This window comes from Eumetopias jubatus, unplaced genomic scaffold (assembly GCF_037043125.1).
Source record: "Eumetopias jubatus isolate StellerSeaLion01/CBP00866 unplaced genomic scaffold, mEumJub1_p1.0 scaffold_17, whole genome shotgun sequence".
Classification (NCBI taxonomy): domain Eukaryota; kingdom Metazoa; phylum Chordata; class Mammalia; order Carnivora; family Otariidae; genus Eumetopias; species Eumetopias jubatus.
In genome coordinates, this window is record NW_028274823.1 from 42,832,989 (window position 1) to 42,975,961 (window position 142,973).

General features: G+C 47.2%; 5 protein-coding genes, 1 non-coding gene and 1 pseudogene across 6 annotated transcripts; 5 read left to right on the forward strand and 2 right to left on the reverse strand.

Moving 5' to 3' along the window:
• The first annotated feature begins 5,238 nt into the window (after window positions 1-5,238).
• On the forward strand, window positions 5,239-17,811 carry GDF10 (growth differentiation factor 10). Its single transcript, XM_028098465.2, has 3 exons — window positions 5,239-5,554; window positions 14,618-15,543; window positions 17,582-17,811. Exons 1-3 carry the CDS (start codon window positions 5,239-5,241, stop codon window positions 17,771-17,773), a joined length of 1,434 nt encoding a protein of 477 aa, XP_027954266.1. The 3' UTR covers window positions 17,774-17,811.
• Window positions 17,812-26,890: 9,079 nt separating this feature from the next.
• On the forward strand, window positions 26,891-31,081 carry GDF2 (growth differentiation factor 2). Its single transcript, XM_028098973.2, has 2 exons — window positions 26,891-27,236; window positions 30,031-31,081. The coding sequence occupies exons 1-2, from the start codon at window positions 26,891-26,893 to the stop codon at window positions 30,969-30,971; spliced, it is 1,287 nt and encodes a 428-aa protein (XP_027954774.1). The 3' UTR covers window positions 30,972-31,081.
• Window positions 31,082-44,650: 13,569 nt separating this feature from the next.
• RBP3 (retinol binding protein 3) lies at window positions 44,651-54,325 on the forward strand. Its single transcript, XM_028098670.2, has 4 exons — window positions 44,651-47,698; window positions 50,023-50,213; window positions 52,144-52,286; window positions 53,931-54,325. Exons 1-4 carry the CDS (start codon window positions 44,651-44,653, stop codon window positions 54,323-54,325), a joined length of 3,777 nt encoding a protein of 1,258 aa, XP_027954471.1.
• A 2,226-nt stretch (window positions 54,326-56,551) lies between these two features.
• LOC114205519 (U6 spliceosomal RNA) lies at window positions 56,552-56,655 on the reverse strand. Its single transcript, XR_003608411.1, has one exon. It is a non-coding gene; the product is annotated as a U6 spliceosomal RNA (small nuclear RNA).
• Window positions 56,656-64,244: 7,589 nt separating this feature from the next.
• Window positions 64,245-65,324, reverse strand: ZNF488 (zinc finger protein 488). Its single transcript, XM_028098527.2, has one exon. The coding sequence runs from the start codon at window positions 65,214-65,216 to the stop codon at window positions 64,245-64,247; it is 972 nt and encodes a 323-aa protein (XP_027954328.1). The 5' UTR covers window positions 65,217-65,324.
• Window positions 65,325-71,664: 6,340 nt separating this feature from the next.
• On the forward strand, window positions 71,665-107,018 carry LOC148162160 (anthrax toxin receptor-like). The gene is made up of 6 exons (XM_088019848.1): window positions 71,665-71,947; window positions 91,021-91,101; window positions 91,199-91,259; window positions 95,395-95,490; window positions 104,119-104,234; window positions 104,892-107,018. The coding sequence occupies exons 1-6, from the start codon at window positions 71,924-71,926 to the stop codon at window positions 104,907-104,909; spliced, it is 396 nt and encodes a 131-aa protein (XP_087875974.1). The 5' UTR covers window positions 71,665-71,923; the 3' UTR covers window positions 104,910-107,018.
• A 21,765-nt stretch (window positions 107,019-128,783) lies between these two features.
• LOC114205367 (keratin, type II cytoskeletal 8 pseudogene) lies at window positions 128,784-130,240 on the forward strand (annotated as a pseudogene).
• Window positions 130,241-142,973: the final 12,733 nt, after the last annotated feature.

Here is a 142,973-nt window from a genome sequence, read left to right on the forward strand (position 1 = left end):
CTACTAAACCCTGGGTTTCCCCACTATGTACGCCAAGGGCTATCCGGACTCTAGCCACACCAGTCAGAGAGAGTCCTCTTTGCCATCAGGCAGTAGATGTTTCTGCCCCCGGGTCCCATATTAGAGCCCACTTCTTCAGATCTCTCCTGGCACCGACTATCATAGGTCAGGTGTCTCGGAAAACAGACTCTGAGATAGAACTGTGCATGCAGAGGTTCGTGGGAATGTGCTTGTGGAAACTGGGATTCATCAGACTGGGAAGGCAAATGTGATATGGCTGAGACAGGGACCCCGGCAGAGCCCACGGCAAATCCTGGAGCTAAGGAGACTTCAGAGCCATCCTGCCTCGGGGCTAGGGGATCAGGCCTTCCCACCCTTCAGGGCCTAGTGGCTGCATTGGGGCTGTCCCGGGGAAGGGGACTCTGGGTGAGGCAGGCCCTGGGGATGTTCTCAGCGGTGGGCCAGCAGCAGACCACCACCCTGGCAGCCAGGGGAACGGGCACCCAGGTCGTGGAAGGGGTGCTGGCTGGTCAGCACAGCGCCACTCCAGAGGCGATTAGCAGTTGTATGGAGAGACTGTGGGTCCATCTGAATCCGGGGCACGAGAGAACTGGTGGGAAGAGTCTAGAGAGACGTCCATCAAGACAGAGGGGGCAGTCGGGCCAGACCAGAAGGGCTCAAATGCCAGGACAAGGATGTAAGGCTCTGTCCCTCCTGCAAAGGTTCTAAGAAGGATTATTTTGGGGTTGTCAGGAGCCCAGGCAGCCCCGAAGGGGGTCCTAATTCCCAAGTGTCTCTTTGGCTGCCTCCCCCGCAGCCGTCTCCTAACTGCCTTGCTCTGGCCAACTCACACACACCATGGCCCCCTCCCCCAAATCAGCTCCCTTCATATTGTCACTCCCCACAGTGCAGCATTCATGCATCAGTTCTAAATAGTCCCACTGTTCAGCTTTAACGAGAAGTAATACCAATTCCCATGTTTGCTCAGAGAGCACCATATTTCATCAAACCAGAGCCCATGCCGGCTCAGATTACTGACCGAGACAATGTTCTGTAATCCTGGTTTATTCACATGTCACGGGTATTTTAGCAAAACAGAAATGAATGGCCCGAGCCACCCTAGGAAGTAACGGGAGGGTTGGGTTCCCGCCCAGGGGAAGTCATGCTTTCTCCTGCCTCAGTTCTCAGAGGAGCTGACTTTGATTCTCTGAGCTTTTCCTGACTTTAAGAAAGAGAATATGGGCCGAGAAGGAGTCACAAAGTGGGTAGTTATTTCCCTATAAAATGTTAGCTCCACGGATGGATTTTGCCAGAGCAAAAATAAAATCTGTCATTGATTATAAAGTCCTTTGTGCTTGTTATTTCGCAGATTTATTACGCTCGGGCCCGGCGGCCTGGGGAGGCCCTGGGATTCTTGTCTCCAGCGCCCCTGCAAACCCTTCAGCTGCTTTTTCACAGCTCATACCCCAAATGGGAACAGGCACTCACTCACATCTCTTTTGTCCTTGAGGGCCAAGAGCTTTGGAAGCCTAGATGAAGGGCTGTCAGTCATCTTCCCCCCCCCAACCTCTGGACAGGGACCCACAGATACTGCCGGTAGAGGTCTACGACTTCCTAATCATGGAAACATTCTCCTTCCTTTCTTTTTCTTTTTAACTCTTGGCACTGTGCACTAAGAAATGCATTTCCTCTGCAGAGCAAGGCTGGGCTGAACCTCTCACCAAATCTCCCTGAGTCTGGGTCCACTTCAAATAGGCTACAATCTCTTTTGAACACACAAGAAATAAAAGAGTAGTAACAAGGATCAATGCTATTTAGTACAATCTCATGCTAAACCCTTACTAATGATCCTCAGAATATCTTGCTCTTGTCGCCATACAGCTAGGTAGTGGTGAAGACAGGCACACAAACCTAGTCCCAATTGACTCCAAAGGGTCACACTGACTCTCTCACTTCCAAGAATGGGTTGACATGAGGCCACAGACCCAGGTATACAGTGTTGGAGCTGAAACAGAGCCCAGGGCTCAGCCTTCTTGTGTAAACAGGAAGCTGCTGGGGTTCCGAAGAGGCAATGGGGCTGGTGGCAGAGCTAACGAGAGCCAAAAACTGACTCTATCCCAAGTTACCTGAACAATATCATGAGACAGTTGCTCAGAAACATTTCATGGGGTGTTTATTTGGGGAGAGGTTCAGAGGAAAGCAAATAAGCTTGCTTCTCAGAACTGTCCAGGCATGGGGCTTCCTAATGTTTGAGGTTCTTCACTTCTTCCTTGGGGTTTTCTGAGTGTAAGGAACCCAGGGTATGTGGGCAAAGAGACCTGGAAGACTAAGGACCCCCGAACAACCCTTCACCTCTCTGGAGAGAGCCCTTCCTGTCCCAGTTGGCAAGTCCAAGACCCCAGTGCTCCTGGTAAGAATAGTATGTATGACACTCCCAGGACCCCGATCATTTTAGGAGGAAGCTGTCAGAACTCACAGTTCTTAGGACTGTGTCCTGAGTCCACCATCTCAACTCGTATTTTGAGCTACAGCCTGAGCTATTAAAAACAAAACATTCTCATTGGCAAGCTCCACAATTAGCCTCATTTCCACGCTAGAAACACTGTTCTGCATGAGCTGAATTGCACAGCCATTGCTTCTTGTCTCGGCGATGCTGTTTGCAGGCCGTGCTGGGAGCCAGCGAGGATGTGACCCGGTGGTAATCTGAATTGCTTCACCAAACACATTTTTATCCCATCATCTCGGCTACATGAAAGGGGACCATAGTGCTCCAGTGTTCAAGACTTTACAGTCCCGCTGTTCAGCAATAAAATGAGGCAAGAAATATTAGCCGTCCCTGGCTGATGCCTTAATTCTTTCCCAACAATTCAGAGAATCTGTACCCTACAGGTTTTAGGGCTGGCTAAAGCCTGACCCTCAGGCTGGCTTGAATGGAGGGGGAATGAGTTAAGGAGAGCAAGAAGGCTTTAATGGACACAGATCCCGAATAGCCCAGCTTGTCCCGGCCTCCTGCAGACTAACCCTCCTTTTCACAGGCCTCGATTGTGTATGGCCCCAGCAGAGACAAAACTACCCATGAGCAGAGGTTACCCCCAGCCGGTACAGGTCAGAGGCATTCTGGGGGAGAAGGGGAGAGGAGGGGAGAGGGGAAGTGAGGGGCATATGGAGAAGGAGGGGAGTGGGGGTGGGGGAAAGGGAGCAGTAAAAGTCGGTGCGGATCATTTATAAGGACAGATTCATCGAGTCTAAGACTGTGACTTGATCATCTCACCTCCAGGCAAGCAGTTTTGAGAGCTGTTTCACAGAACAAATGGGATATACATTAACGGGAAGTTGAATGCCATGTGAGATAATTATCGAAATAAATAAAATGCTTCTCTGTAGTTTTCCAAATGCAACAGGCCTGAGGTTCAGAGGCTCTCAATAGGATAGCCTCTAAATGGACACTGCAAGATTTAAAAAGAATTACAAATAGGTTGTATTTTACACACCAATAGAAGCTTTTTCCAGCAATTTTTCAATTATTGCATTGTGAGCCCTCCAAGAAAAGTAACGATTCTGGCTCACGGAGCCCAAAGTTACCAAGTAAAGGGAACAGGGTGTTCACAAGTTTGCAAACAGCCCTTTGAAATGTAGCATAGGCAGTATCCTAGATAGTTCTGGAAGAACATGGGTTTGAAGAGGTCCTTTCCTTTCCTCACAAGGATTTGTAAATATTTCGTGTGGCCCTTGGACCCCTTTCTCAGTCTGATGAAACCTGTGGACCCCTTTTCAAAAGAATGTTTTTAATATACAATATTACCAAGAAAGCCAATTACATTAAAATAAACTTATCCAAATATTGTGAAAAATAACTGCAACATAGCAATATATCTGCCTTTTTATTAATTCATGGAAGTCACAGGCATAGTTAATACGCCTGTGGTTGGTTGCCTGCATTTCTAATATTAGGAAATGTTAAGTTTCAGTTACAGGTTATTGAAAATAAAAATGTAAATTTTCCCCATCCAAGTTCGCAGAACCCCTGAAATTCTATCCATGGACAAGAAACCGCACTAAAGGCATGATGAAGTTCAGGACCTCCTGCCCCAGGGCTAAGCGGAGGGCAAGTGGGCCAGGGATTCACTGTACCCTCACTTTATTGTGAAACCTCGGAAAAGCTACTACTGCTTTCTCTTCTTCTATCCTGACGCTTTGGAACCCTTTTGTAAGGCAACTTGAAACCACACCCTTCCTCCCCGCCCACCCCCCCCCCCCCCACCCCGGGACAATCCTGATGGCTACACGTCCAAAGATTAATAAAGACCTTTGATGCGCTTCTTCAACGACTGGGATCATTGTTGACAAATACAGGGTCAGTTAATGGGCTAATTCTGAATTTTAATGTGGATCTTGTTCCAGTCGCCCTAGAACTGGATTGAATAGAAGGAAGAGTTGAACTTGGGGGTTAGGATTTCTCTTTGCTGAGGCTGCCCAGGGACGGTCCGTGTTCCCCTCACTCTTGCATTTTGGATGCCGGCTCAGAGGCAACCGGGCGCACACACATCCCCTTTCAGGTCCTCACGGGGGAGCTGTCATCTTGCAACCACATAGTCATCACATGCCATTACAGGGGCAACCCGGCAGGCGGGCCCCCCTCCCAAGGCCGCCCCAGCCCCCGCGCAACCCTGGCCAGGCTGCGGCGCCAACATACAGGAGCCAGCCGGGTCCTGGGTCTCCGACTCTCTGCAGGAGAGCGGGGAGCGCGCTCGCCCACGCCCACGCCCCCCACACTCCTGGGCGCACACTCGGGCGCACACCCCTGCGCGCGCGCGCCGCCGCCGCCGCCACACACGGGCGCACGCACACCGCAGCCGGGCCAGGCACTGCCTTGTCGGCAGCGGCCCCGCGTGCTCCGGGGCGCACAGCCGGTCCCCCCGAGGGCGCCGCCGGCCGCCCCGCCCCGCCCCGCCCCTCGAACCCGCCGAGCGGTCCCCGCTGTGGGCTGCAAAGTTTCGCTGCGCGAGTCCGCTGGGGCGTCGCGTCAGCTCGGGCTTGGCTCCGCTCCACGGTGCTCCGGACGGCTGTGACCGCTGGCCCGGGGCTTGGGCGGCGCGGACAGACCTGAGCGCTCGGCTCCCGCCCGCCTCCACTCCGCGCCCCGCGCGGATCTCGGCATCCAGCGCCCTCGCGCCCTCCGGTGCGCCCGCGCCTTCTCTCCTCCTCCCCGGCTTCGACCCATCGCCGCCGCCACCCACCATGGCCCGTGGCCCTGTTCGGAAGAGCCCGGGACCGGGGCCCCAACTGCTCCCGCTGCTGCCTCTGCTTCTGCTGTTGCTCCGGGACGCAGGCGGCAGCCACCAGGCGCCCTCCAGGTCCGCCCCGCCTGCAGCCGCTGATGGCCTGGCTGGGATCAAAGACCCCTGGCGGCCCCCGGGGGAGGCCGCCGCCACTCTGGGCCCCGGCGCCCAAGACATGGTCGCTGTCCACATGCTCCGGCTTTATGAGAAATACAGTCGGAGGGGCGCGAGGCCGGGAGGGGGCAACACGGTTCGAAGCTTCCGTGCCCGGCTAGGTAAGTAGAGGGGGTCCCGGACACCCCCCTTTTCCTTCTCCCCCTTCCTCACTTGTTCATCCTCCCCACCACTGCAACCACTTCCTTTCTTCCTTCTATTCATAGACTCGTTCATTCATTCATTCATTCATTCATTCACTATTCACCAAGCACCCCATGCCAGGCCCTGAACCTCCAGTGGGGACACCAGAGTGGCAGTGACCCAGAGTTCCTGCCCCTAGGGTGCTGTCAAGACTGGGAGGGTGCCACACTTGCTGGTCTAGACCACCCCATACACAAGGCTTTAAGCACAGGGTGGAGATGGTCCTGGACTGGGGAAGCTCCTGACCGGTGGTATGCATGTCATAGGACTCAGTTGTGTTGGCTCTTGACAGATGAGAAGGGCACTGAGTGGAACAGTCAGGTGGGCATAAGGCAGCCGGGATAAAAGTGCCAGACACCGACCCAGGCAGAGGGCGTGAACCTCTAGCTGGGGGCACTTAGTAGGTTCCAGGGCTGGGCAAACAGAATGAACTGAGAAGGGCCTTGGGTGTCTGGTCTTGGGTACACACAACTGAGGCCTTGCAAGGCACTAACATGAAATGTTCAGACCATGGGGGTTTGAGGAAGGGTCCAGAAGCTTGGGCAGTGGGGGCATCATACTCCCCTCCCACCCTTGCCCCACCTGGGCAGATCCTTTGCCCTGTCCTTCACACCTTGGATGGAGCTGCACAGAGGTCACTTAGAGCACCTCCCCGCCCTGCTCTGAGAGCACTTCCATCCTGCAGCCTCAGCCACCTGCCGGCCCCGCTGGCCTACCTCTGGGGGCCCTGGGCGGGCAGAGAAGAGGCGCAGACTGGTGGCAGGGGTGGCGGGAAAACCCTGGTTGTCATGGAGACCACCCATGGTCACAGAATGCCGTTCTAGAAAGTGTGGGTAGGGGTCCACAGCAGCCCTAGTGGGGGGAAAGGCCATTCATCAGGAGAAACAAAAACAAAAACAAAAACTGTTGGTCTCTAGGGACCAACCCCTCCTGAGGTGGAGAGGAGCAAGCCCAGCATTGGGGCCAGACAGTCTGGGATCAGGTCGGCCACCTGTTGACTGCTGGTTGTGTGACTCAAGGTAACACCTGTTACCTGGGAAGCTGGGCCTTGCATAACAGTGTACTGAGGAATACCTGCCACAGAAAGGCCTGGGCCCCCAGCCGCCACTGAGCAGACCACTTGGTACTGTTCCAGGGCTCCATGCCAACTGGGCCTAACTCCATCCTCCCTGGTAATTTTGATTCATCACATGGGGTCCATTTCTGGAGCATCATTATTAAATTAAGCCAGTCAAGAATCATCTAGCCTTCGGCATGACCTTCGGCATGACCTTCGGCAAATCACGAAACCTCTGTGGACTTTACTGTACTCATCTACAAAATGGGCAGGTCATGCCAGTATCTTTCCTGTGGGGTTGCCCAGAGCCTAACACTGGCCAGATTAGGTGTTTTGGTGCATGTTGTTCCCATGGAAATACAAAGCATTTGTGTTCATATAGGTGTACACTTGACTTTGCATCCATTAACTCAGGCCTCAGAGCCTTGTCTTTGAGGAAAGCAAGGTCAGCAAGGTCCATCCTGCAACAGGGGCGAGCATGTCCGCTGAGCACATTCACTGCTGCAGCCCCCAGCATGGAGGTGCTTAGTCCTGTCTTTCCATTTGCACAGAACGGGGGTAGCACAAATAACATTGATGCATAGGGTGTTAGCCCGAAAAGGAGCTGAGGACAGTGCTTCACATCCAGCCATCCCATTTTACGGATAAGAAAACTGAGGCTGGGGTAGGGGGCCATTCACAGTGGCAGGGGCTGGCACCTCCCATGTGCCAAGCCAGTGCTGTTCCCACTGCTAGCATTTCTCCCCACCTCCATCAGAACTCAGCCCAGGGCTTGGGAGACAGAGGGTAGAGCAGACCATTCTCTGAGAGATCAGGATTAATCCGGACCAGTCTGCGACTTATTTGGAACCATTTGACAGCCTTGGGTACAAATCCCAGCTCCACCAGCTTTCCCTCTCTGAGCATGGGTTTCTGTGCACACAGTGCAGAGGTATGATTCAGCGGGATGAGGTGGGTTTGTGCCTGACATAGCATCGGCCCAGGCAGTTTGGTTTCTCACCTCCTCCCTTGACTCACATTAAGTGGCTCACACCCAGCCCCTCGTCAGCCCTCAGAGATGCCTGCTTCGTGAGCCAGCCACCGGGCTGTGAGGAGCTGTGAGCCTGGGCAGGGACCCCTCACCTTATGGAGGAGGCACCAATGTGGGGGCTTTAGCTCCGGTCCTGGAACATACTAGTACCATCCCGTGGCATGACAGTGGCCTCTGCAGCCTCAGTGGGGTAGTCCCTGCCACCAGGCAACATGGTTCAAGTTCTGAGTGTGGGCTGTGAGCCGGACTGCTGAGGTCCAGATGCTGAGTCTATGACCAGGGCAAGGGCTGGTAATGCTCCCTTCCTTATAGGGTTTTTAAAATGAACTGAGATATATCAAGTGTTTAAGACAGTGCCTTGGGCATGAGTTCAGTAATTTATTAGATGCTATGATGTGGACAGCCCTGGGTACAAGTCCCAGCTCCACCAGCTATAATGCTTCATAAGGTGGACAGACCATACCGGAGGAGGCCAGATAAGGGACTATTATTTTAGCCACCCTTCCTCCCTCCCTTCCATTGCTTCCTGAAGTGTGTCTTGGTACCTATTAAGTCTACAGCAGTGGAGGGCGCTTCCGAGCCTGACCCTAAGGCTTAAGGTTAAACCTTCCCCCCGTCCTAAACAATTGTGTTTTAACTCTAAGCTTTTCCACTGACCTGTGTGAAATCAGGCAATTTACTTAACCTCTCTGAGCTTGATGTCTTCATCTCTAAATGAGAGTAATAATACATACTTATCTGCCAACAAGGCCAAAGGTCACATTCGTTTCAGTTCCCCAAGTATTTCCTGAGCATCTCATTAGGTGGCAGGTGCTGTAAGCTCAGAGGACACAAAGATGCACAGACTCTGGGCCCTGCCCAGAAAAGTGCACAAGCTGGGGGGAAGGGAGAAGTAAGCGGAAGAGTCTGGGCAGCAGAACAGGGGGCACAATGTCATGGGGAGGGGCTGTGGGTATGCTTGGGAGCCAAGGGACAACACTGACCCGGCACGGGGAGGGCTGATGGGGAGGGGCCAGCGAAGCCTTCGCAGAGGTGGTAGGGCTCCAGATAGACTCTGAAGGGCAGGTGGTGTTTGGCCAGGTGTAGAAGTGAAGCAGCCTACTGTGTGCTGGGGACTTTGGTTTCTGTGAGGAAACAATGAGAGGAGAGAGCAGGAGCTAGAGGTGGACCAGCAGGCCCAACCAGGCTGTAAGAGCCTTGAGGGGCCTGAGCTTGGCTGCAGCTGTGGGGCAGTATGTTGGTGCGCAGCCAGTGGTGGAAGTAGAGGGGGAGGGAAAGGGAAGAGGGAAGGGAGAGAAGAGGGAAGGAGAGATGCAGGAGGCGGAGAGAGAAGAGAGGATGCAATAAATTCGTACTTATCTGGAAACCATAGAAAATCACCGTAAAGAAAAGAAGTCATTCTTAATTACAAACCGAAATATAACCAGAGTTAATAGTTTAGTGGAATATATATAATATATATTATGGGTTATATAAATATATTACCATATTCTATATATAGTATATATGTTATATGTTAGATATATATATATATCATTTTTTACCCTAGGAGGATCATATCTTTAACGTGAAGGTAAAACTTGCTATATCCTCATTTAAAGTTACTTCTTTTCGCCATTACTGGTCATCCTGAACTGTTTTTCATGCCTTTTAGCCAGTTGCAATTTTTCCTGTGGAAATGGCTTCCTCCTTGTGGTCTTGAATTCTTACCGACTGGTAGAGGTTTTTTGTATAGTAAGGATATTGACTCTTCATCTATAATAGATGATTTCCTCATGAAGCGTGAGTGTGACATGGGTGACAGTGATCTGGGGTCACGGTGGCAGTGGAGGTCGGGCCATGGGTGAAGACAGTGGTGGAGGGACACAGAGTTCAAGATGGTTGTGAAGAAACAGGATGCAAAGCCGGCAGGAACTGGGATTGGTTAGATGCAGGAGGGGAGAGGCCGCGGGACTCTCTGGCTCCTGCTGGAGGGGTAGACAGGTGGCAATGCCTCCCGCTGGGTATGAGGACAGGCAACGAGGACATGGTGCCCTGAGTGCCATAGTAGCTGGTAACACATGGCCAGTATGTTCTGAGCATGTGCTGGGTACCAGACACCATGGCGTGAGCTCTGCAGAGATGATCTTACAACTTTAGGAAATGCCTACAAAAACTCTGCACAGCTTACAGATGTGGAAACGGAGGCTCCATGATTTGCCTAAGGCTCCACAACTAGTAAGTGATACAAGCAGGATTTCCTCTGGGGCCTGCCTGAAAATAGACGCTTGATACATATTCATTCTCTTCCCTTCTGTGCAGCATCCCTGGTGGCCCATGGCTCCCTTCCTCCACCCCCCATTGGTGCTTGAATCTTTAGCCCCACTCTGGTGTGCGCTTTAGTCCTTTTAGTTCAATCTTTGGTCCCCCTGATGGCTGTTTCCAGGGCAGCGGATGAAGGGACAAATCTCCATGTGGCTTAGGTTCTGTTCTGAGAGTCCTCTTGGCCTGAAGGTTGGTCAGCAGGGTGCCTGGAGGGACCCTTGGTCTAGAGCCACCTCTTCCCTCCTCCCCCACCCAGTCCCATCCCATTACCCTCAAGAAGGAGGCTGAGTGCCCACAGAGTGGACCCAGTTAGGATTATGAGATTTCCAAAAATCCAAAGAAAGAATGGCTCATCTAAATAAAGTTAGTCCTTTCTTTCTCGGAGAGTTAGAACTCTAAAACATCCACATAATGACTTGTGTTTGCAAAATGTTTTGTGCTTCACAGCACATGGTCTTTGTGACATTCGCTGTTAGGTAGATCACCATTCTAATCCAAGTACACAGGGGAGCATGGCCGTGGGGTCAGACAGACCTGGGTGCATGCCCTGGCCCTGCCCCTTACCAGCTGGGTGACTTTAGGCAAGTTAGATACCCTTTCTGAAGCTCCATCTTCTTCCAGAGAACGAATGACACATCTGCTCTCCTCTTTGTGAAATTGGGGAATCAAGCACACATACATGTTTGGGGCTTGGACCTCCATCACTGGTAAACGATATTATTCCCATTTTAAAGACAAGGAAACTGAGGCTCAAGCAGAAGTAACTGAACAAAGATCCTGCTGCCCAGTGTCTTCAGTTGGATATGTATCATGAGCTTCATCTTCCCAAAGAATGAGGCTTTCTGGACTTACAGGATGTGTTTGCTGAGCCCGAGGCCAGCAGGTCAGGGACCCCCTTTGTTAACTGAAGCAGACAGATCTAGCAAAGACCCCACGCTTCCCCCATCATTCACCACTTACTTCCAGGCACCACCTCTCACTCAGGCTTTGGGCTAGGATCTAGGGATGCAGCAGTGCACAGAGCTGCCAAATTTCCACTCCCTTGGAGTTGGTGTTCTGGGGGGGAAGAGAAATAACAAAGAAATACGGATCAGGAAGTTGGGAAGTGACGTGAAGACAAATGAAGCAGGGGACAGAGTGACGACGTTTCTCTTCCGGCCACAGAAGCCAAGGGTGCCCTGTATTTGGGATGGCCTTTGAGCGGAGAGCGAAGGGGAGGGGGCGGGGCCTGGAGGAGGAGGGGCAGTGACAGAAGGGACAGCAGAGGCAGAGCCCTGAGTGGGGAAGCTGCGTGTTGGAGGGACCAGAAGCCAGGGTGGCTGGGGCAGAGATGCGGGTGGGCAGGGAGGCAGGCCAGGTCAAGCAGGGCCTCTGCGAGGGGTTCCGTTTTGCTCTTGGAGCAATGGAGGGCTGTGAGCAGGGCAGTGGCCTGTGAGTGAATGCACCCAACACCCCCGGGCCTCACTTGGACAGTCCTCTGTAAAGCGGTGACAGGGCAGCACATGGGCATCATCACGATGGCCCGTCTGTCTCATCCCTGGGTGGAGCCCCTCTGGTCACCTTTTCTAGGACCCCAGTCAGTGCAACACTGAGCCCAGAGTAGGAGTTTACCTAATCTTTAGTGAGAAAGGGAGGGAGGCAGGGAGGGAAGGAAGAAAAAGAGAAAGGAAAAGGAAAGGAGGGAGGGTGGGGGGAGCGAAGGAGGGAGGGAGGGTCTTTTCTTGCTGACCATGAGACATGGGAAATAGAAATAGGGACTTCTCTTAGGGGTTTCTCTCTTGAGGCCTGGGTTCATGCAAGCCGGGAATCTTCCTGCAGGTTCCCCGTCTCTCGTCACAGCCTGGAGCCCCCTGCACTGCCTGCATGTAGACACAGTCAGAGAGCAGAGCTACCCTGTGGCCCTTCACATGCTGGGGATGGGGGTGGCCCATCACTACCCCACAGTTTCCCCCAGTTCCCCCAGAGAGGGTCTTCAGGCAGCAGGCTGCCTCATGAGGGACAAGCTCCCTATGGCCAAAGGTGTTGAAGCCACACGGAGGAAGGACTCCTGTCCTGAGTGGGATTGATCAGGCTGGGCGTCAATCTCAGAACACACTTTCTGTGGTTCTCTGTTGGAAGAGGAGCGGTATTTGCTGTCCCTCTTCTGCATCCTGTGCAGGAATAACCTTCAGGGAAGGTCAGTCCTCCTCTCAGGCACTTCTTGCTCCTTGAGGGCAGGCCTCCCAGCGCCTTCCTTGGGCCACACCTGCCTCAGGCCAAAGCTGCTGTCCCTGGCATGGTGGTCACAGTCATCCTTCTTCATAGATCCTCTGGTCCGTTAGCTCCTCACTGGGAGGGAGGCTGAGGTGCCTTTCCTCTGGGGAGGTCTATCTCTGTTGCCCAAGTCTGCTGTGTCCTTCCTCACCAAAGGCTGTAAGTTCCTAGGCCAGAGATGCCTGCATCCTGCCGCAGTGGGCCAACTCTTTGGAAAGTGTCAGAAATATCTGTCCTAGAGCCTCCTAACGCATTTCCTAGCAAGGAATCTGTAGAAGAACAATAGACTTCAGTTGGATAAAAGGAAAAAACACTTTATCTGCCTTGTTAGCTGGGTTACAACTCAGATAATTTGGATCAGTGGGGGGATACCGAGTCGGTGTAGAAGAGCTTGCTTGCTCTGCCAGCCTTGGTCCTTTAGGTGGAAGTGGCAGGGAACCACATTTAGGGGCTCCTCCTTGGTGCCCAGCACACTACATATGCTATTTATCTAATCCTGCAAACGATCATGTGAAATAGAGACCCCCCCACTGTCCACCTGAGGCAGATGAGCTCGGTGTGGTCCTGAGGCGGCCTGGGGACCTGGTTCTTAGGGCCCCGTCTGGCTTGGAGGATGGGGGGCTGCACTGTTGGCGAGCTTGCGCCCCATCCACACATCAACCCTAGATACACAAACTTGCCTGATGCTTAGAGTCCTCTAGGATGCTGGTGAAAACACAGATCCCTTGGCCCCGTTGCCGCAGACCCTCTGAATCGGCATCTCCGGGGGAAGAAGGCAGAGAGCAGGAAGTCGGAGATACGCAGAACTTGAGCTCAGGACACAAAGGCTGCAGTGTCTGGAGAAGTCAAGTTTAATCGGCCTTCAGGGCCCTGCGCTGCTCCTTATGTGTGGAGCACATTGAGGGGCTGCCACTCTTCTCCTTGGGTTTGCTCTGAGGGTCAGATAAGGCAGGGTCTTTAGAGTGTCATCTAAACCTTGACTGGCATTGATCAGACCCTCTGTGGGTATGCTTTTCCCTTCCTTCCTCTCTTTCATGGTCCCTTAAGAGTACATGACAGTTCCTAATCGCTTTATGCCTTCTTCCCAATAGAAGGAAATATCCTTAAAAGGAAGATTTTGATTAAAAAAAAAAAAAAAAAAAACAAATCCCAGCTGATTCTGTGGGTGCAGGTGTCAGGGAAGCTAAGAGCCTGACCCATGCCCTTTGGGCCCTGCGTCCCTGCACACATGCACAGTCCTGTGCTTCAGAGCTCTGTGCCTCTGGCAGCTTTGCCCACCAGTCTGCACCAGCACACAGACGCCTGGCATCAGGAAGGAGAGCAGGAGGAGGGAGGCAACCAGCCTGGCAGCTCTGGTCTCCCGCCAGCCTGCAGTACCACAGGAAGGCCTGGGGAACAACGCGTCCCTCCCACCCGGACCCCCTGGGGGACTTGGCCATTCAGAGAACTCATGCTGCCTGGGCTCGGGGCAGCTTCCTAGGACCACAGATGGGGATGCTCTGCCCCGTGGCCCTGGGATACACCTGGTAGAACCAGGCAAGAAGGAAGAGGTGCTTGACAGCCCCAGGGATGCAGGGGCCAGAGCATTCTCGAGCTGCAGATGGGTTGTTTGAGGAATGCCAGTCCTTCTCATTGTTTGGGCCTCTAGAGAGCAACCTGGTCTTTGTAGATTTTGTTGAGTGGCCTTGTGCAACCCTGATATTGCTCTTCCTTTGTCAAAGAAGCTTTACAAGCCCTTGGGCAAAACATGTAGCAGATGCCCAGACAGCTGTGCCCTCAAGTCCAATTTCCCTCAGAAGGTACTTCGAACACAGGGGAGTCAGGGGCACTCTGCTTCGTTCACCTTGTTTGGAAGAACGACCACATTTAATATCTGTGAACTAGAGGGCTGGGTGCATACAGGAGGTCGTTCTCACAGGGCTTGCACCTGACTCAAAGCATCCGCCAAGCCTGATTCTACCTTATCTCCTCCATGGAGATGTCAGTGGTATTCGTGCATTTGTGCATTGAGGACACTGGAGTGCAGGGAGAGGACACAGGGAGGTGCCTAAGCACCCCTCTCCCCGTCTGCTACCTCTTCCTTTTTGTAATGGGGTATTGACAAGCCCCAGCCTCTCTGACCTCAGTTCCTCATCTGGTCATCGAGGATAAGTAAGGGCGTCCTCCTCAGTTTACTGTGAGGATGAGCCAAGATGAGGAAAGCCTGGCTGGCCTGGGTGGGGGGGCTCCCTAAATGGGCATTCTTCTTCTATCCCAACCCTGAGTGGGAGATCCCGTGAGCACCGGGACCTACCTAAGAAAGAACCTAACCTGTTGTGGTCTGTCCTGCCCTCACAGAAGTGGTCGACCAGAAGGCTGTGTATTTCTTCAACCTGACTTCTATGCAGGATTCAGAAATGATCCTCTCGGCCACATTCCACTTCTACTCGGAACCTCGGTGGCCCCGGGCACGAGAGGTGCCATGCAAGCAGCGGGCCAAGAATGCCTCCTGCCGCCTCCTGCCCCCGGGCCTGCCTGCACGCCAACACCTGCTCTTCCGCAGTCTCTCGCAGAACACAGCCACGCAGGGGCTGCTCCGCGGGGCCATGGCCCTGGCGCCCCTGCCACGGGGCCTGTGGCAGGCCAAGGACATCTCCCCTATCATCAAGGCAGCCCGCCAGGATGGCGAGTTGCTCCTCTCTGCCCAGCTGGATCCTGCGGAGAAGGCCCCAAGGGTGTCCAGGCCAAGCCCCCACGAGCCTTACATCCTCATCTACGCCGACGACCTGGCCATCTCAGAACCCAATAGTGTGGCAGTGACGCTGCAGAGATATGACCCCTTCCAGGCTGGAGACCCGGAGCCCGGCGCAGCCCCCAACAGCTCAGCAGACCCCCGGGTCCGCCGGGCCACGCAGGCCACCAGGCCCCTCCAGGACAATGAGCTGCCAGGTCTGGACGAGAGGCCAGCGCACGCCCCCCATGCCCAGCATTACCACAAGCATGAACTGTGGCCTGGCCCCTTCCGGGCCCTGAAGCCACGGCCAGGGCGCAAGGACCGCAGGAAGAAGGGCCAGGATATGTTCGTGGCCTCCTCGAGGGTGCTGGACTTCGACGAGAAGACGATGCAGAAAGCCCGGAGGAAGCAGTGGGCCGAGCCAAGGGTCTGCTCCCGCAGGTATCTGAAGGTGGACTTCGCAGACATCGGGTGGAATGAATGGATCATCTTGCCCAAATCCTTCGACGCCTACTACTGCGCGGGGGTTTGCGAGTTCCCCATGCCCAAGGTAGGCTGTCTGAGCAGCAGCGCTGCGTTCAGCCCCTTGTCAGGCTGTGAGTCCCAGCTCTGCCCCTACTGGCAAGTCCCTCTGCCTGGTGACCTATTTCCCGGCTGTGAACTGGGGATTAGAACACCTCCCATCTATTCAAGGTGGGGATGAGTAGGCAGAGGTCCTAGAGTGGCAGCCTGTCAGGGGAATACAGCCCACAGATGGATGTGGTTTGGCTGGGCTTTTGAAAGGGCTGACTTAGCTGAGTTTGAATTTTAAATCAGAACATGTCTTCCTTTGAAAAGCAGGAGATTTATGCAATCTGAAGAGAAACCAGAGTAGGAGAATCCATCTCCTTAGGTGTGTGTTCCCACATAGCAACTGCCTTACAGAGCTGGAAGCACATGCTGCCCCCCCCCCAGCCCCCCTGTAGGCAAGACAGGCCTCTAAATCCCCTTCCTCACCAAGGCTCTTGTTTCTATTCCTGGTCTGGACCTCAGGGCACTGGGGTCTGTGACCAGCACAGAACTGGTCTCAGTGGCTTCCTAGTGACTCCTCCCCACCCCCGCCCGCCCCTGCCTCCCACACAGGACAGGGATCCACGGGGCAACTAGCTCTCACCGTGCACGAGTCTGCAGGAAAGACGGCATGCAGCTGTTTTATCCACCGTGCTGGCCCTGGGGTTTGCAGTCTCCCCTTCCCTCCGGGCTGGGTTGTGGCTCTGTCCGTCCATCTCCCCATGGCCAGAGCTGCAGTGGGCTGGCTGCCAGGTGAGGTCGGCCCTCCCCACAGAGTGCACACTTCCCTCCTGCTTAGCTCCTCTGCTGAGTTTCAGGTCATTCTTTCCCCTTCAAGAAAGGAAGTCCGTGCATAAATCCAATTTGAAGGTAAATAAATCAGTCGGCTGTGATTTCCCAGCCACAGACCCGGGGCAGCATTAACCTGCTTGGGAATTAAGGGGCTTTTCTTGCATGTGCGAGAGAGGAAGGGAGGGGCCTGACAGAGAGACAGGTGTGGGCCGGCAGAGCCTAGCACAGGCCTGGGCAGATGCCGGATGAGCGGTGAGCAGGCTTCAGCTGGCTGACCCAGCACTTACCTTATCAGTCTGGCTGATGGCCTGCCGCCTTCCTTGACAGCGGGCTGAGCCCGCAAATCACATGTCCCTACTTTGCTGTCCTACCCACGTCCCCACGCAAGGGGCCTTTCTCATCAACGCACTACATATAAAACTTCCTTTGGCCCGCAATGAGGGGTAACTCCTGCAGCCTGGTCCTGTATCTCTTGTTCGAGGTGCTTGAGAACAGCATTCTCTGTGTTTGTGGTGGGATCCCGACTCCTCTGGGTGTGCAAGGCTGCCTGGGGAGGGAAAGAAAGCCCACACGGCCCCTGCAAGCATGTTCTCCAACTTGCCATGACTTTGGGCTGCTTCCTAACTGAGGGGTCTTGGTCAAATTACTTAGACATTTTAAGCCTCCACTTCTTCACCAGTCAAATAAAGGTAATCCCACCCCATACGACTGATACTATGACAAGATGGGGTGATGAGGTGAAGCAGCCCCTGACACCCCACAGTCAGACCCGTCTGGGAAATGTGCATTCCAGCCCCATCATGCTGGTGCACACAGGCCTGTGGGCCTTCCCCTCCAGTGCTAAGAACGCACTCACATGGGAAGCGTGTCGGAACTCCTGGGACTGGGAAATGTGGGCAGCTGTGGCCCGGGCAGAACAACTGGGCATCGCCCTCTGCCCGGTTCCTGCCCAGGTCCAGGGACTCCTTGGGGATGAGTGATGCACAGGTGCCCCCAAGTGGCCAGTCGTGTAGGGATGTAACTTCCCTCTGGGAGACCCAAAGGGCAGGAAGGACTGAGGCTTTTGCACACCTCCCTGGGACTCAGTCTGTGGCTGACTTCAGAGGAAATGTGTGCCCAGCCCTGGAATCTCACCTTTTCTTCTAGGCTGACACCTTTTCTGTGGCCTCCTCGAGGACATGCAGGTGGCACAGTGGGTGGGTGAGGGCAGAGCGCCTAGGTGACCGTGCTCCTTTCTTGCCTTGCAGATGGTCCGCCCGTCCAACCACGCCACCATCCAGAGCATCGTCAGGGCTGTGGGCATCGTCCCGGGCATCCCAGAGCCTTGTTGTGTTCCCGACAAGATGAACTCTCTTGGGGTCCTCTTCCTGGATGAGAACCGGAACGTGGTTCTGAAGGTGTACCCCAACATGTCTGTGGAGACCTGTGCCTGCCGGTAAGACCAGCCACTCCGGGATGGAAGGAAACCTCCGTCCCGCTCCACACCCAGCAGGGCAGCATCCTCAGGGCCTTCTGGGGTGAGGGCTGCATATGCGGGCAGAGCTCACAGGCACCCTTGCCGGGTCCCAGAAAGATCTGTCCCTCCGGGGCCCATCCTGGGGTCTCTCATTGCTGATGACTTAGCCCCCTACATGCCAGTCTGAATCTCCTGAAGGAATCTGGGAATTAGCCTTCACCTGAAGGCTGCTCATCGTCCGTCCCCTCTGCTCTGAAGACCTGAAAGCCGAACGGGTCCACCATGTTGGCTTATGTGACCCATCCTGTCATCACCAGGGAAGAAGGCTGCAGATGTGAGGGGACCTGCTCTCTTCACAAGGGAAGAACCTCTGTCTAAACAGTCAGTTGAAAACATGTTGGGCCACATATTGATACTGAAACGCAACGCCTAAATAACGGTATGAACTTTGAAACTCCGCTGCAAAAGCTTTCACACATAGAGTATGCACATATAACCAATCGTGGTTTCTTTTTCTTAATATATATTTTATTTTAAAACAAAGAGGAGGGAGTAGACACCATTCCCCATAGAGGTAATCAGGCTGGTTAAGTGTGCATTGTTTAAACATGTTTATTGAAATAACACATGCAGTAATATGTTGGAATACTAAAAAATAACCAAGATTTTTATATTTTTGTAAATTATACTTTCTATCCTGTAGATTGTGTATGTTATGTGTTTTTATGGAAAGCTAATAAATTAAAGCTACAGTGGTATCTTGAAAAACTAAATGTCACCCATTCCAAAATATGGATAGAGCCCCACCTACAAATATGACATGTTGGTGGCCACTGGGCCCTCCGTTAGGAGCAGAGCCCCCCTAGGCCTCTCCACACCTGTCTCTATCCTAAGCTCTGGAAACCAGCTACTCCTAAGCCTGCCAGCATCCTGCCCGCACCCACTTTGCTGTGTAGGTGCCATCCTGGGCTCATCCAGGCAGGAGAAGGCCCCCAGGCAGGCACAGTGGTTTCACAGAGCTTCTTCACATCCTTAGCTTCAGAGGAGACATTGAGCGATTGAAAGGTGTCTGAGCCATTTAAAGGAACAATCTGTGGTGCCCTGGGTAGAGACCTCTTACGTGGGACAATTCAAGCAAGAGATTCAACGGGAAGCAGGCAGGGGCGTCTCCTGAGGTCCAGGAGCTTCTGCTTCCTTGTCAGCAGCCCTATCCCCAAAGGCCTTCCCACGAATGGTTCCCTTACCCCCCGAACTGACAGCACCCCAAGCAGGCATCAACTCTAGTGCCTGAAGCTGATCGACCGGCATTTCTGAAGAAGAATCTGGCTCCGATTTGGGGCAGGTGTATAACAGCCCTTCAGGTGGGACCTGAGAGGATGATCCAGCCCCAAGTCTTACTTGGAGGAGATTGAGAAGCCATGAGCAAGTCCTCTGAGAGGGAACTTAGGAGGAGAAAAGAAGCCCATGATGTCTATCTTAAGTCAGGCTCCTGAGCCAAGTGTGCCTGGGCAAGGGATATGAGAAAGTGCTCCCAGGAAAGACAGGCAAGGAAGGGGAAAAGCTGGTCAGGAGGCCAAGAAGCCAGGCATCCCAGATCCTGGATCTTGTGGGGAGCTCTGGAGCTTAATTATACCTCAGGGTTCGCCCAGCCTTGAAGCAAGGGAGCTGGACATTCAGACCGCTTCTTCAGGTTGCTCCCGGGTGGGGAGATGGAAACTCCCAGTTCTCTGGCTCTCTTCCTGGGAGCTCTAGAAGCCCAGGTGGCCCCTGAAGAAGGCTGCGGTGGCTGTAGCCGGAGGCAGAGCCACAGACACTGGAAGGAGTACCCAGAACAGGTAGGTGTGGGGAGGGGGTCCTCAGGGCACCAAGTGGAGCCCAGCAGAGTCTGCTCAGCATCTCCTCCGAGGTGCTCCAACTGGTCCTGGGACATGTGTGGGGACAGCGGCCCTGCCCAGGCAGACATCAGGTGAGGCAAGGGAGTGGTCCTGCAGGGACTGGGCTGGGCCTACAGGATCCGTTCTCTGGACTGGGGTGTCTCAAACTGATCTGCATATGGAGCGTCCGGCTCGTCACATCTAATCCTTTTTGGAACATAACAAGATATAAATTAATAGCAAAATGAATAAAAATATTGTGACGTGATAAGGGTCCCAATGCCTTTCTTCTCAATATAGATTCTTCCTTTTTCCTTGCCCCCCTCAATTTTTTCTCATACAGTGCTCCCCTTCCATTTCTTGATGAAGCTGGGGTGTCCTATAAGTGTTCTGTCTTATTCCTTCTGGCCTTCGCAGTTCCTGGGAGATCTGGGTCACCACGAAATCCTATGGCTTCTGAGAGTCTTCATTTCTGGTTAACGAGGATGGGGGGTGGGCTGGGAGGATCACCCCTTTGTCCAGCCATGTCGGGGCTCCACGGTTGTGCCAGGATGGATGTTACCCAGCGGTGATGACTTTGGAGTGTGCTGGAAGGAACTGGTGTTTTCGGTGACCGCTTTTATGAAGCACCATGAAGTTTAGATAACGGCATCTTGTTTAGGCACGCAGCAACCTTGCAACTTAACTACCCAATTGGTGCCACAGAAAAACAGCTCAGGACGGGTAAATACTATGGCCACCACCAATGTCTTACCAAGACCGCGGGCCATGTCAGCTTTGACACCCAAGGCTGCCTGATTCAAGGCCTATATGGCTGGAGCTGCTCCCCAGCTTCCCGGACAGTGACCACCCCCCCCTGCCACCAGCCAATCAGGGTTTTCCCAATGGCACTGAATGACCTTATAGTAAAGCAAGGTTTAGAAAGAAATGTTTGTATGAAACAATTTTTTCTTCCTCTTAAAAGCCAAATAGCAGCATCACATTGTCATAAAAGCAAAAGGTTCCAGCACACAGCCTAGACGTGCATGGGTCCCTGAGGTCACCCAACTTCATCTGTGTCAGCTTGGAAGAAGCTGTGTGGTGGCTTGCCAGTGAGCCCTATTCCTGAATGTTTATATTCTCTGAAAGGGTAGGGTCTCATAGATTAATTCATGTGACAAATAGAGACAGTACAACTGAAAGCCAGAAACCTTAAGGCAGGGGGGAAACTTTGGAAAACCTCTGACGTAACCTTTTTTTCCTAACAAGTGGGGAAACTGAGTCCAGGTGCTACCAAGTGTCTAGCCTGAGGCATTCCAACAGGTGCCTCTGTAGGTCTAAGTCATTCATAAAATGCCACACGAGCTGTAGCCTATAACTAATGCTTCTTCTGTGGCCAGGATGCATGCAGGGCCAGGCTGGAAGAGTCTGCAGCAGTCTGGGGTGGGGGTGGGCGGGTATGAGGAGGGGGCTCCAGTGCGAGAGGAATGGAGTTGATTCCAGCAGGATGGAAGAGCTGGACTGGCTGGGGGCATAAAGACAATGTAGGTACCAGCTTGCCGGCCCTGGCTGTTCAAGGCTATTTCCTTTTACCAAAACCTGGAAACATAAAATCCTTCACTGATAAACTGGTGCCCCTGAGATTTTTATTCCCTTTCTCTCTTCTACTCTCGGAGAGAATGGTGCTCATTCCAGCTTTCCAGTATTTTTCCTTCCCTCTCCATTCTAACCCCACCCTAAATCCCTCGGTGTGTGCCAGCAGTCCTGTCTGTATGAGTAGGGGTGAGCAGGGGAATGCACCTGTTTGTTCAATTATTTAGCGGCTACTGTGTGCCCCATCCCGTACTAGGCAGTGTAGACATACTTTATCTCTTGGAAGACTCGTACAAATTTCCTCTTTTATCACATCCAGTGTGCAGATTTGAATGTGCATCAGAATCAGATGGAGGGCTTGACCAGGTTGCTGGGCCCTGCTTCTAGAGTTGCTGACCCAGGCCAAGATTTTGCATTTCTAACCAGTTTTCAGGTGCTGCTGCTGGAGGGCCAGGAACCACACTTTAAGAACCACTGTCCAGGAAATGTGCTGACCAGCTGGGCACAGTCCTGAGACTGATGCCATCTGTGCCAGACGTGAGCAAGGTCCCACAGAGGCTAGGTTCAGAGCCAGGAAGGGACCTAGCTCCTGCTCTGCCTGACTCACTCTCTCTCCTTACAGCCTCAAGGTGGGTCCAGTTTTCATTCTCTGGGCAATGTGTGGGTAAGTGTGGAGTTTGAGCAGCTCACAGAAACAGGTGTCTTCATGGCATACCTTCTGGGACAGAGGGATTCCTGACGCCCTGGAGGCAGCTGTATCACAAAAATTCAGGCTGATCCTGTCCCTCTTCCATAAATGAAGGCTGAAGTCTGTCTGCCGGAGAGATGATCTTCAGCGGTCCTTGAAATCAATGGATGAGTCAGGTGTGCCTCTCTTATTCATTGAATTATACTTCTCCCATAGCAATTGCATGTGATGACTCTATTTCTGTGATTCACAAGTTGTGGGAGAGATGGTACTACAGGGGCTTTGGTTAAACATCACCATAGCATTGTAATGCCAAACTATCTGGGCATCAATTACGGACCGGAAGACAAGACTAGGTCAGCAACCACCAGGGCAGAGCCAGCGTGACCAACACAATGCCTGGAGTACCCTAAGGTGTTCAAGGACATGCGCAGAGACGAGCATAGAGGCCTGCCCAGAGGAGACGTCCAATCCACCATGAACACAGGGCCCGCTCTCTGGACGTGTCAAATTGCAGGAAGGATGTGCCAGCTCAAGCCAACAGCCGACAGGGGTCCTAGGGCCCGTCATAGTGGTTGTCAGATGAATCCAGATGTCTGAGTGCTGTCACTCAGAACACAGAGGCTGTGTGGTGGAGGGCAGTCCTGAGCAGGCACTAAAAGGCAGGGGGGACTGGCCCAGGTGGAGGGCAGTGGGGAAGAGTATGAGGCATTCCAAACTGAAAGCACACCTAAAGCAGGAGCTCTGCAGAAGGGAAGGGCAGAGCCACTCCAGGGGTAACAAAGACAGGGGTGGGAGATCAGACACTGTATAGACAAGAGCAAGAATGAGTACTTGCTGAATGCTTACTGTGTGTCAGGCTCCGTAGTAATGGCACTCAGTGTTCCTGAGGAGTGGCCTCTGTGGATCACTTTGACCCTCTCCTGGACACACAGCACAGAACCAAACATGATTCCTGAGCACGGCCCTGGACAGGTGTGGGTACGAGGCAGCTACCACTGTACCTTCCAGAAAGCTGAAGTCCAGGCTCTGTGGTATGACTCATCAAAACATGGAGAAAATAGAGTCGAGCTCAGCTAGCAAGGCAAATTAACATTTTTTGTTCATCAAATTACTAAAGACTAGAAAGAACTACCGCTGAGGGTGGGAAGACAGGTGCTTAGGCTCTGCTAGTGGAAGTGAATAGTAAGAGAGCATTTCTCAAAAGCAACTTGCGATGTTTACCAGGAGCTTTGAAGTCGTTTGCATACACTTTGGCTTAGACATCCCTCTTCTGATGAACCATTTTATGGAAATAATATAAAATGTAGCCTATAACAATGTGCCTTGCAACATTATCTTATGAAATAGCCTAATTGTCCTGCAGTTGGAGAATGTTGGATACATTAGGATAGGTCCATACTGTTGGATATTATTCAGTCATTAAAAATGAAGCATATGAAAATTTTTAATGGCATGGGAAGATACACCATCCTTTCGCAGTGGCTTCTGCCGGGGACCAGATCTAGACCCTTCTCGGGGATTAGCCCCATCTGATTCTCATTCCTTGCGGCTGGCGCCATCTCCCCCATCTAAACCAATCAGCACATTGTATCTCCCTCATTCACAATGATTGCCTAGGGCATGGGCAGATGACCCAATCAGGACCAAGGATCCACCCTGAGACTAATGGGATCTTCCTGGAGAAGAGGCTTTTGCTCCCGGGCCCCACCCCAGGCCGCAGCCCCAGTGTGAACTGGATGCAGTGCGGCCCTGCTGCCGCCATCTTGCCAAAACAGGGAGGTGGAGGGCGAAGACCACACAGTGAAGGCAGCTCTGGGCGTGGAGAAAACATCACTACAACTTTGCCTGGACTCTGGACCGGGCTGTGCTAAAGTCAAACCTTCCCTGGACTTTGCAGCTTTCATTAGTTAGCCATAATCCACTTTGCTTAAAACCGTCTGGATTCTGCTCTTCTGCAGTCTACCACAAAAAGAACTCTAAATGATATACTTTTTTTAAATTATTTTTTTTAATTGTGGTAAAATACACACATCATAAAATTTACCATCTGCAGCTCAGTGGCATTTGGCACATTCACATTGTTATGTAACCACCACCGCCATCCCTCTGCAGCATCCTTTCATCTTGCAAACCTAGAATTCTGTACCCACTCCCCCTCCGAACAAGGTATCTGAAATCACACCACTTTGAGGAGAGTGGGAGTCTGAGCTGGCGGCACAGTCTCCCTACAAGAACCTAGAGGTTTGTGAGAAAGGGCAGAACGGGATCAGAATGTGGCTGCAGATGGCTTCTTCTCTGGCCCCAGCTACCCGCCTTTTGAAGAATGGTAAGCCTGGGAGTGTGCCTAAGAAATCTGTTATCTCGGCGTCCAAAGTGCGGGACATTATGGAGACCTGGGAAGAAACTTGAACAAGCCAGGGCATCCCAGCAGCTGTTCTCAAGCAGCTGTTAGATGTGTGGGACCCATGTCCAACAGCAGAACCAAGTGTCATTGAGAAGCAACAGCAGGTGGTACCTACTAAGACCCCTTTCTCCCTCGCCACTTCTAGCATTAAGAAGCTGGACTGATACCATCCCACCTCTGCCACTTTTGGACTAAATAAACCTGTAGGGCACTTGGACGGTGTAGGAAACAAATCAGACTTCCTGATAATATGGATCAGGAGGCCTGATGCAATTAGTTAAAAACAGTAAAGGAAGGACAGGTGGATGTATTGATACTCTGAGCTTATTGGGCAGATAACTCCAGAAGTACACATCCCTGGGGGCATCACCCACATTATAGTCTACGTGACCAGTACCTCCTGGCAGGGCTCATGTGCAGCCTCCACGGCCAGATGTGGTGAGCTCACATCTAAACGGGTCCACGGAACTTTATTTGAGATCCCATATCCAAAACTATCAGAAAACCTGAAGTTCCTTTTGACTCCTTTCATGGCAAAACTTGATCCGAATGGGTATTTGTGTTTTTATTTGTTTCACTGCAGAAACGTCAGTGTATTTGGTTATAAGGTATTGTCCCCAACCCCACTGGGAATATTACAACATATACACCATACCAAATTTCCAAGATCTGCAAATTTCTGAATCTCAAAATACTCCTGGACAAAAGGGTTGTAAATAGGGGATTGCGGAGCTGCATATGCTGGATTTCGAAATATTAACTGTGGGCATCACTGGTGAGACTAGGTTATTTTTATTTCCTTCTTTATAATGTTTTACAGTTCCCAAATCATCTGCACTATATACTACTGTTACAATCAGAAAATAAGATCTACCATATTTTTAAGAAAACATCAGGTACTAGTCCCTTACGTTCCCCTGACCACATTCAGCCACCCCCATGTATCCCTTGGCTCCACCTCTTGAATGTGGCCTGTTTCTGGGCTGCCCCCAGGAACTGGAGCACCATGGGGGATGCCGGCTTGGCTCTCTAGCTCCTCCCAGGCCCTCCTTGCTGCATACTGCAGCTCCATTTCCAGGCTCTGCACCCCTTCATCCTTTCCCTGCCCTAGCAAGTTCTTGCACTGAGCTGGCTCAACGCCCAGCATGCTTCCTGCCCCCATCCAAGCAGCACTTCTGAAGCTGCATCCCTTCCCATCCACCCTCCCTTGACAGTGTCCCCAAAGAATGGGGACAGCAAGTTCTGTCCAGGCCCGGCAACTCTGAGGCTCCTGGTTTCACTCTGCCCCCACAAGGGGTGGGAAGAACTCTGGGCACACACTAGGATCCCTAACCTCTGCCCCTTGGCCTGCCGTGGCCCCTCCTCCATCTTCCTGAAGCTGCTCGGTTCAGTGCTCCCTCTCCCCGGGAGGCCTGCCAGCACGGAAAAACTTCATGTTCAAAACCCTGTCCGAGTAGACCCCCTGAGATTTGTAACTATCCCCATTTTCTTTAGCTCGGTCAAACCCACACAGAATGGGAATGGACAGAGTCTACGTGTGGGCACGATGCCCTTACCATAATACAGACGCCGGGACCTCACATACCCCTACTGGGCTGCAGCTTGTCAGCCTCCTGGGGTTAGGGGGACAGCTCCCGGGCATGTGCTGGTCTCAGGCCTTCCCCGTTCCCCTTCCTTCCTTTCCCCAGACTGCTTGCTTCTCCTGGATGACAAGTGTGGCCCAAGCGGCCACCCAGCTGACACGAGGGACAGAGCTCTTCTGGGGACTGGGCAGCAGGCATCAGGGTGCGTGTGGTGTCCTCTGGAAAGCGGGCTGGGGAGGCGCAGGGCACAGCCAGAATGCACCCACCCAGCTGACCCAGGCTTGTGGAGACTGCCGTGATGTTTAGCACACAATCATCTTTGATTTCTCACACGTCTTTGCTAAACCCGAAGCTCAGAGAGGTGAAGCGACACTTGTGGGCAGTAGATGAGGGAGCCAGGATTTGAACCCTCCTCTCGGGCCTCCCACTCACCCCAGGGGACCCTGCCCGTCACCCACCCCACCCACCGTTTGCCACGGTCTCCTGAGAGTTTTGTGTTGTTTCTATATTTGGAGGACTTTTTGGTCTTGTCTGTTCCCTGGATTCTCTGTTTGTATGGCCCAGGAGATAGAGCATGTGTCACCCTGTCTCAAGATTCTTCAGAACGGAGCTGGCAAGGAAATGAGAGAGGATCCTAATTAGGGGGTGATAACCCCACAGAGAAATCTGGATTCTCTGCAGCAGGCCGTGTCCTTCCCACAAGCCCTGTGTGTTTGTCAGATGTTTATAGAGCCTTCATTAACAAGAGAGCTCCCTTAGATAAGAGGTGGGAGCACGGCATCGAGGGCCAGATAAGAGCAAGGGGAGGCCACTCCGGGGCCTGCGGGTGAGAGCCTGTGAACTGGCCCGGGGGCTCGTGCAGAGCCATGGGCAGGAAAATGCGGGCCCGCTCCTTCCGGGCTCCTCCCTGCTCCCGCTAACACACCCGCGGCCGCCACCCGCAGTCTCCTGTCCAGGGCGACGGCGCCGTCCCAAGATGTGCTGCAGGGCGCTCTGGGTGGTCCTGCCTGTGCTCTCCCTGCTGGCGGGCTGTGCGCCAGGGAAGCCCCTGGAGAGCCGGGGGCGGGCGGCGGCGGGGGGAGATGCCCACCGCTTTCTCGGGGGGCCCGGAGGTGAGCGGGAGGGGGGCACCTTCGACCTGAGGATGTTCCTGGAGAACATGAAGGTGGATTTCCTGCGCAGCCTCAATCTCAGCGGTGTCCCTTCCCAGGACAAAACCCGAGCGGAGCCACCCCAGTACATGATCGACCTGTACAACAGATACACCACCGACAAGTCCAAGACCCCCGCGTCCAACATCGTGCGCAGCTTCAGCGTGGAAGGTAGAGTCGGCTCCACCAGGGCACCCCCGGGTTGGGGCGGGGGGCGCAGGGGTCAGGGCTGCACTGCCCTGTCCGGCAGCCACTGCACATATGCGGCTTTTTAAGTTTTAATTTAAATGAATTGAAATGAAATAAAATTAATAACTCAGTTCACTGGCTTCGGTTCCGGTGCTCCACGGTCATGTGTGGCTAATGGCTGCCTTATAGGATAGTGCAGAGTATAGCACATTTCCATCATGGCAGGAAGTTCTACTGGACAGCTCTGCTGTGGAAGGTTCTCCTGCCCTGGGCCCAGTGCCAATTTTACACATTAGGTGCCACAAGAATGCCAGCTCCCTTTCATCCATCCCTTCTCTTCATCCCCTTCCCTACTTTGAAACAGACAACTCATTTAGCTTTCAATCAATTGGTGTATTTTTTAACTTTGAAAGAATGTCTGTTTCTCTCCCATCAGAAAGTATCTACAAGTCTGATAAATTTTTCTGAGAGAGAAACAGTGGAGGACAATTTAGTGATTTTCTAAATATAAAATGATTTACCTGATTTGAAAGGGCTGGAAGACAACAAACATCAATTTAGGGCTTACGTCCTCTAATTCACACGACGTAGGTGAAATGATTTTGTGGGCGTGGAAGTCAAGCCTCGCAGGTGCTGAGGGAACTTGCCCAGGTCACACAGTGGTTTGGCAGTTGGATTCCGACAGAGGCCCCACATGCCTACAAAGCTCGGGCTTTTCCTGCTGCTGCTGTCTCTCTGAACACCCAGGCACATGGGGCCTCTCTCCTCCTGGGCTTGACACCTGCAAACCCCTAACAGGCCTGGCACAGTGCCACCGCAGGCCAGAGCTGCCCAGCCTGCAGAGCACATGCCCCGTCTGAAGGATGCCATAGTCATGATGGATGCCCAGCAGTGCTGAATTTTCTGATTGCCCAGAAGAGGAAGAAAAACCCGGATTTCTCTGGATTTTATGTGAACTTGCCTGATTTGTAAAATATTAGCTTAATTTAAAAAAATGCAATCTGAAGATTACCCAGATGCTGCCAACATCTCACCGTGCCCACAGGGCATGACTGTAGCCTGTGCTTTAGGAAAAGGCTGAGCTTCATTGTCTGGACCTACTCACCAAATCCCATAGTCTGGGAGTCCAGCATTTGGCGCCGTCTCGATGATCATCCCCTCCCTTACCCAGCATTGTCCATGTCCCCAGAACAAGTTTTCTGACTCAATCCTAGCTCTGCCTGTGGCCCGCACTCCTGTGAAGGCCAGCTTATGCTTCCCTCCATAGATCGTGCAAGTGCAGCTCAGGTAGGGAGGCTCTTTGTTTTCTAGATGTGGGATGTGGTCCCACAGCGATTTTCAAAGCATGGCACAGTAAGAGCACAGTAGGCCATTAATGCTCATAGACCCCATTCGCTATGCACACATGTTCTGCCGGAGCTAGAATGGCAGGCACATCCACACTGGGTGAGGGCTATGTGCTTTGAGGGGGGCGTGCATGTTGGGGAGGAGGACCTGGAGAGAACACAGAAATATTGATTGAGCATCAACTATGAGCCAGGGACAGTGTTAGTAAGTTCTATGTGCCACCTTGTAGAAGTCTCACACTAACCTTGGAAGGCAGGTAGGATGAGCCCCATTGTATAGATGAGGAAACCAAGGCAAGGAGAGACTCAGGACTTCTCCAAGGTCACAAGCCTAGGAAGGGGCCGAGTCCACATTAGCACTGCAGTCTGTCAGACACTGCTGGACTTCACGGCAGCGCGCAGACTCCCCTCATGTTGTGACTTCATATCTGTGACTGAGCCATCGCATAACAGAGATATCCTGACGGCTGTGTACCAGTCAGGAGAAGTTGGAAACTGAGAAAATTGTGTAGCTAAAAGCTAAGCCGCATTTTTGCCTACCATGACAAAGCAATCGAGGCTAATCTGTTTTATTTTTTTCCTCAAAGATTAAAAAAAAATCCACTTTCACTTCACTCAGAAATAAGGATTCTGAATGATTTCTGTGCCCTTTAAGTTGCTGAGATTTTTTTTTAATGATTTTATTTATTTATTTGACAGAAAGAAACACAGCAAGAGAGGGAACACAAGCAAGGGGAGTGAGAGAGGGAGAAGCAGGCTTCCCGCGGAGCAGGGAACCCGATGCAGGGCTCGATCCCAGGACCCTGGGATCATGACCTGAGCCGAAGGCAGACGCTTGATGACTGAGCCACCCAGGCGCCCCTAAGTTGCTGAGATTTTTAACATTGTCTTATTGTTGGACATTCACCATCCCCTCCCAGGGTATCTGCTTTAACATCACACACTCGAGATCTACACTCTGAGGTTGACAATATGCTTTGCTATGTTGTTTATTTGACTCTTTTTTTTTTTTTAATGTGAAGAGCTTTATAGGATGTGTGCACTTGGCAGTTAAACAGCCTAAATCCCATCTCCACACCTGTAAAAGTGGAATAATAATTAGATCCTCCCAGGGCCACTGTGAAGAACACAGAGAAATACAGAATGCAAAGCTTCTAGTGCAATGCTGAGCAGAGTAGATGCTCACTAAAGAGCTGGACCTGACAACTCCAAAGCAAGGCATCTCCTGCTTCTGTTTTTTTTTTTTTTTTTTTTTTGGAGGATCCCAAATATACATTTTGAAATTCTCTTCTACATTAAGGGCTTAAGTGAAACCAAGTAAAGACCTGATAGAGTAGGTCAATGTCATCCTGGATGCCCTCGGACCCAAGTCATGAGTCCCAGTTTTGGTGTCATGAAAGAATGACCATCACTATGTGCTTGCATTTCAGATGCTGTCTCTATCACAGCCACAGAAGACTTCCCCTTCCAGAAGCACATCTTGCTCTTCAACATCTCGATTCCTAGGCATGAGCAGATCACCAGGGCCGAGCTCCGACTCTATGTCTCCTGCCAAAGTCATGTAGACGCTTCCCATGAGCTGAGAGGCAACATGGCCATTTATGACGTCCTGGATGGAGCAGATGCCTGGGATGCTTCTGCAGGAACCAAGACATTCCTCGTGTCCCAGGATATTTTGGATGAGGGCTGGGAGACCTTTGAGGTCTCCAGTGCTGTGAAGCGGTGGGTCAGAGCAGACTCTACCAAGAGCAAAAATAAACTGGAAGTGACTGTGGAGAGTCACAGGAAGGGCTGTGACAAGCTGGATATCAGTGTCCCCCCAGGCTCCAAAAACCTGCCCTTCTTCGTTGTCTTCTCCAACGACCGCAGCAATGGGACCAAGGAGACCAGGAGGGAGCTCCGGGAGATGATCAGCCATGAACAGGACAGTATGCTCAAGAAGTTGTCCAAGAATGGTCCAGCAGAGGCAGGTGATAATAAGGATGAGCACGGGGAAGGTCACACGGCCACAGGGTCATCTTTAGCCAGACGGAAGAGGAGTGCTGGGGCCAACAACCACTGTCAGAAGACCTCCCTGCGGGTGAACTTCGAGGACATCGGCTGGGACAGCTGGATCATTGCACCCAAGGAGTACGATGCTTTCGAATGTAAAGGTGGCTGCTTCTTCCCCTTGGCTGATGACGTGACGCCAACGAAGCACGCCATTGTGCAGACCCTGGTGCATCTCAAGTTCCCCATGAAGGTGGGCAAGGCCTGCTGTGTGCCCACCAAACTGAGCCCCATCTCCATCCTCTACAAGGATGACATGGGAGTCCCCACCCTCAAGTACCACTATGAAGGGATGAGCGTGGCAGAGTGTGGGTGCAGGTAGTGCCGGCCTGCGGGCAGGGGGAAACAGGGTGGAGGGCTCCCGTGTCCCTCTGGGCATGATGGGGACTAAGTCTGCCTGCATGCCAGCCTGGAGGAGGAAAGGGAGTTGCCACATCCTGGAGGTAAAGGCCTGCCCACCCTGAGCATACACCATTGGGTCCAACCATAGGGGAAGGCAACGGCTGGGGGTGGGGGGTGGGGATTGGGGAGAAGAAGAAAGCCTAGAAGGATTGTTGGGGTGCAAGGGGTGACAATGAAAAGAGGACAAGAGAAAAATAATCCAGAGTCAGGAGAAAATAGCAGAAACGAGGCAGGGGAGTAAGGACAAAAGAGGTGCAGAGATTTATGGGAATTAAAGGAGGCGAGAAGGACAGGGCGCATTCCAATAACCTCAGGGAGTGAAGGGGACAGGGACAGCCATGTGCTCTACACCCATCATTTCACGGATTCCCACAACCCAGTGAGATGGGTGTTATGAGTCCCAATTTATACATGCAGAAACCAAAATGCAGGCAGTTCAAATAACGCCATGATTCCAACCCGTAGGTCTGCATAGGTCCGTCGACCACCAAAGCCCAGGAGCTTCTCAAATACCCCATCCAAATTTATCAGGTCACCTTGCGTGAAAGAACAGTTAGATTCTGGGAGGCGGGGAGCGTGGGGCAAGCTGGACTCAGCCCTAGCCAGTACCCACCAGTATGACTGGGCTGCTTGGAGCAATCAGGACACAATCTGATTGCTCAGTGCCTGTGCTGCTTCAGTGGCCTAGTGCTTTTTAAGATGATGCTCGACTCTTGAAAAACTATCCCCCAAACCAACTGCAGGATTACAGGATGGAGAGAGTGCGTGACGGGAGCCCCCGGCTTGCGGTATGCGCTGGGGCTGGAGGTACTTGGACCCGATGGTACTGTGCTTGTCCCACCAGCGGCTCACACGGGGCCACCAGCTGCCCGTGGCCTCAAACTCTGAGACGGTTTGGGAGAAGCAGGCACAATCTCCCCTGAGGGATGGGGCAGCCTACGGCTCGCATGGCTGTGCTAATTGACTCAGCATAACCAGCTCACCCACATGACACGTCCGTGGGCTTCCCTCCCACCAGGACTCCATGGGAGACAGGACCTGGAGTTGAATTTGTTGGAATAAATGTGCTCTTGCTTTGGTACTTGCAATGGCCCTATTTTTACTCCTTGGTGACTCAAGTGATGATGTCCAGCCTTCCTGGGTAAGGGTTCCCCGTCCCTGAGGAGCTCAGGTCCTTACTGGCCACAACCAACTCTGCCCGCACCTGCTGGCTTCCTTGAGCTGTGTGTGTTCAGCTTTGTCCTGGGTTTGGGCCTCAGGACTGGATTCAGCCCCCACTGACCCCAAGAGAGGGCAGAGTTTCCATTTCCTCTGCCTTCCATTCCTCCTCTGACTCTAGAAGCCACACATGGAATGGGGAGGGGGGGAATGAGGAAGAGTCTGGAAGTGGTGAAAATTCCACTCCATGGCCTTTCTGACCACTGGCCAGAGCAGAGCCTCTGAGAGGCCTAGAGAGACCCGGGCCTTTCCCACTGGTTGAAGCTCCCAGTATATATATTTTTTAAACAGTGGTTTGTGTTAAATGTTTACATGGAAACAATGAACCAGCTTTAACACAATTAATACAAATTAATTAATTTAAATATAATTTTTAATTACTGGAGTTGTAGAAAATACTAATTCCTGGTACAACAATGTCGCTCAATCATAAAGATGGACGGGGAACCTCTTTTAGTCCCGGTGGTGTACTTCTGTGCCTGCATCAAAGTTTCATTTGTAAATAAAGTCAAATGTCTAAACTGTGGACTTTTCCTGAACGTCAGCTCTGGGCCTGATGGCCCCTCAATGCGGCAGCCTGCCTACCCCTCCCCTCAGGCCACAGTCAGCCCCATGCCTTCCCTGACCTCCCTCATGCCAGGGGAGGGAGGTCTGGGTCATGAGTCACCCCTGCCCAATGGCCTGGGGCCTGCTCCACTATTCCAGCCCCAGCTTCCACTACGCTCCCACTCAAGGCCCAGCTCCAGCCTCAGGGCCACCCCTCAGTCTCAGGCAACTGTCCTGGCCACCCCACTCCCAGCTGCCCAGGCCAAGTCACCTTCTGTGAAGGCCCGACTCTAGCGCCACCCCTCTGGCCCCTCTCCTGATGTGCCTGCTCTGATCTTCCCACTCTGAGGAGCACTACAGTGCTTCTGTCTTGTGGCTGCTATGGGCTCGGCGTAGGGACCTGCTCACCTCTTGTCCTAAGCCATCCGTGGTGCCACGTCCTCTGGGGACAAGGCCTGAAAGCCTCTGGCCTGGGTCACTCTCAGAAGACTGCCATGGGCTGTGGTTCAGTGCAGACTGACTTGGACAGATGTGCTGGGAAATGAACTTGCAAGGAGCGCCCCCAAAAATGCTGTCTGGCTTCCATTTCACTGGTTATTCTTCCCACCAGGTTCCCCAAAGCTTTTCACCCCCAGAACGAAATGCAACAGCGCCATCCTCTGGACACTCTGTTACATGGCTAGTTAGCCCTCTGCCTAATGACCGATTTTACTATGGCTTGTGTAATATTTCCTAGAGCGTTTCATTTTTGTCATATCAGGACGGTGATATTATCACTATCACACGTATTTAGAAGCTGAAGCCCAGCAAAGTGAACAGTTTGGTAGGGCGGATCGGCTGTCCCCTGTTCTTCATGTGACCTCCCTTCTGGGCGAGGAGCAAGAAGAGAGTGAAAGGCTCAGGGATGGCAAGCAGAAAGCCACAGGCAGAAAAAGAGAGACAGTGAGATGGGGTTGGTGTGGAGAGATCATGAGAAGAGCCAGGGAGGAAAGCTGGGTGGCTCCCCGAGCAGCAGGCCAGGCTGGGAACTTGCACTCGGTAGCTCAAAAAACAACCATAGAATAAAAGACATTTTTATCCTGACTTTTGCAAATGAAGAGGAGATGGAGGCTTTTGGAGGCTTCACACTTTGCTCAGAGCCACTAGCCAGGAACTGCTGGAGCCAGGATTTGAACCCCGGTTGTGATGCTAACCCCAAGTTCTCTCTGCTGCACTGGCCTCTGTCCTGATGACCTTCTTCAAGGTAAAGACACATGAGCAGGAAGAATCAAAGACAAAGCCTGTGCTCTCTTGGGCAAGTGCCACCTTCCTGTGGACTCTGCCTTCCTTGGTCACTGCCTCTCTTGCCCCACTTAGGCAGGTGTGGGAGGTCACATCTCTGGTCAGCCAGACACCAATTCACAGGAGAAGGTGGAGAAGGACACCCTTCTCCCCTTTGATTAACGTTCTGTTGGCATGGTCACGAAGTGATAGAGTAGGCAGTTAGTTAGACCTGAGCTGGAGGCAAGGACAGTGATAAATAGTTTACACAGTAGATGCCTCCACGCCCAACATCCTGACACTGGCCTCCAAGACCTCTCAACATCCTGGCCTCGTGGCTCCCAGGACCCTGGGGGCTGACAGACAAAGAGCCACTGGTGCGAAATAGGCACTCTCCTCTTCCACCTCTGCCCCAGGGTAACCCCTAGACTCATTATTATGCATCTGCATTACGGTTTTAGCCCCCTCCCCCATGTGGAAGGCTGTCATGATAGTTCTGGTACAAACCTTGTAGGGTCAAAAACTCCCCCTCCCAACCTGCTGGAGGAGTTTCCCAAATGATTAGAAGCATCTTCCATTAGAGACCACCCCGTCTGTCCATGACCCAAGACCCAGCTCACACAAAAAAGAAAGGACCCCTGTAGCCTCAGGGTAGATGCCGCCTCTGGGCCTGCCCACTCTCCCACCTTAAGGGTGTATTATCCTTAATAAACTGCTTTGTGCTTGCTCCTTCCCTTCTGGCTGTCCTTACTGGAGTATGGATCTCATGTAAATCTTTCATGGCAAATCCAAGAACTGAGACCTCCATTCACACAACACAGACTCTCCTACTGGTAACAGAAACACTGTGGCTTTTACCTCTTCCAGAATTCTATCAAAATTGGAAGAAAGCAGGAATCCCTGGGTCAATCCTTCCTTGCAGCTTTCTCTTTCCAAACCCAGCTGAATTCCCATGTGAGCGGGGCCAACATAGGTGGGTATGGGAGGTCACATCTTCTTTCCCATGTTCGAAGGCTGTGATTACATATCTAGCTTGTCTGATCAGCACCCTCTGTCCTGGACATCAGTTCCTCCCCAGGGCATGGTGAGGAGCCCGGGATGAGCCTACCTCCGTGGGTGCGGCCCTCAGCAGACTCCAGCCTTTAGCTGGCACTGAGCAACATGAGGAGAGGCCCCTTCTGGCCTCTTCCCTACAGGGAACCTGCACTGCCTGCTCTCTAGAAGGCACACAGGTGTGCGGCGTGGCCTGGGCAGTAGCATGGGGCCCACATGGTTTCATGTTCTGCTGTCGCCATCTTGAAATTCATAATGATTTTTGAACAAGGGTCCTGCATTTTCATTCTGCATTTGGCCTCACACATCAGTGTAGCTGACACTGAATGCATGTGTGCAGTCAGCATCTTGGTTTCCCAAGTCCCAGGGCCCCCCTGGAGGCTACTTCAGGCCTCAATATTGACAGGATCCCAATGTGCCAAGGAGTCTAAGCTTTGTAGCTGAGAGCTTGCCCCGGGGTCTGAGTGAAAGGACCGGCCATGCCCCCTTCTCCCTGGTGCACACTGAGGAGGCCCAAAGGCTTCTCCAGCTTGTGACCAAAGGCTCTCAAAGGCGAGCTTATTATATCCTTATGGCAGCTCCTTGGGGGACCAAGGTTGCTGAGAAGGTTTGGAGCAGCCTGACACAAAGGGGTCTGGCTTTTTCCAGACTTGCCTTAGTGTGGAAACTGGAGTTTGCAAACTCTAGGCTTTGTACACTAGCTCTTAGCACCTGTGCGCCACAGAGCCCTTCAGGACTGTCAGCTGACAGCTCACCTCTTCCCAGGAGTTGTTCTTGGCTGCCTACAAGGAATAACTCGCCCAGATTATGTTCCCTCCTCAGGGACAACCTTCATCCAATGACTGATTGTGTGGGGTATGAAGGCCTGACCCCTGGCTTTGATTTGGGGTAACTTATTTTTTTAAGTAGCTTCCACGCCCAGTATGGAGCCCAACGTGGAGCTCGAACTCACAACCCTGAGATCAAGACTTGAGCTGAGATCAAGAGTCGGACACTCAACCGCTGAGCCACCCAGGGGCCCCCACTTTGTGGTAATTCTTAAAGGGCCATCCCCACTCCAGAGCCCCTCGAAGTTGGCTGAGGTCCCGATGACAGCTGTATCACATTCAACTTCTCTCTCTGTCCAGTCCATCATCCTCCCCTGCCTGACAGGCACAGCTCCTACCCATGTGCCTCCTGCTCATTCTGTTTCTCTGGGAACCTGACCTGCAACAGAACAAATATCCATCAGTGGGGAATCATCGACAAAGGGATGGCACACACATGTGGTGAAATGAGATAGGGCAATTAAAAAGCCAACTAGCTGATGTGTGCCAGGATGGCTAGATATCAAAAATACCATGGAGTGGAAAAGGGCAAGCTGCAGAGTGAGATGTGCAGGGTGATAGTAGTTACATCAACAAAAACCCGCCGAGGGACATGCAAACACACACAGAAGTAGTTTATAAAAGGGCGAGGAGGACATACAGCAAATAGCAGGAAGGTGAAGAGTATCAAAAAGACATCTTGCTTTATCCATAAAGGTCTTTTTCTCCTTCTGTGATTTTTTTTTTAAAGATACATAAAGAGGAACAAGAAAGGCAGTAAATAAACCAGTGTTGAGAGTGTTGGTTTAGGGTGGTTAAAATACGACGTCCGAGGTGCAACCTCCCCGTGGGAGCCAGAGAGCATTCCTGGGTCTGCAGAGCGGGACGGTGAGTGTGTGAGCTCTGTGGCCATTGCAGGACTCCAGTATCATGCTCACATTCTGGAGGCCGTGCTGAGCCCCACCTCCCAGAGCCCTCAGGGTCTTCCATGTCAATGCTGGACTCTCCTTCCTTTGTTGGACAAGGCTCCGGCCAGGCAGTAGCTCAGGGGGCTGGCATGTGGGTTGGGGGGGGGCTCTGACAGGAACCCAGGACTGAGCAGGGCGGTGCCTCAATGCCACTGGGAGAAGCTGTCACGTACACACACACACACACACACAAACACACACACACACACAACGGCAGGATAACCTTGAAGAGGTATTGAAAAGACATGGCAAGACTCTAACAACATATTTGACCAAGACCTCCTCTCTTGGAAATTGTGTACTAGCATCAATGAACAGTGTTCTACATGGGGAACTACGCACCACACAAATAGCGAGAAGCAGTGGAAGAGGAGAATAAACTGAGACAAGCATATGTCCCAACTTACCAGCTAAATGCCAAACACATGTCCAGCAGCCACAGCGCTGCTGGCCCTGAGGGTGGGGCCCCGGGGCCACCCACCAACCCAGGATCCCAGAAGGGAAGGGCCTGTGAGAGTTACTACGCCACGCAGTCTCTCCAGGGGCAGTCCTGGGGCCCTCCTAAGATGCAGGATGGATTATGCACAGCATGTTGGCTATACTGGAAAAAAATCTGTTGGTCTGAAGTTGCAGACACAGGCAGAAGAGCCAGCTCCCAGGCCCCCGAGGGGGTTCCCACGTTAGAAGTTAGAAGTTTCTTGTTCTGCCAGACCACCCAGGGAATGCACGGCCATAACACTGGTAGTCAGTCTCCGTGAAGATCCATCAAGCATTCTTTCTTCAGACTATGAATTTGCTCATCAGCTCTGCAAAATTACCCTCCAGCTGCAGGCAACAACGACCCTCATTCTTGTTAACTGTGCTGCCATTAAGGCAGAATGTGAGCTGCTTTTGAATTCTTCACTTCCCGTGCTCTGCCTCTGACCATTTTTGTCTCTCCCTTTCTCTTTGTTTTACAATAAGCATCATTTGTTTGGGGAGATTTAATTAAATGTAAAAAGACAGGGGATTTGGAGGAGGCAAGTGGCATCCCCCAGGAGACTGCAGCAGCCGGGGCCGATAGAAGATGGAAGGCAGAGGGGTCCTTTAGACAGACCTGGGACTTTAGTGAGACACCTTGTCCGGAACCCAGAGGACACAGGGCATAAGGGCTGTTGGCATCATTTAACAGGATCTCAAGCCTGGCTCAGGCCTGTGGTGGGTATGGACCCCAAAACATGGCCATGACCTAGTCCCCAGAACCTGAGTGTAGCCTCATATGGCACAAAGAGTGACTGTCGCTTTAGTGGCAAAAGATGCGATGAAGGATTTTGAGAGGAGGACCATACTCTGCATTACCCAGGTGGGCCCTAAATGCAATCATGTGTATCCTGATGAGATAAGGAAGAGGGTTGACAAAAGAAGAGGAGGCCATGTGACTACAGAGACGGAGATTGGAAGGGCACAGCCCCAGACGCTGGAAAAGGTGAAGGACACATTGTCCCCTAGAGGCCCCAGAGGGAATGCGGCCCTCTCAACACTTTTATCTCAGACTTCTGGCCTCCAAAACTGAGAGGGAGTAAATTTTGTTTGTTTTAAGCCCCGCAGTTTGTGGTCATTTGTGACAGGAGCCACAGAAAACCAGTACAGTGAGTGGCCCTGCCCTGGTGGCCTTGGGGACTAGACTTGTGTGGACTTGCCTCCTGCTTGTTCCCAGGCCATGCAGTCAGACTGCAGGGCTGAGTATGCTCCTAGGCAGGGAGTGTAGGCTCAAAAGCAGAGCGTGATCTGAAATGCACACAAATGTGAGCCCACAAATGTACGCACATATCCGTGTACACACACATGCGTATCCATGTACACAGACGTACACCCACAATGCCCAGCAGAGATGGGCCGTCCTCACTAGTTAGCCTAGCTCATGCTCTGGACCGAACCCCAGAATTGCCGAAGGCTGCAGAAAGAGGACAGCACAGTGCATTACTAAAAGCTGAGGATAGAAGATGATGAAGCAAACTCTCACAGGATCACCAAAGAGGGGAAGCTGTGCTAACCCAAGCACAGTTCTTGGAGGCCATGGCAGAGCAGATGGAGCAGTGAGTCCAAGCCATTCTGGACATGTGGAGAAAGTAGGCTGAGAAAGTCTGGGTCTAACTTCATGTTTGGTGAGACATAGGGCAAAAATGTTGGGGCTAAAAATTTAAGGACAATGGGATGAGGAATTTATGTTTTAGAGAAATTCAAGTCATTTACAGCATGAATTTGTGGTCAATGAAACTATTTTTTTCTGAAATCTGTTTGCAGAATACTCAAGTGTTCTCTGAGCCTAGAATGTTCTCAGAACAAACAGAAAGGCTTCGTGTGGATGTGAGGACTGAATGCTTTTTTGGAGCTAGTTTTCAGTTCAAGTTTCCACTTGGCTACTTACTATGCTCTTGGAGGAGAATTCTGACCTCTCCAGGACTCAGTTTCTTCACCTATAAAATGGGAACAATATTACCTGTGATGGTTAATTTTTATGTCAAGAAAGCTTGGTGCAAAGTTGTTTGGTCAAACACTAGTTTAGATGTTGCTGTGGAGGTATTAGTGAACGTGATTAACATTTACTATCAGTTGACTTAAGGTAAAGCAGATTATCCTCTATAATGTGAATAGGCCTCATCCAATGAGTTGAAGGCCTTAAGAGGAAAGACTGAGGTTTCCTGAGGAAAAAGAAATTCTGCCTCAAGACTGCAACATAGAAATCATGCCTGAGTTTCCAGCCTGCTGGGGCTGGCACTACAAATTCCAGACTTGTGATTGCACACAATTGCATGAGCCAGCCAATTTCCTAAATATAAATCATCTTTATTAGCTATATCTATCTATCTATCTATCTATCTATCTATCTATCTATCTATCTCTCTATCTATCTCTCTATCTATCATCTATCAACTCTGTGTCTTATTCCTTGGGTCCGCTACTGAAGATCAAATGAGAAAATGCTGGGACTCCTGGATTTTCATAAGCAAAAGAATAAATGTACCCTTACCTCACATCACATATAAAGATTAACTCAGAATGGATCAAAGACCTAAATAAAGGAGTTAAACTATAAAACTCTTAAAGAAAACATAAAGATAAGTCTTCATGACCTTGGGTTTGGCAAAGGATTCTTAGGTATGACATCAAAATCAAGAGCAAGAAAAGAAAAATTAGGTAAACTGGTCATCAACAAAATTTAAAAAGAGAGAGAGAGAGAGAGAGAGCACATGTGAGCAGGGAGGCAGGAAGGGGCCTAGGGAGAAGGAGAGATAGCCTCTTAAGCAGGTTCCATGCCCAGTGCAGAGCCTGACATGGGGCTCAATCTCAAGACCCTGAGATCATGCCCTGAGCTGAAACCAAGAGTTAAAAAAGATAACCCACAGAATAGGAGGGAATATTTGCAAATCATGTATCTGATAAGGGACTTTTTCCTAGAACATACAAAAAATGCTTATAACTCAATAATAAAGAGGCCAATGACCTAATTTAAAAATGGTGCAAAGAACCTGAATAGATAGTTCACTAGGGAGGACTGCAAATGGCCAATAAGCACATAAAAAAATAGTTGGCATTGCTAGTCACTAGGGAAATGCAAATCAAAGCTACTTCACACTCATGAGGATGGCTAGTATCAAAAAACCAGACGATAACGAGTGTTGATGAGGATGTGGAGAAATCAAAACCATCATACGTGCTGGCAGGAATGCAAAATGGTGCAACTGCAAGGGGAAAAGAGTTTGGCGATTCCTCAAAAAGTTAAACAGAATTACCGCATGACCCAGCAATTCCACTCCTAGACATCCCCCTCAGCCCCAACGAATGCCCAAAAGGTCTAAACAGATAGTTCATCTTGGAATACATACAAATAGCCAACAAATATATTAAAAGATGCTCAACACCATTAGTCATCAAAGAAATGTCAACTAAAATCATGAGAAGCCACTCTATATCCATTAGAATGGCTAAGATTAAAGTCTGACCATACACACCAATTGTTGGCATTGGTGTGGAGGAATTGAAGTCTCATATGTTGCTGGTATAAATTTAAATTTTGGAAAACAGGTTATTTCTTAAAATGCTAAACATGCATTCCTGTCCTAGTGAAAATAAAACCATATATCCATGCAGAGACCTATACTTAAACATTCACTGCGGCTGCATTTGTAACCATTATATATGAAAGCAAGCTGCAGGTCCATCAACCCGTGAGTGGATGGTAGACTGTGGTAGATCTACGCCGTGGAGTACTACTCAGCTATGAAATAAATAAACAGTGCACTCAACAGCATAGGTGTGTCTCAAAATCATTGTGCTGAATAAAGGAAGACAGGAAGAAAAAAAACCAGTACACATGGTATAATTCCATTTAAAATTCTGGAAAATGAGAACAAATCCACAGTGGTGACAGAAGGCGGATCAGAGTTTGCTTGGAGATGGAGATGGAAGCGGGGGTTGGATAACAATGAGGCATGAGAAAAATTTGAGGGTGAGGGTGATATACATTATCTTGATCTGGATGATATTTCCATAGGCGAATACATGTGTCAAAACCAACCAGATTGTACACTTCAAATATGGTCAATTCAATGTATGTCAGTTATACATCAATTTAGTTGTTTAAAAAAAAACAGAAAAAATACACATTTATTAGATAATTTAAAAGTTACTGAAAATATGGTAAAACTGAGTCCAGTTTTAGGAATTTACAGAAACAAGAAGCACTAGTCCTTTAGATCATGTGTTCAAGAACATTTATTAATGATATTGTTTATAGAAACAAAAACAAAAACAACTTAAAATATATCTCACTAGGAGAACAGATCATTAAATTATCAAGGACTACAATGCAGCCATTACAAGGATGAACTTTATGTATATGCTTCAACAGTGAGGATTGTTTCTGCTATATGTTTAAGTAAGTAAAATAAAAGGCAAATTACCATGTATACACAGTATGGACCCTATGTGTACATAAATGATGATAATAGATGGATGGAAGGATGAATGGGCATCCATAGATGAATAGACAATACATGTCCTACATATGTGCGTTCGTGTATGAACCCAGAGAAAAGTGAGGACAGCCACACATTAAACATTATTTATGTATGTATAATACACATTATTATTGGCTGGATTGGAATGGCTTTGGAAAAAGATTGTTCACACATTTACGAATTATTTAACTTGAAAAAATAAGTATGTTTTACTCCTATTTTTAAAAAAGTAAAAAGTAAAAAGAAAAAGGATTAAAATAAAATAAAGACAGGATTCAACTTGCTTTGAAATGCATCCAAAAAACATGCTGGTGTAAGGTTTAAAGAAAGAGTCAGAGAGACAGAGGTGAGATAAAGAAAGGGTAAGAAAATGTCAATGTTAAAATCTAAGGACATGAATATTTACTGTACTGCTTGAAAATGTCCGTAAAGAACATTGAGGGAAAGATGATCTCTGGGGACAGAATTTTCTCCCACTGGCCTCTGGCCACACCCACAGGAGGACACATTATGTCTCCTTGTAGACACTAACTGCCTGCCTGGTGACTCGCAATGGACCCACATTCTGTTTTCCACATCTTCTGTGAGGCTCTGGGCCATCCATCCCCACAAATCGGGGCCCAACGATGGCTCCAGGCATCCCATCCTGTAACTGCATTTTAAGAAGAGTCCAGGAGATGGGGCGCCTGGGTGGCTCAGTCGTTAAGCGTCTGCCTTCGGCTCAGGTCATGATCCCAGGGTCCTGGGATCGAGCCCCGCATCGGGCTCCCTGCTTGGCAAGAAGCCTGCTCCTCCCTCTCCCACTCCCCCTGCTTGTGTTCCCTCTCTCACTGTCTCTCTCTCTCTCTCTCTCTCTCTCTCAAATAAATAAATAAATAAATCTTAAAAAAAAAAAAAAAAAAGAGTCCAGGAGAAGCTCTTTCCCCAGAGAAGGACTTTTCCCTGGTCGTCATTATCCTCTGCCCTTCCGGGTCTGGAGGCTTTGCCTGAGCTCAAGCAAGGATGGAGAAGTGCCCTCGGAGGCCCAGGAGGACATAACTCTGACATGTGATTCCCCAAGTAGAGGTAGGGTGGAAGGCCCAGTCTTACCAGTGGGGACTAAGGAGGCCTTATTGTTATAATAAATCGGGCTCACCTCATTGGCTGCAAACAGTGGAGTGATGTGACCATATGTCACTTGGGCATTAAACAAATCCTAATGAGCTAAAAATATGTTTGTTTTAGCTAATTGACCTCTTCGGCCTTCATAAACCCCTTGGTAAACATCCTCAGATAATGATTTCCAGAGAGCGGATTGTGGTTCTCGAGGGTGCCGAGAAAGGCCCCCTGTCCCCGGGAACAGCTCCTGCAGCTGCCTGCTGAGGCACACGTGTGCACCTGCCTACTGCTTGCATGACCCAAGGGGTGTGTGTGATGCGAACAGGGCCAAGTGAGGAGAGGGGAGGCAGGCCGCTCTCCCAGTGCTCTCCCTGGCTGTGCGCACTCTGAGCCATGGTTGTCTGTTAAATATGGGAAGTGCCCACCCCCAGAGAGATACAGAGACAAAGCAGGGGTTCTGGACTCTAGGCTCCTTGGAGATCTGTGGCAGGTCAGCTGCAAGCATGAAGGAGCGTTCACCTGAGACAGGTCGGTGTGCTCTGTGAAGGCGGGGGAATGATCTGGATGCCTGTGAGGTCTGGGACCCCAGAGACTCAAGTTCTACAACTGGGTTCTCCCTGCAAACATCGGGCCACGGCCCAAGCCCTCAACCAGCAGGGGCCTTCTTTAGCCAGGAGCATGGACACTTGTTAAGTCGCAGAGACAACCTCATCTGACCTGGAATCACGGATCCCGTGGTGTCTGGAAGGCGGACACGGCGCCCACTCACCACATACCGCACTGAGGTCCAGACATTGTATTCTTACTGTTTGGAAGATGTTGGAGGGGGGCCCTCTCCAATTCCCTGGATGCATTAGCAAGACATAAAAATCAACTTCCAGCCCTGAAGTGGATAGCAGCCTCAGCCTCAGCCTCTGCACTGTCAGAGCTGACTGCAGCCCCAACCCCCAAGACTTCTTTTCAATGACCCCTTGCCTCTCAATGATGGGCTGCAGTGAGATACTGAGCTCTATTTCTTCAGCTATACGGCAGAGATCATTTCTACCATGGAGAACTTATCAGTAATGGAATGCTCCCTCCTTGCCTGAAACCATGAGATGCTTTACGCATAGTTTCTTACTTAACCGACACAATAAGTAAGATACTTCCCTAAGGCCACAGAGTAGAGAGTCACAGAGCCAGGCCTCCAATGAGTTCTGCCTAATTCCAGAGACTGTGGGTCACTTGGTGTGGTGGGGAAACGCCACTGACCGCAGGTTAATAGCTCTTATTTTGCTAGGTTCTGGTGAAAACTGTCACCTTGTGAAGCATGCGGCGCAGTACCTGGCATGTGGCAGGAACTCAAAATAAACGGTAGTTATTCAGATTACTACACACAGAGGTGGCACAGCAAGACGAGATCCAACATACCTTCTGGGTCAAACCACTTCGGCCCCTGCTCCCCAGTCCCCAGGGCTGATGTGCTTGAATTAGACAGGATTAAAGGCTTACTGGAGCTAGAAGCCACACCCCAACTCCCCAGTTTAGCCCCAGACCTTCTGTCCGCCCGCTGAGAAGGACGAGGGAGGAAGGCAGCCACCACACAGGGCAGTGCCTGACACACAGTCAAGGGAGCTTTTGTGCAAGAGCCAGCTCTCCTGCTGGATCCTCATGACGAGAGAATGGGCCCTGATCTTGTCCACGTTGCTCTGTGGCCTGGTTGGCCCCACGCACTTGTTCCAGCCAAGCCTGGTGCTAGACATGGCCAAGGTCCTTCTGGATAACTACTGCTTCCCAGAGAACCTGATGGGGATGCAGGAAGCCATCGAGCAGGCCATCAAGAGTCGTGAGATCCTCGCCATCTCAGACCCTCAGACTCTGGCCCATGTGCTGACCACCGGGGTGCAGAGCTCCTTGAACGACCCTCGCCTGGTCATCTCATATGAGCCCAGCACTCTTGAGGCTCCCCGGCAAGCCCCAGCACTCACCAACCTCACACAAGAGGAACAGCTTGCCCGGTTGCAGAAGGGCATCCGCCATGAGGTTCTGGAGGGCAATGTGGGCTACCTGCGTATGGACGACATCCCAGGCCAGGAGGTGGTGAGCAAGCTGGGGGGCTTCCTGGTGGCCAGCGTCTGGAGGAAGCTCATGGGCACCTCTGCCTTGGTGCTAGACCTCCGGCACTGCACTGGGGGCCACATTTCCGGCATCCCCTACGTCATCTCCTACCTACACCCAGGGAACACGGTCCTGCACGTAGATACCATCTACAACCGCCCCTCCAATACAACCACTGAGATCTGGACCCTGCCCCAGGTCCTAGGAGAAAGGTACAGTGCCGACAAGGATGTGGTGGTCCTCACCAGCGGCCACACGGGGGGCGTGGCTGAGGACATCACTTACATCCTCAAACAGATGCGCAGGGCCATCGTGGTGGGTGAGCGGACTGTGGGGGGTGCCCTGGACCTCCAGAAGCTGCGGATAGGCCAGTCCGACTTCTTCCTCACTGTGCCCGTGTCCAGGTCCCTAGGGCCCCTGGGAGGGGGCAGCCAGACATGGGAGGGCAGTGGAGTGCTGCCCTGTGTGGGGACACCAGCAGAGCAGGCGCTCGAGAAAGCCCTGGCCATCCTCACTCTGCGCCGGGCCCTGCCAGGAGTTGTGCAGCGCCTGCAGGAGGCACTGCAGGCCTACTACACGCTGGTGGACCGCGTGCCCACCCTGCTGCACCACCTGGCCAACATGGACTTCTCTACGGTGGTCTCTGAGGAGGACCTGGTCACGAAGCTCAACGCTGGTCTACAGACTGCGTCTGAGGACCCCAGGCTCCTGGTGCGGGCCGTCAGGCCCAAGGAAACCCTTTCTGGGCCTGAGGTTGGAGACGATGACCCTCCGGAGGTGATCCCCACAGTGGCCGAGGATGAGGCTGTCCGGCGGGCCCTGGTGGACTCTATGTTCCAGGTGTCCGTGCTGCCGGGCAACGTGGGCTACCTCCGCTTTGACAGCTTTGCCGACGCCTCCGTGCTGGAGGTGCTGAGCCCATACATCGTGCGCCAGGTGTGGGAGCCCCTGCGGGACACAGAGCACCTCATCATGGACCTGCGCCAGAACCCTGGGGGGCCATCCTCTGCTGTGCCCCTGCTACTCTCTTACTTCCAGGGTCCGGACGCTGGCTCCGTGCGCCTCTTCACCACCTATGACCGCCGTACCAATGTCACACAGGAACACTTCAGCCGCATGGAGCTGCTGGGCCAACGCTACCCCACCCAGCGCGGGGTATACCTGCTCACCAGCCACCGCACCGCCACCGCCGCCGAGGAGCTGGCCTTCCTCATGCAGTCACTGGGCTGGGCCACGCTGGTGGGCGAGATCACCGCGGGCAGCCTGCTGCACACCCGCACGGTGCCTCTGCTCGAGATGCCCGAGGGGGACCTGGTGCTCACGGTGCCTGTGCTCACCTTCATTGACAACCATGGCGAGTGCTGGCTGGGGGGTGGCGTGGTGCCCGATGCCATCGTGCTGGCCGAGGAGGCCCTAGACAGGGCCCAAGAGGTGCTGGAGTTCCACCGCAGCCTGGAGGCCTTGGTGGAGGGTACAGGGCACCTGGTGGAGGCACACTACGCACAGCCAGAGGTCGTCGGGCAGACCAGTGCCCTGCTGAGAGCCAAGCTGGCCCAGGGGGCCTACCGCACGGCTGTAGACCTGGAGTCACTGGCCTCCCAGCTCACGGCCGACCTGCAGGAGATGTCTGGGGACCACCGTCTGCTGGTGTTCCACAGCCCTGGTGAGATGGTGGCTGAGGAGGTGCCCCCACCACCCCCCGCTGTCCCCTCCCCAGAGGAGGTCTCCTACCTCATTGAAGCCCTTTTTAAAACAGAGGTGCTGCCTGGCCGACTGGGTTACCTGCGCTTTGACGCCATGGCTGAGCTGGAGACAGTGAAGGCCATCGGGCCACAGTTGGTGCAGCTGGTCTGGCAGGGGCTGGTGGACACAGCCGCACTGGTTGTCGACCTGAGGTACAACCCTGGGAGCTACTCCACTGCTGTGCCGCTGCTCTGCTCCTACTTCTTTGAGGCAGAGCCCCGCCAGCACCTCTACTCTGTCTTTGACAGGGCCACCTCGAGGGTCACGGAGGTGTGGACCCTGCCACAGGTGGCCGGTCAGCGCTATGGCCCCCACAAGGACCTCTACATCCTGATGAGCCACATCAGTGGGTCGGCAGCCGAGGCTTTTGCCCACACCATGCAGGACCTGCAGCGGGCCACAGTCATTGGGGAGCCCACAGCTGGAGGGGCCCTCTCTGTGGGCATCTACCAGGTGGGCAGCAGCCCCTTATATGCCTCCATGCCCACGCAGATGGCCCTGAGTGCCAGCACAGGCGAGGCCTGGGACCTGGCTGGGGTGGAGCCGGACATCGCCGTGCCCATGAGTGAGGCCCTCTCCACAGCCCGGGACATAGTGGCCCTGCGTGCCAAGGTGTCCACCGTGCTACAGACAACCGGGAAACTGGTAGCAGATAACTATGCCTCTCCAGAACTGGGGGCCAAGATGGCTGTCAAGCTGAGCGGTCTGCAGAGCCGCTATTCCAGGGTGACCTCCGAAGGGGCCCTGGCTGAGATGCTGGGGGCTGATCTGCAGATGCTGTCCGGAGACCCACACCTGAAGACAGCCCATATCCCTGAGGATGCCAAGGACCGCATTCCCGGGATTGTGCCCATGCAGGTGAGATATAAGGGATCTTAGCCTAAGGCAGCCCCAGGAATGAGCCGACCACTTGCCTGCACACCCAGGGCTCAGTGCATGGTGTAAGACAATGGCCTCCAGACTTGTTTCTGTGTTCAAGTTCTCACCAGTCACATCTTTTCCTTCCTCTCCTCCTGTCATCCCTTCCCCTTCTCATGTCCTTGGGGCCCCTGAGCACCTCTGTAGAATAGTGGTACCCACAGGAACTCAGTTTGAAAAGCCCTGGTAGAGAAGGAGTTTCACTCTTGGTGGGGCGGAAGGCAAATGTTTGCAGCGCTTCTTGTAGTCAGTGGTGAAGAAAAGGTCAGGTCACAAGAAGTCACGATGGTTTCCTCCTCTGGCAACATGGGGTTTGTGTTCATTCTCACCACCTGCCCGCCTGGAGGGGGGGCGCTGCAGTTTGTGTGAATGAGTTGAGGGGGTGGGAAGAGAGAAGCAGGCAGAGGTCTCAACCTCACAGTTGCCTCAGAGCTAAAGCATGGAGCCTGGACACGGGCTGGGGTGTGGTCAGGGGTGCCGCGCACAGCCCAGAGGACCACGGCAGGGGTGAGGCCCCCCTGCCTTCTCCTCCCCTCCCACCATGCATGTCATTGTACTTCCACTGCGTCCGGAAGGCGCTCACTCAGTGGGTGTGCTCTGAACCGAGGGCCAGTTGGATGGGAAATTCTGAGCAAGGCGACTGTGGTCAGTTTATTTGAAGCCAGCAGTGATGTTTGGGGAAACACTGAAAAGGTAAATCAAGGTTTAAGAGTTCTGCTGCTGGGTGGTTGAGGAGAAAGTTCTCCAGACCCGTGGCCCTGATAAAGCCAAGGGTTCACCAAGCACTCCCATCAGCTAGGAGCCTCATCAAAATGCAGCATTTACAACATCTCTCCACGTGGTTTATCATCCATTATTTCACTGCGTAGTCTTGAGTAGGCAGGGCAGCATTTGTCTCCGGTTCCCTGGAAAGCAGGTCTTGGATGCAGGCAGTTCATGGGGGAGGCAATCTCTGAAGCAGGAGTGCAGGAGCAGAGAGAGTGGGAACGAGGGAAGGAGGGAAGTGGACAGGTGGGGACAGGTGGGTGCATTATTGAGGCTGTTGCTTCTGAAGATTCCAATGGGACCCTAACAAGTGAGGGGAATGCCTCCCAGAGCTGTCCATCTGCAGATGGGACCCGGCAGCTCCTGTCCTTCATTGGCTGAAGGTCCCCCTGTGGACATGAACTCTCTCAGACTCTGAGGCAGCTTGGAGAAGGTCCTAAAGGAGCGGGTGGAAAGACATGGGGTGTGCTGGAGGCAGGCCCTGGCAGCCAAGGTCCATGGCAGCCAGAGTCAGAGGAGGGCTAAGGGCACGAGAAGCATCTACTGCAGAATTGCCATCCCCGTTTTACAAAAAAATAAATGGAAGCCCAGAGGGGTGTAGAGGAGAGTGGCCAATGGCCAAAGAGCTTGTGACTGAGGGCAGGGCAGGCCCTGGAGGCCGGGCGTCCCAGTTAACTCCCTGCGCGCAGCTTGTTCTCATTCCAGCCCACAGAGCCCGTGTCCTTCTAGCAGTCTTGAAGAGAGAAGAGGAGGCACAAGGCATGTTGGGGGAGCCTCATATGTGCCAGCACTGCACTAGGCTCACAGGGCCACCAGATTCCAAACTGAAGACTCACTCCTTTCTAGGGTAGCCAGGGTTCATGAATTTGGAGTCACATGTGGATTCAGCTTCTGGCTCCAGCACTTACTGACTGTGTGACCGTGAGCAAGTTACTGAATCACTCTGTGCTTCAGTTTCCTCACTGAAAGGAGGGGGATGCTACAGGGTGCCCTGAGGGTGACGGTAAGGGCTGCAATGTGCTCAGCACAGGGCCAAACCCCTACTGAAGACTTAGAGGCCCAGTAGCTAGCTAATGTCTTCCCTCTGTGCCCCAGGGAAGGAAAGGAAGACGAACGCAGAGACATCAGGAAGTGTCTGGTGATGTGGGGGAGGGGAGGGGAGGAATCAGAGTGGAGACCACACCAGGGCCTTGCAGCTCTGGACCCCATGGCCCATGGTGTGGGTTTGGCACACATGAGTGTTCTCTGTAAGGAGTCTGCCAACCACATCTTGCCAACCTTGGGTCCACATCCCAGGCCCACCACCCACATAACCTCCTAGATGCTCCACTGGAAAAGGTCCTGGCACCTACTACCTCCTTCAGGAAAGTTAGTCCCCTTCCATCCCTCAGTATTGTTCATGTGTAAAGGAGAACTACGGTGACCACTTTCCTGAGCTGTAAAATCTGCTAATCTGCTCCTTTGCTGACACTGAGCTGGACCCCTCCCCCATCTTTCAGATCCCTTCCCCTGAAGTCTTTGAGGACCTGATCAAGTTCTCCTTTCATACTAATGTGTTTGAGGACAACCTTGGCTACCTGAGGTTTGACATGTTTGGGGACTGTGAGCTGCTCACCCAGGTGTCAGAGCTGCTGGTGGAGCATGTCTGGAAGAAGATCGTGCACACGGACGCCATGATTATCGACATGAGGTCAGTGGTCAGGGGAGGAGGGGAGGGGCGGGCAGAGGTCTCTGGCCCTGGGGGTTCTGGCTTGATCGGCTGCAGGGAGCCCCAGCACTGGTGGTCTTTTTAAGCTCATAAGATGACCCCAGTGTTTATTCCAGGCTGAGAATCACTGGGCTACTCCTTGGCTCCCAAACTTGCCTGGTCATAGGATTCAGTGGAGAGAGAAGGGGAAAGGGAGACATTAAGAACAGATTCCAGGGCACCCTACTGAATCCAGAGCTCCAGGGGTGAGGCCTTGTCATCTGTGTACTTGAAGGGCATCATCCCAGGTGATTCTGACCATCAATCAATCTCACGTTATACAAAATCAGCCCATGACCACTCGGGCCATAAGAATTAGAAAGCCAGAGGCCCATATGTTGGCTGGCTAATTGAATTTAAATAAAATTTTCAAAAAAGAAAGAAAGAGAAAGAGAAAGAAAGAAAGAAAGAAAGAAAGAAAGAAAGAAAGAAAGAAAGAAAGAAAGAAAGAAAGAAAGAAAGAAAGAAAGAAAGAAAGAAAAGAAAAGAAAGAAAAGAAAAGAAAAGAAAAGAAAAGAAAAGAAAAGAAAAGAAAAGAAAAGAAAAAAAAGAAAGAAAGCCAGAGTTCCAGAGAGAATTTGCAAATTAGCCACTATTGTTGCAAAAAGAATTCTTTGCCTCACAAAAGGACTGTTGGTGGGATGCTTTCAGCTAGAGACCTCCCTCCTGGAGAAGGGTGGAAGAGCAACTTCCCCGCCTGCAGCGACCAGGCCCAGGAACCCCTGACTGCTCTGGGCACCCTGCGTGGGCACAGAGAGGGGCAGGCTGCCCCCCCCGGAGGCGAAACCCCAACCCCCCAGCTGCAGGAGAGAGGCTGCCAGAATTGGCCAAGTCATGACCTGCAGCTCAGCCATAGTTCTTGGTCCTCACTAGGGGGGGCGGTCTGGATCTCAGAGGCTTGTTCTCCCTGGAAGAGGAAACATCTCCCAGGGGTGTGTGTGTGTGTGTGTGTGTGTGTGTGTGTGTGTTGCCAGAACTTGTGCTTGAGGGCTCCTGTCATACCCCTGAAGATTTTATCCTTCAAACACTTATTGAACAGTGCAGATGATGCTCATGCTAAGCCCCTTTCTACTTAACCATGTAGCCACATTTGTAAGAGGAATTGGCCCAGCCTATAGGTGTGCTTTGCTTAAAGACCCTTCCAACCAGAGGCTGGGGGAGGTTCAGACGCCGAGGTCACAAGCCCTAAACCCCGTTGGGCCATCCTAGACCATCAACCAGAAGAGACACCTCACATATCACCAGCCCACACTTCTTGTTCACAGATAAGGAGACAGGGGCCCAAGTAGTTTACCCTGTGCCTGTCCTAGGACAGGCACAGGCTCTCCACTCCTCCCGTGTCTCCCCCACCCCCCCACCCAATGTAGTTCCACAATTCTGAGCACTCTGCTACACTAAGTTCCCCATGAGGACACACCAACAAAAATGTCCAGTGGGTTTTATGGGATCATGGAGAATGCAGCTGGGGAAGGCAGTGAACTATCAGGCAGTAGGGGTGCGGGAGAGCAGTCCATGGTCAGTAAGTTGGGAAAATTTATCAACAATTTCATGACTGCAGGACTTGTCAGAGCCTTTAATGTAATTTATACAATACGTATCACATAATGTATTAATATGTGATCAGAAGGGGCAGGTATGGCATTCAATATTTTCTACACAAATTTGACCATAAAGTCTCTTGTTCTCAAGAGACTTGTATGCTGGGAAATGCCAAATAAGGAATTCTGCAGGAGGAAGATGGGGCACTAGGATGAGGCACTGAGGCTGCCTGGAATTAGTGTCCTCCTCAGGACAAATGTCCCAGGTTCCCAGAGGGGAACAGAGGGCCTCCCTGTGAACTCCTCCCCAGTGGCTCCCACTTCCCTTCCCTCAGGTTCAACATCGGCGGCCCCACCTCCTCCATCTCTGCCTTGTGCTCCTACTTCTTCGATGAAGGCCCTCCAATTCTGCTGGACAAAATCTACAGCCGGCCCAATGACTCTGTCAGTGAGCTCTGGACCCACTCCCGGCTTGCAGGTATGTGCAGAAGCCTTCCCTTTCCTGTTCTCATTCTAGAAGCTTCTGGAAAATCAGGGAAAGGAAAGATAGCTTGGGTTCTGGGAAAAATAATAGTAAATGGGAATGTAAAGACCCTGCCCTATGCTGTGCGCTTTTACAGATGATCCTTAATCCCTGCAAAATGCTACCATTATACTTAATTTCTTTTTTTAAGACTTTATTTATTTGAGAGAGAGAATGAGAGAGAGAGAGAGAGCATGAGAGAGGGGAGGGTCAGAGGGAGAAGCAGACTCCCTGCTGATCAGGGAGCCCAATGCAGGACTTGATCCCGGGACTCCAGGATCATGACCTGAGCCGAAGGCAGTTGCTTAACCAACTGAGCTACCCAGGCGCCCCATTATACTTAATTTCTAGAGGAGAAAAATGAGTCTTAACTAGGTTGAGTATCTTATCTAACATCACCCAACTAGCAAGTGAAAGAGTCAGAATTTGAACACTGGTTTGTCTAAAACCAAAATGCCCTCCATTCTCACCACTACAACCATCAGCCTACAAGACAAATGCAAAACTAGAAGGATCCCCCTGCCCATCGCCAAACCACACAGGATGTCTGGCGCCCATCCTGCCTGAGCTCCCAGCAGCAGCTCAGCATACTTGCTTGAAGAAAGTTTGTGGCTCTGGACCCAGAGCAGTGGCCTGAGGAGCAAATGCAGGCCCAGGGCTCTCACGGCCCCATTGTGGGTGACAGGCTCACTCCAACTCCCTTGCTCAGCACAACAAACCAATGAAACTACACTCCCATCTGACGAGGGGCTGGGGGACCAATGGTGGGGGGGTGCATATGACCAGAAAATCACCCCACAATTCACACTTTTTACACTTCCTTATCACACGAGGATTTGAGGGGAGCTTCAAGACATACATGCAAAAATATTGTAAAATGTAAATAAAAATTAGAACCAGGTGAATTGTAAATTCAAATAGACATTCAAAACCAAGAGGAACAAATAGACTCAAATCTGCAGATCATGGGGTCCTAGAATTGTGGTGTCTAACCCGGGAGCTGCACGCCACACGTGGCCACCAAGCATTGAAATGGGGCTCATATGAACTGAGATGTAAAAAGTGTATAAAGTGCACACCAGATTTGGAAGGCTTTTTTATGGAAAGATAAGGATGTAAAATTGCTCAATAATTTTTATTGATTACATTTTTCAGCTATATTGAGTTAAATAAAACATTATTAGGATTCATTTCATCTGTTTCTTTTTACTTGTTTAACGTGACTCCTAGAAAGCTTACAGTGACACCTGAGGCTCACATTCTGTTGCATTTCTATCAGACATTGCTGTCCTAGAGGGTTGTTGCTGTGAAGCCACACGTTTGACTCTTTCCGGGGTCCAAAGTGAAAAGTGAGACTGGTCAGTTTAGGCATTCTCATTATTCACGAAGAGGAAGAGCATCCTTTTTCCGGGCGCACATTCTTATCTCCATTTTACAGATGCAGAACTGGGGTTCAGGAAGGAGTGACTCGCATGTGGACACAAGGCCACAGAACTAAAGTCCAGGCCTTCCTCTTTGTGGGGCCAGACAGTATGGAAAAGGCAGGTGTCCCCGGGTGGGGGCTGGACTTGCCATCTTGAAGGACCTTCTATTTTCCAGGTGAACGCTATGGCTCCAAGAAAAATGTGGCCATTCTGACCAGCGCCCTGACAGCCGGTGCCGCGGAGGAATTTACCTACATCATGAAGAGGCTGGGCCGGGCACTGGTCATTGGGGAGGTGACCAGTGGGGGCTGCCAGCCACCGCAAACCTATCACGTAGATGGCACCCATCTCTACATCACCATCCCCACGGCCCGTTCAGTGGGGGCTGCTGATGGCAGCTCCTGGGAAGGGGTGGGTGTGATGCCCCATGTGGCTGTCCCTGCTGAGGCAGCCCTCTCCAGAGCCAAAGAGATGCTCCAGCACACTCTGCTGAGGGCGAGAAGGAGCCCCGGGATGGGCGGGACCTCCAGGCCACATACAAAGGGCACTCCAGCACGTGGTCCTGCCTGAGGCCCCAAGGGGCAGCAAAGGGGCTTGCTGAGCTCCGGTAGAGTTAGAGTTGGTGGTACCCTTGGAGTTCATCCAATGGTCTCTTCACCACAGCCAACATCTCTGTTTGAACATCTAGGGACAGGAAGCTCACCCCTCAGAGGCAAGCCCATCCATAGTAGGTTTTTGGGGAGGTGAAGTCCAGAGGCACCCCCACCCATGCTTCTTAATTGCCGACCCCTGGTCCAAGAGCAGCTCTATCCAATAGAGTTATGATGTGAGCCGCAGATACCAGCATATGCGCCACTCGACATCTTCTAGTAGTAAAAAGAAACAGGTAATATTTATTTTCACAGTGTAATTTAGTTAACCAACTATATCCACAGTAGTATCATTTCAGCAGTATAAAAATTATTATGAATGAGATGTTTTTGCAGGGAGCCTTTGAAATCTGGTATGTAGTCTGCACTTACAGTGCATCCCCTTTCTCACACACACATCCCATGCTCGTGGCTGCCCGCAGCTGGTGGATCCCATGTGGGACAGCGCAGGCCCAGAGGCCAGGCACTGCAATTCCCCAGCACACTGTCCCCGCTCTGCCCTCCCTGCATCTGCATCTTCCCCATTAAAGCACCTCTCTCTCCTGCCCTGGGATGGTTCCTGTTCCCATCATGCTTCTCGGGAGCAACAGCCATCCTACTCACCCTGGTCTCCTACTGCCCGCCACTTAGCACAGCACCTGGTGCCCAAGAAACACACATGAGTAACTGGCAGCAAGTCTGTTTTCTTCTAGGTCTTCTGGACCTTGAAGACAGGTCCAGTTTCACTTGGAATCCTCCCAGTCCAATTCTATACGGCAAGTCTGCCTTCCCTTCATATGTTCCTCCCTTGGCCTTGTTCTCCAGCTTCGGTCAGGGACCCAAAAGGGGGCTCTAGTGCCGTGCAGCCTTTGGACACACAGGGTTGCAACTTGAGGGGAGAGTGGCCCTGGACGGTGGTCTGGGTGCCTGCTCCTCTTGGCTTAGTGCAGCCTATCACTGTGCTGGCTCCGGCGACCAAGCCCAACCCTAATAGGGTGAGAGGCTGGCAGACGCCAAGACCTCCTCCAGAACTGAGCAAGCCCTAGGAGGAGATGAGGAGCTCGGGGGTGACTTGGAGGAATGAGGCCCCTGGCTGGCCCTGGGAGCCACGCAAACTTACTCTGCTAGAAATCACCAGGGACCCTAAAGTGAGAGACTTCCAGGCCCCTGCCCAAAGTCATGGTGGGGATGAAGCTGGAATAGTGGAGACATCCACAGCCCCCAGTTAGTGCTCTCTGGGCCCGGGGCCCCAAGATGTCTGAGTGAGGATGAAGTCCTGGTGCCATCTGGCCTTGATGTCTGGGGAGTCCGGCCTGGAGCTGCCACAGGCGACGTCCCGCAGGGCACCGGGCCGACTTCACTACACAACCCTGACTTCACCAGCCCCCTCCCCAGGTCCCAGAGAGTTGTGGAGACTAAGCATACCCCTGGGTCACCAGCAATATCTAGGGATTTCGCCACCTGGAAAACCTTGAACCAACCCTGTCTAAATAGGAAAGCTCTGATAGAAAGCATTCCAGTTCCTCTTCCTTCTGCTAAATTCAACTAAGATTAAGTGGACGATCGAATGTTAGCAGTAGCACAGATACTGGGATCTCACCCTTTTCTTCATTAGACCTGTTAACATCGGGGCAGATGTGTGACGCCCCTACATGCTTACATTCTAGAGGTTCTCTCTCCTCCCTCTTCCTTCCCACCCTTCCCCACACACAGCTATCTGATGATCACCTAAATCAAACAATGGTTCCTCTAGGTGGTAGAATCAGGGGTCATATTTTAACTTTTTTTCTCTTTATACTTTTCTTTTTTTCTTAAATCCTTATAATAAGCATAGATCATAATTTTCAAATGCAGCAGTCATTATTCCAAAAATGAAATAAATAAAACAAATTATATCTTGAGTCACTAACCATACCTTAGGGATCACTAGTGACTGCTTATTTTTTTCCAAGGGTTTTCCTTTGATATCATTTGGATTTCCTTGATTTACACAACTGACATTTATTGACAGTTGATTTTGTTTAAGGTGTCAGGCTAGGTGCTGGGGGTCAGCCGACGGCACAGATCTCCATGGGTCTTAAATAGGGGAAGGGGTGGGGCAGCTCTTAGGGTGGATGACATACATAGTTCTCTTCTGAGCCTCACAGTGCATGGACAACAATTTTTTTTTTTAATGGAACACATCACGAATTTGTGTGTCATCCTTGTGCAGGGGCCATGATAATCTCTGTATCACTGTGATTTGTGTGGATGTACTGCCGAGACGAACACTGGACAACCATTCTTACCATTTCCGCAGGAGTCAGCTGACACTCAGTTAAGCTCACAAATTCACAGGAGGTCATACAGGTAGCACAATGGACACGTGTCCTCCTTTAGGCCACCCAACATATGCACCCCCTTTGAGTGTTCGGAGAAGCGCTCCCCATATGAACCTGTGGGAAACAGACCCACTAAGAGCAGTGAGGTGTTTGGGAGCCCAGGTTCCATCTTGAACCTGTCCCGGGGGAAAGGCCAGGCCAGGCCAGCCACTTCCCAGCTGCGCAACCCTGGGCAAATTGCTTCACCTCTCTGGGCCTTGGTTTTCTCATCTGGACAATGAGAGACATAATAGCACTTTCAGGGCTATGAAGATGAAATGAGCTAATCCAGTGTCCAGCCAATGTCATCTGACACCGTTTCCCCCGCCGTCAAGCTGGACACACCGGAAGTTCACTTTCCCAGCACCCTGGTCACCAGGGTATGGGCACGATGTCCTTCCTGGGCCAATCAGAGGTTCCTGTGCAGAATATTTCATCTGTTTAAGCAAGTTAAATGTTTAAGCAAGTGGGAGCTGGGCAGCAGCAGTGGTCAGATGCCTAGTGTGCAGGGCCGTGGAGTCATGACCCCACTCAGCAGGGGTGGCAGCAACGTCCTCCGGAGCCGGTCCCCCTGCCTGACCATGGCTGAGGTCCTGCTGAGTAGCTCGTTTTTCCTGCCCACTGTCCACCCTGAGCCCTCAGCCTGCCTATCCAACGTTGGGTGCAGGCCAGGCTCCTCTCAAGTCATCCTCTTCTGCTTCCATCAACCACAGACTTTTTTTTTTTTTTTTTTTTTTTACAACAAACTGCACTGTCTGGTACAGCTGGGCTAGGGGACAGGTGAGCTTTGAACCCATATCTGTCTGGCTCCAAAGACCCTGCTGTTTCTACCACATCATGAAGAGGCCCTGGGAAGAGGGCCTGAAGTGGGAGAAGTAGACCAAAAGGGTCCTGTTCAGACCAAAGAGAAAGGGTCAGTGTTTCTGAGGTGGTTTCCTTGCATTGTTACCTGCTTGGAGACAGAAGACTGGAGAAAGAGGAAAAGGAAAACAAAATCCCACCAGGTCGCTCTTCCGGTGGCAGAGCCAGGTGACCCACAGCTGCCTAGGAGCCTCTGCTCCAATAGACTACAGACCCCTTGAGCTCTTGATGTCCCAGTATGAGCTCATCACCTCTACCTTCTCTCACCTTGCCTGGCCAAGGCCTGCTTCTGTCCCCAAGGCCCCATCTTGTGCAAAGCCACACCTCCCTCCTGAAATTAGGGCAGAGATCTGAGAGCTAACCCCAAATCCCTCCTCTCTACCCCCACCCCACTGTGTCCACACAATCACCAGGATAATGAGTTGTCTGAGTTAATTGCACTCTGCTCTGGGCCCACCTGCCATTCCCCCTCCCTTATTTTGGGGTCCTGGCTTGGTTCTTAAATCCCCACCACAGAGTCCTACCCCCATTTCTGTGGCCCAGCCTGGAGTCAGGGCCACTGCTCTGCCATGCAACCTTCTCAGGTCTCCCCCTGCTTTAGGCCCACTGCCCCCAAGGCACCCACTGACCTGCAGTGAGAGGTGCTGGGGCCAGCCTGTCCTCCCCATCTCCCAAGGTAATCCCAGCCCACAGACAGCCTGGACCTTCACCATCAGGATCCTTGCTGGAGACTTGTCCAAAGTCCAAGGTCCAGCAGGAGCCAGGGACCACAATGGAGCATCAGAGGGGAAGACCCCAGCTCTCCTTCCATCTCACCCTCCTGCTTGCCCACACAGCCCAACACGCAGCCGTGTTTGCATGTTTGCCTGTCAGTGAGGGCCTTGGTTATCCACACAGCTTGAATGCAATGAGAGAACAAGGCTCAGAATAAAAGGATGCAACCCCAATCACACTTGTGGGCAAAGAAGCCTGCCTAAGGTGATTCCCACTGGAGGGCACCCGTCTCACACCTCCTGGGTCCTATAGGATTAGCGGCCATCTGACCTGAGGACCTCCTTGCCTCCTTGCTGGTGAGGGTAGCTGTCAGTGAAAATAGCTTGCTAATGCAAGCGGCTTAGAATAGCAAGGGTATCAGAGGCCACTGACTTCCTGTCTCCTGCCCCAGGAAAACACAAGACAGCCAGGGAAGAAAATGTTAAATTTAAGGAACCCCAACCCTCCTCCCAGAATGTACTGCCTCCCCAGCCCCCATTCAAAATAGGTTTCTGGAAATTCTCTCCTAGGAAGTGGCGCAAATCAAAATGCTACCCTGGGGAGCATAATTTATTTTAAAAAATAAAACATTTTTTCCTATGGGATTCATCTCTTACTATATGATTTTTAGTCCTGTCTCATGACTTCTACTACAAAAACAAAAACAAAAACAAAATTATGCAATTAACCAGGGTATATAAAACCTTCTCTCAAGAGAAGTGGCCTGCAGGGGAGGCCCGCTGCCTCCAGGGGGCGCCAGCACCTTTCAAGGAAAAGGAGGATGCACCCTTCACCTTGGAACAACTGGTGAGGTTCAGCCCTCTGTGGGAGGTTCTCTTCTTGTGCCCAGAAGAATAGGGCAGTTTGTGTGAGGTTAGCAGGGTTGGGCCCAGCACCCAGCCTCTTCCAAGTCTGGATACATAATAGATTCAGGGGTCTCCAGCGGGTCGCTCCTCCCCCTCCCCATCACCATCACCACTAATGTGCTTCTTTAAGTCCATGCTATTCTGGCCATCAGCTTTTAAAAACCAACTGAATCACTAATTTCACATACAGTACTGATTTCTAGCCTCTCTCTCTCCCTTTTTCTTTTTTACAGTTTCTTTTTTTTTTTTTTATACTATGTTGAATAGCAGTGGTGATAGTGGACATCCCTGCCGTGTTCCTGACCTTAGGGGAAAAGCTCTCAGCTTTTCCCCATTGAGAATTTCTAGCCTCTCTTGAGGCCTGCATTCAGCCTGGCACTAAAGAGACTTCCCTCACCCAGGACACAGGAATTCTAGGTGTCAGACCCACCCTCCCTCCTCTTCTCCCTGTCCCTAAGCCCAGTGGACTTCACTCACGTTCATTAATCTAATTATAGAGTCATTTGAGTAGGATGCCCTGTCTTTACAGTGTAAGATTTAGGAACTGGCCAGAAGCTGAAATCCAGGATCCTGGCCTTGTTAGGGTTTTACTTCTCCAGATAAAAGTGGGTGGCGGGGGAGGGGGGGAGCAGATTTTGGTTATAATTGAGAACTAAAATGGACCTGAATTCAAAATGTCTTATTTCAGCCTCATTAGCACATTTTGGGGACTCTTATAAATCTTAATTGAATGGCTGCTGCTTGGGAGATTAAGATAGACATTGCCATTGTCCCAGCCACCAGAAGGGATTTTCCCTCGCCTAGTCCAAGAAATTAGCCAAGCCTTTCTGTTCATTGACTCGGTGGTTTCTGTGTGACATCTCTAATGACAACGTGGCCAGCAAAGCACCAAGGCCCAAGATCTGGAAGAGGGGAGGAGCCTGAACACATTGGAGGACAGAGACAAAGACACCAGTGCCCCATGGGGAGACTGAGTGACTCTCAGGGAGGCCACCTTCATAGGCGGGGCACATTGGGGGAACTTTCTGTGAATTTGAAAGACAGGGGAGGAATTTGAAAATGACAGACTGCATATCTTACCAGAACCACAGGATCGGGGTTCAGAGTAGATTTAATTAGATATAGAGAATTTAAGGAATGTGATCATTCTTACCCCAGACTTAAAGAGGAAAATTCTCACCTGCTGATGTGATTGATGTTTTGTGGTGACATCACCAGCCAACTCTTAACTAGTATGGAAGGTGGCAGACAGAGATTGGGCAAAGTCATGATTCAGAGTGACTACTCTGGAAGGGCAGGAGAGAAGAAAGGATGAGGCAGGATTTGACCCCCAAGGGGACTTTGGGAACCCAGCCTGGTGACAAGTAGGAGCTGCCACGTTCATAAACTGTAAGTCATCGTTTCCGTAAGTCATCTTGGAGTTTGTCAATTTCAATGGCTGCCAAGCAACTTGCATGTCCATTAGTTTTATTAAAATAAAAAAGTTGGGGTAAGACGTTCCATTACACTTCTTCATAACTTTTATTTGGTTAGCTTTATTATTTTTCAAAATGTCTCTCTTGCTTGAAAATGATGGGGTCACTGCTAGTAGTAATTCTGCGTGTGGCTACAGACAATGGTCTCAGAGGCGTGTGGGCAGGTCAGGGAAGATGCCCAGGCTGACATTTCAGGGGTCCTGGCCTTGACCTCACCGCCACTTGCCCTGCATCACTTTGCAGGTCTGATCACCAGTGGACCTCAGTGCTCATCGCTATAAAGTGAGAGGATGCAGGAGAACTCTAGAGTCCCCTTCCATTCCAAATTTCAATTCTTAGTATAGTGCACTTGTGCCTTTCAAAGTGATTTCACAGAAATATGGACCAATCCAATAAGCCAGAAGAGGACAGCTGTGCACACCATCTGATCGATGTCAAAACACTTATGAGCAGCTGATTCAGGGTTTGTCAGGGGTGAGACTGGAACCAGGCATCTCATTCATTCATTCATTCATTCATTCAACAAATGTCTGTTGAACATCTACTACATTCCTGCATTGTTCTTCCTGCTGGGGATACAGCAGTGAACAAAACCAAAAATCCATCGTGGAGCTTATGCTCCAGTAATGGGAGAGACACAGTAAATAAGACAAATCAGTAAACTGGTGTAGCATACAAGATAATAGAAAAATGTTCAAGGAAAGGGTGATAGGAAAAGTGGGAGTGTATGCAGGATGCAAGGTGCAATTTTAGAAGGGGTCAGTGCCTGACCCTAGATCCTATTTTTAAACCATCCATGATGCCATGTAACCACATGCTGAGCAAATGCATGGCAGGCTGGGAAGGATGTGAGCTCACAGTTGGGTGGTCCTGGGACCTTAATCTTGCACCATTTCTCCTAAACCTATGATCTTAGAAAAGACGCTTAACCTCTTGGAGCTTAGTTTCTTCTGCAGTAACATGGGAATTAAAAATCTACCTCCTGTGCACGTCACGCAGATTCAACGATGTACGTCAGTGCATCACGTGGAGCTTCAGGTTCACACTCCAGGGAGCACCCTTTCCTTACCCACGTGGGATGGCAGGGGAAGGAGGCTCCTCAAAGCTTCAGCCCCCTTCTGTGGGGAAAGGGACCATCCTACAAAGCGTCCCATGTCTCTCTCAGGGAGGGGGCTTCCAAACCTCCCTGCAAGAATGGAGGTGCTCTGTTGGTGCCTGCAGCGAGCACTGCTGGCTCCTTCCAGATGCAGAGGCTCCTTCAGGGGGTCCTCTCCTCTCCTCCAGCCCACCCTGCCTTCTGCAGCCAGAGGATTCCTCAAAGTGCCTCTCAGACCCAGGCTTCCTGTGTCCTGGGCCAGACTCCTGTCCTTGGAAGCCTTCCTCCATCTCCATCTCAGAGGGCCACCCTCTCACTCGGTTCTCACACAGGCCTTGTAGCATCCTACAGCACTGTAGCTCTGGGCCCCTCCTCCCCAGCCACCGCCCTCCATCTGAACCTCCAGCACCTGCTGGACTTTGATGATCTGCTCTTCTCCCCACTCCTCAGGAGGACTCTGGGAGCACTATCCTCCCCTCCCACAGGTCTGATGTGGGCCTGTTCCCATGTGCCTGGTGCCCCACACAGGCCTCTGTTTGGCATCTGTCACACTGTACGCTAGGCTGCATACCCTGAACAAGGACCATGGGCAGAATTCAGGGGCCTCCCCCCAGGGCCTGGCACCAAGCCTGACACAGCAGGGTGCCTGGGGAGGTTAATAAATGAGTGAATAAATGGCTGGTTATGGGTGGAGAATGGATGGGTGTGTGGGTGGAAGGTGAGGGGAGGGTGAATCAGGGGGATGGGGGTAGGGTGGGCCAGGTGGGACCTGCTGCTGCCTGCACCAGGTTGGCACATGGAGAGGGAGAGAAGAGGTCGAGTTTGGGGGCTGTTTGGATGGCTCACTGGCCGCTGTCTGAACGCCCCACCAGCTCCTTCCCAACCACAGCCTGAGCTCTGTGCCAGAGGCCCCACCAGAGGGTTCCAAATTGCGGATCAAATGAGCATGTCCCGAAAGGGAAGTGGAAACCAGTCAAAAGAACTCACTCACTCGAAAGAACTCCCAGCTGATGGCCTTCACACAAACTGGCCTGAGTTATATCAGAGTTTATGACCTGAGGTTTGCAAGGACAAATGCAGGATAAACAGAACAGTTACTGAGAGAAACACGACATGCAGTAGATATTGGTAGCCAGAACTCTCCTAATTCTCACAGTGTTTTAAGCCTAAGCCGTTGTACACGATCACTTCCTGAGAGCTAAGGGGTGTGTGGGTGGGTGGGTGTGTTGTTCCTTTTGCCCCCTTTCATGAATTCAGAATGTGAAGAAGTGTTGGTTGAATTATTGGTCCCAATTCTTCATGCCCCTGCAGGAGGATTTCACATTCGCTCCCTCATCATGGCTTCACTGTGGGCAGCATGCACATATCACCCATTTACTTTGGGCTTGGCCATTGACTTGCTTTGGCTGAGAGGATGTTAGTAGAATTGACCCAAGGGACGCCTGGATGGCTCATTCGGTTAAGCATCTGGCTCTTGGTATCAGCTCAGGCCATGATCTCAGGATCTTGAGATCAAGCCCCATGTCGGGCTCCACGCCGAGCATGGAACCTGCTCAAGATTCTTTCTCTCTGCCCCTCCCCCCACACTCTCACACTCTCTCTCTCTCTCAAAAAAAAAAAAAAAAAGAAAGAAAGAAAGAAAAAGTGACTCAAGCAGAAACCTGAGGTTTGCTTGTGTATTTGGATTTTCCTTCTTGGGCTCTTGGCATAAACATGAGAGAAGTATTATCTGGGAAGCCCATCAGTCCTAGAGTAAAAGATGAACTTAAAGATAGTTTGTGATCGGAGCCAAGCCCAGCCAAGACCAACTCAACCCAGCCAACCCATAGACCCTCGAGTGAGAAATAGATGCTTTGAGTTGTCTGCCACTGAGATTTTGTTATTTAACAACACCTGACTGATCTGGACAATGATATCATTTCCTCAGTGATCACACTGTGCCAAGTGTTATGCTGGCTATTTTCCACACACCTTCCCACGTAACCCTGACAACAACCCTAAGACACAAGTGTCACCTTCCCCATTTACAGATAAGAACACTGGTGCTCAGACGATTAAAGCAATGTGTCCAAGGTCAGGGCTAATATGTGAAAGATTTGAATCCAGGTTTGTTTGCCTCCAAAGCTCATGCTGTGTGCCAAACTTGTCTCCACAAGGAACAAACAGAATGGTGACAGGAGCAGGGCCTCCACTTCATGCTTCATAGTCCCAATGCCCTAGGTTAACAAAGCATATCATTTTATTGCATGACTTGATTTCCATCAAAACACATCACAGCTGAGGGCTCTCTTTTTCAAATGATGACCAAGGTGTTCGTGTATGAACTCCAATGCAGACAGCCCTGCAGACAACTCTGACCAGCTTTTTCAAAGGAAATACCGGCAAGCCATCTCCGGCTCATTGCCAAATCTTAGAAGCTGCCCCTACAGGTTTGCTCCACGGTCACCGGCTAACTGTGAGAAGTCATGTGCCGAGACAGATGGTGGCGCTCCCGGAAGTATTCATGGCAAATGGGACATGTGAGGGCCTCTTCCCTCAGCTTCTTAGAATGTAGGTCAGGCCCTGCATGCTCCTTTTTGTGGTGGGACCGCATGTGGAAGACCAGGTCGGAGGTCAGGCGAAAGGACAGGTTGCACTTTGCACACCAGTTCTGGGTGGACAGGCCCAGGGAGGTGAACGTGGGTCGCAGCAGAGCCCAAGAGGCAGGAGAGGAGGATGATGAGGGTGTGGGTATCTGGCCAGTGGCATGCTTTAGCCACAGTGTGGGGGCACCCATGAAAGCACTGCAGATGGGAACATTTTGTGGCAACATTTGCAGGTTCCAGAAATCACCCACCAAAAACTTAGAATTTGAAAGTTGACCCCAACAAGGGACATCTACCGTGTTGATGAGTCCCAACAGCTCCCCAAGGGCATCTGCGTGTCCCTCTGCCTGGAAGACAGAGGTTGGCCCAGGTCTCCCTGTTGGACACCTGGCTGGTTTGCTGAAGGCGCTTCTCGGTTCCCCTTGGGCTCCACTGGGCCAAGAGAAGACCTTGCTGCCAGCTGGATCCCTGGGGATCTCCTGTGTCAGCTGCTGGGGGACAGGCTGTCCTGTGGGGTTACCATGCTCCCTCTCCTTGGCCTGTGTACCCTCCAGCCTCTTCTTGAGCCGAGGCACCTCCGTGAAGGCACTCTGCCCCTGTTCCCAGCACACCTTCTGGGCCATTGGCTTTCCCAGTCTGAGTTTGCCTGGGGTTGCTGACAGCACCAGCTCAGCACAGGCCTCATGCTGGCCCCCACCACCTGTGGCAGCCTCAGAGCCCAGGTGGTTGGTTTTCTCCAGCAGCACTGGCTTGCAACCCCTGCCATGGTCGGCTTCACTAAGCCGCCAACTGTTTTCAGCTGAAGAGCTCCGCACAGCACCCTTCCCAGCAGCCATGCTAACCAGCAGGGTGTGAGCCAGCTGCCAAGGTGGATGCTCCAACAGCTGTCAGTCTTCAGGGGCTTTGGTGTTCCGGAGGGCTTGACCCAGGGAGGAGCCGTGAGACTGGAGCGCTCCCCTGTTGGCTGCGCCAGCACACTTGGACCACAGGACACTGCACAGAGAGGAAGCAACAGCAGTGAGACATGCGCTCCTCATCTTTGCTGTGTGCATCCAAAGAAGCCTGACTACTACGGATGCAGCAGCTCACCCTGACTTGGAGAACTGTGCCACCTGCTTTCACCTCCAGGACTCCATCAGGGAGGAAGGACCATGCTACGTGACCGTGCCACCCAAGGGCGAGGCTCAGCACTGCCCCTGCACCTGCCAGCATCCAGGCAGCAACTGCTGTGTTCCCATAGCACACGACGTGTCCACCAGGCTGTTCCGACCCAGTTGACAAATCTAACGTGTTTGCACCCTGATTTATGAAAGTTTTCATTGTTTAGAGTAGTCTTGCAGCTCAGTGTGTCCATTTTTCTTCCACAGAATCAGACATGACAGGACACCGAGCACCTGGGAGTGGAGCTCCTGCAGCACAGGTGGCCAGAGGGTAAAGGCTGGACAATAAAATGCCCAGGCATGGCAGGGTGGGTCTGGGCCCCGCTCCCACTCCTGGGGGGCAGCCCCCTCTTCTCCACCTGGCCCTGCCCCTGGAGCAAGCGTGGGTCTGCCCCGCATCCACTCACCAGAGTGCTCACACTTGGTTCTCCTCAGACACTAATCCATTTCCTTCTCCTCTGCTCACCTGTCAACTGTCCTCTTGTGCCAACCTGCTGGACCTACTCAGGTAGACCAGCCTCCACTTTGCCCTGGAGGTGCTCAAGTCTTGGAGGAAAGACACTCACGGCCATATGTGAGGTGGCACTGAGGAGGAGAGAGTGCCATCAGCCCTTCTGGGGAGGCTTTCCTCCCTGCCCTTCCCTAATCAACTCCACCAGCCAGTTCTTGAAGCCAGGACACCCATCTTCAGGCCTCCCCCCACCCACTCTCCCCCAGCTGGTGAGCAGCACTGGCTGAACCAGACTCACATGCACACACACACACACATCTTTGCTCACCCACTCAAATACACATACACTTACAGAAACAAACACATAGACACACATACATATACTCACATATACACACTCATACACACACATACACTCACACTTAAACACACACACACACACACACACACACACATTTCCCCCCAATCCATCGCTTTCTCCCCCCAGCTCTTCCTCAGGCAGCCCTCCAGATGACAATTTAGAACCACAGGATGTCTTTCCCAAGCCTGGGCAGGCACCCATGCTACTGCCCTCCGGGCCCTGCTGCACCCTGCACCCCTCTGCAGAGAGGCCCACTGGGCTGTCTTCTCAGCCAACCACAGCCATGTAGACCCAGTCATCAGAAATGTCCAGAGTGCCCTGAGCCACAGATGTGACAACTCTGTTTTCAGCATTCAAATCTGGAACATGGGATCTTACTGCAGGATGAAATCTTTACTACCAGGGATGCTTCATCACGTAAACATAGAAGTGACCGTTTATAGAGTATGTAGGTGAACACATGCCAGAGATGCCAGAGGCGTCATATGCCTTATTGCGTGGAATTTTCACAGTAACCACATGAGGGAAGCTGCACGATTCAACCCAAGGGCGTTCATCTCCAACCTGCGAAATGCCACATTGCTAAATGCAGCGCTGCCTTCCAGCTTCTTGAGACCATTGTGGGTCTGAATTCTGCCAATCACTATATTAGATATCCATCCAACTCCATGTTCCATCAATTTTATTATTCAAATCTTAATAATAATAATGGGACCAACAGGAGGAGGAGAAAGAAAGGGAGATAAAATAATAATAATAATAATAATAATGAGAAAGAGAAGAAAAGAAGGTGATGAGGGTACTGAACTGACTGGGGACCTTTGGTATGACCATCTCCCTGAGGCTCACCTCTCTCCCATGCATCAGCACTGCTGGGCTAAGGTCACTCAGGCAAGTGCAAATAATGTCCTACAACACTCTGTCTGGGGCTCCATCTAACCGGTCCACTCTGTCTGTGACATTGCCAGATGGAAGCCTCTCAAAGAGGAAAATGATGTGTGTCTGACGTGGCCTGTCCCAAGTGAGCCTGTGCCAGCTCCTGATGCCCATCTCTTCCTGTCAAACGACTCACAGGCCCTTTCCCAGGGTCAACATCAGACTCTGGGTCTCATTGAGCTCCAGGCTTCATGCACCTCTCCTGTGATCCACCTCTCAGATGACGTGTGCAGATGCATGATGTCATCTCTGGGGTCACATCATGCCCTGGCCAGTGAGTTCTGGGTCAGGAGACTGCATGCACAGCTGCTCGGTGCTGCCTTGCTCCTTCTTCCTATGTGGACCGACTAATGCCCTTTGCAATTGGAGGATGGTTCTCTGCCAGACATTCCGGTGAATCTATGCAGCCCTTGTTCTCCTTGCTCCCATGCAATGTTAAGGGACTCTTTGCTGTCCCTCCACTCTCCTCAATAGCCTCAATTCATTCTGAGCTCTCACCCCCTGACACGATCTGCTCATCCTCCTCACTCTGTTGTGTGTGTCCTGATAAGGGTTCTCTTATCCTTCTTGGATCTTTTCAGTCTGAGCTTAGCAAGGAACTCCCTGAGCCACACAGACATCTTTCAGTAACACCCCATGGTCTTCCTATTTAAAGGACCTGATTTCAATCCCAGACTCTCCAACATTTCTGAGCCCTTAGATCATGGGATTATAAGTGATCTTTGAGACCTTCTGAGTCTGTGCTCCCCAAGTTTACGTGGTGTCTGACCACATCCATCCTTCCCTATCATTTAGGATACTTCTCCCTCAGGCTCTCAACCTTCCTGGGCCACCAGTGAGGATTCCTCCAACAAACACAAGAAGGGCTACATTCTTGGAAATGAAGCCTTACTCACTTCACAGTGTTACAAGCACATGTGTCTTTGTTTATTACCCATTTCCAGGGCACCGAGTGCAGACTCTGATCATTCTTTCACCTGGCCACATTCTGTTCATGCTATGACCAGGCCATCTCATGTTATCATCAAGCCGTGTATCACATAGAGGATAAGTGCATGGGCTCTCACATCAGATGCCTCGACCAAACCCAACTCTGCTCTTACCAATCCTGTGACCACAGGCAAGGTGTTGATCCTCTCTCTGTCTATTTCCTCATCCAAAAAAGGACCCTTTCTTTCTAAAAAAAAGGATCACCTTGATGCCTACTTCATCCGGTGGTTGGTAAAGATTAGACGGATTAAGGTATCTGAAGTGTTAAAGAGCCGGGCTCAATAAATGTTAGGTAGCATTAATTTATTCATTATTATCACACTAGTGCAAAGGGCAAGAGTCAACCACCTGGCTCACTTTCCTCTACTCATGTGCTCCCAGGAACCCATGCACAGTAGTGTGTAATGAGTGACCAAATGGCCTGCCTGTTTTCCTCCTTCCCCCTTCATTCACAGAAGAAAGAACTTTTAGTCAACAACCAGGTGACCTCTTTTTCCTGAGGTATCTGAAGGTACTCTCCAACCTCTGTCAGCTGGCCAGCCTCCAGCCTATCCAAGCTGCATCTCACTCAGAAACTGGATCTTATTCAGTGATACCATGTATACCACCAACTAGTGTCTCCTGTGTCTGCCTTCCTCTTTAGCTAAAACAAACAAGAGCAGATAATATCTCCTGTGCTCTAATCCTTTGGTTTCCCTAGACTTTGGAGATGCTTCTCAGACCATTCTGGAAGGTTCCAGGGGATAATTATCTATCCACCTCTTCTACATATGGATTGTGACATCCTGGGTTTTCCTGAACGGGAAATACACATGCATCCTCCTAGCTCTGGAACCCTGAGAAAATTAAAACTGGAGAGCTATCCAGGCTTTCCTGGAGGCTAGTTGGTGATGCCATGGAGCTGGGAGAGAAGAGGTCTTCCTAGCTAATCCCCACAGGCTCTATGTCCGCCTATACCCCTTCAGCAGCAATGCCTCCTGTGTTCAAGCAAAACCAAATGCAGGATTCCCAGAATGCAGACAGACACCAGGCCCATAATGCAGTCTGCTGGAGTCCTAACACAACTTGGCCATGTAGATCAAGCCCAGTGGCAGCCTTCCGGGGAAAGTCCATGGCTTGTATATCAAACTGCTCAGCCAGACTCTACCTGATGCCAATAATAGCATCATTATCTACTAGAAAGGAGAGATACAGCCTACTCAAAGAAGGAAAGGAAATTTAAAAAGCATTGCAGCTCAACACAAAACCTTGAAAAAATCTTTTTATTGTGATTATCTGTTTTAAAAAGTTGTCACTTCTTGGGTTTCTGAAAAAGAAATCTGCTAAGCAAAGCAGACATGATGGTTTTAAATCATTTGCAAAGCATCCCTTTCATCCCACCCCTCCAGAGTTCTGATACAGTGGAAGTCAGCGGTACAATGATTTAAAAGTCAATTTGACTCTTAAATGCAGAAAACAACCTCCCGAATCAAAGTTCCATGCATATACTTAAGAATTTGTCCAACATTCTTTGATTTAAAATGAAAAAATTCTTTCAATAAACACATTGCAATCCTCTTCGGTCATATTTCATTTTTGTTTGTGTGATTTATGTAATATCACATTTCCTTTCCCATAACAACTGAAAAGTCAAATGAACTGAAATATCATTAAAAATCATAATAAACCAAAAGGTTAAATTCTTGATTAGAAAAAAACTTCTGTGTTAGGTGGTAATTAATAGCTTTAAAAACAAACAAGTTTATATATATATATGGTGTGTGTGTATGTGTTTGAACATACAGCTATATGTCATAAAAATATCATAAAGCAATGAAATCACGTCTCACTGGGAAAATCACATTTTTAACAAGAAGCAAACATTGCTTTAATATACAATACTTCTACTTTATTTCCCCCAAATTAATCGGATTTGTTTTTCTAGATTTCTTCACTTAGTATGTGTCTAAGACAATCCTTGATACTAAGATGAGGGTATTTTCAACTGTGGTCCTACCTAATGTACACAAAAACATTAATCTTAAATGCCACAATAATTGCTATAAAATGCCTGTCTGATTCAGCATAATTATGGAACTTAAATTCTGCACATCAGCAGCACTGGCAAGTATCTATTTTAGAAATACACAGTTAATTTCATATTTTAACTCTCACTTAATGGTTTCACATGAAAAGCCCTGACCTCTCTATTGTCTTCCCACAAGTAAGCTATGAATTCCACCCCTTCCCTCCCTATCAACCTGGCCTTACACTATTTCCAAGGAAGGATGGTGTGGGCCCCAGTGTCCCCTCAATGTTTCTGCAGGATTTAGCTTCCTGGTGTGCTGTCTGTGCCTGTTACTACAGGCAAATGTCAAGAAAACGACTCAATCAATGCCTTGTCTCTAAAACCAAGTATTTTCTTCCGGCTCACCCTAAATCTCAGATATTTATAACTAGATCATTTATGTATTTTTCCCAAAACAGGCACTTGAATGCCCCCTTTGGATGTAATCTTTTGGAGAAAGGATCTGGGACAGATGCACCATTATTACCCCAGTGCCGAGCACAAGCTCTGGCTGAGTATAACAGAGCAACACAGGATGAGAGAGGATGGGTGGATGGATAGATGGAAGAATGAGAGTCATCCTAGGAGAAAGAAAAAAAAATCAAAAGGCAGAATTCCTGGGGCGGGGGGTGGGGGGGTGGGGCGAAGGGAAAGACCAAGAGAGAGAAGGAAAAAGAGAAGGGGTAGGGCAGGGAAAATAGGTAATGAAGAAGAGGCAGACAAGAAAAAGTGAGATAGACGACGGAGAGAAACAGGAAGAGACAAGGAGACAAAAGACAGAGGCAGAAGGCAGGGACTGGGGGGAACGAGGAGAAAAAAGGGGTAGGGGGGCGAGATGAAGGAAGCTGGCGCCCGAGGGGAGGAAAGAACAGGGCAGTCAAGGGCAGGACTGCGCACTCTGCCCTGGGGAAAGGCCAGCAGAAGTGGGATGAATCGCGCCCCCCACGTCCACTCGCCGCCTGTCCCAGGTGCAGGACGGTGCGTCTCACCTCGGCTCTCCCGCGGCGCTGGGCGCTGGAGAGGCGCTGGCAGCCCAGACCGCTTCCAAGTCCGACCGCACCGCACAGGAGTCGGAACCTGGCGCGCGAACCCCGGGGGCCGGCCGGGCCCCGCCCCCCCGGACTGCTCCCACCTCCGGGGCGGGGCCTCGGGCAGCCCACCCCCACGGCCCCTTCCGGGAGGGGCCTGCGCGTCGACGCGACCCGCTCAGAGAGAGGTGAGCTGGGTGCAAGCCCGGCGCGCTCGGCTCGGCAAACCCCGGCCCGCCGCCAGGTGATTCGGCCTCTGCTCCGCGCCTCGCAGCAGCTGGGCTGAGGGGGAGCGTCCCGGCGCTGGCCGCCCCAGCGGGCGAAAATCTCCCGTGCCTTGGGAGGTGGCGCCTGGGCCACAGCGGAGGCGCCCCTGCCGCTGCTCACCCGCCCTAGACGCCGAGACTTCTCCCCGAGGCCCGGGTGTTAGTGCGGGATCCCCGCGGCGTCCGGGCAGTTCTTATCCCTGCTCGCTGAGCCGCCGCGCAAACTGCATCTTTGAGGCGCCGCGACAATCTCCCAAACTTCCGTGGAACTGTCCCTCTGCCTCGCTGGCTCCTCAGCCGGGAGATGGCAGCACTGCGCCACACCATGGTGAGTTCTGTGACCTCACAGAAAGCAAAGGTGTCAGGGAACCTAACTACCCACGGAAAGTGGGACGGACTAGGGTCCGAAGAAGGGCTGAGCGGCGGGAGGGAATGGCTTCTGAGTGGGCGACATTCATGACAGGACTCGAATGAGCTCGTAGTGACAGGTCAGAAGAGATAGGAGAAGTGGGTTCAGTCACCAGAATTGTTGCGAAGGCAGCCAGATGAGAGGGTCACATTGTTGGAGCACAGAGGGAGTGCAGAGCCCATTAGACTGAAGAAGGGAGATCCCTGAGGGACTGAAAGGGAAACCAGCCCTTGGGGGGCAGGGGATGCAGGGACAGAAGGTGACAGTCACCGTGCTTTTCCCCAGGTTTTGGAGCATCTATTACACAAGTAAGATTGTAAAGAAAAAGAATTATGGCAAATCTGAGGGGGGAAAAGCTGATTCAGAACATACATTAGAAGATCCACAAAGCAAAACTTTTCTTTTGGTGAATATGGAAATGAGACATCAAATCCCTAATGTGAGCATTTATACAACTTTAGTGAAAGAGAAGATTAGAGGAAAATTTGTGGCCACAAATGGTTATCTTATGGGGGAAAAATGGTAAAAATAAATGAGTTAATAATTAACCTAAAAATATTTTTAAAAGAATACTAAAATGAAACCCAAAGAAAATGAAAGGGAGAATATTTTAGAGAAATAATAAATACAAAAAAATAGTAAAGTAGTAAAACAAAACCAAAAGCTCTAAGATTATTAATATAGATAATATTCTAATGAAATTGATTGTAAAACAAGGCAGTCTTCCCAATCTTTTTATTATTATTATTATTACCTCCCCCTGGAGCTCTTTTTTTTAGTTATCTTAAACATCATTAGTTTGTGATGTAGTGTTCCATGATTCATTGTTTGCGTATAACACCAGGTGCTCCATGCAGAACATGTCCTCCTTAATACCCATCACCAGGCTAACCCATCCCCCCACACCCCTCCCCTCTAGAACCCTCCGTTTGTTTCTCAGAGTCCATAGTCTCTCATGGTTCGTCTCCCCTCCGATGTCCCCCCCTTCATTCTTCCCCTCCTGCTATCTTCTTTCTTTTTTAACATATAATGTATTATTTGTATCAGAGGTACAGATCTGTGATTCATCAGTCTTACACAATTCACAACGCTCACCATAGCACCTACCCTGCCCAATGTCTATCACCTAGACACCCCATCCCTCCCACAACCCACCACTGCAGCAACCCTCAGTTTGATTCCTAAGATTAAGAATTCCTCATATTAGTGAGGTCATATGATACGTGTCTTTCTCTGACTTATTTCGCTCAGCATAATAGCCTCCAGTTCCATCCACATCATTGCAAATGGCAAGCTCTCATTCCTTTTGATGGCTGCATAATATTCCATTGTGTATGTATACCATATCTTCTTTATCCATTCATCTGTCAGTGGACATCTTGGCTCTTTTCACAGTTTACCTATTGTGGACATTGCCGCTATAAACATCGGGGTGCATGTACCCCTTCAGATCCCTACATTTGTATCTTTGGGGTAAATACCCAGTAGTGCACATGTTAGGTCCTATGGTAGCTCTATTTTCAACTTTTTAAGGAACCTCCATACTGTTTTCCACAGTGGTTGCACCAGCTTGAATTCCCACCAACAGTGTAGGAGGGTGCCCCTTTCTCCGCATCCCCGCCAACATCTCTCGTTTCCTGACTTGTTAATTGTACCCATTCTGACTGGTGTGAGGTGATATCTCATTGAGGTTTTGATTTGGATTTCCCTGATGCCGAGCAATGTTGAGCACTTTTTCATGTGTCTGTTGGCCATTTGATGTCTTCTTTGGAAAAATCTCTGTTCTTGTCTTCTGCCCATTTCTTGATTGGATCATTTGTTCTTTGGGTGTTGAGTTTGATAAGTTCTTTATAGATTTTGGATACTAGCCCTTTATCTGATATGTCATTTGCAAATATCTTCTCCCATTCTGTCGGTTGTCTTTTGGTTTTGTTGACTGTTTCTTTCGCTGTGCAGAAGCTTTTTATCTTGATGAAGTCCAAATAGTTCATTTTTGCCCTGGCTTCCCTTGCCTTTGGCGATGTTTCTAGGAAGAAGTTGCTGCGGCTGAGATTGAACAGGTTGCTGCCTGTGTTCTCCTTTAGGATGTTGATGGGCTCCTGTCTCACGTTGAGGTCTTTCAACCATTGGAGTCTATTTTTGTGTGTGGTGTAAGGAAATGGTCCAGTTTGATTCTTCTCCATGTGCTTTGTCGAAGACTAGTTGACCAGAGAGTTGAGGGGACATTTCTGGGCTCTCTACTCTGTTCCATTGATCTATGTGTCCGTTTTTGTGCCAGTACCATACTGTCTTGATGAGGACAGCTTTGTAATAGAGCTGGAAGTCCGGAATTGTGATGCCGCCAGCTTTGCTTTTCTTTTTCAACATTTCTCCGGCTATTCAGGGTCTTTTCTGGTTCCATACAAATTTTAGGATTATTTGTTCCATTTCTTTGAAAAAAGTGGATGGTATTTTGATGGGGATTGCATTGAATGTGTAGATTGCTCTAGGTAGCGTTGACATCTTCACAATGTTTGTTCTTCCAATCCAAGAGCATGGAACGTTTTTCCATTTCTTTGTGTCTTCCTCAATTTCTTTCACAAGTATTTTATAGTTTTGAGTACAGATCCTTTGCCTCTTTGATTAGATTTATTCTTAGGCATCTTATGGTTTTGGGTGCATTGTAAATGGCATCGACTCCTTAGTTTCCCTCTCTTCTGTCTTGTTGTTGGTGTATATGAATGCCACTGATTTCTGTGCATTGATTTTATATCCTGCCAGTTTACTGAATTCCTGTATGAGTTCTAGCAGTTTTGGGGTGGAGTCTTTTGGGTTTTCCACATAAAGTATCATATAATCTGCAAAGAGTGAGAGTTTGACTTCCTCCTTGCCGATTTGGATGCCTTTGATTTCTTTTTGTTGTCTGGTTGCTGTGGCTAGGACTTCTAATACTGTGTTGAATGGCAGTGGTGATAGTGGACATCCCTGCCGCGTTCCTGACCTTAGGGGGAAAGGTCTCAGTTTTTCCCCATTGAGAAGGATATTCGCTGTAGGTTTTTCATAGATGGCTTTTATGATATTGAGGTAGGTACCCTCTATCCCTATACTCTGAAGAGTTTTGATCAAGAAAGGATGCTGTGCTTTGTCAAATCCTTTTTCTGCATCTGTTGAGAGGATCATATGATTCTTGTTCTTTCTTTTGTTAATATATTGTATCACGTTGATTGATTTGCGGACGTTGAACCAACCTTGCAGCCCAGGGATAAATCCCACTTGGTCATGATGAATAATGCTTTTAATGTACTGTTGGATCCTACTGGCTAGTATTTTGGTGAGAATTTTTGCATCCCTGTTCATCAAGGATATTGGTCTCTAATTCTCCTTTTTGATGGGGTCTTTGTCTGTTTTGGGGATCAAGGTAATGGTGGCTTCATAAAATGAGTTTGGAAGTTTTCCTTCCATTTCTATTTTTTGGAACAGTTTCAGGAGAATAAGTATTAATTCTTGTTTAAATGTTTGGTAGAATTCCCCTGGGAAGCCATCTGGCCCTGGGCTTTTGTTTGTTGGGAGATTTTTGATGACTGCTTCAGTTTCCTTAGTGGTTATAGGTCTGTTCAGGTTTTCTTTTTCTTCCTGGTTCAATTTTGGTAGTTGATACATCTCTAGGAATGCACCCATTTCTTCCAGGTTATCTAATTTGCTGGCATAGAGTTGCTCATAATATGTTCTTATAATTGTTTGTATTTCCTTAGTGTTGGTTGTGATCTCTCCTCTTTCATTCATGATTTTGTTGATTTGGGTCATTTCTCTTTTCTTTTTGATAAGTCTGGCCAGGGGTTTATCAATCTTATTAATTCTTTCAAAGAACCAACTCCTTGTTTTGTTGAACTGTTCTACTGTTCTTTTGGTTTCTATTTCATTGATTTCTGCTCTGATCTTTATTATTTCTCTTCTCCTATTGGGTTTAGGCTTTATTTGCTGTTCTTTCTCCAGGTCCTTTAGGTGTAGGGTTAGGTTGTGTATTTGAGACCTCTCTTGTTTCTTGAGAAAGGCTTGTATTGATATATATTTTCCTCTCAGGACTGCCTTTGCTGCATCCCTAAGATTTTGAACAGTTGTGTTTTCATTTTCATTGATTTCCATGAATATTTTTAATTCTCCTTTAATTTTCTGGTTGACCCATTCATTCTTTAGTACGATGCTCTTTAGCCTCCATGTATTTGAGTTCTTTCTGACTTTCCACTTGTGATTGGTTCTAGTTTCAAAGCACTGTGGTCTGAAAATATGCAGTGAATAATCCCAATCTTTTGGTACCGGTTGAGACCTGATTTGTGACCTAGGATGTGATCTATTCTGGAGAATGTTCCATGGGCACTAGAGAAGAATGTGTATTCCGTTGCTTTGGGATGGAATGTTCTGAATATGTCTATGAAGTCCATTTGGTCCAGTGTATCATTTAAAGTCTTTATTTCCTTGTTGATCTTTTGCTTCGATTATCTGTCCATTTCAGTCAGGGGGGTGTTAAAGTCCCCCACTATTATTGTATTGTTGTCAGTGTGTTTCTTTCCTTTTCTTATTAATTGCCTTATCTAATTGGCTGCTCCCATGTTAGGGGCATAGATATTTACAATTGTTAGATCTTGTTGAATAAACCCTTTAAGTAGGATATAGTGTCCTTCCTTATCTCTTATTACAGTCTTTGTTTTAAAATCTAATTTGTCTGATAGAAGGATTGCCACCCCAGCTTTCTTTTGGTGTCCGTTAGCATGGTAAATGGTTTTCCATCCCTTCACTTTCAATGTGGAGGTGTCTTTGGGTCTAAAATAAGTCTCTTGCAGACAGCATATCGATGGGTCTTGTTTTTTTCTCCAGTCTGATAGCCTGTGTCTTTTGATTGGGGCATTTAACCCATTTACATTCAGGGTAACTATTGAAAGATATGAATTTAGTGCCATTGTATTGCCTGTCAGGTGACTGTTACTGTATATTGTCTTTGTTCCTTTCTGGTCTATGTTACTTTTAGGCTCTCTCTTTGCTTAGAGGACCCCTTTCAATATTTCTTGGAGGACTGGTTTCGTGTTTGCAAATTCCTTTAGTTTTTCTTTGTCCTGGAAGCTTTTTATCTCTCCTTCTATTTTCAATGACAGCCTAGCTGGATATAGTATTCTTGGCTGCATATTTTTCTCGTTTATTGCTCTGAATAGATCATGCCAGTCCTTTCTGGCCTGCCAGGTCTCTGTGGATAGGTTTGTTGCCATTCTAATGTTTCTACCATTGTAGGTTACAGATCTCTTCTCCTGAGCTGCTTTCAGGATTTTCTCTTTGTCTCTGAGTCTCATAAGTTTTACTCTTAGATGTCAGGGAGTTCACCTATTTTTATTGATTTTGAGAGGGGTTCTCTGTGCCTCCTGGATTTTGATGCCTATTTCCTTCCCCACTTTAGTGAAGTTCTCTGCTATAATTTGCTCCAATATACCTTCTGCCCCTTTCTCTCTTTCTTCTTCCTCTGGGATCCCAATTATTCTAATGTTGTTTCATCTTATGGAATCGCCTATCTCTCAAATTCTGCCCTCGTAATCCAGTAGTTGTTTATCTCTCTTTTTCTCAGCTTCTTTATTTTCCATCATTTGGTCTTCTATATCACTAATTCCCTCTTCTGCCTCATTTATCGTAGCAGTTAGAGCCTCCATTTTTGATTGCACCTCATTAGTAGCCTTTTTGATTTCGACTTGGTTACATTTTAGTTCTTTTCTTTCTCCAGAAAGTGTTTCTCTAATATCTTCCATGCTTTTTTCAAGTCCAGCTAGTATCTTTAAAATCATCATTCTGAACTCTAGTTCTGACATCTTACTAATGTCCATATTGATTAGGTCCCTGGCAGTCGGTACTGCCTCTTGTTCTTTTTGTTGAGGTGAATTTTTCCATCTTGTCATTTTGTCCTGAGGAGAATAGATGAATGAGAGAACAAAATGCTAACGGGGTAACAATGTCCCCAGAAAAAATACATTAAACAAATCAGAAAAGACCTTTTAGAAAGTGGTCAGTTTTCTGTTCAGATAGTTGTTGCTATTCCTTTCTTCGATCTGTTGAGTTAGTAGGTGTTCAAAATGGTTTGAACCCTATCCAGCTGAATTCCTGGGGCCAGACAAAATCCAGGTCTCCTACTCCTCCGCCATCTTGCCCCTCTATGAGCATTTCCATTCTTTTTTTCTTTTTGCTCCTCTGACTGGATAATTTCAAATGCCCTATCTTCTAGTTCACTGACTGTTTTTTCTGCTTCTTTGAGTCTGTTACTGAACTCCTCTGGTGAATACTTCAGTGCAGTCATTGTATTCTTTAGCTCTAGGATTTCTGTATATTTTTATGGTTTCTATTTCTTTGTTGAATTATTTCCATCGTTTTAAATTTGTTAAGACTTGTTTTGTGGCTTAACATGTAATCTGCCTTGGAGAATATTACACAAACACTTGAGGAAAATGCATTTTGCTCTTGTCACATAGAGTGTTCTCTACATATCTGTTAGGTACAACTAGTTTACACTGTTGTTCACATCTTTGGTTCCCTTATTTATCTATTTCCTTATATTTTGTCCAGTTTTTCTATCCATTTTTGAAAGTAGAATATTGAAGTCTTCAACTTCTATTGTAGAGATTTCTAATTCCCTCTTAAATTCTGTCAGTGTTAGCCTCATAACTTTTGGAGCTCTGATGTTTTGTGCATATGTGTTTATAAATGTTTTATTTTCTTGAATATTTTGCCCTTTTATGAATATACAATGTCCTTCTTTGCCATTTATAACAGTTTCTTACTTAATGTCTCTTTTGTCTAATATAGTTATTCTAGCTCTCTTTGGGTTTCTGTTTGCCTTGAATATCTTTCTGTACTTTCACTTTCAACCTGTTTGTGTCCTTACATCTAAAGTGAGTCTCTTGTAGACAGCATATACTTAGATCTTTCTTTCGTCTATTCTGCCAATCTATCCCTTTGGTCTGGATAGTTTAATCCATTTACATTTAAAATAATTATTATATGGAAGGACTTCTGCCATTTTGCTATTTACTTTATGTATGTTTTCTAGATTTTTGCTTCTTATTTTCTCCTTTTCTGCCCACTTCTGAGAAGGGAACCAAAACTTATTACTACAAAATAAAATAATCAATTTTTGATTCCCTTCTTATTTCCTTTGTGAATATTCTATTATAGATATTTTCTCTATGATTACATGAGCATTAACTGTAACGTGCTAAAGCTATAACAATCTAATTATAATTAATGCCATCTTAACTTTAATCACACACAAGAACTCTGCTTCTTTACTGCTGCAACCCCCCCTTGTGTCAATGTCACAAATTGCATCTTTGTACATTGTGTGCCCAATAACATAGATTTATCATGACTTTAATGCATTTCTTTTGAATTCTGAAGAGAATAAATGTTCAGTTACAAACCAAGATTATAATAATGCTAGCTTTTATTTTTTTCAGCATTCTTAAAATTTTATTTTCTCTTGTTTTTAATTTTTTATTGTTATGTTAATCACCATACATCATTAGTTTTTGATGTAGTGTTCCGTGATTCATTGTTTGTGCATAACACCCAGTGCTCCACACTGAACATGCCCTCTTTAATACCCATCACCGGGCTAACCCATCCCCCCAACCCCCTCCCCTCTAGAAACCTCAGTTTGTTTTTCAGAGTCCATCGTCTCTCATGGTTCGTCTCCCCCTCCGACTTACTCCCCTTCATTCTTCGCCTCTTGCTATCTTCTTCTTTTTTTTTTCTTAACATATTGCATTATTTGTTTCAGAAGTACCGATCTGTGATTCAACAGTCTTGCACAATTCACAGCGCTCACCATAGCACATACCCTCCCCAATGTCTATCACCCAGCCACCCCATCCCTCCCACCCCCCACCACTCCAGCAACCCTCAGTTTGTTTCCTGAGGTTAAGAATTCCTCATATCAGCGAGGTCATATGATACATGTCTTTCTCTGATTGACTTATTTCACTCATAATGCTAGCTTTTATATTTGCTCTTGTATTTATCTTTACCAGAAAGATAAATCTTGATCTTTTTATGTTCATATGACTTCAAGTTATTATTTAGTGTCCTTCTATTTTAATTTGTATGACTCCTTTAACTGTAGGTGTGGGGCAGGTTCAATGGAAATGAACTCCCTTAGCTTTTGTTTATCTGTGAATGTCTAAATTTCTCCCTCGCCTATGGAGTTTTATAGAATTTGGCATTCTCACTTGACTTTTTTTTTCTTTCAGCACTCTAAATATTTCCTCTACTACCTTCTGACCTCACAGGTATCTGATGAGAAACAACCTTACTGAAAACTACTTGTATGTTACAAGTCTTTCTTCCTGCTCAGGATTCTCTTGTTGTCTTTGTCTTTCAACAGTTTTATTATAATGTGTCTTAGAATGGGTCTTTAGTTTATCACAATTGAAGTTAGTCAAAGTTCTTGGATTTGTTGGTTTATATATTTTATCTAATCTTGGATTTTAAAAAAAATTTAGTTCCAGTACAGTTAACATACAGTGTTATATTAGATGCAGGTGTACAATATAGTGATTCAACAATTCTATACTTTATTCAGTGTTCATCAAAATAAGTGTACTCTTAATCCCCTTCACCTATTTCACCCATACCCCCACCCACCTCCCCTCTGGTAATCATCTGTTTATTCTCTATAGTTAAGATACTGTTTTTTGGTTTGACTCTCCTTTTCCTTTGTTTGTTTGTTTCTTAAATTCCACATATGAATGAAATCATATGCTATTTTTCTTTCTCTGACTGACTTATTTCACTTAGCATCATACTCTCTAGATCTATCTATATTGTTGCAAGTGGCAAGATTTCAGTGTTTTTTATGGCTGAATAATATTCAATTTGGGACATGTGTTGCTGCTATTTCTTCAAAAAATGTTTCTGCTCTTTTCTCTTAGCTCTTTCTCGGATTCCCACAATGTATATGTTGTTCTGCTTCATGGTTTCATATAGGTCCCAAAGATGCTGATCACTTTTCATTCTTTTTTCTTTCTACTTCTGACACTTAAAAATTTTAATTATCCTATCCTCAGCTTCCCTGACATTTTGCTATGTATGCTCAAATCTGCTATTGAATCACTCTAATAAATTTTTCAATAAAATTATTGCACATTTCACCTTCAGATTTCTGGGGTTTTTTAATAATTAGTTTTTTGTTGGTGTCCTCATTTTTTTCATATATCATTTTCCTGATTTCCTTTATTTCTTAGTCCTTATTTTTCTCTTACCTCTGAGCATATTTAAGGTAGTTGCTTTAAGCCTTTGTCTACTCAGTCTGATGCCCTGGCTTCCTCAGGAATGGTTTCTGTAAATTTATATTTAGTTCCTTTGAAAGACCCATGTTCTCCTAGTTTTTTGTATGTTTTGTGATTTACTTTTGTTGAAAATTGGGTGTTTTGTTATTTTAATGTGATAGTCTAGAAATCAGAATTCCCCATGGGTACTGGGCTGCTTTTGCTTTTTTTTTATCTATTGTAGAAGTGTGTAGATTTCCATTTCTTTTGAGGGCTTTACAAACAGTTTTTTGCAAAGAATATAAGAATATCCTTGTTGTATGTGATTACTGGAATTTTTGTTCCTTTAGCTTATATTCAGCTAAGGTTTTGACAGATTTCCTTGAATGCCAGGAGCTAGAACAAACATAAAACAGCACAAAAATTTAAAACAAAACACAGAAAACAAACACATCAACCAGCGTTTGCAAATGGTTCTTTGCTGGGCATTCCTTTACCACTTAGTTAGGTTTGCTCAGAGCCTAGAGATCAGTCCAAAGTGAAAGCTTAAGGTTTCTTGGGGATTTTTCTAAGCATGCTTCAGACAGGCTTTTTTTTTTTTCTTAAGATTATTTATTTGAGAGAGAGATGGAGAGACCACAGTGGGGGAGGAGCAGAGGGAGAGGGGAGAGAAACTCAAGCAAACTCCATGCTGAGTGCAGAACCCAATGCAGGGCTTGATCTCACGACCCTGAGATCATGACCTGAGCCAAAACCAAGAGTCAGACACTAAACTGACTGCACCACTCAGGTGCCCCTGTGGCTTTTTAAATGTACCTGTGTCCACAACTGTTTTTGAACCCTCTAATTGACCCCAGCCAGGGGTCAGATTGACCCAGACAGGTTAGAAGAGATGTGCACAATAATTGTAAGGTCTGCACTGCTTTCTCTGGTTCAAGGACAGCTTGGAACTGGGCTATTAATCAAGACCAAAACTGCCACCAGGCTAGAAGGAGAGTGAGGGAAGTGTGATTAAAAATGCCACAAACCTTACCTATCATTTTGAAGATGGCTGTTTCTTGATTGGGCATTTACTTTATTGCTATAAACCTTTGATTATTTTGTAGAGCTCCTACAGAGCAGAAAGTTGGTACAGAAAGCTTCTGTTATTTTGTTTTGTTTTGATGTTACTACTGGCGAAGAAGGCTTGGAGTTTCAGAATCTGCCCTTTTGTTGACATCCTCCATGCTACTAGTTTTTATTTGTACTTTCATTTTTTTCATTTGTCAAGAAATTCTTGAACATAAGTTTAAAACCAAACATATTGCAAACTTCACAACAAAAACTTGAGGATCCTGCATCCCTCCTCCCCACATTTGATCCCATTTCTCAGAAACAGCCATTACAAATCTTCCAGATTTTTCTCATTTTAATTAGAAATCAATTCTAAATTAAATTAATTTAGTTAATTAAATTAGTTATAAATTAATTTATAATAACATGCTAATACAGTTGCTACTTCTTGCTGTTTGAGGTTTCCTCATTTTCTATTGACTTCTGACTATGAAAGAAGAGAATTTAGCTTTCTTATAGTTCAGCTGTCCTACTTGAATCTTGCCCACCTTTTCCATTCCCCCAGCATAGTGATATCACTAAGATATTTTGGACTCAAGCTTCAGCAGTAGAGATGCCCTCAAATGTCTGGTGATTTCCATCTCTCCGTTCTCATTTAAGTGTGGGATGCTAAAACATGATTGGAGCTGGAACTCCATGTGGTTGTTCCATACTCGTGTTCCATACTGCCTCTCTCCTAAGGACCTGTAGGTCCCTGTGGTTTTTCCCACTGCCCACAAGCACTCACATTCTTCTGTGTTCTAGAGGCTAGACATTCCTTCAAATAATCATAAGCTAGAAACTTTCCCAGGGCAGGTAAGGTGGGTTGAAGACTCTTGTTTCCTGTGAATCTTCTTTGGAAGATCCTCTTCACTCTGGGGGAAAGCAGGGGAGAGTAGTAATGAGAAGGAAAGTGGGAAGTGTTACCATTAGTTAAGAAAGGGATTGTCTTCCTTGCAATTTAGCATGGCGCTTCTGTGAGAAAGTTGGTATTGTGGGTAAGTTGTCAGAGTCTATTGCTATACTCCTAGCAATTGTTGGCACAGCAGTATCACCCCAGTCCCCCAAGTCCAATGGGGAGAGCATGGGATTTACAGCTAGATTTGGGTTCAGATCCATGCTACCCATGAAAATTGTGCCAAATTCCTTGACCTGTGAGAGCCTACTTTTTCATCTGTAAAATGGGAATAATGCTAATATCATTGGGTTGATTCAGAATTGGAAATCATGCATATAAAGTGCTTCATATATATGTGCTCCATGAATGATAATCCTGACATAGTTGGAATCATCTATCCTTAATTTCCTCACCATCTGTTGATAATTTTAGATGAAACTTAAAAGAGGCAGTAAGAATGGTAGAGAGGAGAAGGATGCTCTTGGGTATGTGAGAATCATACATATAAACATGATGTTTAGGATGTTTATTGACATAATCATCACTGGAGGAAAGAGGAAGGGCCTCTTTGTGGGTTCCTCAAATTCATATGAGACAGGAAAGACATGAACTGTCATAGATCCAGAAAAAGAGTCCAGGCTAGGGCATCAGACTGTTTCACCCCTAATATCAGCAGGATCTTGACCAAGACACTTAGTGAACCTCACATTTGCCAATCACAAACTTGAATTAGTACAGAACTATAGAGATGTTGGATTGCAAAGATCTTTGAACCCTGGATTGGTAGGGCACATTTAAGGGCTTCCCATCTAGACAGAAGGGGACATCATAAGCCTCCAGCCCCCTTCAGCATCTTTACCATCCAGGAACTAAAGTGAGCCAATGAGTAAGAAACTAAAAATAGGGAGAGGAAGGATCTGTGGCTTTCCTTGCTGGTCAGGCCATGATGGCAACAGAACATCAGTGTCCCAGGTCTGTTCCTATCTCTCCCCTTGCAGTGGTGCTGGAATAGGCCTTTCATGTCTAGAGTGGCTCAGCTTTGAAGGATGAAGGGAAATAAAATAGTCTGAGTAGCACATCCTTCCGGGCCTGAGGTGCAGGCTCCTATTGGGAATGTCTCTTCCTGCTCTGTGAGTGCTGGAAAACATGAAGGTGTGAGCAGAATTTTTGTGTGTCATGAGGGATGGTTGGCAGATCTGACTTAGGCTTACAAATGGATCCCAACCTAAGGAGGTATGTCAGGATAGTCTGATGCCTAAGAATCCAGAGTTCAGCAGAAGATTACAGGACTGGCTTGGGTCACTCTCTGAGGCTGGATCTGTTGCTTCCAAGAGGTATGTAATGGAATGTGGCGCCAAAAGCCCTGTCTTGCACTCCACTATACATCTTTAAAGAGTAGAAGAGGAGCAGACAGCTGTTAATGGCTATTCCAAAGGAAAGTGGAGGACTAAGAGAGCCAACATATCAGAATCAAAATGTGTTTTCCAACAAATGCATCCTCCTTCATTTCTTGTCCACCTACCATAACCACCCACCATAACCAAACCAACCATCCTGGTTTGCCACTTAAAGTCCTTCCTCCCTGGAAGTCACTTGGTCCCAAGCATATGGGTCTGGTTATTCAACCTTCCCACCATTCACACTGATGAAAGTCACCACCAGAGTGACCCGAGGGTGTGTGGCAGACTTCAGTTATGTGGGATAAGGAGGAGCTTGCTAAAGGGACTATGGGAAGTAGGGGGCAGAAACTTTCCACCCAATGTATATGCCTCATCCCTCTGACTCAAGTCTTTGTTTTAGGTCAGACAGTGTGAACAATTGGAAGGACATTTACACATTTGTGGATGATGTGGTGAAGGAGTTTCCAAAGTAAGGCTCTCCATGCTACAGGATGTTTTCTTCTGACAGGAAGAGACACAGCTGCTTAGATTCAGTGGGCCTGGGAGTCCCTCAGGCCAGAAGCACAGTGCCCACAATGGTGTTCTGAAGCAGGAAAGAAGGAAAGTCAAATTGTCCCATTGGTTCTCAGCAGCATTTGCTGGCTCTTGCCTGAGAGTCAGGCCACATTAAAGGGGATACAGTCTGCTTCTGAGAACCATACCAGCTTGGAAAGGAAGTTAAAGCATGCTGACCAGTAACTCAGTAACTGAACACCTGATTAAATGATGCCAATGGCCAAGAGAAAGGGACAAAAGTCTTGCATGGCAATATAAAGGAAAAAACAAGAATTCCTAGAGAAAAAGTCAAGGATAATTACCTAGAAGATGTGGAAATTTGAACTAGGCCTTGAAGAATGGGGAAAGACAGGGTAACAGGAACCATCAAAGAGACTTCTTGTGGAGTGAATGGTCTGTTTGGTGGTAGAGTGGGTATAGTCAGGAGAAGACTGGGAGATGAGGCTGGACAAGTCAACGTGGAGCCAATAATATATGGGCTCTTAATGCCAGGCCACAGGACTTGAATTTCCTACTGGGAGCTATAAAGAGGTATAGGATTCTTGAGTAGGGGTCTCACATGATTAAGGATGTGCTTCAGGAAAATAAGTCTGTTAATAAGTGGATAAAATGAGTTGGAGGAAGAGCCAAGAGCAAAGAGCTCAGCTAGGGACCTATTGTAACAATTTATCTCAATGATACTGAGGGTCAGCAGACCAGATGACAGTAGCCAGAGGATGGAAAGGAAGGGATACATATAAATGGCTGCCAAGAAAGAGAATAATTTTTTTGACAAGAGAATGAGGTGAGGAAGGATTTAGGAGGAAAGGGAATGAAGGTCCAAAGAATGTTACAGTAGAAGAGAGGCCAGGGGTGAGCCCCTCATACAGGAATGTGAAGGTGTTTATTTCTTTGTGATGTACTGTGATACCTCTGTGTGTGTTTCTGTGTGTGTGTGTGTGCGCGCGTGTGTGTGTGTGTGTGTGTGTGTGTGTGTGTGTGTATCTTTTGGAATGCATTCTTTAAGAATTAAAGAATGGAGCAGGATGCCATCTTGGCTTTCTATTCTAAGGAGGTCACACATCTTACAGGCCTCAAAATTTTTCACTACATTTATGGGAACTTCCAGTGTTTGGGAAATGAGACTGAAAGTAGAAGAGTTGTAGTGGAAAGTGTGGAAAATGACATAGACCCCCCCTCACTGGCTGCAGTGAACCCTGTTTTTTTGAGCTTTATTGGCATCATTTTAAGCCTGTGTTGATGGCTTCTCACAAGCACGTGCTCCCTCCCCAGCTTGAAAAATGCGGATGTCCTTCATCACCTACTCCACACAGGGCCACACCCTTATGAAGCTCACCTCAGACAGGTAAGCACTGATTTGATCCCCCATGGCAGACACAGAAGAGCCAAGTCTCAGGGAGAGCCAGGAAGCTGAAGAGTTCCCTGAAACCACATTGGGAAGGCCAATGGAGTGCAGGCTGAGCTGGCTTGACCTCCACTCATTGTGCACCCTGACCCCCAGATCTGGCTCCCTAGCCCTCTCTGAGCCCTGGCTGCACTGACATTGGCAGACTATATGCTGCTAGACCATCTCCGCCCCTCTAAGCCCTGACCTACAGCTGTCCTGAGTTCTTCCCTCCATACTCTTTGATTTTCTTAGAATGGGCTATATGTGAGGACTCCCAGGATTGTATGGAGCAGATGTGCAGGTCCTTTATGAACAGTGACCTGTGTTTTGTGTCACTCTCTGCCCTGGTCCAGTGTGGGAGGAGGGGTGGATGGGAGACAGATCAGTCCCAGGGAGGAAGGGATGGGCAGCATTGAAGTATTGATGTTTTCAGTGGAGGGGATTTTGATTCCTTTTGGGTCTGAGACAAGGGAGCCCATGAGTGGGGTTCTGAACACAGGCTGGGATAAGGCGTTTGAGGAAGGCATGACATGCCTGCATCCTAGGTAGGCCATGGTGGGCCCAGCAGTTTGCCCAAAGGTCTGAAAGTGGGAAATTATGGAGGTTAAGATTCTCATGGACACAAATGACTGAAACCTAATTTAGAGAGGGTGAAGCATCAAAGAGAGATTAAGCACCCTTAGGACGAGATGGGCCCCAGGATATGTAGCCCAGAGCTGCCATTCAGATCCGTGGAGAGAAGCCAGGAGCCACAGAGTGGTGATGTCAGTGCATGGAGACAGCACTCTCATGCCTGACTCCAGGACAAGCAGGAAGTGGACAGACTGCTCCAAGCACTAGTGGAGGCACGGATTTGTGCATATGTGTGGTTATGTGTTTAGGACAGAGAGACCTGAGTGCATAGGAGGTGGAAGGAATCAAGTCCATTGGGAGTGATGCTGGCAGGTGGCAGAGAGATGCAAGGCTGCTGGGCAGGGGGCTCTGGTGGAGGAGCTCCCCTTGGGGAGGGGAAGACCTCTGCCTTCTTCAAGGTGGGAGTCTCAGGGCCCAGATGTGAGAAGCTGTGTGGGGGCTCAGGGAGGGCCTCCCGGGTATCTCTGGACAGGGAACATAGTGACATCTTCCACAAGCGAGGGTTCAGGAGTGGGAGTGGTACCCAGGGAAGTGGAAAGATGTAGAATGATGTCTTTGTGAGGGAGTAATACTTAAAGAGGAGTCTAGCTGAGGGTGATAGGAGCCTGTATTCCTTCCAAGTTCAGAGCTAGGAGTAGGGCTGGAGAGGCAGCACTTCCTTGGGGGCATTGGGGCAAACAAGCATTTGCCTGGCCAGGGGCCTCCTAGGCCAGAGACTAAAAAGGAATGAGAGTTCCCCCATATTTGAGGGTTCAGTCAGAAAAACAAAAATTTTCCAAAATGTGACAAGAAGAAGGAGAGTGCCTCTGCTGGGCTGGGCAGTGCCTGGTTTGGCCTCCCCTGGCCACAGGTCCCAGGCCTCTCCTCCTGGGCTGGGTTGAGCTGCACTGGACCCAGGGCTCTCAGGTCTCCCCCACAGCAACATCTCCACTACCCACAGTGAAAAGCCTTCTCAGAGTCCACGCTTTCCTAGCTTGACTGTGCCAGCTCAGCTCGTCACATGGGATTGGCCTGAACCTAAGCCCCCAGCCCCTCTTGTGTCCCAGTCCCACCCCTGAAATCTGCCTTCACAGCAGCTGTCTGGCCACATACCCGTGGTAGCCAGAGGATCACTGCTCGTCCACCTGCATGAACGGCCCGCAGGGCCACATCCCAGCCTTTGGCCTTTTTCTTCAGGAGCACATGAACTCAGGAGCCCTAGCGCTCTCATGAAGCAGCTTGCTAGTTCCTTTAGCACCAGTTCAGAAGGGGAAGAAGTTTGGGGGGACCGAGTCAACCTCAGGGGTCTGTGGCAGGGGAGGATGGGACAGGGCAGGAGTATCAATCAGCAGGATGACCTTTTCCAAACTCAGCCTCACCTGTTGGAGGATAGTGTGCCTTCCCAGGGGATGCATTAGCTTCTAGCAGCCCTGCCAGTCACATTGTGAGTGGGGATTCACAGTGGTACATCCATGGGTGTGCCCCATGTTCACCGTGGATGGTCAAGGCAGGGTCTTGGGGCCCTGAGACAGTGATGAGAAAGCCAGGCCATACCCATGGGACCAGCAAAGCAGCATCTCCCACCCTATGCTCACCCGATGGGGGACAGAGGAGGCCTGAGTGAGGCCTGTCACTATCAAGCACAGAGGGCAGAAGGTCACAAGTGTCCTGTCCCAGCCAGACAGGTCTACACACTGCACAGTGGCTCCAGGACTGGAGCTACTTTTTCTTTTTTTCTCTAGTATGATGCCATTTTTTTTATTTTATTATGTTAATCACCATATATTATATCATTAGTTTTGATGTAGTGTTCCATGATTCATTATTTGCATATAACATCCAGTGCTCCATGCAGAACGTGCCCTCTTTAATACCCATCACCAGGCTAACCCATTCCCCCACCCCCCTCCCCTCTAGAACCCTCAGTTTGTTTCTCAGTGTCCACAGTCTCTCATGGTTCATCTCCCCCTCTAATTTGCCCCCCTTCATTTTTCCCTTCCTGCTATCTTCTTTTTTTTTTTTAACATATAATGTATTATTTGTTTCAGAGGTACAGGTCTGTGATTCATCAGTCTTATACAATTCACAGCGTTCACCATAGCACATACCCTCCCCAGTGTCTGTCACCCAGCCACCCCATCCCTCCCACCCCCCCACCACTGCAGCAACCCTCAGTTTGTTTCCTTAGATTAAGAATTCCTCATATCAGTGAGATCATATGATACATGTCTTTCTCTGATTGACTTATTTCATTCAGCATAATACTAGAGCTAGTTTTAATATCAACCCCAAATTATACCTCAACCTCTTTTCTGATTTTTTTTTTAGAAACAAAATACATAATAGTCTTAGCAGACTTAAGAATATAAAGCCTACTGGAGCCACAAATATGCATGAAGGATTTAAAAATGTACTGAATCTAGAGCTCTGAGGACTTCTGCGTTATGGGGTTCTTAGAGTATTCCTGGGTCCCCTCACTGCCCTCCCCCAACATTCCTTCATTTCCTTGCAGGCAAATGAGCAGATTCAACAAGCAAACTCGGGGTAAGCTGCCTGGTGACTTCACTGTGGGCAGGTGTGGGGACAGAGCCAGGCCTGAGCCTCAGGGAGGTCTAGTGCAGACCCTCATTGGCCCCTTCCTAGCATGGACTCTTGGAGCAAGGTGCTGACCTCTCTGGGCCACGGGTCCCTCCTCTGTGCAGTGAGGATGAAACCACCCCCTGTGATGTGTCTCAGAACAACATGGGGCCATGCATGGACCTTCTAGGTTCTTGGTAACTGAGAGGTGCTTGACCTACGCTTGGGCTGCCTGAACAAGAAAACAGAAAAGCCAAGGGACCTAGAGAAGACAAGATTCCGTTTTCAGAAAAAAGTGCTGGATTTACCCCTTGCTGCCCACTTTGTCTCCATCACATTTCTGGCCCTGGCTCCTTTCCCTTCTGTTCCTTCCCTTTGGCTGATGTCATCCTGTGCCTGTGTCTCCAGCACTGGAAAAGGCTATGCTCTACCCAAAACCATCTTCATCTAACATCCTGGCTAAGGCTCCTTCTCCCTCCAGAACTGACCTGCTAGTCCTCCAGGTGCTCATGATGGCAGGCGCTGAGGTCTGGGCACTTTTCCCCTGGAGAAGGAGGTACGGGGAGCAGTGTTGTGGCCCCAGCAGCCTGCAAAGAGAGTCATTTTGTGTGCCTTTATCAATGGGGTCACTCCCTATTTCCCCTACAGGCAACAATGCCAGTCTGATTATTGCTCTGACCACAGGACCACTGACACCAAAGGCATTTCAGGAGACTAAGTCCAAAGCGAGTCCAACCCATTGTTACCAACATTTTGTACCATGTATTTGGTAGTTTATACTCAAAGGGTTCTTTCTCTTAGGCTGAGAAGGCTCAAGATATGGGTGCCAAAGTTTATTGCGTGGGTGTACAAGACTATAGGAAAGATCAGGTAATTCAGAACAGGTAACCAGGTGCCCCTTGTGAGCCTAGATGGGGAAAGCATTCACAGGCAGCTTTCCTAAGTTTGCTCCTCTAACTCACCTGTAGTGTCTGGACAGCATATAGCCACTCCAGAAATGAATGACAAGTGTGTAAAACCTGCCACCAGAGGTGCAGCTGGAAGGGCTTTCCCTTCCCTAAGGGTGGGCTGCTGGCCAATGCTAAGGTCTGGGCCTTGGAGTCCAACATGGCATGAGGGAAGAGACTGTCTCCTGGGATGGGGACTTCTGTGTCCTCAACTCCTGGCCATGGGCCCAAGGCACCTCTTCTCTCTTGTAGCTGAATGACATCGTAGAAAGAAAGGATCAAATGTATGGTATAGACAATGGATTCAAGTCCCTGGAAGACATTGTTAACTTGGTGAGTGTGGGATAAATGTGAGAAGGGGAATGGGGTGGCTTCTCACCATGTCCCTCCCATTCACTATTCCTGACCTGCCCCCCGCTCTCTATTCTAGCTGGTGGTAAATTCCTGTCATGAAGTCATGGCTGGGGAGAGTTATTTTGTCTGTGTAAGAGGTAAGAGCTATAGTCACTGTTCTAGACAGAACGTGCTCTGTGTGTATGTGTGTGTGAGTGTGTGTGTGTGATGTGAGGTGTGTGAATATTTGGCATGTGGGTAGTGTGTGTGTGTTTCAGAGTATGGTATGTGCATGTAACATGGTTGTACAGAAACATTTTGGACATATGAGTGTGCATGGGGCATATAAGTACAGCTATGATTGACTGCAGTGTGCATGTCAAGGGTTGTGGTGTCATGATGTGCTTAATGACCGTTTCCCCATTATTATGGAGATATAATTGACATACACCTGTGTATAAGTTTAATGTATTCCATATAATGACTTGACATGGATATATCGTGAAATGATGACCACAATAAGATCTGTGTCATTACTTTTTAAATCTCAAAGCCAAAAGTTTAATACATAACAAGGAAAAAATATATTTAATAACCTTCAACAGAACACTGTAAAATGAAATTTGAGAATATATAAAGAGACAGGACATCAAGACTAATTAGGGACCACTCCTACAATACAAGTGTGATTCAGTATTTAAAATATCAGTGTAACTTACCACATCAGCAACGTGTAGAAGAGAAACATGATTATCTCCATGGATGACTAAAACATTGGACACAGTTCAATGGCCAGCATCATACTAGGAACATAGCCAGACAAAAGGCGCCCATACAAATACAGCTGACATCTCATCCACTGGTTATATGGGGAACTCCTCTCCCTGACATCTGGAACTTCACAAGGGTGACCTCTCACCCTCCAGGGGTCCCTGTGTCAGTCTGGTGAGGACTCCTATGCAGTGACTTTTGTGACAGAAACCCCTCTTTATAATGGGCTCTGTGTGTGCTGGCTTATATATCTTATCATGGGGATTGGTACAGCGGAGGTGAATGGATAAAGCACATTTCTTCCACTGCTAACAGCACTCAGCTGGATCAGCCAGATGCAGACCCAGAGGCTGGGTCTGGCCTCTGTGCTCTTAACTGTAGGGCCATAGTGCAACAGACCATGGGGTAAGACAGAACTGTGTTCACATCTGGCTGTGCTGCCCACAGACATGCAACCTGGAGCAAACTACCAAACATGTGTGAGCTCCCCTCTTGTCTCCAAGAAGTAGAAATAACAACACCCACTAGCAGATGTGAGAGGTAAGGCTGGGGGATTTTACAAGGACTGGCACAGGATCTAGAAGCTGGTCAACCCTAAGCAGGAGTAGTGGAACTAATATTCCCATCACCATGGTGTCCCCCGCCCCACTGCTGAGACCATGTGTGGAGGGCGTGGCGAAATCATCAAGGATGAAAAGCATCTCCAGCTGAACCAGCTGTGGGCCACAGCTCTCTGATTCCTCCTGTCTTCTGCACCGACCTGCAGTGCGAGACTAGAGGTGGGCAACAGACCCCCACACAAATAGGCTCTTGTCCTGCTTCTGGTTTAAAGCACCGAGCCGTGTGGCCAACCTGACAGCTTCATTTCTCTGATTATGCCCCCTGGACACGCACAGGCCATGGTGTCGCAACAGCATGTCAAACTGCAGGTGCAGATGTCAGTCATCGTGCCTCCCCCACGGCGGCCAGGCAGGGCTTACAGGTGCCTGCCACCCACCCGCTGACAGCTTCACTCAGCATTTCCTGCTCTGACCTTTTCAGTTGTTGCCCTCTTGAGGAAGCTGCCACAATGTGACAGTCACTTGGAGGCCAAGCTCAAGGCAGGAACCTGGACCCCAAATGAAATAGAAAGACGCATTTCATCAGGCTGTCATTCGAAATAAATCAGTGGGTCAGGGAGCCTTGGGAAGCAGATAGGGGATGAGCATGAGACTGGGCCTTTTCAGCCTCTCGGGGTGCTCTCCAGGGTGAGGCAGAGGCCTCTGCGGGCCTTCCTGCCTCTCTGCCTAAGCTCCAGCCCATTCTCTGCTCAGTGCCCTCCAGCCCTGTCTTAGTGCGACTGAGTGTGTGTTCGGTGTTAGTGTGACTTGTGTGAGTGTCTGGTCCTTGCATGGTGAGAAAATCCCAGGGCCAGGGCACCTAGAAAAGCAGACAAGGGGTGAGCATGAGACTCACAGCCCCTTCACCTCTGTGGCTCAGGCTGGCCTCTTCTGCACAGCCTCTGCCCGAGGGCCCGAGGGCACAGAGCAGGCCCCTGCCCGAACCCCAGCCTGGCCTGCGAGCGTGAGGCCCCTAGCCCCCCACAGGGCTGGCCAGGTCTTCCCTCAGCTCTAAGGCTGGGGGGAGGGGGAGAAGGCACTGGACTTCCTGCAAGCCCCTCCCTTTCCAGGGTCCAGCCCACCTCTCCTTTGAGGCCTCACTCCCAGGAGTCTCCCTCTTGCCCCTTCCCTGGTTCACTGGCCCCTCTGGATTCCCACAGCCCTTGGTCTGTCCCTCTCGTTAGTCACCTGTCACTTTGTATGCGCCATGACTTCGGCTTAGCTGTGTCACAGTTTATTTTTATCATCCTGTTCTTTGATATTTTCCCAGCCTTTTGTGAAGGAAATTTCCAAACCTACAGCAAAGTGGAAATAACTGTACAATGAACAGCCTTGTCTCCACTACCTGGATTTTGCAGTTAATATTTAGTATCTGACCATGGTTTCTAACATTGATCTATCTAGTGCACTTGCTCTACTCTCTCTCTCCCTCTCTGTCCATGAATCCATCCTTAATTTTGTTGCATTGTAAAGCAAATTATAGGTATTAGTCTATTTCACTAAAACCCCTTCATCTGCGTATCTTAAACTAGGGACCAATATTTATTAAGTTGTTTTTCTGAAATATGACAAAAGTGTATCATTTCATGAGTTCTGACAAAAGTACACAACACATGTGTGACTCCAACCCCTGTGAAAACACAGACCACTACACTGGTTTCCAGAAAAATCCGTGCTAGACCCTTGTTCAGAAAATCTTTCTCCTGCCACCTGAAGGCAGTTAATATTCTGATTTTCCTTCCATAGGCTAGTTTGCTGTGTAAAAACATCCCCGTAACGGACTCGTGTGATATGAGCGCTGTTTGGTTGATGTACTAGGCTCAGTGGTTTGCAGATTCATCCCTTCTGTGTGTTTGTGGGTATGCTTGGGGCTTTCTCGCCCACTGAGGCAGGATGTTGCTGGCACCTTGTCATTCTTGTTCCTGTATGTGATGGACCCAGAGTGAGTGTCTGCAAAGAACAGACAGGGCACATCCATGGTGGCACATAGTAGGACTCAGGGCAAAGGAGGGCTTTCCTCTAAGATCCAGTGGGCAGAGTGTCAGGTAGACCCTCTGAGTGGAGTGCGTGCAGGCTGTGCTGGGCAGGAGGAGCCTGCAGAAGGAACGCTGTGCAGTGCAGAGACATGCCTGCAGCCAGTCTGTTAGCTACTGTCCCTCTACTCCACTATGATAAAGTTACCATTTGTCCCATTCATCTCTCTCCCACAGATAACTCCCGTAGATGGCTGATCATGTATCTGTACACAGCTATCTAAATATGCTTTTCAAGGATGTTTTACATTAATGGGAGCATGCAGTACGTAACGTTTTCCAACCATGAGCATATATTCCATTCTACACATGGAGGAAATTTCTTTCACTCGTCTCCCTGGTCAATATTCTGGTTGTTCCTAACATGTGGCTACAGCAGGCTGTGAGCACCGTGAGGCTCACTCTCTGTGAGCATGGGTCAGGATTCCCTGGGTCAATCCCAGAAGTAGAATTGCAGCATGAAGAGGACACAGGTGAAACGTTGGTCAGGCAGCTGCCTGCCTTTCCAGCTCCTCTCTCTAGAGCCCCAGGAGGCCTGCTGTACAACATCTCCTCCAGAAGGAAAGTCCTCCATCCAGAAGGACCGGTCTCTCTGCCGGGGGCTACGGGTCCTCATGCCACCGACCGCTGCAATGCAGTGGCCCCCTCTGTAGGAAATGCAGCTCCCATAAGCTGACGTTAGTCTGTCCTTGGCTTCATTTTCTTCGTGTGCTTGTTACTGTTGGAGGAATTGGGTGAGAGGTGTTGGAGCAGAGGGAGCAGCAAAGTTGCTTTCCTCAGAAGGAGTTCCTGAGAATGGGGTTTTGGTGTGAACTGTTATAACTAGCAGATAGGAGGGAAAGTAGCTCTCAGCTCTGCCTCACACAGACCTTCGGATATTGCCTTTGCAGAATACTACGATGTGGAATTTTTGAGACCTGTCCCAGATCCAAGTAACAAGGAGAAATTTGTCTGCCAATATTTTGTGGGCGGCAAGAGATTCCCCAGTAAGTAGTCCCCTCGGTGCCTCCAAGGACAGATTCCCCACCTCAGGCTGCCTTCCCCTCAGCCAGCCAGGCCTTCAAAGCCCTTGCTGACCATGCACTGTGGACACTGTGAGGATAGATCTGTGTGGACAAGGGGAAGGAGGGACCTGGCTGGAAGCTGGGATCAACCCCCAAAGCACCAGAGCCTGTCGGAGCAGGGCTTTACCCCTAACGGCTCTGGGTGCTGGGTCTGCCCCAGAGTCACATTCTCCCTCCCTTGGCTAAGCACTCACTTGCCTTGAGCCACAAGGACCCAAATCCCTGGAGACTGCTGGTGGAAACGAGGCAGCCCTCAGGCTCTGAGTCTGGGCCAGGTGCACTGGTAGCTTCCCGGAAGGGTATGTGCACCTAGGATGGAGAGAGGGTGCCACCTGCCAGACCCAGGCCCTGGGATCCTGGCACAGGCACATGTCACATGTGTGACCTTCACCAAATGAGGATTCTGTTCTCGGCCTCTACTGTAAAATGGGACTAATATGATAGTTGAGCTAACTAAGCCATATTGCCTATGCAAGCCAATATTTGGGAAACACTCGGGCTCAGGTGTACCTCCATATGGCCGAGTGGCCTGAGGAAGTGCACGGATGGGCAGGCAGATGTGCCCTCAGTGCTGAGGTGGGTGTGATCCTCCCCAGAGCTCTGGGGGACAGGAGGACTTTCTGTGTCCTCCTCGGCACTCCCAGTTAGCCCCCTGATGCTGTCATTTGACCTGATTATAGTATGTTCAGTAACGTCTTCCTCCAGGGCCATCTGGTCAATCCATAGCAAATCCTCTCCCCCAGGGCATCTCTAGTCTCTCTGCTTCTTTCCCGTGGGCACACAGAACAGTACAGGGCACTGTTGTGGCTACATTCCCACAGCTGCAGTGTGTAGATGGCCTTGGGGGATTAGATTTTCCTTGCTCAGTACTTCCTCAGGAGTGGCTTAGGGACTGAGGAAGCCTTTATATGGAGAACAGTGTTCATGGAGCACTTACTATATCAGGTCATGTGCTAAGGGCCTTGCATATGCCATGTCCCCAAGTTCTCAAAACAGATCTATTGTTATTTCTTAGTATAGCTCTCGAATGAGGCACAGGGGTAATAATAAGTTTGCCCAAGGCCAGGAGCTGCTGTAGGAAGAGCTGGAAAGCAGACAGACGTGATCCGATTGCCTAGTCTGGGCCTTGCCTTGCTGAGATGACATTCACAAGGAGCGCTAGACACAACCTGTCTCCTAGGCAATGTGCTCAGATACTTCCTCTGTGCCCTATGACTCTGTCGGTTCGCACCCTGGGGATCACCAGTGTTTCTCTTCAGTGTGGACTGGTGCCAGGGCCTCACATGGCAGAATCCAACACATACTCCTGTGCATTTCGGCTGATGGCCACTCTGCATGCATTCAGTGGCTGGTCTCAAGTGGCCTAGCAGGATTTTTTCTTTTTATTGCCAAGACCTCTGATGCACTGATGGATGGGAAGTGATTTGATTTTCTTCTAATCTTTAGATTTAAACGTCTGGGAAAACATTTTAGAAAATACAGAGAAGCATATAGAAAATTTTAAAATCGGCGTTGCTATGTGTTTTATGTTTTCTGTCTTTAGTGTGTAATGTTTTTATGTTTTAAGAAATTTTTACTAGTTTAAATAAATAAATTAAGTATTCAGTTTAATCAGTTAATAGTGGCTTGAAAACTCCTTTCCACTTCAGCAAGCTTCTGGGCCCTCAGTGTGCAGCTACCTGCCATCAGCTCCTCTCTGCTCTGGACTATAAACAACCTACGGGAAAGTAAATTGTATTTCTTGGGGATTTTTTTCGTCACTATCCCCAATCATCCTACCTCTCAGACACAGCTGCCTTTCCCAAAACCATATGTGGTGGCTAGCTTTCATTATCAGCCCAGTGGAGGGGTCAGACAGCTCAGGAGCTCAGAGTTAATGTGACCTGTTGAGTTAGGGCCAGGGCTGGTTCACATGGAAATGAGCCATTCTGTAGGGAATAGTCCTGGCTTGTGACCAAAGTTAGGGGTATGGAAGAGTTTGGTCCCCCAGCTGCAAGAGACAGAACTGTTCTGAGCCTCTTGAGTGCCAACTCCCAGGATCCCTCCCCCCCCCCCCACACACAAAAACACAAAGACAAAGAGAGCCCCTCTTCCTTCCTCAGGCTTTGCTACCTCACTAACTGGCACCACCATCCACTCAGTTATTGTGACCAAACCCTGCCTGTCAACTGTGCTTCCTCTTTGCTTTTGCTCCACATCCAGTTCACTGTTGCCTCAGTGTCCAAAACCTGCCCGGATCTGGCCAGGCCCCTGTCAGATTCATCATCTTAGATAAAACCCATATCCCTTCCCAGGGCCCACAATGCCCTGCCCACCTCTCCTCACTCACGTCTCTCCTCAACAAGCTCAGCTAGTTATGCCCCAGGCCCTTGGCACCTGCTCACAGAAGCCAGACACTCTTTCCTTGGATCTTTCCCTGGCTTTCCCCCCATCTGGTTTCAGCTCTAGGATCCTCTCCTCAAAGAGACTTTATTTGTAATGGAAATTTTCAACAATAGAGACAAGTAGCAAAAATTATATAATGAACTTGACATAGCTTCACCTACTTTCAATAATTATCAACACTGGACAATCTGGTTTTATTGATGCCTTCACTGTGGATTACTTTGAAGCAAATCCCAGCCATCACATCAGTGAAGTCACTGAAGTATACAGATTTTTGTTTCTGTGAAAGGAAATGGTATCTCTTAAGGACAGGACAGGTCCCCCATTCCTAAGCTGTGTCTTTTCCCTTCCACTCTCTGTCCTCCCCTTGCTTCTTATTGTCTCAGCACTTTTCACTGTCTGCATTTATTTTGTTCTTTGTTAGTTATTTCAATGTCTGTCTTCCCTCCAGTCCCTCAAATGTAAGGCCCTTGGGAACTGGGACTCAGCCTGTCTCTTCCATTCCAACCAGAGCATTCTAGAGGAGCTGGTGCACAGTAGGGGCTCAGAGGAATGCAGAGAGGAGAAGCTGGTATCTTTGAAAGTGTTAACTGTGCTTGCCAGAGGCTGGCAGAAAGGAAGAGATGGATGAATGGACATGACATTGACATTATTCTATTGTGATTATCTCTCAGATAGAAAAGCGCTTGAAGTAACGGGAAGAAATATAATGTGCCCTGGACATATAATTGAGACAGACGAACAGTAAGTGCCCCAAGTCAGGGGCCAGATGGGCATTTTTGCCACCATGAGGTATACAGAACATGGGATGCCAAGCTACGGGTAGTACGTGTCTAATTCAGGGAGGGCTCCAGGCATCCTCAGCACATGCCCTTGGTGGTGGTCCTCAGAGGTACTCAAGGATTCCCTCATCCCTGGCTCTGCTGAAGAATGTAGGATTTGGGAGATGATGTACCCTGTGATGGTAACTTTGTTCCAGACAGCTGTTCAGAGCTAAGTCAACATACTCTGTAAACAAAGAGTCAGGGTGGTGACACCAAGCTGCGCTCCCTGGAAACTTAGCCCATGGCCAAGAGGGCATCTGACCCGATGTAAGTCTCCTCATGCCTGGTCAGTCTTCACTGCAGAAGTTGACCTTGTAGTGCTTGGGGTGAGCCCCCCTTACCCATACTGTATGCTCACTTGTGGACCCAATGCCTGATGGCCAAAGCCATTGCAATAAACAGAACTATTGACTATAGCTGACTCAAGTGCAAGAAGTGTACCTATGCATACTGGTGATCACCATCTACCTTTTCTATGCTTTAAGAAGGTCATCGTGAGATACAGCATGAACGGTGGCAACAGCTTCCTCGGCAAAATGGTTTTCCAAGGCAACGACTGTGTGAGTGCCAAAGTAGGGCTGCAGCCTCCCTCCTGGGCTGACCAGAACCACTTCATGGAAGAAGCAGACACCAGGGGAGGCAGAAGAGGGGAAGAATGTCCCAGGCAGTCCCAGCAAGTGGCTCGTGCAGACAGGCAGCTGGGGCAGCTTCTCACAGCCAGCTTGGGGCCCTCAGCCCTTCATCAGCAAGCTGTCCCCACACTCAGGCTTCTGAGGTGCCCTGGGAGTGCTTCCACAAGATCCCCTATGGTGCAGCCACCTGTCCAGGCCCTGCAGAAGTTCTGCTCTCTGTGTGAACCAAGTGTCATTGGAGGCACATGAAAGGGGACAATTAGCTCTGAGGAGACTCCAGAAATAGTGCTGAGCCTCTGACACCTGCGTACCCACTCACCACCTCCCCTGGCCTACATCTAGTGGTAGGGAACTCAGAGCTCCATCCTGTATTCCAGCTAGGCAACTAGGAAAAGCTGGGGAGCTGTGTGCTAGGAGCCATAATCCAGGACCTCTGGGACACTGGGACACTCCAAATCCAGGTCTCGGACACAGGGCCTCTGGTGGGTGGGACCAGGTGTGTTTCCACTGTATGGATGCAGTTGCTGGTATAGCTGAACCCACACATGCCCATCACTGGCCCCGAGACCCAGCCCACATGAAGAACACCCGCTGTCATTTTGCAGAGAGCATCAGCCTCCCCTCTGCCTCTGCTGCTTTCTCACACTCCTCAGCTGCCCTCTCTGCTAACTCTTTCTGACCTCTGAAGGACCTTGCTCTCCTGCAGTGAGTCAGGAAGTGGCCAGGGCTATGGGGAGAACCTGGGGCTCAGCTCAGAGATAGGCAGCTCAACGACAGGTGGGAAAGAAGGTTCTGCTCCCAGGTGCCCCTTCCTCAGAGCTCTGTGTCACCTGGACACCTGGCACAGGGCAGCATGAGATGGGTGACAGTGAGCGTCAGGATGTGGAAGACAGCTGCCTGGGAGGAGGGAAAACTGTGCCTAACTGCCACCACCCTATTGTCTAGTCCCAGCCTGGGAGGGTTCCAGCAGTGCTGACAGTCCTCCGACTGTGTCTTCACCTATGCCCGGACATGCACTCCTGGATCAGCAGACTGACCTCACCCATTTGCCCACCAGGAGTCCCACCAACTGACAGCCCAGCCTCAGCAGACACACGTCAGAAAGACCTCAGAAGGAGCCACACCACCGTGGGCCCTGAGCCTGCCTCCCCCTTCAGCTGCTTTGTCTCCTGGACACAGATCCTCACCCCACTCCCTCCCCTGCCTCTGGGAAAACAGACCACTTGGCTTATGGCAGGGCTGTGCAGCATGTCAGCTGAGGCATGCAGTGAGGACTGGCTTGTGCCACCACGGAGATTCCACTCCCTTGTCGGGGCTCTGGGACAGAGCCTGTGAGCAGGGCTAGTGTGTGCTCTGTGGCCCCGGGCTCCACAGTGGCTCTCTGCTTACTGTCCCTGTCCTCCAGCCCCTCAGTGCTCCCTGGAGGTGGGGAATATTGAGGCCCAGAGGAGCAGGAGTATGGGGAGGTCTGGTGTGGGGTACCAGGGTGTACCCCCAGTAAGAGATCACTCATGCCCACCCAGTCGCTGACATGTCTGGATTTTGCAGGAAGACCCATTAAAGCCCAAGGAACCACTAGAGAAGACCACAGTGTCCACGACAACCACACAAATGACCACATGGTGGACCACAATGCCAACGACAACCACACAGAGGACCACCATGCCCACGACGACCACACAGACGACCACAACGCCCACGACGACGAAACAGATGACCACCATGCCCACGACGACCACACAGACCACCACAGTGCCCACGACGACCACATGGATGACCACACTGTCCACGATTGTCACACAGGAGATGACTGAGACCTCAGTTGCACATGGTTGTCCCAGAAAAGCCTATATCTCTCCTATACCCGGTGCAACATTTTCTACAGGAAAATTCTTTTTTTTTTAATTTTTTATTGTTATGTTAATCACCATACATTACATCATTAGTTTTTAATGTAGTGTTCCATGATCCATTGTTTGTGCATAATACCCAGTGCTCCACGCAGAACGTGCCCTCCTCAATACCCATCACCAGGCTAACCCATCCCCCCACCCTCCTCCCCTCTAGAACCCTCAGTTTGTTTTTCAGAGACCATCATCTCTCATGGTTCGTCTCCCCCTCCGATTTCCCCCCCTTCATTCTTCCCCTCCTACCTTCTTCTTTTTTTTCTTAACATATATTGCATTATTTGTTTCAGAGGTACAGATCTGTGATTCAACAGTCTTGCACACTACACAGTGCTCACCATAGCACATACCCTCCCCAATGTCTATCACCCAGCCACCCCCTCCCTCCCACCCCCACCACTCCAGCAACCCTCAGTTTGTTTCCTGAGATTAAGAATTCCTCATATCAGTGAGGTCATATGATACATGTCTTTCTCTGATTGACTTATTTCACTCAGCATAACACCCTCCAGTTCCATCCACGTCATTGCAAATGGCAAGATCTCATTCCTTCTGATGGCTGCATAATATTCCATTGTGTATATATACCACATCTTCTTTATCCATTCATTTGTCGATGGACATCTTGGCTCTTTCCACAGTTTGGCTATTGTGGACATTGCTGCTATAAACATTGGGGTGCACGTACCCCTTCAGATCCCTACATTTGTATCTACAGGAAAATTCTGAGCAAGGTTTGTTCACTATTAAAAGTATCCAGAAATACCGGTGGCTCCTGCGAGCCTTGCATGAGTCCGCTCAGCAGAGTGAGGGACTGAGCTAACTCCATTGTCCTTGGGGCCCAGTGACATGGAGGGACCAGGGCCTCATGGAGGAGGAGGCCTGAAGGAAATGTCCTTACCCCAGGATGCGCTAGGCCCCACCCAGGGAGGGAGCTCCCAACCCTGCAGGGGTGGGTGTGAGGACAGGGATGAGGAGGCCCCAGGCAGCACATTGAGAGGAAGACATGTTCCAGATTCCAAAGCAATCTGCAGTGACACTCCTGCCCTCAAACCACAAGGCCACCAGGCCCCTGCCCTAGGTAGAGGCTGCAGTGCTACCTCAATGTGTTCCTGGGGACACAGCCCTCTGGGACCATCTCAAGCCAGAGAGGACTCTACCCCTCTCGAGGTGACCTCCATGCCTAGAGCTTCCTCACAGCCACTTCTGCTTTTCAGGACAAACTAGATACCTTTGTATATCTTTTGATACCTTGTATCTAGTGACTTTGTTCAAAGCTGCAATCAGGTGCCATTGATGTGGTATCAGCCTAGGGACCAGGCAAGCAGGGGCATAGGGATGCTCCCCATGGGCAAGGAGGTCTTTGCTCTTTGCACTTGACAGTTGCACTCAGGGACTGTGGGTCAGAGATTGTGTCTAGGAATCTGCCAGGGAGGATGCCAAGACATGGAGACATGGTGCTCATGAGCCTCCCAGGCTGACTCTGGGCATGATGCCTGCATTTTCATGCATGTCCTCTCCAGAATAACAGGAAACTTTCTTATGACCCAGGGCCTCCAAACTTAAGTCAAAGAAGCTATAGAGGGAGGCCAGCCAGAGAGTTCTCCTGGCCCCTATCCATCATCCCTCCCTATTGAGCGCCCCCCTGGGGGGGTCTGCTGGCTGCCCCTATCCACTGAGACTCTCCTGTGTGGCTCACTCATATGCCAGGACTGGTGGAGAGCATGGTGGAGAGCATGTTGTTGGCCAACACTGACTGCTTTTACCAGGTAGTAGAGTCCCTCCTTGTGTCATTGCCTGTGACCATAGGGAGAAGCCAACTTGTTACAGGCATCCTCCATGGAACTGAATACCAGTGACGGCTCCATGTTATAAGATCTGCCTATGGGCCAGCTGCCAGTCTAAGAAGTTTCCATATTTCCACTATTTAATCTTGCTTGTATCTCTACATGCAGGTCCTACTAATATGCCCATTTTACCAAGGGGTGAACTAAGGCACAGAGAGGTCTGGTGACTTGCCCCAGGTCACAAACCCTGGTCATGGACTTGAACTGCAGGGCCTGGTTAGCACTTGAACCCACTGTCAGGTCAGCACTCATCATCTAATGTTGTTTACCCCACAAACCACAACAGGGTTCAGACCTAGACCCCATGAAAAGCACGTTCCTGGTTTGTCTGGGAGTCATATGCCTGGGTTTCCCCATCTCAGACCCTTTGCTGAGACTGGGCCAGGGCTCAGACTACCACATTCAGACACTCACTGTCAGTGACTGGGCTTGCGGATATTCAGAATCTTTGAACAGTATCATTCTCATCTTATACCAAGAGACCCATGGGTTCTGCTGTCTCCTTAGTCTGTTACCCATGGGAGCATGCCCCTACTTTTCCTGGCTTTTAGGGACCTGCATCTTGGGCTGAGGGCTGAACTGAAGGCTCATCCCTTCATCACACACTCCCTGAGAAAGCCTGGGAAACAATGGGGCTGCAAGGCCTCCTCCTTCCTTCCGAGGCTCCCAGTCCAGCAGGGAGCATCAAGTCCAATGCAAAGCAAAGGGTGTTCAGAATCCAAAAACCTGGGGTGCCTGGGGGAGGCAGGGCAGACTTCCATCACCTGAGCAGAGTCTTGAAATAGCAGCCCAGACTGAAAGCCAGCACCAGGGTGAAGAAGGGTATCAACAAAGCCCTACAATGTGTGCCCTGACAGTTCTTGAGCTTAACTCCCTTAGGCCAAGGACACTATAGCCTTCTGGTCCTAATTCCAATGGCTTCTCAGTGACCTTCCCTCTCTTCTCTTCCCTATAGGGGAGGTACATCAGCTTCATCCCAGCGAAGCCGCTCTGCAAGCAGTTGCCCTGCAGCTCAAAGATCAACCTTCCACCCAACAAGGAGTGCTTTCCCCTCAACAGCTGCTGCTCATGGTACAAACACCCCCCACCCATGTTCTCCCAGCCACCCTCCAGGATGCTGCCACTGATCCCTCCCCCTGCCCAGGCACTCTGCAGAACTACTTTGTCACTCCCACCCCCATAGTCCAGCCTCTAAAGTCCCCAGAACCCAAGACTGTTAAGAGCCCTTTGTGTACTGAACTGGACATGTATATTGAGGCTTGGTTTATGGTCAAAAGGAGTTGAAATTGTTGCTGATCAACAAGAATTTGTTACCTGGTGAGCACTGCTTCACTCTGTGAGACATACAGTCTATACTGCTCCTGCCAGGACAAAGCACTCTGGTGTCCTGTGGATGCTGACATGGATGAGTCCCACTCCCCACAGCCTGCTCTTCATCTGTCACATGGGGTTTTAGCCAAATTCTGTTCTTTGAAGAGAGTCCATAATGTCTTTGAAATGTGAATATACCCTGTGTCCACCAGTCATTGGCTATTATTTAATATTTGGGGCAAGTTACTTAATCTCCCTGTGCTTCAGTGACCTCTTTTAAAAGATGGGGATAATGGTGTCTCCTCTACACGATGGCCTTGACGGTAGTGGTATGGGCTGCAAGGTGCCCAGCAGAGGGCCAGGTGCCTGGTAAATACTCAGGTGTCCAGTAGCTAATGTCTTCCTTTTGTGTTCCAGGAGTGGACAGGAAGATGAGCTAAGAGACATCAAGATGTATCTGGTGAGGTCAGGGCAGTCAGAATGGAGACGATGTGTGAGCCTTTCCACTTTGGACACAAGGGCATGGGGATGGAACACCCCAGATCCACCACTCACATGACCACCCAGACACCATTGGGAAAGGCCATGGCATCTACTACCTTCTTCAGAAATGTTAGTTCCCTTTCCATACCCTTAGTATTTCTCATGATACAAAGGAAAACTATGGTACCCACTTTCCTGAGCTTTAAAATCTGCTTCCCTCTTGACAGAGGCAGACCTCCCAATTGTTCAAATCGTTCCTCAGTAAGACTTTGTTGACCTCATCAACATTTTTCTTCCACACTAACATGTTTGAAGACTATCCATAGACAAGACTCCATTTGGAAAATCCCAGAACATGGGAGTGAGGTTAAAGCATCTCCCTGGACCACAGTGTCTGAGAAGGGTAGGAGAAATGACTACACTCTGACCTCACCGCGCCCATCCCAGGATGTCACTGCACTGCAATGAGAGGGCTAAGTTGTCCTAAAGTGGACATCTAGCCTTTTCCAGCTTTAGGGGACATTCCCAGGAGGCCCACTCTGGTCTCTCCTTACCAGAATCAAAGGTGAAAGCTGCAGGGATTGAGTGTGGAATTGGATTGAGATGGAAAAGACAGGCAGGTCTTACAGCAACCAGTGTTCAGGTATTGGCAGACTGTTCCTCTTCTTGGTGGTCCCTGAATAGAGACCTCAGCCAGTGGTTCTGCCCACCACAGAGCCAAGCCAATGGTCCCATCTAGCCAAGGAACTTTTGGGCAGTTCCTCCTAATTCAGGTCTCCAGCCAACAAGTCATGCAGCCCGTGGAGTCTGTTGTAGCCCTTTACCCAGTCAGGGAAGCAAATTTCTATCCCCATCTACTGACGAATATAGCCCCCAATTCTTGATCAGAAAGCCTAACTAGAATACCTGAAAGGCACATAGCCCAACCTATTGCACGGCTTACAGTGGCATCCAAGCAAAGAACACAACCAGCAACTCTTCCCAACTGCAGAACCAAGGTGATGGCTCTATCTGGCCAGAGAACTTGGTGGGCAGTTCTGCCTGATTTTTGCCCCTAACCAATGAACCATGCTGGCCTTGGAATCTGTTCTGCTGTCCTGCGTAGGTAAGGAAATGGGTTTATGGCTCCACATACTATTGAGTAGAGCATGAGGAAGCCTGACCAGAGAACTGGGGCAACTATAGAGCCCATTCTACAAGCATGCTCAGGCATGGAATCAAGAAAGCAGTGCCATCCAGCTGTTCCCAGCCAGTGTCACCCCACTGACATCTTAGCTTGGATAGTGGTCTCACCCAAATAGAAAGCTCAATAGCAAGCCCCACTTATTCAATACACTGTCAAATGACCCTTGCAGAACCCCAAGCTGAGTTGACTAGTGAAGAACTATCTCTGCCAGAGCAAACTTGTAAAGTCAGGACAAGGAGATTGCTGAGTCAAATGTGCACATACCAACACAACACATCAAGAATCACAATCAGATACATATGACACAATGAAAAGAAACTAATAAAGTTCCAATAACTGAACCTAAAGAAATGGAGATTGAACTTTCTGACAGTTCAGAATGATCCTCTTAAAGAATTTTAGTGAACTACATGAACACACAGACACAAAACTAAACAAAATTAGTGAAACAATGCATGAACCAAATGAGGTCAACAAAGAAGTAGAAACAGAGGCCTCACTGAGGTGGTCAGGAGGCCAGCAGGGGAAGTTCTCAGGCCCTACCTCTCACCATCAGTTGCAGACTCCACAGGAAGAGACCTACCTTGCAAGACCACAATACTTTAGCTAGTACACGACAGGAGGACAAAACGTTTCCTCCTGCTCCAGCAACAGCCCTGCCAATGAGAGAGTGTCTCAACTCAGCCAAGGAAAACTCACTATACTTCAGACTCTCAGTTTTTTCCAGTGATTTTTTGTTCATAATAGCCCTCCCAACTTCCATCTTCCTCTGTAAAAGAACATTCCTCTCCTTTGTTCTTGGGACTTGCGTATGGTTTTGCAATAGCTTGCCTGTTCCAAATTGCAATTCTCTGCTATTCCTGAATAAACCTATTTTTGCTGGTAAAAGAACTGACAGTTTTATTTCTAAAGTTAACAGTGTTTGGCGATCAGAAGGGGGATCCAGAGAAGACCCCCAACAATTTCAAGGCTGGTGAGCAAACAGACGCCGGTACCCCCAGAGCTAATTGTACTCACTGCTTTCTTGCCAACCCTGGAGTTTAAGCGTAAGTTTTCTCCTGGATTTTGAGCTCTACTCTGTGTTTGAGTTCTTCTGGCTTTATTCAGGAACCAGGCTATTCCTATTAAAACTGTGCCACTTCGAAATTTTTCTTCATGCTCTCAGGAAAAAGCCTCCAAGAAATGGGATCCCAGTCATCAAAATGATTTGAGGCTCCCCCCACCACTGGGACTCTAGCTGATTTTATATTTAAAAACTGTGGTCCCTCCTCATGCACACTTATAATTAAATGGGCCAACTTAACCAAAAGTAATTTAGAACTTCAATGGCCATTATGGGGAACTTTCAGTCTCCCCATACTTGGTTTTCTCAAAATTAAATTAGAAAGCCATGGCTCCAGAAAACAAAAACAAACAAACGAACTGAATGGGATGCCTATTTTAACTGGTATCTTGAACCTTCCAAACATTCTCAGGATTCTAAGGTTGCCTCTTTGCAAAACACTATTTCTTAAATTAACTGAGGCAAACAATTGAAATAAGTCAAAATGGCTTCTGAGAACTTTTTTCCCCTCCCCTGTCTTCTTTGTCTACAGACACTTAGCGGCCACCTTGTGCCTAACCCTAGGCTCTCTGCCAAACTTACCTTTTCCTCCAAACCTGTCCTTACTCCCTTCTTTCCTAAACCTATTTAAAACCTGCCTCTTTACAATTATGTGTTCTGAGAAACAAACAGGGTTTTAGAGGGGAGGGGGGAGGGGGGATTGGTTAGCCTGGTGATGGGTATTAAGGAGGGCACATACTGCAAGGAGCACTGGGTGTTCATGAAAACAATGGAACATGGATCACCACATCAAAAACTAATGATGTATTGTATGGTGACTAACATAACAATAAAATTTAAAAAATAATAATAATAAAGTTATGTGTTCTAAGAATCTAAATAAACCCCAGATTTTTTATGTTCTTTAGACTAAGGCTGAATTGCAAGACATAGTTAAAGCATTTCCTAAAGTAACTGAGGGCCCCTATAGGTTAGCTGAAGTACTTCAAACTTAACCAACACAGTTTCTCAGATTATCAATTACTCCACATGCTTATTGGTAAAGGCAAGGTAAACACTGGATGAAACCATCCCAATGGGAACATCCTGAAAACGATTTAGAGAATCAGTCCCCTAACTTTTGGCAAGATGCTAGAACACTCGCTAGAAATCTCCACTGAGCAATTACAGTAGCTTTTCCTAAGCCTGTTGATTGAAACAAAACTCAGTCTTACACTCAAAAGCCTAGTAAACCTGTCCATGACTATTACAATTGACTCCAAATTGATTTTAAAGAAATTCTGGTTTTTCTTTAGATACTGAAGCCCACGAGATAGCATTTAACTCTGTGTTTGTTAATGGACTAAGCTAGAATCTTTCTTCTTTAGATAAAAAGACCAAGAAGGAATGGGAAACTGTGTTCACTCCAGATTTAGTTAATTTGGCAAACCAGCTTACTTGCATCCTAGATTACTCACCTAAAGAAAGACTACTACAATTCTCAATTTTCAGCTCCAGCAAATGAAGGCCCCTCAACAGAACTTACAACCTCCTAGTTTCTGCTATTATTGCAAAGCGCCAGGACATTGGGGAAAAAAAGGCTATTACAAACTTAAACACTCCAGGCACCTTCACACCTCTAATCATTTTTTCCAGTCTCCTCTTAGTTCCTGATGTTGGAGCTCCAAGGAGCTACAGGGGTGCTTCCCAATCCTCCCTCTTAATCAGCTCAAAGAAACCACTCTCCAGATAGGAGATGAATTTGTCTGTCCTTACTGACACTGAAGCTACTCTCAGGACTCAACCCCATTGCTATAAAGCAGCCCCGGTCTCAGAGTACTAAAACAGTTCTAAACAGTACTAAAACAGAGGGTTGGTAATAAACCTCAACAGGTTCCTGTCTCTGAACCTATTCCCTTTTGTTTAGGCCCTTTGAGAGATTTCCTCTGCCCTATTCACTTATTGGGCTGAGATTTTTTAGAAAATATCATGCCAGAATATTTTTCTTTCAAAAGGGGGAATTAGTTCTGGATTCGACAGTAGTAATCAATATAGCCAGCCAGAGAATTAAGTGACACTTCAACATCTTTTGTTTGCTCTATCTCTGATGGTGCTACAGCTGAGTCTGGGAACAATGATCATTTGTTCCTATTGGATCAGCTACCATCCGCTTTATGGGAAAAAACCTTCAACTGATACTGGTAGAATTCACAGTGCACCTCCCATCAAGATTCTAATAGATCCCGCAAAACCTCTTTCCAGAATTAATCAATCCCCTATAAATAAAGAAGCCTTTCAAGGCATTAAGCCCATAACAGAAGATTACAAGAATTAAGGCCTCACTATCCCCTGCACTAGTCTCTATAATGCCCCTATCTTCCCTGTGAGAAAAGCCAATGACTGGGGATGGAAGTTTATCCAGGATCTTCAAGCAACAAATAACATTGTTATCCCTTGGCACCCTGTTGATCCTAACCCCTGTGTGCTACTAACATCCATTCCAGCAAATTTTTCACTGTGATTAATCTATGTAGTGCATTTTTAGTATTCCAGTTGAGAAGGTTAGCCAATATCTTTTTGCTTTCACTTGGGACAGAAATACACCTGAACAGTAATGGCCCAGGGTTTCACAGAGTCCTTCTTACTTTTTACAAACCTTCAAAATTGATTTGGATGAGAGAAAATTTTCTGTTTTGTTAAAATACTTAGTTTGCTCTGCTCCCCTTCTCACACCTCTTCACAGGAAGAGAGCATCCACCTATGAAAACCTTTGGCCTTAAAAGAACATACAGTCTCCAAAGAAAAAATGCAGTTTGCTCAAGCTCACATTTGATACCTAGGGCATTTGACCTTGGAGCAAGGACTACATTTGGATCCAGACAAAATCCTTAATGACTGCTTAATGTTGACAGATTACCTTTTGACTCCCCATGACAATTTACAGTAATCTCCCCTACCAATTGCAGATTTTTCATGGTTTACTGATGGTTTTTATTTAAAGGGAAAATGGTAAAAATCATGATTAGTGTGCTATTACAATTTCTTTTTTTTTTTATTTTCTTATGTTATGTTAGTCACCATACAGTACATCATTAGTTTTTGATGTAGTGTTCCATGATTCATTGTTTTCGTGTAACGCCCAGTGCTCCATGCAATACGTGTCCTCCTTAATACCCATCACCAGGCTAACCCATCCCCCTACCCCCCTCCCCTCTAGAACCCTCAGTCTGTTTCTCAGAGTCCATAGTCTCTCATGGTTCATCTCTCCCTCCGATTCCCCCCCTTCAGTTTTCCCTTCCTTCTCCTAATATCCTCCATGCTGTTCCTTATGTTCCACAAATAAGTGAAACCACATGATAATTGACTTTCTCTGCTTGACTTATTTCACTTAGCATAATCTCCTCCAGTCCCATATGTTGATGTAAAAGTTGGGTATTCATCCTTTCTGATGGCTGAGTAATATTCCATTGTATATATGGACCACATCTTCTTTATCCATTCATCTGTTGAAGGACATGTTGGCTCTTTCTACAGTTTGGCTATTGTGGACATTGCTGCTATGAACACTGGGGTGCATATGGCCCTTCTTTTCACTACATCTGTGTCTTTGGGGTAAATACCCAGGAGTACAATTGCTGGATCATAGGGTAGCTCTCTTTTTTAATTTTTTGAGGCACCTCCACACTGTTTCCCAAAGTGGCTGTACCAACTTGCATTCCCACCAACAGTGTAAGAGGGTTCCCCTTTCTCCACAACCTTTCCAACATTTGTTGTTTCTTGCCTTGTCAATTTTTGCCATTCTAACTTGTGTAAGGTGGTATCTCACTGTGGTTTTGATTTGAATTTCCCTGATGGCTAATGATGATGAACATTTTTTCATGTGTCTGTTAGCCATTTGTGTGTCTTCTTTGGAGAAGTTCTGTTCATGTCTTCTGCCCGTTTTTTGACTTATTTGTTTTTTGGGTGTTGAGTTTGAGGAGTTCTTTATAGATCTTGGAAATCAGCCCTTTGTCTGTAGTGTCATTTGCGAAAATCTCCCATTCCGTGGATTGCCTCTGTTTTTTTGTTTGTTTTTTTGCCTCTTTGTTTTGTTGACTCTTTCCTTTGCTGTGCAGAAGCTTTTTATCTGGATGAAGTCCCAAAAGTTCATTTTTGCTCTTGTTTCACTTGCCTTTAGAGATGTATCTTGAAAGAAGTTGCTGTGGCTGATGTCAAAGAGATTACTGCCTGTGTTCTCCTCTAGGATTTTGATGGATTCCTGTCTCACATTGAGGTATTTCATCCATTTTGAGTTTATCTTTGTGTATGGTGTAAGAGAATGGTCGAGTTTCACTCTTCTGTATATAGCTGTCCAATTTTCCCAGCACATTTTTTTCCATTGCATATTTTTTCCTGCTTTGTCGAAGATTATTTGACCATAGAGTTGAGGGTCCATATCTGGGTTCTCTATTCTGTTCCATTGGTCTATGTGTCTGTTTTTGTGCCAGTACCATGCTATCTTAGTGATCACGGCTTTGTAATATATCTTGAAATCAGACAACGTGATGCCCCCAGCTTTGTTTTTCTTTTTCAACATGTCCTTGGAAATTTGGGATCTTTTCTGATTCCATACAAATTTTAGTATTGTTTGTTCCAGCACTTTGAAAAATGCCATTGAAATTTTGATTGGGATGGCATTGAAGGTATAGATTGCTCTGGGCAGCATAGACATTTTAACAATATTTATTCTTCTGATCCATGAGCATGGAATGTTTTTCCATCTTTTTGTGTCTTCTTCAATTTCTTTCATGAGTGTTCTGTAGTTCCTAGAATATAGACCCTTTACCTCTTTGGTTAGGTTTATTCCAAGGTATCTTATGATTTTTGGTGCTATTGTAAATGGAATTGATTCTCTAATTTCTCTTTCTACAGTTACATTGTTAGTGTATAAGAAAGCAACTGATTTCTGTGCTTTAATTTTGTATCCTGCCACATTACTGAATTGCTGTATGAGTTCTAGTAATTTGGGGGTGGAGCCTTTTGGGTTTTCCACATAAAGTATCATGTCATCTGTGAAGAGAGAGAGTATGACTTCTTCTTTGCCAGTTTGAATACATTTTATTTCTTTTTGTTGTCTGATTGCTGTTGCTAGGACTTCTAGTATGATGTTGAACAATAGTGGCAAGAGTAGACTTTCTTGTCATGTTCCTGATCTTAAGGGAAAGGCTCTCAGCTTTTTCCCATTGAGAATGATATTCACTGTGGGTTTTTCATAGATGGATTTTATGAAATTGAGGAATGTTCCCTCTATCCATACACTCTGAAGAGTTTTAATCAGGAAAGGATGATGTATTTTGTCAAATGTTTTTTCTGCATCAATTGAGAGGACCATATGGTTCTTCTCTCTCCTCTTATTAATGTGTTCTATCAAATTGATTGATTTGCGAATGTTGAACCACCGTTGTATCCCAGGGATAAATCCCACTTGGTCATGGTGGATGATCCTTTTAATGTACTGTTGGATCCTATTAGCGAGGATTTTGTTGAGAATTTTGGCATCCATATTCATCAGGGATATAGGTCTGAAATTCTCCTTTTTGATGGGGTCTTTGCCTGGTTTGGGAATCAAGATAATGCTGGCCTCATAGAATGAGTCTGGAAGCTTTCCTTCTGTTTCTGTTTTTTTGAAACAGCTTCAGGAGAATAGATATTATTTCTTCTTTGAATGTTTGGTAGAATTCTCCAACTTCTTTTTGAAGTCTTTCAGACAGTACCTTTACCTTTGGCTATTTTGGCCCAACGGGCTGAGTTACATGCCCTTACTTGAGCTGGTACCTTAGCCAAGGGTAAAAGCACAAACATTTATACGAATAGTTAGTATGCCTTTGGGGTACCTCTTGACTTTAGAATATTATTGAAACAATGAAGTGTCCTTGATTTTAGAATATTATTGAAACAATGAGGGATAAAATTTAAAATGACTCCTCCATCCAAAATTTATTAGATACCATACATTTGCCTGCTGCTCTGGCTATTATTAAGGTTCCTGGGCATTCCAGGCTCAATCCCTAAGGGCAAAAGTAAACCACCTCACTGATATTTGCACCAAAAACTCTGCTCTCAAGGAAACCAGTAGCCAAACCACTGTCATAGTCCAAAGGGATATTCCCCCAAATAATCACTTGGAAAAACTGACAAGAGATACCCAACAATTGGCCCCAGAAAGGGAAAAGCAATATTGGAAATCTAATAATTCTAAAATACTCACTATTTACCATTGTATATGCATTAGTCTACTGACAAAATGATAGCCACTATTTGTGGGGAGATAATAAGGCCACAAAAAGCACCTACTTCTCTTGTCCCACCTGTTCAAAGTATAATCCAGGTAAACTTCTTTGCACAAATAGATTTCATACAGCTTTCCCCATCTCATGGATAGAAAGATGTTGTAGTCATGGTTTGTATGTTTTTTTCACTGGATTGAAGCTTTCCCTTATAGGCAGGTCAGTGCTTCTTTTGTGCCTAAAATTCTGCTAGAAAAGAATGTCCCTACCTAGGGAACCCCTCTCAGACTTCATAATGATCGGGGAACCCATTTTATTGATTGGGTGCTTTGACAAGTGTGTGTTGTCTGGACAGTTCCACAACACTTTTATTGTGCATGTCATCCTTAATTCTCAGGATTAGTCAGATACACTAACATCACTATTAAGACTCAATTAGCAAAATGTGTAGAGAACTTCAAATACCTGCCCAAAGCCCTGCCATCAGTCCTTCTAAATCTCAGATCTATCCCTTTTGATAGTCTATGAGTATAGTTCTGAGATAGTCACAGGATGTCAAATGCACTTGGCCCCTGTCTCCTTTGACTCAAAGTTGATAAAAGGAAATATACTTCAATATTGTGAAGATCTAATAGCTTCTATTTAAAAATAACCATGCTTTGATAGAGAGATCTTTTCACAGTGCACTCCCAGGAGATGATGCCCTAAGCATCATACCTTGCAACCTGGAGATCTATTGAAAAAGACACCTCCAGAAAGACTCTTTACCCTTTATCCTGGAAAGGCTCTTATCAGGAACTGCTAAACAACCCTTGTGCTACCAAACTCTAGGAATAGATTCTCGGATTCATATGATGCATCTAAAGAAAGCACCAAAACTGACTAGACCTACACTCATTCTGGTGACCAGAAAGTAAAGATTTCCTAGAGTTGAAGCAGATGACATCTCTCAAGACAGCTTTCCCAAGATGTCTGGACCAGGCCTGTATTCTCACTGTTGTTTCTTCTTCTCTTTCCTAGAAAAAAAATAAAAAGCCCTTGTTTTCCTTTCCCAAACTCTTTCAAAAAGAAGAAACCTCTTCTATGATTAGAGCCTTTTGGAAACAACCTCATCATGATCTTATGACAAATTACTCTCTCACCTGCTTTTTCTGAAGGGTTGGAAGTTTCAGAATTCACAAAAGTCTTTTCTTCATCTTAGCTATGAACTGACTCTGGATTCTTATCCAAATTCATGGTTTCTGAATTTACAATTTCACAGACCATATTACTGATTACACATTTGGTTCTAAACCATTCTTTTGAGAGAAATAATACTGTTTTTAAACCTCTTTGATGCTTCACTATTCTTGAAAAAGTTCATTAGCTATTGCTTTATGTTTATACCTGCACTATATCTTCCCAAATGCACTTGGTTCTTTCAGTATGTTCTGCAGTGTTCACTATTCTGCTTTCATGGCTGCTTTAAGCAGAGACTTCCAGGAGGCACACATGAGTCTCAGTTTGCCTTCATAGGGAAAACCTTTCTCCCTGAAGTTAGATTAAGTGCCAATAAATCTTTCAGTTGGTGGCTTGCAGACCTAGAGTCCTGGCTTAGAACCATCATGCAATTTGCAATTGTCACATTACTTTTGATTCTTTGTTACCTGTCAGACTTTATATAAATGATGTATCCCATAAGATGATATTGGCTCAACACTTTGCAATGATCTCCAACACTTACAACCTTGAGAAGATATAGATTTTAGATGGGAAGTGCCTGAGAGCTCTCTCTCCTAACCTTTCTTGTTACTTAACAAGTGTAAGTGGTTCCTCTGATGTAGGACATGAAAACCAGGTAAGGTCCTTCCTGGCCCTGAGAGACAAAACCACTTAATATGAAAGACCTGACTCTTGATCAGTGATACTTACAAGGAAAGATCTTGATCAAAAGGGTGAAATGTGAACATTAATAAAAGGAAACCTCACTAAAATGGGTTTAAGAGTCCAACGGGGGGATGTCTCATGCCCTACCTCTCATTATCAATTGCAAACTGAAGAGAAGATGAACCTTGAAAGCCCATAGTATTTTAGCTACTACTTTACTACTTCAGCAGGAGGAAGAAAGACTTTTCTCTGCTCCTGGCAACAGCCCAGCCAATGAAAGTCTATCTCAACTCAGCCAATGACAGACAATTCATCACACTTTGAACCTCCACTTTACTTCAGTGGATGTTTTGTTTAAAACAACCCTCCAAACTTCCCCTTTTCCTCTATTAAAAAAAACATTTCTCTCCTTTGTTCTCAGGACTTGCTTATGGTTTTGCTGTAGCTTTCTTATCCCAAATTGTAATTCTCTTCTATTCCTGAATAAAACCATTTTTGCTGATAAAATAACTGGAAGTTTTACTTTTAAGGTTAATACAATCAAAAGTGCAAATAGAAAACTAGAGCTGGAGAATACAATGACTGTACTATAGAATACAATAGAAAGCTTCAACAGCAAATATGAGCAAGCAAAAGAAAGAATCAATGAACTAAAAGATAGGTCATCCAAAATTATCCTATCAAAGGAGCAAAAAGAAAAATTAAAGAGTAAAGAAAGACTTAATTATCAACAAAAACAATATATAAATTATGGGAATACCAGAATGAGAAGAGGAGAAAGGGAAAATATTTGTAAACAATAGGGTTTGAAAGGTAACCAATGAGAAAATGAGGAATGAGAAATAGACATTCAACTTCATGAGGCCCAAAAGACCCCAAATAGGTCGAACCCAAAAAAACTATACTGAGACACATTAAAAGTAAATTGTCAAAAGTTAAAGAAATTTGAAAGCAGCAAGCAAAAACAAGTTGTCACAAACAGGAAAGACCCATAAAACTTAGGTTGGGTTTCTCAACAGAAATTTTGTAGGCCAGGAGAAAGAGGGGTGACATATTCAAAATTGGGTGGGTGGGAACCCTGTCAACTAAGAATACTTTATCCAACAAAGCTGTACTCCAGAAATGAAGGAGAGATAAAAACATTCCCAATGAACAAAAGCTGAGGGAGTCCATCACCAGGAGACCTGCCTTACAAGAAATGTTAGAGGATGCTCATCAAGCAGAAATAACGGATAATTAACATCATGAAAACATAAGAATGTATTTGTAAAATTCACTAGTAATGACAAATATTTTTGTCAAAGTCAGATTCTCTAATATTGTAATGGTGGTGCATAATTCATGTAGAACACCAGTTTAAAAGGCAGTATTAAACAACCATAAATACAGCAATTTGTTATTGAATACACAATATAAAAGTGTATTAATTATAACTTTGATAACTTAAGATGTGAGGGTCAGAGAAGTAAAGGAATAAAGTTTATATATGGCATCAATATTAAGTTGTTGGTTTAAGATAGGATTTTATAAATATGAAATAGAGAAAGATAAATACCATGACTTCACTTATATGTGGACTCTATGAAACAAATAAACAAAGAGACAAACAAAAAAAACCAGACTCTGGTTTGATACAAAGAACAGACTGGTGGATGCCAGAGGGGAGATGACTGGGGGTATGGGTGAAATAGGTAAAGAGGGTTAAGAGGTACAAACTTCCAGTTATAAAATAAATAAGTCATGGAGATAAAAAGTACAGCATAAGGAATATAGTCAATAATATTGTACTAACATTGTTTGGTGACAGATGGTGACTACACATCATGGTGAGCACTGAGTAATGTATAGAATTGAATCATGTTGTACACCTGAAACTAATAGAACACTATATGTTAGTTATACTTCAAAAAAAGATATTTTATGTAAGCCTCATGATAAGCACAAAAGAAGAGCTTATAGTAGATACAAAAGATTGTGAAAAAGGAACCAAAGCATAACCCTGCAAAAAGTCACCAAATACAAAAGAACAGCAAGGTAAGAAGCAAGGAACAATGGATCTACAAAATAGTCAAAAACAATTTTAAAAATCACAATAGTAAGTCCTTACCTGTCAATAATTACTTTAATCATAAAAATTAAATTCTTCAATCAAAAGACATACAATGGCTGAATGGATAAAAACCAGAAAAGATCCAATGATATGGTGCCTACAAGAGATTCACTTTGGGAAACATACCTTGACTATTAAGGGAAGGAAAAAGATATTTATTTATTTATTAGAAAGATTTATTTATTTTATTTTATTTTATTACGTTAGTCACCATACAATACATCATTAGTTTTTGATGTATTTATTTTAGAGAGAGTGTGTGTACATGCACACGCATGAGTGGGGGAAGGGGCAGTGGGAAGGAATCTTCAAGCAGACTCCCTGCTGAGTGCAGAGCCCCACAGGAGGCTTGATCCCACAACCTTGAGATCACAATCTGAGCCAAAACATGGAGTCAGACACTTAACTGACTAAGCCATCCAGGCACTCCATGGAAAAAGATACTTAAAGCAAATGGTACCAAAAGATAGCAGTGATAGCTATATTTAAATCAAACATAAATAAACTTTATGCAAGAAATGGTCAAGAGAAAAAGAAGGTCTTTATTATAATGATAAAGAGGTCAAACCATCAGGAAGATATAACAATTGTAAACATTTATGCACCCAACATCAGAGCACCTAAATATATAAAGCAATTACTTACAGAACAAAAAAAGAAATAAAGAGCAATACAATAAGAGTTGGGAACTTTAATACCCCATTCTCAACAATAGAAAGACCATCCAAACAGAATTGATAAGAAAACAGTAGATTTGAACAACACTACAGACCTAACAAGACCTAACAGACATATACATTACATTTCATCCAACAACAGCAGGATATACAAATTTTTTTAGAATCAATGAAACATTTTCTTTCTTTTTTTAATTTTATTTTATTATGTTATGTTAGTCACCATACAATATATCATTAGTTTTTGATGTAGTGATCCATCAAAATCCTAGAGGAGAACATAGGCAGTAACCTCTTCAACATCGGCCACAGTAACTTCTTTCAAGATATATCTCCAAAGTCTAGTGAAACAAAAGCAAAAATGAACTTTTTGGGACTTCATCAAGATAAAAAGCTTCTGCACAGTAAAGGAAACAGTCAACAAAACAAAGAGGCAACCCACAGAATGGGAGAAGATATATGCAAATGACACTACAAATAAAGGGCTGGTATCCAAGATCTATAAAGAACGTCTCAAACTCAGCACCCAAAAAACAAATAATCAAGTCAAAAAATGGGCAGAAGACATGAACAGACACTTCTCCAAAGAAGACATACAAATGGCTAACAGACACATGAAAAAATGTTCATCATCATTAGCCATCAGGGAAATTCAAATCAAAACCACAGTGAGATACCACCTTACACCAGTTAGAATGGCAAAAATTGACAAAGCAAGAAACAAATGTTGGAAAGGTTGTGGAGAAAGGGGAACCCTCTTACACTGTTGGTGGGAATGCAAGTTGGTACAGCCACTTTGGAAAACAGTGTGGAGGTGCCTCAAAAAATTAAAAAAGAGAGCTACCCTCTGACCCAGCAATTGTACTCCTGGGTATTTACCCCAAAGACACAGATGTAGTGAAAAGAAGGGCCATATGTACCCCAATGTTCATAGCAGCAATGTCTGCAATGAAACATTTTCTAAAGTAGATCATGTGATAGGCCATAAAACAAGTCATAGCAAATTTGAGAGATTGAAATACAAAGTATCTTTTCTAACCACAAAGGTATGGAGCTAGAAATGAATAACATGAGGAAACCTAGAAAATATCAAATAGATACAAATTAAAGAGCACACTCTAGAACAGTGGATCAAGAGAAAATAAAAGGAACATAAAAAATACGTATCTTTTAAAAATGAAAATGGAATCCCAGCATACCAAATGTATAGGACGTGGAACAAACACTTTACGAGGGAAGTTTATACCAATAAACACATAAATGAAGGAAAAAAAGATCTCAAATAAGTAATCTTACTTTACACCTTGACAAACTAGAAAAAATAATCTAAGCACAAAATTAGCAGAAGGACAGAAATAATAAAGATTGGAGCACAAATAAATTAAGAACAAAAAAATATACAAAGATAACAAAAGTTAATAGTTGGTTCTTCAAAAAGATAAACAAAATTGACATTTACTTAGACTAAGCAAGAAAAAAGAAAAAGGACTCAAATCAATAAAATTATAAATGAAGACATTATGACTGATGCCACAAAAATACAAAGGTCCATAAAAATTTACCATGAACAATTATACACCAACAAGTTGGATTATTTGGAAGAAATGGAAAATTTCTAGAAAATACAGTCTACCAATATTGAATCATGAAGAGATAGGAAATCAGAAAAGACTGACAATGAGTAAGGACATGCAATCAGTAATCAAAAACCTCCTGAAAAAGAAAAGCCCAGAACCAGAAGGTTTTACTGGCAAATTCTACCAATCATTTAAAGAATTTACAACTGTCCTCAAACTCTTCCAAAACATTGAAGAGGACTCCCAAACTCATTTTACAAGACCAGTATTACCCTTATGCCAAAGCTAGATAAGGACATCTTAGGAAAGGATACTACCAGCTAATATCATTGATGATTATAATGCAAAAATTGCCCCATACCATGATCAAGTGGGATTCATGCCTGGAATGCAAGGATGATTCAACATATACAAATTCATAAATGTGATACATCCTATTAATAGAATGAAAGAAGAAAATCTTATGATCATCTTAATGCAGAAAAATCATTTGACAAAATCAACATCTATTCATGATAAAAACCCTCAGCAAATTGAATATGGAAGGACTGTACCTTAACATAATAAAGGACATATAATACAGTCTCCCAACCAACATCATAATCTATGATCAAAGATTGAAAGCTTTTAAATCAGGAACAAGACAATGTAACCCAACATCATTACTTCTATTCAACATAGTACTGAAAGTCCTAGCCAGAGCAGTAATGCAGGAGGAAAGGTCATCTGAATCAGAAAGGAAAAAGTAAAATATTCTGTTCACAGATGACATGATTTTATATATAGGAAAAAAAACTCAAATATTATTAAAATTGATTAACAAATTCAGTAAAGTTGCAGAATACAAAATCAACATATAAAAATTACTAGAATTTCTATACACTAACAATGAATTGTCTGAAAAAGAAGGAAAGGAACCAATCACATTCACTATAGCAGGAAAGCAAATAAAATATTTAGGAATAAATTTAACCAAGGAGTAAAAGATTAGCACACTGAAATTGTTGAGTCATTAATGAAGGAATATAAATGAGAAGATATCCTGTATTCATGGATTAGAAGAATATTGTTAAAATGTCCATACTCTTAAAGCCATCTATAGGTTCAATGCAATGTCAATCAAGATCCCAATGGAAAATTTTATAGAAATAGGAAAAAAAACTCTAAAATTCATGTGGAACTACAAATGATTCTAAATAACCAAAGTACCTGAGAAAGAAGAACTAACCTGGAGGCATCACACTTTCTAATTTCAAAGTGTATTACAAAGATAGAGTAATCCATACAGTAGGTACTAGCTTAAAAATAGACACATAGAACAAAGGAGCAGAATTGACACCCAGTAATAAATCTTTACATATACTATTAACTAATATTTGACAAGGGAGCCAAGAACACTCAATGGAGAAAAGACATTCTCTTCACTAAATGGTTCTGAGAAAATTGGATATCTACATGCAAAAGATAAAACTACAACCCTAACTTACACCATGCACAGTATTAACTCAAAATGGATTGAAGACTTAAATATTAGACCTGAAACCACTAACTCCTAGAAGAAAATGTAAAGAAAAAGCTCCTTCACATTGGTCTTGGCAAAGAATTTTTAAACATGGCTCCAAAAGCACAAGTAACAAAAGCAAAAATAAATAAGGGGGACTATATTAAAGTAAAAAGCTTTTGTGCAGCTGAAGAAATGTTAAAATAAAAAGGGAAACCTACAGAATGAGAAAACATATGTGCAAATCACATGTCTAAAAAGGGGTTGATATACAAGATAGATAAGGAACTCTTACAATTCAATCACAATAAAAACAAATAATCCAATTTCAAGTGGACAAAGGACCTGAATAGATATTTTTCCAGTAAAGATATTCAAATGACAGTAGGTACAAGAAAAGGTGCTCAGCATCACTAATCACAGGGAAATGGAAATCAAAACCACAATGAGATATCACTTTAGGCCTATTAGAGTGGATGTCATCAAAAACATAAGAGATATCAAATGCTGATGAAGGTGTGGAGAAAAAGGAATCTTGGTGCACTGTTGATAGAAATGTAAACTGGTACATCCGCTGTGGACTCTTAAGAAGTTTCCTCAAAAAATTATAGAGGGTATAATGCTAAGTGAAATAAGTCAGTCATAGAAAGACAATACCATATGAGATTTTACTCATATTTGATATTTAAGAAACAAAGCAAATGAACAAAGAAAAAAAGAGGCAAACCAAAAAATGGACTCTTAACTATAGAGAACAAACTGCTGATTACCAGAGGGAAGGTGGGTGGGGAGATGGGTGAAATAAGTGAAGGAAATTAAGAGTACACTCATCATGATGAGCACTGAGTAATGTATACAACTGTTGAATCACTATATTGTACACTTGAAACTAATAAAACACTGCATGTTAATTATACAGAAATTTAAAAATAAATTTAAAAAATAAAAAAATTATAAATAGAACTATCATATGATCCAGTAATTCCACTTCTGAGTATATATCAGAAGGAAACAAAATCACTAACCTGAAGAAATATCTACACCCCTATGTTCAATAAAGTATTATTTACAACAACCAAAATGTAAAAACAACCTGTCCACTGACAGATGAATGGAGATAGATAGGTGATAGATAGATGATAGATGATAGATAGATAGATAGATAGATAGATAGATAGATAGATAGATGATATAGAGATATATTTATAATATAGAGAGAGATATATATAAAGGTATAAAAGGGAAGGAAATCCTGCCACTTGTTAAAGTATGGATAGACCTTGAAGGCATTATGTTAAGTGAAATAAGTCAGACAGAGAAAGACAAATACTGTATGATGTTACTTATTGTGAACTTAAAAACAAAAACTGAACTCATAGATACAGAGAACAGATTGGTGGTTGCCAGAGGAAAGGGCACACGTGGGAGAAATGGGCAAAGGTGGTTAGAAATTACAAACCTCCAGTAATAAGACACCATCTGCCCTGGCAGTGAGTGGGTCTATATAGCTCCATTCTCCTTGCTCCCATCCAATAGTAGTGAACCCTTTGCTATCCTCCACCATCCTTAATAACCTCAGTCCATTCTGGGATCTCACCACTGACACTATTTACTGGTTCTCGTCACTCTTATCATTTCTGTCCTGAGAAGGAGATTTCTTGTCCTCTTTTGTTCTTTTCAGTCCAAGCTCAGCAAAATAACCTTCTGAGTCATACACATATCTTTCAATAACACCCCATGGCTGTCCTATTGAAACTGATTTCAATCCCAGACTCTCCAAACTTCTCTGAGCCCTTGGATCATAGGATATGAACTGAAGGTCTTATAAAGCTTTGGATACTGGGCTGCCCAAGTCAATAGGGTCTCTGACAATATCCAGCCTTCCCTGTCATAAAGGATACTTCCCCTCAGTCTCTCAACCCTCCTGGGCCAACAACCATGATTCTATTAACCAACACAGGATATACTCCATTCTGAGAGATAAAACCTCACCCATAAAAAAGTGTTAAAAGCATGTTTGTTTATTACCCATTCACAAGACACTGATGGCAGACTCCCCTCCTGAAACCTAGATCCACCTTCCCACTTAGCTTTAGCCGGTTCTGGGTGCCTCCAGGCTGTGGTACATAAGAAGACATCCTGGCATGGGCCACACCATGGTGCATTCAGCCCCATGCTGCCTTTGGAGGTGCCACCCAGGCCAGAGCTGAGGCTGCACTAGCTACTGCTCACTCACCCTGGGTGCGGAGATCTTTCCTTTCTAGGTTTGTTGGCTCAGGTGATTGCTAGAATATCAGCCCAGCTGGTCCACACCCCAAACTTGTGAATACACCATGTGTAACCATGAGTCCCCATTAGAGTTCAAGACAGTCCTTCCTCCTCCTAGCTGAGTAGCCACCCAAGTTGCATCTTTGCTACACCCTGAGAATGTCCCAGATTTTACTGGGATCTGTCCCTCTGCCTCTCTGCCTTCAGTGACCCTCCTCAGTTAGGAAATGGGAAGATTGTACCAGGTAATAGTGAGTTCTGTGACCTGACAGAGTGCAAATGTGTCTGGGAACTTACCTACTGGACAAGGGTGGAATAGGCAGTGGCTGAGAAGGGACTGAAGGGAATGGCTTCTGAGTAGGCATCCTTTGTGCCAAGACTTGAACAACCTAGGGCTTTGCCCTGTAGTGACAGGTAAGAGGAGATGGGAGAAGTGACTTAGGTAACTGAATTATTGGTGCAATGGTAGCAGGTGTGGGGTTCAGGGACCCAAGGAGTATAAAGCAGATTAGAGAGGAAAGAGAATCCTTGAGGGACTGAAAGAGAAACTAGTCCTGAGTTCCTGCTCCTTCCTTCCTTCATTCAATCACTCAGTAAGAGTTCAGGATCCCTGGGGAGAGGTGGTGCAGCAATATAAGGTGTCAAGGCTCTGTGCTTTTCCCCAAGGTTTTGGAGCATCTATTACAAAGATAAGATTGTACCAGACAAAAATGAGAAGTCTAAGGTGGGGAAAGCTGATTCAGAAGATACATTAAAACTTGGGGGATGGTCCCCAAAGCAAAATTTTTATTTTGTGAAAAGAGCCCATTTGTGAATATGGAAATAAGATATCAAATCCTGAAATTTCAACAATTGTCTGGCAGGATTATAAAATATTCCTTAAACTGTAGAAGATTTGCACAACACAATAAACTTATTTTATTTATATAGCCTAAGTGAAAATGCAAAATATCTAGGACAGCCTCAAAACTAATCTGTCCACTTAGAATTCTGCATCTAACTGAACCATTATTCAGGAGTAAGCAGAAAACAGGTATTCTCAGATGTACATAGCTTAAGTATATCACCCACACAAGTTTGGTGAGAGAACTACTAAAGAATGTACTTCAGAACCAAAGAAACTGAACTCAGATGAAAAGAGAGGGTTTCAAGAAACATTGGTGAGCAGTGGAGCCAAGAAAACATTCTGACCACTGGAAATACCTCTATACTGAAAATCACAGGGATAGTCACCAACTGGGAGAGTTTGTCTCTTGAAAAGATAGAGAAAATCAAGGTGGGATGGGTAGGAGGGCCTCAAAGGGTGGAACAGTTCCAAGAAAGTTTCAGCCATGCTTATGGGGAGTGCTAGGGCCATTGGAGGAGTCGGCAACACTGTCCTTGCTGGGCTCATTCCTTGGCCGGCATCAGGGGTATTGCTTCTTGGTGAATGTGGGGTGGATGACGATGGTGAGTAGTGAGTCCAGAGCATGCCTCTCCTTTGATGTCAGAGATCTGACTGGTGTATTTCCAGGGCTCCCACAGGCAGATAGACTTGACTTACCAGTTAAAGGCAGAATTCCTCAGGTTGTTGTTGTTGTTGTTGTTGTTGTTGTTGTTTAAGCTAGCTATAAATTTTTAAAGGAGACTTGTCTAATACATAAAGAAATGAAAAAGTTGATTGTAATAGAATGGAAAAAAATATATACCAGGGATGCTGGGCAAACCAAAAGAAGACTAGAGTCTCCAATACAGAAAAACAGTACTAGGGTTAGAGAGGGTGAGTTCCTAATGATAGAGTTCCATTTTCCAGAAGCTACAAAATTTTAAACTGGCATGCACCTATAAAATGAAAATGGTAAACAGTAAGAAGAAATTGCCAAATCCACCATTACACCGGGAAATTGCAACACTCACCTGTTAAGATTATAAAATATTAAACTGTTGAAGATTTGAATAACACAATAAACTTGGTTTAATGGACTTATAAAGCATCTTCTACCCAGTCATGTATTAAAAGGAGTCTAAATAAAACTCAAAGAAGCAACATCATACAGACCGTGTTCTCACAATGCCATTACGTTGGAAACCAATAACAAAAACAATTTTTGAAACAGCACATAAAATTCAAATTTTAAATTATGTGTAAATAATAATGGATCCAAGGACAAATCAAAATTTAAATTTAAATATTAAGATCAAATGACATTAAATATTACATATGGAAACAGGAGATTCTCTGAAAGAGAAACTTAGAGGAAAATATGAGGTGCAAGAGCTTCATGTTACAGGAAAGTGTGAAAATAAATGAGCTAAACATGGAACTAAAAACATTAGAAAAAGAATAGTAACATAAACCCTAGAAAGCAAAAGGGAAAGGGTCTGAAGAAAGAATAGCTTAAATAGAACAACAAAATTCAATAGAAAGTAATAAAAAAGCCAAAAGTTATTTGAAAACTTACTAATATAAATAATACTCTAATGAACTTGATCATAAATCAAGACAGTGCTTCCCAGCCTATGTTTTCTTTAGAAACTTCCCCAGGAGCTTTTTTCAACACATTTTTCCTTATAGCCTCCCATGAAATGTTAATACTGTAGATTTAGTCTACATTTCTTAATGTACTGTGCCTTATAATTAAAAACAGACTAATTTTCACCCCCAGGGGATGAAATTCTCCTAGAGTAAGAAAAGATATAATTAAGTTATAAGAATTATAAAGTATAACTACAGGTAGAGCAGAAATATATAAGTCAAACATATTCTGAACAACTTTATACCAATATATGAAAATACATGTTCAAATTCCTAGAAAATTTTAACATCTAAATGACTTCTAAAAGAAATAGAAGCACTAAATAATCCAGTGTGTTTGTTGGCTCTGGCTGGCATAACAAAGTACCACAGGCTGGATGACTTAACAGAAATTTACTTTCTCATAGTGCTGGAGGCTGGAAGTCCAAGATCAAGGTGCCGGTATGGTTGGTTTCTGAAAAGACCTCTCTGAATAGCAGACATCTGCCTTCTTCCCATATCCTCACTTGGCCTTTTCTCTGGGTCTGCATGGAAGGAGAGCTCTGGTGTCTCCTGGAGGATTAGACCCCAGCCTTAAGACTTCACTTAAACTCTTTGTTTTGTTGACTGTTTCCTTTGCTGTGCAGAAGCTTTTTATCTTGATGAAGTCCCAAAAGTTCATTTTTGCTTTTGTTTCACTAGCCTTTGGAGATGGAAACTCACAGAATGGGAGAAGATATTTGCAAATGACACTACAGATAAAGGGCTGGTATTCAAGATCTATAAAGAATTTCTCAAACTCAACACCCAAAAAACAAATAATCAAGTCAAAAAATGGGCAGAAGACATGAACAGACCTTCTCCAAAGAAGACATACAAATGGCTAACAGACACATGAAAAAATGTTTATTATCATTAGCCATCAGGGAAATTCAAATCAAAACCACAGTGAGATACCACCTTACACAAGTTAGAATGGCAAAAATTGACAAGGCAAGAAACAACAAATATTGGAAATGTTGTGGAGAAAGGGGAACCCTCTTACACTGTTGGTGGGAATGCAAGTTGGTACAGCCACTTTGGGAAACAGTGTGGAGGTGCCTCAAAAAATTAAAAAAGAGAGCTACCCTATGACCCAGCAATTGCACTATTGGGTATTTACCCCAAAGACACAGATGTAGTGAAAAGAAGGTCCATATGCACCCCAATGTTCATAGCAGCAATGTCCACAATAGCCAAACTGTGGAAAGAGCCAATATGCCCTTCAACAGATGAATGGATAAAGAAGATGTGGTCCATATATACAATGGAATATTACTCAGCCATCAGAAAGGATGAATACCCAACTTTTACAGCAACATATGGGACTGGAGGAGATTATGCTAAGTGAAATAAGTCAAGCAGAGAAAGTCAATTATCATGTGGTTTCACTTATTTGTGGAACATAAGGAATAGCATGGAGGACATTAGGAGAAGGAAGAGAAAAATGAAGGGGAGGGTAATCGGAGGGAGAGATGAACCATGAGAGACTATGGACTCTGAGAAACAAACAGGGTTTTAGAGGGGAGGGGGGTTGGGTTAGCCCAGTGATAGATATTAAGGAGGGCACATACTGCATGGAGCACTGGGTGTTATACAAAAACAGTGGATCATGGATCACTACATCAAAAACTAATGATGTATTGTACGGTGACTAACATAGCATAATAAAATTTTTTTAAAAAGACTTCACTTAACCTTAATCACCTTCTTAAAGGCTCTGTTATCTCCAAAAGCAATCACATTGTGGGTTAGGGCTCAAAATATGAATTTAGGAATGGGGGCTACAAGTCTATAACATTCAAAAAATAATAAATAAATTGTATGGGTAACTTCAAGACTTCCCACAAAGAAAACAGGCACAGATGATATCATACCAAATATTCAAGAAGAGATTATTGTGATCATATTCAAAGTCTTTCCAAGAGAAAAGAAAGTAAAAACTCTCCCAAGTGCATCTTATGAGGCTAGTATTATGTAACATCAAAATGAGATAAAGACAGCACAAAAATAGAAAATTATGGGCCAGCTTTCTCATAATCACAGGTAATTATAAAATGGTAAATTTAATCCAGCAGTGTTTTAACAATATTTTCATAGCCAAGCTGAGTTTTTAAAAATGAAATGTTAGGGGGAGGAGCAAGATGGTGGAGGAGTAGGAGACCTTGATTCGTCTGCTCCCAGGAAATCAGCTGGATAGGGATCAAACCATTCTGAACACCTACTAACTCAACAGGAGATCGAAAAAAAGAATAGCAACAACTCTCTGAACAGAAAAGCGACCACTTTCTGGAAGGTCTTTTCTGATTTGTTTAGTGTATATTTTCTGGGGATGTTGTTACCCTATTAGCATTTTGTTCCCTCATTCATCTATTCTCCTCAGGACAAAATGACAAGATGGAAAAAATCACCTCAACAAAAAGAACAAGAGGCAGTACCGACTGCCAGGGACCTAATCAATACGGACATTAGTAAGATGTCAGAACTAGAGTTCAGAATGATGATTTTAAAGATACTAGCTGGGCTTGAAAAAGCATGTAAGTTATTAGAGAAACCCTTTCTGGAGAAATAAAAGAACTAAAGTCTAACCAAGTCAAAATCAAAAAGGCTATTAATGAGGTGCAATCAAAACTGGAGGCTCTAACTGCTAGGATAAATGAGGCAGAAGAGAGAATTAGTGATATAGAAGACCAAATGATGTAAAATAAAGAAGCTGAGAAAAAGAGATAAACAACTACTGGATCGCTCTGTCAGGTTCAGCCTACTCACCTCCACTCCTGCCTCCACTCCGGCCTCCACTATGTCCATCAGGGTAACCCAGAAGTCCTACAAGATGTCCACCTCTGGCCCCCAGGCCTTCAGCAGCTGCTCCTACACGAGCGGGCCTTTTCCTGGGTGGGCGTCGGCAGCAGCAGCAGCTTCCGGGGTGGCCTGAGCAGCAGCATGAGTGTGGTCGGGGGCTACGGCGCCGGGGCCGGGGGCATGGGAGGCATCACGGCTGTCTCAGTGAACCAGAGCCTGCTGAGCCCCCTTAAGCTGGAGGTGGACCCCAACATCCAAGCTGTGCGCACCCAAGAGAAGGAGCAGATCAAGATCCTCAACAACAAATTTGCCTCCTTCATCGACAAGGTGAGGCACCTGGAGCAGCAGAACAAAATTCTGGGGACCAAGTGGAGCCTCCTACAACAGCAGAAAACCGCTTGGAGCAACATAGACAACATGTTCGAGAGCTACATCAGCAACCTCCGGCGGCAGCTGGACACCCTGGGCCAGGAGAAGCTGAAGCTGGAGGTGGAGCTTGGCAACATGCAGGGGCTGGTGGAGGACTTCAAGAATAAATATGAGGAGGAGATCAAAGAGCATGCAGACATGGAGAATGAATTTGTCCTCATCAAGAAGGATGTGGACGAAGCTTACATGAACAAGGTAGAGCTGGAGTCCCGCCTGGAAGGGCTGACCGACGAGATCAGCTTCTTAAGGCAGCTGTATGAAGAGGAGATCCGTGAGCTGCAGTCTCAGATCTCGGACACGTCCGTGGTGCTCTCCATGGACAACAGCCGCTCCCTGGACCTGGACGGCATCATCGCCGAGGTCAAGGCCCAGTACGAGGACATCGTCAACCGCAGCCGGGCTGAGGCCGAGACCATGTACCAGATCAAGTACGAGGAGCTGCAGACACTGGCTGGGAACCACGGGGATGACCTCCGTCGCATGAAGACGGAGATTTCTGAGATGAACCGGAGCATCAGCCGACTCCAGGCTGAGATCGAGGCCCTCAAAAACCAGAGGGCTGCCCTGGAGGCGGCGATCGCCGATGCCAAGCAGCGCGGGGAGCTGGCCTTCAAGGACGCCAATGCCAAGGTGGCCGAGCTGGAGGCCGCCCTGCAGCGAGCCAAGCAGGACATGGCCCGGCAGCTGCGCGAGTACCAGGAGCTCATGAACGTCAAGCTGGCCCTGGACATCGAGATCGCCACCTACCGCAAGCTGCTGGAGGGCGAGGAGAGCCGGCTGGAGTCTGGGATGCAGAACATGAGTATCCATACTAAGACCACCAGTGGCTACTCAGGTGGCCTGAGCTCAGCCTACGGGGGCCTCACAAGCCCTGGCCTCAGCTATGGTCTGAGCTCCTTCCAGTCCAGCTTTGGCCCTGCTGGTTCCTTCAGCCGCAGCGGCTCTTCGAAGGCTGTGGTCGTGAAGAAGATCGAGACCCGTGACGGGAAGCTGGTGCCCAAGTCGTCTGATGTCCTGTCCAAGTGAACAACCACGGTGGTCCCTCTCAGCCTCCCCACTCTTGTGGCTGCCAGAGAGCCTTTGGGGGGAAAAGGAGCTGTGCCGGGGAGCGTCGGGAACAGGAGAGCCACCTAAGACCCAGCCCTAGTCCTCAGCCTGCCTTTGGGGGGAGTCTTTTGCCCTGGGTACCCCCTCTCGTCCGTGCCGCCAACTAAAAGCCAACTCAAGTATCTTTTCCCAAATAAAGCCTCAGCTGACTCTGCCAAAAAAAAAAAAAAAACAACTACTGGATCACAAGGGCAGAATTCGAGAGATAAGCAATACCATAAGATGAAACAACATTAGAATGATTGGGATCCCAGAGGAAGAAGAAAGAGAGGGGCAGAAGGTATATTGGAGCAAATAATAGAAGAGAACTTCCCTAATATGGAGAAGGATACAGGCATCAAAATCCAGGAGGCACAGAGAACCCCTCTCAAAATCAATAAAGTAGGTCAATTCCCTGACGTCTAATACTAAAACTTACGAGTCTCAGAGACAAAGAGAAAATCCTGAAAGCAGCTCAGGAGAAGAAATCTGTAACCTACAATGGTAGAAATAGTAGATTGGCAACAGACCTATTCACAGAGACCTAGCAGGCCTGAACAGACTGGCATGATATATTCAGAGCACTAAATGAGAAAAATATGCAGCCAAGAATACTATATCCGGATAGGCTGTCATTGAAAATAGAAGGAGAGATAAAAAGCTTCCAGGATAGGATCCAATAGTACATTAAAAGGATTATTCAACATGACCAAGTGGGATTTAACCCTGGGCTGCAAGGTTGGTTCAACATCTGCAAATCAATCAACATGATACAATACATTAACAAAAGAAAGACAAGAATCATATGATCCTCTCAATAGATGCAGAAAAAGCATTTGAAAAAGTACAGTATCCTTTCTTGATCAAAACTCTTCAGAGTATAGGGATAGAGGGTACATACCTCAATATCATAAAAGCCATCTATGAAAAACCCACAGCAACTATCATTCTCAATGGGGAAAAGCTGAGAGCTTTCCACCTAAGGTCAGGAACGTGGCAGAGATGTCCACTATCACCACTGCTATTCAACATAGTATTAGAAGTCCTAGCCACAGCAATCAGACAACAAAAAGAAATCAAAGGCATCCAAATCGGCAAAGAGGAAGTGAAAATCTCACTCTTTGCAGATGATATGATACTGTATGTGGAAAACCCAAAAGACTCCACCCCAAAACTGCTAGAACTCATACAGGAATTCAGTAAAGTGGCAGGATATAAAATCAATGCACAGAAATCAGTGGCATTCCTATACACCAACAACAAGACAGAAGAGAGAGAAATTAAGGGGTCGATCCCATTTACAATTGCACCCAAAACCATAAGATACCTAGGAATAAATCTAACCAAAGAAGCAAAGGATCTGTACTCAGAAAACTATAAAATACTCATGAAAGAAATTGAGGAAGACACAAAGAAATGGAAAAATGTTCCATGCTCATGGATTGGAAGAACAAATATTGTGAAGATGTCAATGCTACCTAGAGCTATCTACACATTCAATGCAATCCCTATAAAAATACCATCCACTTTTTTCAAAGAAATGGAACAAATAATCCTAAAGTTTGTATGGAACCAGGAAAGACCTCGAATAGCCAGAGGAATGTTAAAAAAGAAAAGCAAAGCTGGCGGCATCACAATTCCGGACGTCCAGCTCTATTACAAAGCTGTCATCATCAAGACAGTATGGTACTGGCACAAAAACAGACACATAGATCAATGGAACAGAATAGAGAGCTCAGAAATGGATCCTCAACTCTATGGTCAACTAGTCTTCGACAAAGCAGGAAAGAATGTCTAATGGAGAAAAGACAGTCTCTTCAACAAATGGTGTTGGGAAAATTGGACAGCCACATGCAGAAGAATCAAACTGGACCATTTCCTTACACCACACACAAAAATAGACTCCAAATGGTTGAAAGACCTCAATGTGAGACAGGAGTCCATCAACATCCTAAAGGAGAACACAGGCAGCAACCTTTTCAACCTCAGCTGCAGCAACTTCTTCCTAGAAACATCGCCAAAGGCAAGGGAAGCAAGGGCAAAAATGAACTATTGGAACCTCATCAAGATAAAAAGCTTTTGCACAGAAGACTGTTGAATCACAGATCTGTACTTCTGAAACAAATAACGCAACATATTTTAAGAAAAAAGAAAAAGAAGAAGATAACAGGAGAGGAAGAAAAGGGGAGTATGTCAGAGGGGGAGACGAACCATGAGAGATGATGGACTCTGAAAAACAAACTGAGGGTTCTAGAGGGGAGGGGGGTAGGGGGATGGCTTAGCCTGGTGATGGGTATTGAGGAGGGCACGTTCTGCATGGAGCACTGGGTGTTATGAACAAACAATGAATCATGGAACACTGCACCAAAAACTAATGATGTAATATATGGTGATTAACATAACAATAAAAAAATTTAAAAAAAAAGATGAAAAAAAAAAAAAAAGCTTTTGCACAGCAAGGGAAACAGTTAACAAAACCAAAAGAGAACCGAGAAAATATTTGCAAATGACATATCAGATAAAGGGCTAGTATCCAAAATCTATAAAGAACTTATCAAACTCAACACCCAAAGAACAAATAATCCAATCAAGAAATGGGCAGAAGACATGAACAGACATTTTTCCAAAGACATCCAAATGTCCAACAGACACATGAAAAGTGCTCAACATTGCTCGGCATCAGGGAAATCCAAATCAAAACCTCAATGAGGTATCACCTCACACCAGTCAGAATGGCTAAAATTAACAAGTCAGGAAATGACAGATATTGGCGGGGATGCGGAGAAAGGGGCACCCTCCTACACTGTTGGTGGGAATGCAAGCTGGTGCAGCCACTCTGGAAAACAGTATGGAGATTCTTCAAAAAATTGAAAATAGAGCTACCATAGTATCCAGCAATTGCACTACTGGGTATTTACCCTAAAGATACAAATGTAGGGATCCGAAGGGGTACGTGCACCCCGATGTTTATAGCAGCAATGTCCACAATAGCCAAACTGTGGAAAGAGCCAAGATGTCCATCGACAGATGAATGGATAAAGAAGAGGTGGTATATATATACAATGGAATATTATGTAGCCATCAAAAAGAATGATATCTTGCCATTTGCAACGACGTGGATGGAACTGGAGGGTGTTATGCTGAGCAAAGTAAGTCAATCAGAGAAAGACATGTATCATATAACCTCACTGATATAAGGAATTCTTAATCTCAGGAAACAAACTGAGGGTTGCTGGAGTGGTGGGGGGTGGGAGGGTTGGGGTATCTGGGTGATAGACATTGGGGAGGGTATGTGCTATGGTGAGTTCTGTGAAGTTTGCAAGACTGTTGAATCAGAGATCTCTACCTCTGAAGCAAATAATACATTATATGTTTAAAAAAAAAAAGGAGAAGAAGATAGCAGGAGGGGAAGAATGAAGGGGGGTAATCAGAGGGGGAAACGAACCATGAGTGACTATGGACTCTGAAAAACAAACTGAGGGTTCTAGAGGGGAGAGGGTGTGCAGATGGGTTAGCCTGGTGATGGATATTAAAAAGGGCACGTTCTGCATGGAGCACTGGGTGTTATATGCAAAGAATGAATCATGGAGCACTACATCAAAAACTAATGATATAATGTATGGTGATTAACATAACAAATAAAAAATGAAAAAAAAACATATTGAGATACCACCTTACACCAGTTAGAATGGCAAAAATCGACAGGGAAAGAAACAACAAATGTTGGAGAGGTTGTGGAGAAAGGAGAACCCTCTTACACTGTTGGTGGGAATGCAAGTTGGTACAGCCACTTTGGAAAACAGTGTAGAGGTGCCTCAAAAAATTAAAAATAGAGCTACCCTATGAGCCAGCAATTGCACTTCTGGGTATTTACCCAAATGTATATATTTAATGTTGTAATCAAATATTAAGAGGGTTTGGGGGAGTGGAGAATTGATGAGCTGATTCTAAAATTTACATGAAAGAACAAGTGGCTATAAGAAAAATAAGATGGATGATTTATCCTGCCCCTGCTAGGGCTTGCGGTAGAACTCTGTATGCTAGATTAGTAACCGATGCCCTGTGTATTAGATTTGGCTGGGCTGTCTTCTGATAACAACCCCCCCCCCCAATCTGATTGGCTTAAAAGCACAAGCTTTATTTTCCACCCATATTTCTCACTCTCCCACATATACACATCCACCTCAGGTTCCCAGGAGGGCACTGCCCAACACAGTCAACCTGAACCATACCTAGATTCTTAAAGTTTCTGTCCAAAAGTGGCACCTGTACTTCTGCTAACATTTCAGTGGTGGAATCAAGTCCAAGCCTGCCGCGAATGTGTTAGGGAAGCATGATCCTTCTCTATGAGAGGAAGGGACAGCAAGGAAAAATAATTGTCATCCACAGTATAATAATTAAGATAGTGTGGTATTGACACTATCAATATAAACCAAGAGTTGGATAAACAGAATGGATAAGAGAGCACAGAACCACATCCACACCTACATGGGACTTACAGTACATCAGAGGTGACATGCAAATCATTCAGAAGATGGAATTGTTAACAAATGGAAAAGGACAGTGCTGGGACATGTTGCTCTCTATGGGTTAAAACATGAAGTTAGATTCCTGGCACAAATCACACTTATTTAATTACAGATCAAGGTGAAATCAAATCTTTAAAACTTTAATATAAAATATGGCTTACTTTAACAAGGAAGAATTTCTTTTTTTAATTTTTTATTGTTATGTTAATCACCATACATTACATCATTAGTTTTTGATGTAGTGTTCCATGATTCATTGTTTGTGCATAACACCCAGTGCTTCATGCAGAACGTGCCCTCTTTAATACCCATCACCAGGCTAACCCATCCCCCCACCCTCCTCCCCTCTAGAACACTCAGTTTGTTTTTCAGAGTCCATAGTCTCTCATGGTTCGTCTCCCCCTCTGACTTACTCCCCTTCATTCTTCCCCTCCTGCTATTTTCTTCTTTTTCTTTTTTCTTAACATATGTTGCATTATTTGTTTCAGAAGTACAGATCTGTGATTCAAGAGTAACAAGGAAGAATTTCTTAAATAGGATACAAAACAGGATACAAAACTTGTCTTATACTATCTTAAAAGTTGTCAGAAATGACATATCAACCCATTAAAATCAAGAACTACTGGTTTATTAAAAGGCACTAGAGGGAAAAACAAGCCACACTCTGGAAAAAGGTAGCTGCAACAATTGATAAAAGAATTGTACACAGGTCATATAAGGAATGCCAAGAAATTGATATGAAAAAGATAAACATCCAAATCAGAGAATGGGTACAGGCAGGAGCAGTGCTCCACAAACAAAGAAAAATGAATGATTCAAAATCTCTTGAACAGAAAACCAATCTTACCAGAAATTATGAAAATGCCAATTCGGACCACAATGAAATGTCAAAATCAATAGATATATAAAAATGTGACAACACCAAGTCTCATGAAGGATGTGAAGCAAGGAAAAGCTAATATACTAATGAGAGCCGTATACCAATTCCAAAATATCATTTATTTAAGATATCCTGTGATTTTATTTTTTTTAATTTAATTTTATTATGTTAGTCACCATACAGTACATCATTAGTTTTTGATGTGATGATTCACGATCCATTGTTTTCATATAACACCCAGTGCTCCATGCAGTACGTGCCCTCCTTAATACCCATTACTGGGCTAACACATCCCCCCCCTCCTCTCTAAAACCCTCAGTTTGTTTCTCAGAGTCCATAGTCTCTCGTGGTTCATCTCTCCCTCCGATTTCCCCCCCTTCATTTTTCTCTTCCTTCTTCTAATGTCCTCCATGCTATTCCTTATGTTCCACAAATAAGTGAAACCACATGATAATTGACTTTCTCTGCTTGACTTATTTCACTTAGCATAATCTCCTCCAGTCCCATCCATGTTGATGTGAAAGTTGGGTATTCATCCTTTCTGATGGCTGAGTAATATTCCATTGCATATATGGACCACATCTTCTTTATCTATTAATCTCTTGAAGGGCATCTCAACTCTTTCCATAGTTTGGCTAATTTGGACATTGCTGATATGAATATTGGGGTGCATATGGCCCTTCTTTTCACTATATCTGTGTCTTTGGGGTAAATACCCAATAGTGCAATTGCTGGGTCATAGGGTAGCTCTCTTTTTTAATTTTTTGAGGCACCTCCACACTGTTTTCCAAAGTGGCTGTACCAACTTGTATTCCCACCAACAGTGTAAGAGGGTTCCCCTTTCTCCACAACCTTTCCAACATTTGTTGTTTCTTGCCTTGTCAATTTTTGCCATTCTAACTGGTATAAGGTGGTATCTCACTGTGGTTTTGATTTGAATTTCCCTGATGGCTAATGATGATGAATATTTTTTCATGTGTCTGTTAGCCATTTGTGTGTCTTCTTCAGAGAAGTGTCTTTTCATGTCTTCTGCCCATTTTTGACTTGATTATTTGTTTCTTGAGTTTTGAGTTTGAGAAGTTCTTTATAGATCTTAGAAATCAGCACTTTGTCTGTAGTGTCATTTGCAAATATCTTCTCCCATTCTGTGGGTTGCCCCTTTGTTTTGTTGACTGTTTCCTTTGCTGTGCAGAAGCTTTTTATCTTGAAGTCCCAAAAGTTCATTTTTGCTTTTGCTTCACTAGCCTTTGGAGATGTATCTTGAAAGAAGTTGCTATGGCCGATGTCAAAGACGTTATTGCCTATGTTCTCCTGTAGGATTTTGATGGATTCCTGTCTCACATTGAGGTATTTCATCCATTTTGAGTTTATCTTTGTGTATGGTGTTAGAGAATGGTCGAGTTTCATTCTTCTGCATGTGGCTGTCCAATTTTCCCAACACCATTTATTGAAGGGACTGTCTTTTTTCCATTGCATATTTTTTCCTGCTTTGTCAAAGATTATTTGACCATAGAGTTGAGGATCCATATCTGGGCTCTCTATTCTGTTCCATTGGTCTATAGGATATCCTGTGATTTTAAATACCACTCAAAAAAATCACACCTGGGCGCCTGGGTGGCTCATATGGTTAAGCATCTGCCTTCGGCACGGGTCATGATCCCAGGGTCCTCGGATCAAGTCCCGTATCGGGCTCCCTGGTCAACGGGGAGCCTGCTTCTCCCTCTGCCTCTCTCTTTTTCTCTTATGAATGAATAAATAAAATCTTTAAAAAAAAAGATCACACCTACACAGTGATTTTCATCACTTGTAATTTTTATGTAATAAGTATTGGAAGATACATTGTAGACTTAGAAGGATTTGGGGGTATATCACTCTTTGTACATACAAAAATGAAGAAAATAAATTTGTTAATGAATTTCTAAATACTTTTCACATCACAGTATAAGTGATGGAATCACTTTTGACTCAGAGTTGTCTATTCCTGTGTTTTTCCATGAAGCACAGGCAAGACATCTCCACTCAACCCTCTCTGCATTTCTGATCCACAGAATCTGTGCATGTAGGAAATGGTTCTCTTGTATGTCAACTACATTTGGGTGGTTTGTTACATAGCAGTACATAACCAGAATGTCCCTCATTCACAAAGGACTTTGGAATGCTTGCACACACCTTCTAGACCTTCTAGATCTTTCTGTGTCCATGGGTGTTCACACCAATGACCATTACTGTACTCTAGTTTCCCAGTTCCTGGACCTCCTCACCCACAGGGATGTCCTCATCTAAGCCACCTCAGCTGCCTGCTTTGAGTTACAAAAAGGCAGGGTCTTGAGGATTTTAATGGCCACCTGTGAAGATTTGGGATAAGGGACAAATGATGGCCTCATCTTATCCCCCAGCCAGAGCTCCCACCTGGGGTTTCAACAGGCAGGACACTGAGCAGAGCTGCAGGTCACAAAGTCACCATGCCAACCCTCCTGTCCATCATAAGGGACATCACAGGGAATTCTGCCTCTGTGGGGCAGGGGAAGATAGTGGGATCATTGCCCCAGAGCCAGCCACTTACCTGTTCTGCGCAAAGGGCAGGTACTAGGTGGAGACTCGCAGAGCACCTTAGGGAAAGGACTGGAGGGAATAAGGCCCCAGGGCACAGGGGCTTGAGGGGAGACAGTGGATGAAGCAGAGGCCTGTGGTGACTGGGCATGGCCAGCACTAATCTCACCCCTGCCCCAGGAGAGAGTGGGGCCTCAGGGGCAGCTAAGAAAATAGGGAGCAGCAGCATCTGGGTCCCAGGCCCTGCACTCTCCCTGCTCCTGCTTCTGCTCCTGCTGCTGCCACCTCCACTGCTGAGTACAGGGAGCTTCCTGCACCGCCTCCCAGCTTGGAGAAATTTCCACCATGGCATCATGCACCACAGGAGCAAAGCACAGAAGCTGGGCACCTGCGAGGGTGCCTTTAACCTCTTCTTCCTCTTAGACACGTGAGCAGCTTTCCCACCCTGGCCCTGGGTGTTTCTCAGGACATGTCCCTCAGTGCATGAAGTGGCTCAAGGGGATCTCAGCCTCTGGGAAAGGAGAGGTGGAGACAGTCTTAACCACACCCAAGATAAAACCCACTTTTCCTGAGGCAGAAGGAATGCCCCAAGAATTTGTTCCCTGGGACTTTTCCTTTTGGAAAGGAAAAAAGGCCACTATAGGGTTTCTAGGTGGCTCTCAGTCCCTCCTCTGACATGGCCAGGATCTGTGACCTTCATGCCCTTTAAAACAGCTGGAGGGGCAGGTGATTGCTAGAAGCTCCTTCTCAGCAGTTATTAGAAGCTCGCTGGGTTTCAGTTTCTGTCTGTGCTATTTTTTTGCTTCTGTTGCTTTTCACCCCATGTGGATTCTATTTTTACTGGGTGCCAGAGAGATTGCCCTATTGCTTCTGTTGGGCATTAGAACTCGCAGGGCTTAGAACTTTGCTTTCCTCCCAAGGCTTTTGCTTCTTTCTTCAACCACTTGGAGACCACATTCCAGATTGTGTGCACTTCCAGAACAGCTAGGTCTGACGAGGTATTGTCTTGGGAAGCTGGGCTGTGCTTTAGGCACTCTGTGGCCATCAGAGAAGGAAAGGGGGTGGATCTTCATGCTTGGAAAGACTGGAGACATTGCCTTGTTTCCATTTCCAACTTGTCTGTTGGGTAGACCCATTCAATAATAATAATAGTATGACGGTCAATAATGTCATCGTTGAAGTACATTTTGGTTTCCAAAGGACTTCCGCTGCTCTTCCATCATCCTCAAAACCATCCTGGGGTGTACAGTAGGAAAGGCATTTTGCATTTGCAATCTCCTGGAAAGGGGACAGGATCCAGAGGTTGGATAAAGTAGCCCCAAGACTGGTAGGTGAGTCCAAAGGCCCCCTCATCTGCCATCCTGTTACAGTGCCCTTAATCATGCCCCTAGTCTCTGCTTTTAAGTCCAGTATGGGCACAACCCAGCCCTGGGATGCATTGGGAAGGGTTCTGGGTATAGGGGGGCCTGTGAAATAATGTTAATTAATATTAATTAAGCAATTTCTACATGCCTGTGATGTACTGAACTAAGCCTCCCAAAGCTTAGGGAAGTGGATACTATTTCTGAAACTGAGGCTGGGAGGGATTACTGATTTGTTCAATGTCAATTGAGTCAGTTTGCTGCACAACATTAGATAGTGGAGGATGCTCCCTTTCCTCTCTTCTGAGAAGGGTATGCAGTTGAGGGACAAGAAAGGTGCCAGAGAAATGGCTTCCTCAACAAAGACGTCCCCATTTCTTGTCCCTTTCATAGCCCTGCTCTTTCCCCCTTCAGCTTTTAAATGCTGGGAGGTGGGACTGTTCTCTCTGATCACAGCTGGCTGCAGCTATATGTTGAAGTGAAGGGTATGGACCTCACCCTGCAGGCTGGGAGGGCAAGGCGGGAAGGGGAGCAATCAAATCCCCTGTACCTTCACTCATGCTCCAGGATCAAGGCTACTCCACAGGCCCCCCAACCCTTATTCTGACATGCTATTCCAGCCAGGCAGAACTGAATCCTGCTGGCTGCACAGATGGGAGGAGGAGCTGAGGGTGTCCATGAGAGAGCCCTTACACACCCCTTTCCCAGCCCTGGGCCATCAGTGAGGTGTAAGGCTAAAGCCTGCCTGTGGTTAGGCAGGCAAGGCTTGTCTGAAACCACAGCAAACTCCTCAGCTCCAGGGAAATAACACCATCTCCCTGGGACCTGTGCACATCTAGTCTGGTTGAAGAAGGCCTTATATACTGCCTTTGAGGGCCAGCTTGATGAGAAATTCCTGGAGGGTGAGGACATACTCCCTCCAGCACTTCTTCCTGCTGCTCTCAGGGGAAGGGGAGTAATGACCACTGAGGGTCAGCCCCAGTTTTGCAGTCAGTCAGACTGCAGTCACCAGTCATGTTCCCCCTGGACAACTTGCTTCACCTCTCTATGCCTCAGTGCCCCTCTGTATGATGGGGATCTTCATACCCAACTCGCCAGGTTGTTTTGAGGATGAAGGGGAGTTTGTAGACAATATGCCCAGCACAGTGTCAGATGGAACTGTGGAAGATGAGTATAAAATGCTGCCGGGGAAGGCAGAGTCAGGCATGCTGGGGCTGGGGACTCCCTGGCACTGCAGGAGCCCCTGACCCAGCCCTGACTCCCTGGCTCAGCTCTCTTCCGATGTGCCCTTTGGGGTGGCAGGATACAGGTCAAATGCCTCTGCTGGTGACACTCCCAAGGTTCTCTGGGGCCTTTCATCCATGTGATGAGCAGTCCTATTCATTCATTCATTCATTCATTCATTCATTCATTCCCTTAACAATTCATCCACTCACAAATAATATCTGAGCAACTGCTACACAACAGTCACTATTTGGGTGTGGAGGTAAGGCAGCAAACAAAACTGGACAAAATCCCTGTCCTGGAGTTTCCATGACAAAGAGGAAATAAATAAAAGAGGAGAGGAAGTAGTATATTAGATGGGATAAGCACCAGGGAAAATCAGGGCAGGAGGATGGGAAGTGTTGAGGGAGGGGCCTTTCTGATGAGGTGGTCAGGGAAGACAAGGCTGACAGACTAGAAGGTTGTGGGGGGATGGGGATGAGAGGGTGTTTTTGAGCAGAGGGAGCATGTGACCAGATCTTGGTCTGAAAGGATCACAATTGAGGGACCAAAGGGCAGAACCTGCAGGGAAACCAGTGCAGGGGCTGGTGCAGGGATCCAGGGAGATGATGGTGGTGTGGACCTCTGTGGACCTCTGGGGTAGGGGTGGAGGTGCTGAGTGGCCAGACTCTGGATCTATCTTGAGGAATCCAGACAGGTTGGATGGGGGAGCCCAGGTGTGGCCATAGACTGGGAACAAGGGGAAAGCGGAAAGCAGCTCCATCACTGAGCCTTCCTCTCCACTGTGGGTAAATGTTATCTATTTCACCGATGAGGAAAAAAGGCCACTCAGGGCCAGGAATGACCCCCTAAAGCCCTCAGATGGGAAGACATGGAGCAGGAATTGAAACCCTGGAATGTCTTCCTCCAAAGCCCATTCCAAAGACTCCAAGGCTGGGTGCGTCCCTGAGAATCCCTGTGGTGGTCTTGGAGGCAAACCACAGTCTGTCACCTGCAAGAAGGTCTTGAGTGGTTCGCTTCCACCTTATTCATTAGATTCATTAAGTTGAATTGGGTGAAAATTAGTGAGCCCTGCCATTTCTCCAGGATTGACTCCCTTTGAGGGCCAGGGAACTCCAGGTTGAGGGAGTGGCCTGAGTGTGAGACCCTCAGATGATCCCAGAGTGTGAGGAAGGAGCAGGATAGAGGAGGAGGAAGAAGGAAGGGGCTGGCCAATGGTGGGCCCTTGGGCCAATCTGAGTGATGTGTGTTATACCTCAAGGGCATCTGGGGGATTCACTGAAAGAAACATTTTTATCAGAGGAGAGATGGATCAGATCTGTGTTCTTGAAAGAACCCCTGATATTCCTTGGGGAGTAGATAGGAAGGGGGGAAGGATGGCATCATGAGTGGAATTAAAGGGGGAAATCCTAGGAGTTCCTGAAAGCCTGAGAGGCTGGGAAAAAAACAAATGGGAAACCAGATCAGGTGTGCCCAATGAAAAAAGAGGGAGACAGACCCCACCAAATTTCCTACATATGTGGCACAGTTGGAATAGGAGGGGCTGGTATAGACAAGAGAGACAGAGCTTTGGATCCATCATGCCAGCAACATGGGCATGTCACTGTGAGTGCACTGTGGATGACAGGTCTCACAGCTGCTTTTCCTAATGTTAAAAGATAAACTGAGGCACTTTGTAATTTTTAAGAATTAAAGTATACATGGATTTACATCAAGTCACACCAAACTTAAGTTGTTAGGAACACTGCATTGGCAGGATTCAGTGCTGAGATTTATATAGAGAGGATGTAAAAGAAAAACAAAGAAATTATTTGATTATAGTTTAAGTAGTTACCTTACTTGGGAAAAGCCTACTTAGCTGTTTTTTATTGGTTTTCTTATATAGGCTACCAACAAGGCATTAGGACCACCTTAGTCTAATGACCTTTTTCTATAGATACTTTGGAGTGGCATATTTTTCTACCTTTCATTCATTGACGTTTTTTGAAAATTCCCCAGAAAATTTCAGTCTAGAAGTTGAGTTAGTGGTTTGTTCCATCCCACTGAAGTCCCTTATTCTTGAGAATAGGTCAGTTCAGTTAAACAGTGGTATCTCATCTAAGGAGGTGGTGCTACAGATGGGCTCCCAA

Excerpts from the sequence above, each read along its gene's own strand:
- GDF10 (XM_028098465.2), top strand. The coding sequence starts at position 5,239 with ATGGCCCGTGGCCCTGTTCGGAAGAGCCCGGGACCGGGGCCCCAACTG. Across the intron at positions 5,555-14,617 it reads AAGCTTCCGTGCCCGGCTAG|AAGTGGTCGACCAGAAGGCT; the intron begins GTAAGTAGAGGG and ends CTGCCCTCACAG. Across the intron at positions 15,544-17,581 it reads GCGAGTTCCCCATGCCCAAG|ATGGTCCGCCCGTCCAACCA; the intron begins GTAGGCTGTCTG and ends CTTGCCTTGCAG.
- GDF2 (XM_028098973.2), top strand. The coding sequence starts at position 26,891 with ATGTGCTGCAGGGCGCTCTGGGTGGTCCTGCCTGTGCTCTCCCTGCTG. Across the intron at positions 27,237-30,030 it reads GCGCAGCTTCAGCGTGGAAG|ATGCTGTCTCTATCACAGCC; the intron begins GTAGAGTCGGCT and ends CTTGCATTTCAG.
- RBP3 (XM_028098670.2), top strand. The coding sequence starts at position 44,651 with ATGACGAGAGAATGGGCCCTGATCTTGTCCACGTTGCTCTGTGGCCTG. Across the intron at positions 47,699-50,022 it reads CCGGGATTGTGCCCATGCAG|ATCCCTTCCCCTGAAGTCTT; the intron begins GTGAGATATAAG and ends CCCATCTTTCAG. Across the intron at positions 50,214-52,143 it reads GCCATGATTATCGACATGAG|GTTCAACATCGGCGGCCCCA; the intron begins GTCAGTGGTCAG and ends CCCTTCCCTCAG.
- ZNF488 (XM_028098527.2), bottom strand. The coding sequence starts at position 65,216 with ATGGCTGCTGGGAAGGGTGCTGTGCGGAGCTCTTCAGCTGAAAACAGT.
- LOC148162160 (XM_088019848.1), top strand. The coding sequence starts at position 71,924 with ATGGCAGCACTGCGCCACACCATG. Across the intron at positions 71,948-91,020 it reads CAGCACTGCGCCACACCATG|CTGAATGACATCGTAGAAAG; the intron begins GTGAGTTCTGTG and ends TCTCTCTTGTAG. Across the intron at positions 91,260-95,394 it reads TTATTTTGTCTGTGTAAGAG|AATACTACGATGTGGAATTT; the intron begins GTAAGAGCTATA and ends TTGCCTTTGCAG.